General features: G+C 38.7%; 3 protein-coding genes and 1 pseudogene across 17 annotated transcripts; 2 read left to right on the top strand and 2 right to left on the bottom strand.

Moving 5' to 3' along the window:
• Positions 1-6,633: 6,633 nt before the first annotated feature.
• ALG5 (ALG5 dolichyl-phosphate beta-glucosyltransferase) lies at positions 6,634-33,847 on the bottom strand. 6 transcript variants are annotated; one of them, XR_011466303.1, is made up of 11 exons: positions 32,618-32,770; positions 29,024-29,195; positions 28,589-28,635; positions 28,185-28,253; positions 27,552-27,644; positions 25,878-25,991; positions 20,887-20,946; positions 15,887-16,038; positions 11,165-11,234; positions 8,926-9,011; positions 6,811-6,874 (listed from the first exon to the last, which is right to left on the bottom strand). XR_011466303.1 is itself a non-coding variant. In XM_070380406.1 (10 exons), the coding sequence occupies exons 1-10, from the start codon at positions 32,753-32,755 to the stop codon at positions 6,759-6,761; spliced, it is 1,047 nt and encodes a 348-aa protein (XP_070236507.1). In that variant the 5' UTR covers positions 32,756-32,770; the 3' UTR covers positions 6,648-6,758. The 6 variants fall into 6 exon arrangements, 5 of the variants coding, with proteins under 5 accessions (XP_070236509.1, XP_070236507.1, XP_005906819.1 ...); XM_070380406.1 differs by lacking the exon at positions 11,165-11,234 and having other exon boundaries at positions 6,648-6,874; XM_070380407.1 differs by lacking the exons at positions 11,165-11,234; positions 32,618-32,770 and adding an exon at positions 33,505-33,847 and having other exon boundaries at positions 6,652-6,874.
• A 259-nt stretch (positions 33,848-34,106) lies between these two features.
• Positions 34,107-43,337, top strand: EXOSC8 (exosome component 8). Its single transcript, XM_005906761.2, has 11 exons — positions 34,107-34,154; positions 36,055-36,091; positions 36,321-36,384; positions 37,386-37,459; positions 39,845-39,890; positions 40,750-40,855; positions 40,940-40,985; positions 41,737-41,833; positions 42,413-42,533; positions 42,741-42,847; positions 43,124-43,337. Exons 1-11 carry the CDS (start codon positions 34,138-34,140, stop codon positions 43,237-43,239), a joined length of 831 nt encoding a protein of 276 aa, XP_005906823.1. The 5' UTR covers positions 34,107-34,137; the 3' UTR covers positions 43,240-43,337.
• A 91-nt stretch (positions 43,338-43,428) lies between these two features.
• On the bottom strand, positions 43,429-82,830 carry SUPT20H (SPT20 homolog, SAGA complex component). 10 transcript variants are annotated; one of them, XM_070380398.1, is made up of 26 exons: positions 82,673-82,830; positions 80,379-80,475; positions 77,859-77,894; positions 77,142-77,200; positions 76,619-76,685; positions 74,036-74,165; positions 72,938-73,041; positions 71,521-71,637; positions 71,351-71,404; positions 69,793-69,932; positions 65,094-65,250; positions 64,945-65,001; positions 63,065-63,136; positions 62,624-62,781; positions 60,776-60,802; positions 60,226-60,258; positions 59,552-59,669; positions 58,852-58,954; positions 58,522-58,680; positions 56,511-56,817; positions 55,894-56,048; positions 53,129-53,184; positions 51,074-51,211; positions 45,944-46,049; positions 44,515-44,618; positions 43,429-43,757 (listed from the first exon to the last, which is right to left on the bottom strand). In XM_070380398.1, the coding sequence occupies exons 2-26, from the start codon at positions 80,379-80,381 to the stop codon at positions 43,620-43,622; spliced, it is 2,598 nt and encodes an 865-aa protein (XP_070236499.1). In that variant the 5' UTR covers positions 80,382-80,475; positions 82,673-82,830; the 3' UTR covers positions 43,429-43,619. The 10 variants fall into 10 exon arrangements, with proteins under 10 accessions (XP_070236499.1, XP_070236501.1, XP_070236504.1 ...); XM_070380400.1 differs by lacking the exon at positions 82,673-82,830 and adding an exon at positions 82,412-82,579 and having other exon boundaries at positions 58,852-58,951; XM_070380403.1 differs by lacking the exon at positions 82,673-82,830 and adding an exon at positions 82,412-82,578 and having other exon boundaries at positions 56,511-56,580.
• Positions 53,479-55,049, top strand: LOC102279405 (protein SPO16 homolog pseudogene; annotated as a pseudogene).
• Positions 82,831-127,632: the final 44,802 nt, after the last annotated feature.

The following is a 127,632-nucleotide window of genomic DNA, read 5'->3' as shown; positions in this document are numbered from 1 at the left end:
TTTTGGGGAAGCGGTGGGCACGTTGAAGGACTTGGAGAGAGAGTCATATAGTTCACAAAACTTACCTTTATAGTAAGGATAAGGTTTATTCTTATTTTTATGTAGAAGTTAATTATTTGATGGTATATTTTACATACACTCCAAACCAGTTACAATGACTTTTTCATTTAAATATCATCCACTTATTTCAGTATCATTTTTGTGGGTTGTGGTGCTTGATTTTGTGGCATCTAATCCCTCCAGAACTCTATGGGGTCCCATTCTTTTTGAATAGCAGGAGTTTAAGATGAAGATAAATTTAGTTTTGATTTGGGAACTTTGTGAATATGTTCTGAAATAGAAGGCAGTATCCTAAGGCATCACAGAGTTATGGTTGAGTTTTGCTATTAAGCACGGGTGTCTTAACCAACTGAAATTTATTTCTCAAAGCAGTTCTAGAAGTCCAAGATCAGGGTGTCGGCAGATTCGGTGTGTGGTGAGAATCCTTTTTCCTTGTTTGCACATGGTTGTCTTTGCGTTATAGCCTCATGTGCCCAAGAGAGCAAGCTCTCCTCTCTTTCTCTTTTGTAAGGACACTGACTCTGTCATGGGGGCTTCCATGTGACCTCAGGTTCCCTCATGACCTTATCTAAACCTAATCATCCCCAAAGGCCCCACCTCCTAATACCATCCCTTTAACCAAACGCTTCAAGTCAAGTTTTTGCCTTTAACTCAAATTGATGAGGAAAAGTTTCTCCCTTTCTATTTTAAAGGACAGGCTGAGCCCACTAGACCAGCAAGTTGCCTGGCTGGAAGATGCAAGTTTCTCCCTGGTGTTTATCAACAGGTTGACTTTTTGCCATGCTCTGTGACATTTTCTTTTTTATAAGGGCTTGATAAAGTTTATCACATACACACTACTCTTTATTTTTAATTTATAGATGACTTCTGATGGAATGAATCCTAGGAGAAATAGAAGAGATATTCAAAACTCTTTAAATGAGACTAAAAGAACATCTCTGAAAGCATTTTCTGTACAAATATAATGTTTCATGTTCATACAGAATTTAAGATTAATAAAGGATCTTAATCGTTGTCTGTGCTTCTATCATACTGCATATTGTTTGGTAAGCCTTAATCTACTTTTAAGACCTCTATTGAAAATAGTTAAGCATAGAAGAAAACAGATTCATTACTTTTGGCTTTCCTCTTTAAGAGAGAAGTTTGGGTGGAGGGAAAAAAAAATCATATTACCTTAGAATAAAGGTCATAAACAAACAATAAAATATGAGATATTATTCTGCATCTATTATTGTTTAGTCACTAAGTCGTGTCTGAATCTTTGCGACCCCATGGACTGTAGCGCACCAGGCTCCTCTGTCCATAGGTTTTCCCAGGCAAGAATACTGGAGTGGGTTGCCATTTCCTTTTTGAGGGGATCTTCTCCACTCAGGGATAGAATCTGCATCTCCTGCATTGGTAGGTGGATTCTTCACTGCTGAGCCATTCTGCATTTACCAAGTACAAAAATATTCTTTTTGATGTGTGCATATGTATTATTTTACATTTCCATAAAACTTTTCTTTTTAAAGCTTAGGCTTGCATTATTTCATTCAATTCAGAAGTAACCCTATAGGGAGGCAGCTCGTGTACTATCTCTGTCTTATCACTTCATAGATAAGAAAACTGTGATGCACACAGCTTTCATCACTGGAAAAATGTCTCATGATTCACCTGAACAGTATCCATCCACATCTGTTGTCTATCCAGAGGGAAGAATGATGTGCAAGAAACCATATTTTAATGAAATTTCAATTTCTGACATATATTTCCTATAAGAAATGTAAATAAGTTTCAGTTTTTTGGAAGTATGTTTTCTGAAATGGTCATTTAAAAACAGTGAATGTGATGTAATTGCAGCTAAAACTCAGCTGTTGTGCACTGATTTAATCATCTGCAATGGTGAACGCACAGGTATTTGAGAAATTTAAAAAACTGTATGGTACTTGACTAAAAAGGCTATGGTTTTTCCAGTGGTCATGTATGGATGTGAGAGTTGGACTGTGGAGAAGTCTGAGCGCCAAAGAATTGATGCTTTTGAACTGTGGTGTTGGAGAAGACTCTTGAGAGTTCCTTGGACTGCAAGGAGATCCAACCAGTCCATTCTGAAGGAGATAAGCCCTGGGATTTCTTTGGAAGGAATGATGCTAAAGCTGAAACTCCAGTACTTTGGCCACTTTATGTGAAGAGTGACTCATTGGAAAAGACTGATGCTGGGAGGGATTGGGGGCAGGAGGAGAAGGGGACGACAGAGGATGAGACGGCTGGATGGCATCACTGACTCGATGGACATGAGTCTGAGTGAACTCTGGGAGTTGGTGATGGACAGGGAGGCTTGGCGTGCTGCGATTCATGGGGTCACAAAGAGTCGTACACAACTAAGCAACTGAATGAACTGAAACAGGATTTTAAATTTTACAATCTCGATTCATTTCTTTCTTTATATAATCTTGATTCTCTCTTCTCTTTAATGGAAAGAGAATAGTAATCATAGTGGAAAATATTGGGTCAAACGCTTACCCTACCTTCTTCAGTATGAGAACCTGTTACCCTCTGCTAATACTTTTTATCTTAAAAAAGACAGATTGGGCTGTAATTGCACACTTAGCTTACTGATTCTCCAGCAGTGGGTCATAGCTTCCCAGCTGTGATGTCAGAAGATTGCCTAGGGGATTGCAATGCCTGTAACCTCTGTTTTTGCCCCTTTACCCTCCCTCATCTATAATAAACTGTCTTATAAATTCTGCTATATACATTTAGAACCACATCAGACTTTTATAGTGTTTGCTTCCACCATCAAACATAATATAAAACTCTTGAAAAGAAGGAAAGTCTTTTGTATTCATCAATATTCTTACCATGTATTTTCTTCCTTCCTAGGGTTCCAAGTTTCCTTCCTTTGATGTTTTCTGTTTAGCCATTGTTTTAGGGTAGGTCTGTGGGTGTCCAGTTCTCTTAAGCATCTGAGATTGTCTTTATTTCCCCTTTATACTTGAAGGTTATTATTTTTTTTCTGAGATTCTGCACTGACAGTTTCTTATTTTAGGTACTTTAAAAATAGTGTGCCACATCCTTCTGACCAGCATACTTTCTGATGGTAAATCCAGTCATTCTGATTGTTTCCCTATTATAGGGATGCTGTCTTCTTCTTCTTCTTCTTTTTTGGTGGCTTTCTAGATTTGTTCTGTCTTTCACGTGTCTTGTTATAGATTTCTTTGGGTTTATCCTATAAGGAATCTGATTCTGAGATTCTATGCCTTTTACCAAGTTTGAGGAGTTTTCAGTTAGTATTTTTTTTTTTGATAATACTAATGTTAGATCTTATTAGTTTCACTGAGCCGTTTTTTTTTTATTATTATTCTATTTTCTCTCTCTTGATCAGACTGAATAATTTCTATTGTGCTATCTTGAGTTTACTGATTCTTTTGTCACTCCCATTCTACTGTTGAGCTTATCCACAAAGCTTTTTATTCAGTTCTAAAATTTCCGTTTGGTTCTTCTCAGTCTCTTCTTTTTCTTTGCTGAGTTTGTTTCTCTGCTGAAGCTTTCTGATTTTTTCATTAATTTCAAGCCCGTTTGTAATTACGTGAAAGCTTTATCATGGCTGCTATAGAATCCTTCTCAGAGAATCCTAACATCTCTGTGATCTGTGTCAGCATCTCGTCTTTTTTCATTCAAGTTGAGGTTTTTCTGGTTCCTGCTTTGACGAGTGATTTTCTTTTGAAACACAGACATTTTTTATTACGTTGTGAGACTCTGGATCTTATTCAGACCTTTTGTTTTAGCAGATGCTACTCTGGTTGATAAGGAGAAGCACCATCTTGTTACACTGCTGGGGCAGGTGTACGTATGGGCTCCCCACTTGGCCCCCACTGACACTCAAAGGAAGGGGGACTGTTCATTACACTTGGGTAGGGGTAGGAGTTCTGGCTCACTACGTGGTCTTCATTGTCACCGCGGTGGGGTGGCTTCATTGCTGCTCAGCCACGGGAGGAAGTGCCTCCTCTGACCCCATCCCAGCAGTGAGGGAGTGCAAGTCCAGGCACCCCCGGTGAAGACTAAGGGTTGGCTGTTGGGGGTGAAAGTCCTGCTTGCTGCTGGGCCTTCTGTGACATCGCCCAGGTCAGGGTGTCCAGGTGCCTGATTCCAGCCTTATGAGGGTGTGCATCTAGGCTCCTCACTCAGCCTTTGCCGTTGTCAGCAGGTGTGAGGCTACCATTCTTTTCTGTAGTGTTTGGTTGTAGAACAGCAGTTATTGTCTAAAGGATCCAATCTGTAAGGTATTGCTTTTTGAGATCATCAAAATACTAATGAGTTTTAATTCAAAATCAGAGCATTGTAAATGAGTCCAATATAGGATGGACATGTTAAAATCATTAGTTTGTAGATTTGGTGCTTTTGAGTTTGCACAAAAACAAAGCAACCCATTAGACTACTTCAGGGGATTTAGCTGTCGATAAAATGGATAACTTCATTCATGTAGTTCTTTTCTTCAGCAAATGAATTGTAATGGTGGCATTATCTAACCATTTGGGGAACCTTTACTGAACAATCACAATTTAGGATGCTGTGGAGACACACAAATAAAAGGCAAGGCTATTACAAGTGAATGAAAACAAATTGGAAAACAGAACTGGGGAATCAACTATGAACAGTGGAAATACACGGTGACACAGATACAGCATTACAGATGGCAAGAGACATTCAGACATAATCTTGAGTCTAACTCCATGTATACATACATATTCTGTAAGAACAGTCGGACGGTTGAAAGTAAATGGTAATGTTGTCTGATTATAATGAGACTGTGTCTTCAGTTTAATCTCACCCATATATGTTTCCTATTGTTTTATTTTTGTAGAAGCAGGACACTGGCTATGTGTGATCACGGGCCAACCACTTGTCTAAGCCTGCGTCATTTCTGCAATGTGGAAAACCATACCTATATACGATACATGTTTTCTCTTAGAGTGCCTCCGAGTCTGTACCACACTGTTAGCTTAGGTGAACCTGTGCTTCATATCAAGCATATCAGAAGCCTGTAACAGTGCTCGAGGGTGAGCTGCCTAAAAAAGTACTGACACTTTTCCTGAAACTTCCCCTATGCTTCAAACACATTTTTACCACTAACTTGCAAACAGCAATAAATTATTTTATTGTCTTATTATAGTTTCATTAAGGATCTTATTTTTGGCTCAAGGCTTGTAACTTTAAATTCTTATAAATGCTCAAGGTCATTCTGTTTGTTTTCTCTCATTTCTACTTGCATAAGCCTTGTTCTGTTCAAGTGACTTGTTCTGTTCTTGTTCAAGTGACTTGTTCTGTTCTTGTTCTATTTAAGTGATTTAAAGGTTCTCGAAACCTGGTAGTGAATAATTTGTTTATTCACTTGATAAATAATTAAGTGTTTATGCTAAGCACTGTACTGGGAATACTAGTTTTTAAAAACATTTATTTTTATTTATCTATTTTTTGGCTACGCTGAGTGACACGCGGGATCTAAGTTCCTCGACCAGGCCCCTGCAATGGAAGTATGGATTCTTAACCCCTGGACCGCCTGGGAAGTCCGTGAGAATACTAATGTGAATAAGAAATGGTTTCTGTTTTATGAGAGCTTCCAGTCTAATGCAGATGTAACAGTATCACTGTTGTTGAAACTACTGGAGTCATTTTTAGCTTATTTACTGTTCCGCATAACTTATAATGCTGTATTTAATGTGCTTCTGAAGCTTTCTATTTACACGTCCCCAGTTATCATACCTTCAGAAACTGAAGTAGCACGGTCATGAAAGAGCGTAAGCCCCGGATCCGGGCTTTGTGGGCTGGAATCACGCTCCTCCATCTCCTAGCACTGTGAGCTGGGCAGGTGACTGCTCTGTGCCTCAGTTTCATCTCCTTTTGTAAAAGTTAGGTGAGTGATTATGTACTAAGTGCTTACAACAGTGGTCAGCAGATAGTCAACACTCAATAAATGGTAGGTATTATCATTACTTTCTCTAAAACATCAGAAACAATCAAATTCTGAGTTTCAGGGGATCATTATAATGGCTCTTTTTTAGTCTTTAGCTTCTTAAAAACACATTAGGGTTCTGATGTTAAGTAAATATTTACTAATATCATAAAACTTTCTTTTAATAGAGAATTGCTAATTTTTATTAACAAAAATTCAAGAGAGAAAGGCTGACAGGAGGTAAGAAAGTATGGTATATATAAGAAAACTTAGGCAGAAGATAAATAAGACTAAAGTATTAAGCACGTGGATACCTTTGTGAACAAGCCTATATCCTTTCTTTAAAATACAATTTCCTATACTTTTTAATAGGATCAAATATGAGTTTAATATAAATTTATATACATTTATTTTTAAATCCCTGAACACTGTTATATGATTACTGTTTATATTTAAATTCATGAGAATTATATAGACATTTTAGAATAAGAATGCTTATATCTTCTGTTTATACTTCTCAGAATCATAATAATTGACCTACTAATAAATTAACAAAATTGCTAAAGCAAAAGGAAATCTGACTTTTGCTATAAATACCTTAAAAATTTTTCTCCAAAAGAGGTATAAAGATTTTTACTTCTGACAATAAATTCTTCAAAATTATTAAAAGGCAGACAATACACAGGTTTATTCCAGCTTTAAAATTTTAATTTTAAATGAAATAATGTGACACTGATACATAAGTATACAATCAAAGATGGCAGATAACCTAATTCATTTTCCTGGTTTGTTCAAGCCTCCAGGCACCAGTCAAATATCGAAGTCGTATAAAAAGTAGATCCTTTCCCATCTGTAGCCAGCTCCAAAAGGGAACTAATTTAGAACCTGTAATTTAAAAGTAATTAAAAATAAAAATAATTTCAGAGGAAAATGTAACAGAACTGTATTTTAGAAGTCAACCTACACCATCTTTGTGAGCTTCTAGTCACCATAATTTGTATTATCTGTATGTAAAATATAATTTGTACATGTAAAAATGATTTTTTGGGGGGTAAGTCTTCATGTTGTACACACTGCTTTTCAGTTTCATGCACTAGAGAACTGGGCACACCTTGTACATAATACAAGTACAGATTAATAATCTGAGATAAGAAAGCCAAGACAGAAATCCAAATTTTACTCTATTTCTACTAAAGATTCTAAATCAGATAAAAGAAATACATCTTAGCTAGGCCGCCTTCTTGTCCAGTGGTTGTCAAATGGCAATATGTCAAGCCCAGTTGACTCCATGAGATTTGCCCCCTTGAGCGTGTTTTAAAGCTTAGATTCCTTTATTTTACCCCTTGGAATTGTTTTTTAAGTAAGTCAGCAGTAGGGCCTCCCTCCCCTCCAGCTTCCGTTAACTGGGGTGCTGGGTGGTAAAGTGACCTGGTCAGGACCACAGGACAGTCACTGACAGTTTCCAGATTTAAGGCCAAATGCTCTGGCTTTCTCTTTTTCTCCCCCCTGCCCTGCCCAACTTTACTGAAGTATAATTGACAAATAAAATTGAAATGCATTTAAGGTACACAGTGCGATGATCTGATACCCAGATACACTGTGAAATGATTACCACAATCAAGTTAACACATCCACCGTAATTTTATTTAAATCGTGGACAAGACAGTTAAACATCTTTAAAACCAAAGTGAATGGTTTCTCTAAAAACAATAAAAACAAAACACCTTGATGTGAAATAAAACTTGGTAGGCTCTAAACTGAGAATTTCAGATGGCCCCTGCTCGAGCAGGGAGTCTCGAGCAGAGGGTCTGCAGATGATGAACACAAAACCTGCTCACTGAGTGAAATGGTTAATGAGATTTAATACTCAGCTACCTGAGAAATGCAAAGTGAGCAAATGATCTAAACTGAAACGTAGTGTACTTTCCCCCACTTCAGCTTCCCACAGAGTCTATGCTGGGCACAGAGCAACACAGACACTTCGATGGAGCCGAGCACAACGGGTCTGAGCATTCTCTCACCTGCTTCCCTTCCCAGGTGGTCTGCGCTGCTACCATGGAGATGAGTCAAACCGCTGTAAACTCAGTATGATTCAGCAAGACTCCCAGAGGTGTGCATAGTTTGTATGGTTTCTAGACTGGTTCTTAAGCTTTTTCTGTCCCTAAACATCTCAAGTTGCTTAATACCACACTGACTTTTCAAGAGGAAGCCATGCTCACCTGGAGGAGAGGTAACTGAAAGTCTCCAGTAATGCTCCTCCCACATGGTGAATTAATTTGGGATCATTCTAAGGTAAGCAAAGGAGAACACTAGAATATATTTTGAATTCTAAACAGTGAGATCTGTTTAAGCACTTCTGAATAAAAATTATCAGGAATTACGATAGATTTCACTTATTATAAACCTTAGAGATCTTTACATTTTTGAATGTATATACAGATACTAGCTAAAAACCAGCTGTGAATGGATTATGGATATTTGGAGTAAAAGCAGCTATAATTCTTCATTTAGCTTTGCAAAGTGGTTTGCAGGTATTCTAAACTCACTGAGCAATGATATAACACAATACTAAAAAAAAGGTATTATAAAAAGTAAAGTTTACTCCAAGACTATCCACCTTGCTTGTAGCCCGAAGTCATCACGATCCTGTCTACTGTACGAGTTTTTACTGAATTTCTTAGGCAAGCCAGTAGGCCTAATGAAGACCCTAAAAAGAGACTAAAAAAATCCAGAAGGCAGTAAGCCAGCTGGAGGCAGGTAGTGGGGATCAGTAGGCAATACTGTCTATGAAACTGCCTCTCTGAGTCAGGACAGCTGAGCGGGCCCTGAAGGGGGGCGAGGGGTGACAGGAAAGCCAGCTGACGTCACTGGGCAACTGTATGGTCTGAGGTCTTCCCCTGACTTAAGATCAGCTATAACATAAACAATATGCTCACCTTCAATTTCAGTCCAGTTGACAGCAATTTCTGCTATTGGGATTTTAAAGAACTGTGCTATGTAAAGCAGTTCTACATCAAATGCCCTGAAATAGAAAATATATGGCTATTTATTAAAAAGACAAACAGAGTGTAACTAAATCTCTACCTTGGCATGTTTTAAAGAAGCTTACACAGCAGATTATAAAAGCTTATATTGTAAAAGTGAAGGTCAGATAAATGTAAGGTCAAATAAAAGTCAAGGAGTGGAGGAGTTTCAAGGCAAATAAAAATGTTGTGTGTTACTGCGTAACATTTAAATGAGAAATATGGCCTCTCTCACAATGCAGAAACGCGCAGAGGTAAAAATGTTCTCTTGGTGTCTAAGAGAAAATTTAATCCAAGAGAAATTTTTAAGATTGATGGTTTTCACATCCCAGCTTTAGCTAGCTCAAGATACAGAACTGATAGCATTTTAAACTGATTAAGAGAGCTGATAAAACAACCACTGAGAAGCACTAGGAATGTTCTCAATCACTTTAGAGCTGCTTGATTATGTTCTTCTACCATCCAAGAACCAAGGTTTCATCTCCAAGTACAGGGTCCCTGTGGCCTACCTTCCGCCTTCCCCTTCCCAGTGCTGTCCCGGACTGCACAGTAGAGGCAGCTGGCACAAGTGAAAAGCCACTTTCGGCTGGTGTGAAAGGCCTGGTGGGTATAACTACATACGTACAGAGAAATCATCTCCAGTTTCAATTCCCAGCTCAGCCTTCCTTCTACCTGTGAAAGGTTCTTAAAGATCCTCTTCAGTCAGTCCTTTGATTTAGGTCAAATCTGCTTCCCTTAACATTTCTGAATCCTGATATGTTGGATTCTTCCAGCATTTTCCACCAGTTGCTTCCTTGCACTGGCATTAGTACCACTCCCTGTGCTGCACTTCTCCATGCTTTTGCCTGTCTCTAAAGGCACTGAAGTCTTTCCCTGTTTTGCTTTCATTCTTGAGACATTAACACCCTCTTCTCACTCCACTTTCTCGACTTCACAGAACATACTTCAAACTTCCCAAGCTTGATTTTAAAATATTAGCACAAATAGCAAAACGCCTCAAATCCATTTCCATTTGATTTCCCTGATCCCAAGCAATCTGAATTTGGAGTTTTGTTTTCTTGGCTGCAATACTACCAATGTCCATTATGCAACTAGTTTAAATCCCAAGTGTCTGGATAATTCAATACGAAAACTTTTTTTTTTAAAAAACATGTAGTGCTTTTTCTTATCCTAATAAAATATTTACTTAAGATGATAAAACCATCTACAAAAGTGTTCTTTGTGTTTCTAAAAGGACTATGTAAAACTTCCGTTAAATAGAATTGTGATACTCATGAAAGAAGGAAACAATTTGAATATTAAGCCGTGTGCTTAATCCTTCACTCTCTCAACACAAAACCCAAAAATTACCTAATGGGCTTCTGAGTTAGTTCTAATGATATTCAATAATCTGATCAAGATTATTAAATATTTCTCCAAGGATATCAGTATAGAATCACTGATTCATCAAAGGCACAACACAAGAATGATGAATGAAAAGGAGTGGGGTGAAAATGCAGCTGAATAACTGAATTTATATTAAAAAAACTGAAAGTGCTATTCATCTTCTAAACTATTATTTTTATATAGCCTTCACCCCTTAAACACTTTAGATATGAGGTGTTTATTAAAACAAAACACATTAGCATTATTATCAATAAAAGACCAATCTGGTACCAAAGCAAACATTATAATTAAAATACCAAGTCCTTCTAGCTGGATAATAAAGAGAATGGTTATTCTCCAACTAAGTGACTTCTTGAGCTTTTTAAGTGTGGAGAGGGCAAAGCCACTGTGTTTTCTTTTGTGACTTAGTTCCTGGTATATCTGTTCCCTTATGAACAGATCTATTTCTGGAGAATGAAGAGTGTGCTGACTCTGTTAAACGGCAGATACACACATACCCTCCTGCTCCCTCCTGAAAGACCACTAAAATTAAAACGACAATGAAAGGATATAAGACAAGAACAAAAGATGATGAGAGTAGCCAAAAAAAAAAAAACATATGAATGTTGGAAAGCAGCTGGACAAGTAATCAGGCAGAGTGGACAGCGGCAGAGGAAGAAGCCCAGAGCAGCTAATGGTCACAGAGGCCCCTGAGGTTCAGGCATCAGGGGCCTCGAGGGACCTCTGTTAAGTGGAGGTGCAGTGGGCTGCAAACTGGAGGACTCACTGAAAATCTGTATGAGATTCTCCTTTCTTCCAATTGGTTCTGTAAATGCTGGCAGCCAGGCTCATGTGTCCTAGGCAGGAGATTGAAGGATCTCACTTTAGTGAAAATGACCAGCCCCCAAACACAGTGACAGCTGGGAGTTACCCATACAAAGTGGCCCCACTCGTTTAGCCCACAGTGACATCTACCAGTTGGTCAGAGTTCTTTGACCATGCACACAGCTACTGATGAGCTTTATAGGGTCATACTAAAGATACCTGAAGGTAAACTTTAATGATAGAAATAAACATAAAAAAACTGGAGCAAAAGAAACAAGGCACGGAAAGAAGAAAATCTCAAAGTGTTAAATGAGACATTAAGAGACGTAGTGGAAGATACTATAGTCGTAAAACAGAGAAGAATGAATACTGGAATACAAGAGTTGTAGGAAATTGCAGTTTTGATAGCAGAGATAAAAATTCAAAAGGAAGGTTAGATGGTAAAATCAAGGAAACCTCAATAGAAAAATAGGAAGGAGAAGAGAAAATAAAATTAGAGGATCAACAGGGAAGTTCTACATGTGTTTTACAAATGAGAAGAGAGAGGAAATTGTTGAAGAAAGGATTAAAGGACATTTCTGAGGAACAAAGGACATGGGTTTCCAGAGTTAGAGGCCCACTGAGTTCTCAACAAAATGCATGGAAAAGAGCCATATTAAGTCGCTGAATCATGACATTTCAAAACACTCTAGAGGAAAAAAAGGCTTCCAAAGCGGGGTGGAAACAATATGCCACAGAAGAGAATCAAGATTACATTATCGACAGAACTGGACTTTTCCACAGAAACACAGAGTGCCAAAGAAAACACAGCAACGCTTTCCAAATCCTGAGGAAAAATGATTTCCAACCTGTAACTCTTTCTCCAGCTAAATGGTAAACGAGCATGAGGGTGGAGTAAAGGCACGTCTCCGCACGCGGGGTCTTGCAGTGCCTGCTTCACATTTTCAGCAAGTTTCATAGAGGATCCGCTCTACTAAAATAGGGGGGAAGCCAAGAAGGACGAGATGGAGGACAGGAGCTGCAGCAGACCAGGAAACAACTAGAAAGGAAGAGCCGACGAGGTGTCTCTGAGAAAAGGATGGAATTGAGGCATAATCTGATGCCTCTGGGAATTCACGCTCCTGTCAGAGTGAGCATGAGGAAGTGTCAGATCCATCAAGAAATGCCAACAAAAAGCTCCAGGCAGTTATTACCTTCAGGAAAAACAAAAAGTACTACAATTACATGGGTCTATAATCTCATGGCATGCTACAGATCAAATCTGAATTCTCCTTACCCAGCTAGAATGATCAACGCTGAGCTGAGCAAAATTACTTTAAAACTTCAGTAAGCACGTAAGTGTGGAGGGTAAACAGGAATTTAAGAGAATACTTAAACATTCACTTCCTACTTTGGAAAGTAATAACTAAAACTGAAAAACTGAGACGCAGCTATGCTAGACACTTTGTTCTGAGCATGAAGCAAATGCCACAAGCAAGCAGTAGAGAAATGACCGTGGCTACAGTGAAGGAGCGGAACCGGGGCTGGGGAGGAAAAGGAGGTGGGGCCAAGGAGGGAGCGGAACCGGGGCGGGGGCAGGGGGCAAAAGGAGGTGGGGCCAAGAACAGCAGACTTCTTATAAACCCGACGGAATGGTTTCAAATTATAAACATGAATAACACTGATTAAAAATAAAAAATATTATTTACTAGAAGAAGGTACAAAGAATCCATTTCAAAAATTACTCATAAACGGGGTCAAATTATACCTTAACATTAACTGGGAAGACTTCAGGTGAGGTAGAGTTCAGAGGATAGAGATTATATATATTTATATTTAACATTTAATGCTACTCATACTCAAGCAATTCTGAATCAAAGAGATGGCTGCAGTCTTTCAACTTGAGCAATACAGTGTGTACTATACCTTGATGTTTTCTAACACCTAGAAACTCTACTTGGATTTTCTGAAAGTTACGAGAAAAATTTCAGTGAATCTTTGGACTAAGTCCTCTTAAGAAAACTGTCTAAGGTGACACCTACATGGAAACGAGTAGATGCACAATTTAATTTCTAAAACTTACACTGCATAAGAAAAAACCCACATCAGCTCTATAGTGTTTCCTGATTGAAGTTTAAGAACAGAGATGTTTAAATAAAAACAATGAGACATTACTGCTTATCAGGCTGATACATGCCTATTTGATGGTTCTCCTTTATGGGTACAAAAGAAACATTATTGGATCCTAAAGAGAGATGTGAGAGGTTAAAGTTTTAAGTCAATCAAATCTCAAATTAAGTAATTAGAAAGGCGTGCACATGAACATAAAATTTACAGAAGAAAAAAAAAAAAACACATTCTTTAACTTAAAAACACATAAAACCTGGGAATGGTGCTGGCCAATAGGGCAGCCACTATCCACGTGTGGCTGGCCTGAACCGACAGGTACTACACTCTCAAGGCACAGTACAAAGAAAAGAACGTAAAATAGTTCAATATCTTTTTCATACTGAATGCATGCCAAAATGACCATGCTTATATTGTGCTAAAGATAACATTAAATTTGATCTTTCTACTTTTTAATGTGGCTACTACAAAGTTTAAAATTACACATATGGCTTGCATTTGTGTCTTCTATTGTATTTCTGTTGGACAGTGCTGCCTTAGAACAATCCTGACAAGGAAATTTCATGATTTTAAAGTCATCAAGCCTAAAACCCTACTGCTCTCCATTTTAAATCCTTCCTTTCAAACTACAAAGAACCTAGCTCTTTAACCCTAGATTTGGACATAACCGCTTAATGAAAAATACCTACAGCAGAGGTGTGTTTCTGGAGTGGCTTCTTAGAGTCTCTGATTTTGGAGTCCATTAACTATCAGTATATTTTCTTCTCCAACAACATAACAGAAACATGCATTTAAATTAAAAGACCAAATATAAGTACTTAAAAAAGAAAATTTAACCTAGGGAAAAAGGATTTAAAAACATTTTAATTCTGAAACTCCAGTTTCTTTAAAGTTATTTGGGAAGATTAGATGACATCTATTTCTAGGGGGTAACAAATATTTGCAAACACATGCATGAAAGTTATATAGACTACATGAATGAATATCTACTGGAATAATTATGCAGACTCCTGCCACAAACAGAATTCACACGGAACCCAGAACTAGCACTGAGTATTAATTCTTACAACAATATTTACTGAGTAGCTATGATGGGTCAGGCACTCTCTTAGACAGTGAACTATACCATATGTTAATATTTTATATTCTGTCATAAATGTTATAACATTTAATCATTGCTAATCCATTTACTTTTTTGTTTTTAAAGTGTGCAACCAACTAGGATTTTCTGCTCTTGTGGAGCTTATGTTTTAATAGAGAAAAAGAAACATTACACAAATAAAACACTACAGATGTGACAGGTGCAAAGGTTTATGGTGCTCCAACAGCATACAGTAGGGGCATCTGGTCTACTACAGAAGTAAGGGCAGGTTGTCCTAAGGAAGATCTGAAGGATAAGTGGATGCTGACGGAGAGGCAGTGGGTGGTGAGAAGGGAAGAAACTGCATGTGGAGACTCAGGTGGGCAAAATTATAAAATCAATATTGATGCTGATATCATTATCACTCTCAAGGCCCAGGGAAGGCACTCAAAGGCAATGGGAAGCAAAGAGCTGTGTCTGATCATTTCTAATTTTTGAAGAGATCCCCCTGGCTGCAGCACAGTAACTGATGTTCTATGGAGCTTTTAATTCTGAAACTGGAGTTTCAGAATTAAAATGACCAAACTGATGGTGGTGAAGAGGAAGAGAAATGAAGGGACAGTTAGAATGACTCCAGGTTTCAGGCTTCTGTATCATACTGTTAGTCCCTAAACAGGCTGAGAGCTGACGTGAGGTCTGGGATGAAGAGAGGCTGAGAGAAGTGTATTTTAAGATAGAGTGCTCTGAAGTACTGAATGTTGCTGATGGTTCATCAAGATGGTAAGTAGTCATATTAAATAAGATAGCTGGATTTAATGATAGGAGGGTAACGAGATGTCTAGATGGGGGGACAGGTGAGGAATGGCAAGTAGGAAGATGGAGACAATGAATACAGACCATTTTTCCAGGAGAAAGTTGGCTGTGGAAGGAAAGAGGGCTGGGGCTGGAGGGGTGCTGGTGGCTGGTGTCAATGGAGACCATGTTTTTCTAATGGTGAGGGAAATTTAAACTTGAAAAAACTGATGAGAAAAACATGGTTGAGAGAAAAGGCTAAAGACACAAGAGAGAAAATAAGTGAACAGGCCTGGGTTCTTAGAAGGTGGAAGGGGATGCAGAGACCCAAGAACTGGCCTTAGGCAGGAGAGGGAACTCACTCCTGTCAAAGAAAAAAGAGAAACTAGATACCCTTTTCTGCTTTGATATTTCTAAATTTTTCTTCAAAGGAAAAAAGGAAGCTTAAGGAAACAGGATGTTTTCAGGCCTCTTGATTGATACTGTCTACAATTAAGGTGAATATATAACTTCATACCCTATACGGGATTTGAGATTTTAAAAATAAGAACCAAACCAGTATAGGCACAGATTAAGTTTACAGATATAAGTATGAATTTTGTTTAAACCTGGAGGTTCATTATGAGAATACAGGGTTGCTTCCCATTAGCTGGAGTAACTGCTGCATAAGAAGACATACCAGACACATGCCGGTTAGGAACCTACCATCGTTCAATGTGGAGAGATGAAAACGTCCGTGACGCTGCTTCTCGAGTTAATAATTTGAACCCACACTGTGTGTCCCTGATTCCTTTGACACAAAGGAACCACACCAGAAAGTGGAACCCATACATGAGAAGAGTACGGAAGTAAGAACGCTGCAACAAAGACAAAATATAAATGACTTTTGCATTTATCTATAAAGGAGACATTGAAAACAATCTGACTGCAGAGAACTGCAATTTAATGTTTAACTGACTGGGTAGCTCTCACACATGAACACCACCATCCCATTAGCTGCCCTGGAGAAGTCTATTCTAGACACTGAGGATGCCTACTGCTTGGAGCTGGGCAGGGGCTAGAGAAGTAGTTTCTTCCTTCCTGGAGGTTTAGTCAGACAAGAAGAACCACAGTGACTGTGAGAGCTGAGGCTTCAGAAACCTGCACAGCAGTTGGGGGCGCTGCTATGAGCAAGAGGAACATCTCCTCCACTGTCTTTTGTGCCTCTGTGCCCCAAACATATTTTAGTTTCAAAAAAGGTGAGTTACCAGAATATCTTGGAAAAATGAAAAATGAAGTTAACCTGAAGTTTGATACCTGGCTAATGAGAATACAACAGCAGGGGTCAGCAAGAGTGTTGCAGAAGCCACAGACCATCAAGGAGTTTGAAACAAATACCCAGTCTCCCTAATTAAGTATGACAGATATTTCTGATAAAATATACTTTAACAGGCTAAGTTCTTTAATATTTTGGAAATTAAATTTAAGTAGTCTTTTGTCTAAGTATTCCCTATTCTTAGCAGTCATTAATTTTATTATTAGTAGTAACACAACATGTATTTTATTCTTAAAACAATGAAAACTTAAAAGCATAAGAAAAACAGATCAGTAATTATCATGGCAGTCAAGACTTTCATATTTAGGATTAAAAAAAGATAAGATCTCTTAAAATTTTCTATAATTATGGTAATAGAAACCCATGGAATGATATATTACATATGCACGTAAGAAACCCAGTAAAAGTCTATGCAAAATAATATCTCATCCTAGTAAATCAAGGTCCTTCCCTTCTTTTGGCTTTTCTTTTTCATTACTGTAATCTTTAGGATCGTTCTTCATTCACATGACTTTTTCTATCACCAAGGAACAAAATCATGACTCAACAGTCACATAAGATGACCTAAGAGAAAAGCCGCTGCACTGAGCAGGCCTGTATTTGAATCCTGGCTCCATTAATAATTAGGCTGACCTTGAGCATGTTACTTCCACTCTCTAAATCCCACTTCCCTCATCTAGAATAAAAATGCCTGCCTCACAAAGGTAAAGATTAAATGGTATAATATTAAAGTCTTTAGCCTGGTGTTTGGTACAGGAAGTAACAGACACTTAATAAATGCTTTTAATAAGGGAAGGAGGTTTGAAAGCTCACTTTAACCTCCTGACCGAATTTCACTTGTGTATTAAATAGGACAAGAAGGGAAGGAAGAATAAAATATCAAACTTATCTAGATGGTACTGAAACAAAGTCTTTGGAAAGCTCTGACACTTCTCCCTGGTCACCTAGAATCATGAGTTACATTTTGATGTAAGTATGTCTTACCTCGCTAAGCAGATAGGGCAAAACCCTCATCTTAACATACTCTGGGAATCTCACAACAGCTTGCTCAGTGCCTTCCATTTAAAATATTTCCAATAAAGACTGGTTGGCTGACTAAACCTCCAAAAGAGCACTTATGCTCAGGAAAGGAACAAATAGAAATCGAAAGACAGAAAAATAAAAATTAAAAGGTAGAAAAACAATACCTATAAACAAGTTCTTGAATGATTTTTAATGTGACTGAGATGAGCTTACTAGGAGCCAAATAAAAATATTCATGACTGCTTTTGCTTGGATGTTAATAGAAGATTTTTGTTTGTTTTAGGATAATGGCTATCTAAAAGAAAACCAAAACAAAACACAAACATGTGGAGTTCACATGAGGACTTTAAGTTATTTGGTTTCTAACATATTGAAAAGCGTAACAATATAAACAACAGGATCTTTAATTTTTAAAACTTGAAAAAGTCTCTTAAAGTTTAGAAGACATATAAAAACACAGACCTATTTAGTTAAAAGAAGGAAACAGTCATAGGAGAGCATTATATGAACTTCTGAAGTAGATATTTTAAAATATTTACTATTTTAATATTAATAATTTCTAATATTTATGAAACATAAGGAATTCAGGTGAAATTTAAAGCTGACTGGTTATTTTATTATCTTAAAAAGAGAAGTTAAAGAAGTCTCAAGATTTAAGCAAAGACTCTTCAAAATATAACCTAAAGAGATCAAACAAGCAGTAATGGATTCTATTTTGAATCCTTTAAAAATGATAAATTTGAGAATACCGAGACAGTATAAACATAACTGTTTCAACTGTTACACAGAACATATGGGCATATGAACACATTTAAGGAAGCTTAAATGACCCCACCGATGCTGTATCATGCACGTTTGTCTTCCAAGAGGGCAACAGAACAGACGGTAGGATTAACTGAAAATATGTATAAAGGTGTTTAGGAAAGGTAAGTCTGAAAACTACACAGTTTAGCTACCAAAGTTGCTGTTTACTGTGTTAATTAATACTCCTGTAACTTTCTCACTGTCCACAGATCGATCACCATGGAGGATTTGCATCACCTATAGGACATTAAAAGAACCCAAGTGTCCAAAAGTGGATGGTCGTACCGCAGTTTCCTGGACATGTGGCCAATGGATGTGTTGCCCCTTGGAGATGACCTTCTCTATGACAGACACACTTCTATGAGACTCACCTGGACTTGAACTACAAGCCTACTCAGCAGGAGTTATACACAGTGGCTCCAGTGGATAACTGCTGATCAGTTTACCCTTTCTCTCTGGAGCAGCTGCCAGTTCTATAGAGCCCCAAAGCACTATGTCAGTCACTAAGTTTTAGAGACGGAGGAAGGGATGGACAGATGACAAGAGAAAAGAGATCCTGGGGTAGATCCCTTGATGACTGGTTAAAAGCAGCACTAAGTAGAAGAAGGTCCAGATCATAGCACAATCCCATTCTAAATACTATTTTGAAAAAATTCAAAGAGTTTTCAACTAATGGAAGTGAAAAGAATTTACATCGTCAAAAACAAAACCAAAAACCGTAATTCCCTTCTATTGCCAACAAACAATAACAGGTCCCAACCATTTCTTTTCTAGATTACTTCAACTGCTTCCTATTTCTCCAACGTTTTTCCTTTCCAAGTTTACTATAATTTTTCCCCATTTATATATTTTTTTTAAAAAAGGAAAAAATTTACTCACAAAACCCTTAAATTAATATGTCTGTTTTCATTAAGTATTTTTGTTTGAATAGATTTTTTACACAAACAAGTATACTGCATTTATAGTATCATACTGTTTTTCATACAACCTAACATTTTAGTATTTCCCTACATTATTATACAGTCTCCACTGTGAAGTGAAGTGAAAGTCGCTTAGTCGTGTCTGACTCTTTGTGACCCCATGGACTACATAGTTCATGGAATTCTCCAGGCCAGAATACTGGAGTGGTAGCCTTTCCTTTCTCCAGGGGATCTTCCCAACCCAGGGGTTGAACCCAGGTCTCCCACATTGCAGGCGGATTCTTTACCAGCTGAGCCACCAGGGAAGCCCACTAGCATCTATTTTATTGCTGTATGCCATTTCATCCAGGGGAAATATATACAGCTTCTAGCATCAGGATACAATATTTTATAGTTTCTAATATTTCACAATTAAAAATCATGTTCTGAACATCTTGCACATACACTTTTCCTTTCCTTATCTCTTGTGTATCAGTGAACTGATGAAGTTGGACTAGCTAGCCTCTAACTTCTTTCAGCACTAAACTTCTAGGAGTTTGATATTCTCTATGGTTAACAGATTAATCTTTTCCAAATACCTGTAAGATTTCATAGGGTTACAGAGTTATATTTGGACAAAATGCTGAAGAAGATACAATAATTTATTTCTTAAATAAAAAAAAAGGAGAGTTCAAGTTTTCACATTTGAGCAAAATCCTTAAGGGATTTAATGGTTCTGCTATCAGTATACCTTGGGAAAGAATTAGAATTTTTTCATGTCCTATTTGAGAATCACTGAGGGAAAGGGTCAATCTTATATTCCATTGGTTCTCAAATTCTGGTTGCATAGGGTGACCTGGGAAACTTAAAACTGCAGACTCTTGGCTAGAATCTGATTTAGTGTCTGAGACTGGCCTAGGAAAGTGCATTAAAGAAAAACACAAAGAAAACGCGCCCCAGATGATTATGACCTTCCTCTGAAAACTACCGCTTTATGCTCAATCTACGTGACCACTCTAGCAGATGAACATAAAAGAATATAATGGACAATTACTGAGCCTGATTCATTAGGTCTACATTTTTACATGAAAAAGAATTAAAATAAAAAACACTGCATAGAATGATTCTTTGTTATATTTTTTCCTTGAAGTCACTCCAGCTTCTTAGTCTAATCTGTAAATTACCACCTGAAGAAGTTAATGTCTTCACTGATTTTTTTAATATACTGAAAAGGGCAGCACAACTTTACTCACGTGAAGTTATGTTGCTTTTCTAAGGGAAACAGGTTTTAAAAATTTAAACTTTGAATAAAATTTAAAATATAGTATTTCAGTGTGCTGACATGAGAAAAACTAAAGGCAAGTTCATTGGTTCCAAAACGCATCATTTGGAGAAATTTGCCTTATAACTGAATGGGGACGCTCTTTGTGTCTTCAAAAAAGAGCTGCCTGCATCCTAAATCAAAGTGAAGTCTATAGTCTCCCTTTACACTCATGAAAAAGAAAAAAAAAAAAATCAATTCCTGTATGTGCTAGTATTTCCTTTTGAAAGGAACCTCATTTTTATGAGATTAATTATGAAAGCTTAAGCTTATTTCATGCTAATGTATATGTAAAAAAGAAAGAAAAAAAAAACAAAGGATGCATGATTGATGAAAGCCTCACCTGAGCAATGGATTCTTTTTCCAAATGAGCTCGAGATCCACAAGCGATAGCCATTTGATCCTGAAGGAAGAAGCAATGAAATCAGTATCACTAATAAAAACATTTGCTTTCAATGTAAATATCATATTTTTTAGAAACTATTTTTTTAATGTTAAATATCTTTAAAGGTTTACTGAGGAGTTCGGAATCTTAAAGAAGTCTAATTGTATTTACTGAGATGACAGTTTTCCCTCTAAATATAAGAGGCATGGATTATTTCAGAATTCATATATTTAAGCGATTTTTCTAACTGAAAATACTTTGTCAATATAATTATAAGAAAAACTAGTAGTATTAGAAAGAAAAGGGTTATCTGTAGATAGTGTGATTTTATATGTAATCACTGCATTATGGAAAACCCAAGAATATCAACTGAAAACTGATTACGAATAAGAGAATGTATTACGAGAATGTAAAAGATGAGTGGGCACAAAATGAATATATGTATAATATTTTAGTCTTATATGTAGATACAATGATCAGATAATCATAATGGAAGCAAAGACAATATTAATAACACGAATAAAAAGGAAAAATTTATAATCTTTACAAGAAATGTAGCAAGATCTAAATAAAGGAAACATACAAATGCAACCAAAGGAAAGAAAAATATCCAATCACAGAGGGCAGACCATGACCATGGATGAGAGGATGTGATTACAGTATTAAAAAGGCAACTCCCTAAGCTAACCTTTAAATTTAAAGCCATATCAATAGAAACATAAAAATATTTTTTCACTGATTTACATAAGCTAATTTGGAAGTTAATATTGAAAAATAAAGAACCAAGAAGAGCCAAGAATATTCTAAGAGTGAGAAAAGACTAGTGCCAGAGGATTTAAAGTTACATTAGAAAGCTAAAAATAATTAAAACTAAAGTTGTTGTTTAGTCACTAAGTGTGTCTGACTCTTTCACAACCCCATGGACTGTAGTACCCACAGATCCCTCTGTCCATGGGATCTCCCAGGCAAGAATACTGGAGTGCCATTTCCTTCTTCAGGAGATCTTCCCAACCCAGGGATTGAACCCATGTCTTCTGCACTGCAGGGGGAATCTTTACCACTGAGCCACCAGGGAAGCTAGAAAAACCAAGGTGCTATGCTGTGCTTAGTCACTTAGTCGTGTCCGACTCTGAGACCCCATGGACTGTAGCCTGCCAGGCTCCTCTATCCATGGGATTCTCCAGGCAAGAATACTGGAGTCAGCTGCTATACCCTCCTCCAGGGGATCTTTCCAACCCAGGGATTGAACCCAGGTTTCCCACATTGTAGGCAGATTCTTTACTGTCTGAGCCACCAGGAAGCCCAAGAATACTGGAGTGGGTAGCTTTTCCCTTCTCCAGGGAAACATCCTGAGCCAGGAATCAACCAGGGTCTCCTGCATTGCAGGCAGATTCTTTACCAGCTGAGCTACCAGGGAGCCCGAAAAACTAAGGTGTGTGTGTTAGTCACTCTGTTGCGTCCGACTCTGTGACTCCAGGGACTGCAGCCCACCAGGCTCTTCTGTGAATGGAATTTCTCAGGTAAGAATACTGGAGTGGGTTGCCATTTCCTTCTCCAAATGATCCCAAGGAAGGCACAAATATACAAATCCCAGAAGAATTTATCAACTTGACAAGAAAATCTTAAAGATTATTGCGTGGCAAAACAAGAAAAATCCAACCACATTAAAAATTAAAAGACAAATAAATTGGGGCAAAATACAGCAATTTATATTACAGACAAAGGGGTAATTTCCAAATAAAGTGCTCCTACAAATTATTAAGAAAAGTACTCAACAACTGATTTGGAAAGAGGTGAAGGTTATAAACACAAATTCACAAAAATAGGAAGTGGAAATACCTTTTAAATCACTGAGAAGATTCCTACCGCAATCATACTTATACCAAGAGCAATGTAAATAAAATCTATTAATGTTTTACCATATTGTACACACACGTTCTATATAGACAGCAATTTGAAAACTGTTACCTCAATTACAAATATGTACATAATTTGATGCAGCAATTTAACAGCTAGGGATTCTTCCCATAATAAACTTGCATATGTGTAAAATGACATCTATCTAAGGTTGAACACTTCAGTATTGTTTGAAGAAGCAAACCTGTACGTCCATCCAAAGGGACTGGCTATGGAGCTGTGAAAGAATAAGAAGGATTCTGATGTACACAGACGGCTCACTCTCCCAGATAGGTTGTGAAATGCAAACAACAGGAACAATGCACAGGGTGTATTTAAAAAATAAAGAATACAACACCCATCTTCTAGGTGGACATGTGGAAATGGATGACTCTAACTTCTGAGAGTGACTGGGTGACTGAGAAAGGCAGAGCGAGGTTCACTGCATACCTTCTTATACTATTTGAACTTTGAACCATTAATCAGAATAAATTAAAAAAAAAGTGTTCATTGTAAAGAAATTGGTAAGCATATAAATTTACATGCATACGGAAAAAAACTTATTATAAAAACGCATGCATAATTTCGCTACCTAAAAGCAGCCATTGCTAACATTTGTATTATTTCCTTGTGTTTTTTTTGCTTTTGCTTTCCTTTCTCAAGTACTATTTACCCCAGTCTGGGGGGGAAACCCACAAAACTGGCTTAAGAAATCACTCCCTGATGCTAGTCCCAGTTGATTCTATTTAGAATAGTTAAACTACTGAACAGTTCAGTTCAGTCGCTTAGTCATGTCCGACTCTTTGCGACCCCACGAACCGCAGCATTCCAGGCCTCCCTATCCATCACCAACTCCCGGAGTTCACCCAAACCCATGTCCATTGAGTCGGTGATGCCATCCAACCATCTCATCCTGTCATCCCTGTCTCCTCCTGCCCTCAATCTTTCCCAGCATCAGGGTCTTTTCAAATGAGTCAGCTCTTCACATCAGGTGGCCAAACTACTAAACAAGTGATCATCATATACTTTGCTCAAAAAATTATTTTATAAGATCAAACATATTTTTATTGAGGCAGGACACTACAGCTTAGGAAACTGAAAAGCTTTACATTAAAAAAAAAAAAAGATAAACTACTTGGAACTGTAGATCCCTATTTCATTTGTTTGTCATATAAAGCTCTACTTGAATTATACACATTTAGTTCACAACCTTAAAAGAATAATCATCTTCAGAGAAGGGACTGTAGGAAACTTTAAAGTTCACCAGGTAAGAATAATTAGCCTAGAACACGTGCCCTGGTTACTCTAAGAGGATACGCAAGAAATCAGTATAGCTGACCCTTGAACAACACAGGGTTGACCCGGGCGGGTGGAGGGAGGTGCGGTGTAGGCACTCCTACACCCTTTTTGTTGTTCAAGGGTCAGCTGGAGCAGCAGATTTCTTACTGCTGCAATTAAAAATAAAACCAGCCAAGAATAGAGAGACCAGTGGAAGCCACTGAAGAACATGCTGGCGATCCTGTCAAACCAACGTGGTAAAAGACATTTAAGTTAACTTCTGCCATCTAGTGAGTCAGTTGTGTGTTCATTAGAGAACTCGACTACTTTGCAATTCATGTTCCGGCTTCAGTATTTTCAGAACTATTCTAGTCAGTTTTCATTAGGGTTTAAGGAGATACATGTGAGGCATGCTTATGGGCTTTGTGGCTCAAATGGATTGAAAAGGGAGTACCAATTACATGAAAGATAGAACAAGAACCTGTATCCTGAGAAACTGAAATTGAACATGCTGATGTGTAATAAACTCAGAGCCACATTTCCATTTCTTAACAAAGCAAAAGAAATACAGAGACAGAGGTAACACCTCTCAAGAGGTACAGAGGCACCAGTGTAAGGATGGGAGTCAGGGTGCAGTGGCAAGATCTGTTAGGTAACAGTGTCATGTCGTAACTGGATCCTCCCCAACTTTGGCAGAAAATGACCAGGATGATAAGAAAAAGAAATCTGCTATTTAAAATCTGAAATAACTATTGACAGGCCAAAGTCGAGAAGACACATGGAAAACAGATAAAGTTCTATGCAGCTTTGTTGGGTTACCTGGGTGCCTTGCTGTTGTGAGATTTTTGTCATTCCTGTACAAGGGTGCAGGGCTCTGAGGGATGGATCCACACCCAGCTTGAAGCCCTGACAATGGGGAGCCCTAGGAACTTCTGCTAAATCCTGGGATACAGTGTGTCAGTGAATGGTGTCCATAGGCACTAACTCATCCTCAAAGTCTGAATGTTTCTAGATCAGGAGTATTTGGTAAAAAGCTCAGAATATGGTAAAGTTATCTTCTTTCTCTAAATGGCTTTTAAGGGCTAGAAATGGCACCAGGATTTTCTTTCTTTCCTCAACCTTTACTTTTTTTTTTTCTTTTAAAACAAATGTTGATACTGCCTTTATTCATAATTGCCAAATGCTGGAAAACTGTCCAAATGTCCTCCAACAGTTGAATGGATAAACAAGCTGTGGTACAGCCCACAATGGAATACCACTTAGCAGTTAAAAGGCACAAATCACTGATACACAGCAACTGGGATGAATCTCAGATGCGTTATGCTGAGTGAAAGTCAACCTCCACTTTTTGAAATTGTGGCACAAACAGACACGTAATCTTTTTCGAGTAGTTGTTGCTTGTGTTTTGTTTTTGTTTCATAAAAATAAGATTCTGTGATCCAGTGTCATTTCATATCTCCACCTAGAAAGGTCCATCTGTGCTTTTACATAAAAAATTTAGCTGAATATGCATGATAAATGTTAAAACTCTAGTGGGAGTAAAGCAATTTAAAATTGAGAGAGATGGACAGAATATTAAATAAGTAATTGTGAAGTGAATCTCAGAAAATCAGTGAAAGTAATTAGCTCTTCTGTGGGACTGCATATAGGAATTTCACACACCCCCCAAAAAAAAAAAATTCCCCAACTGTTTAACTTAAAAACACCATTTTGATTTTACTTTAGGCCCCCTCTGTTCTTTACTGAATATCATTTAAACTATATTCTATACTCACTGGCCAAGGCTGTAGATCATTCAGTCCTTTTTCTAATTTCTCAATATCTGGAAACTTGGTGGCTCCATCAGCATCTGCCATAAGGATCTTTTTACCTCGAGAACTGAATACACCCTGTATGTCAACATTTCAATTAAAAGAAAGTTGCTTAAAATCAAAGTTAAATTTGCTGACATAGCAATTTGTTTTGCTTTACTTAAAATATCCAAGAAAGAAATATTAGGTATGACATGGCAGGAGGCCAAAGTTCCCTGAAAACAATTGATAAGATCATTCCAGAAGTATCCAGTGTCTACTTCATGATTTTAAAAACTTTGTGAGGTCATACTACTAATACCTTGGAAAATACCAAGATGAGAAAATAGATTTGGATAAAGATATGCTGCACCAGTAAGAATAAAAATGTAAAATACCTTCTATAAAAATTATATCTGTATTATGTAAGTACAGTGGCACTTAACAGGGACCAGGGGCTCCTTAGAGGAGTATATGGAGAAGATATTTGTGGAGAGATTGAACAAATATAATAGAGACAGCTTTGCTGTGGAATGCATCATAACATGACAGAGCTTTGGTATTTTTTACTATGGGATCTAAAATGTTTAAAATTAATTGTTCAATAAAGAAATGTAGAATGCCACTAAAATTTAGGGAGTGTGGATATCTTCAAACATTACTTTAGGCATCTGACACTTAGCAAACTTATGCCACCCAATTGTGAACTGATCAATCTTTGGGCAGAATATGGCCCTACCAGTGCATACTTCACACAGAAACTATGCATCAACTCTTAATTTCACGGTGCATTTGAGTGAACACATTGTTTCTTAAGTATAAATATACTGTCACTTAACAGTGTGCCTATAGATAAGACACACATATACAAATCTAGGGGGCTTCCTCAGTAGCTCAACTGGCAAAGAACCGCCTGCAATGCAGGAGATCCCAGTTTGATCCCTGGGTTGGGAAGATCCCCTGGAGGAGGGCATGGCAACCCACTCCAGTATTCTTGCCAGAAGAATTCCATGGACAGAGGAGGCTGGTGGGCTACAATCCATGGGATCGCAAAGAGCTGGAACACAACTGAGTGACTAAGCACAGCACAGCACATACAAATCTAGACAGAAATTGGATCATCTATTCTACACCATTAAGCCACTTACTAGTAAATGTGATGTCTTTTTATCATACTCATTAGAATATGGGTGAAAAAGCAGAAATAAAAAGTTGTATTTAACATCTGAACATCATATATTAAGTTTTCAAAAAGAGAAACATTACAAGCTACAAAATCTGTAGCTATATGTTTGCGATTAAAAAAATAATAATAATAAAGAAGTAACTCAGTGATACACGATAAGGGGGTTTCTTGAATGTGGGTGACCCTCCTGATTCTACCACTGAGGGCCTCCACCTCACTGCTAGATCAAGATGAATACTTCTTTCCGAATCACCCAGCACATTATAGCTATGGCATGATATTTTCTTTTTATTATGATCACATTATATATACATATATGTAAGAAGTTATTATTAAAAGCAATTTACCAGCCTTACTTGAAAGGCTGGTATTGAACCACCAAGTTGCAGAATATACATGTGCTGTAATCGACAAAAGAGGCTATTCAAAATACCTTCATATTTCAGATAAAAATGTAGAAATTATGTTATTACCATCCTAATCGCTCCGCCCTTTCCACGGTTCTTCACCAGCGTTATCACTCGCACTTTGTCACTTCCGTATTTCTGGCAGTATTTAAAAGCTACCTGTCAAATTACATAAAAGTCAGAATTAAAACAAATTTGAATTCTAAGACAGTAACAGAAACTGGGTTTCTGATTTTGGCTTAAACACTTGATATTCTAGTTGCTGCCTCTTTGTGACCGGGTGACACCCACAGCGGGTTCTGGTGGCCTAGAGAAGCTGCTGAATTCCTGGGGCCAAGATCCGAGCCTGACTGCTGAGGTCACAGCTCTCTTTCCTGCAGAGGAGACACCAGAGCAGGTAGTGGCTGTCTCTTTTTTCTTGACTCCTCTGCCTAAGCTACAGAGCTCCTAGAGAAAATAAAAATAAAAGCCACGTGCTCCTTGACTGTTACACATTTGTGACTGGGTTCCCAGAACTGCTTAAAGACCTGTTTACTTGTCAGCAGCCAATCTTACTCCCCAGAGAAGCTCTCTGTATCCTACACCATTTCCCCCAAATCTTCTCCTCGAATTCCTTACTCGCAGCAGAGAATCCCACCAGACTTGTCCTCTTCTGAGTCTTCAACCTCTTTCTCTCTGCTGGCTCCTCAGCAAACTTACCTTTGAAGTCTGGTCTTTGCTGCCATCGTCAACTATTATCACCTCATAAGTGAAGGTGGGATCTTGTTTCTGCAAAAAGCAAAAATAAAATACCACCATTTGGCATGGCCGACATCAAGATTTCTAATCAAGTTGTAAGAAAGCTAAAAAAACAACTAGTGTTTTTTTTACTGTTTATGTGTATAAATATGAATATAAATGTAAGTGTACAAAGCACACTTACAGAATGTAACTGTACAAAGTGTATAACGTGTAAAAAGGCCAAGGCAACAGGCTGAGCACAGAGGCCAGGGCCTTGACAGCCTGAGAATGGCCGGCACCACCTCGCATCGCGGATCCAGCCTGGGGTTCACAGCTTGGTGACCCGTTCTAGTATTAATTAGACATCAGAGAAAACATGATACCTGTCTGTCTTCCAGATAACCCAGAGCTTCATCCATCATTACAGGCACTTAAAGGAAAAAAAAAAAATATATATATATATATACACACACATATATAAATTGCTTTTGAAAATCACTTTATCCCAGCACACAGCTTATGTATCAAAGAAGCCTGGCTAACTAAGCCCTCCCGGGCTGTCCCCCCAGAGGCTATTTCAATCTGGAACGTCTGTCTTCTGCTCCTCTCTTGCTCATCACTTCTCTTCAACACTTCAGCCTCAGACTGGATGCTCCTTTCTCGTCTAATCCACACTCATCCTTTCTCGTCTAATCCACAACCACCAACCGTGCACACTCTCTACATCCCACAAGTATCAAGGCTCTGGCCAAGTCCAGACTTTCAATTTCCTTTTCTTCCCAAACTACCCCTTACCAGAAGAATCAAGGAGGGCTTACACCGTTTTTCTTCATTGTATGAAGGCACGACCACAGAAAGCTGTTTGGTAGGTGAGTCCTGAATGCTGGGTAAGGCTTCCCTCTGGCCCCTGACATTTAAGAAGAACTTCTCTTCTTCATGTCGATGAAGCTGTGGCATCTCTGTAGCAGTTATAAATGCAACAAAGGAAATCTAAAAGCAGATATGTTAATAAGAGATTGCATTGTGGTGACCTTTTAAAACACCTATTATGTTAGAATAGGGACTTCCCTGGTGGCTTGGATGGTAAAGGATCTGCCTGCAATGCACGAGACCTGAGTTTGATCCCTGGTCAGGAAGATCCCCTGGAGGAGGGCATGGCAACCTACTCCAGCATCCCTGCCTGGAGAATTCCACGGACAGAGGAGCCTGGTGGGCCACAGTCCATGGGGTCGCAAAGAGTCGGACACGACTGAGTGACTAACAGTGACATTAGAATACATCGTTTACATGATGCTTCCCCCAGGAGGTGAAATATTTACTGTTTTTAGTCCATTAACAATGGTCTGGAGGTGACTTCAAAACTCCAAGCCTTCACCTCTTCTTGTAAACTGATTACTGTTGTCCTTTCTTCCCTTACTAAGCCCAGGAGGCGCTCTGTGTCCTGTCATGCCCCAGGCTTCTGTCATCTCAGATCTAAGAAGGAACAGTCACTACGGAAGTGACACCTACCCCGAGATGCCCTGAAACCCAACCCCTTGCCCCACTCCCCCCAGAGCCTCTGTGACAAAGGACACATTACAGGGAGAGGCTGTGGGCGAGGGCAGACCTCTCACTCAGGACCAGGCTGATCCAGGGTTGCAAGGAAAGCATCTGCCGGCCCCAGAATAAGGACAAAAAAGCTGAAGAATATATACTCATCCCAGATTTCAGTTCAGAACACAGAGTTTTTTGGAGTCGAGTATCAAATTTGGAGCCTATAGGCACTATGAACTGCTAACATTATATAGCCCTCTTCCAGATTCACTAGGGAGCTGGCTTTGGAAATAACCATTCTTTGTAGCACTGTTTCTACTGATATACTTTCTGCTTTCAAAACAATCAACCTACCACCTTTTGGAATGCAACTCATTTTAATTCAATGACCATTTATAACATCCCACTGGAAACATACTGAAATTGAATGTGCTTCTGGTTAGCATGAGTATGAAGGCAGTGTGCCGCCTAGTGGTTAAAGAGTTCCTGCTCTGTACTCCAAGCTCGGGATTGTGGTTACTAAATTCAATTTCCTACTAAAAGTAACCAATGCTCCTAAGAGAAATGGCTGATTCAAGTGGAATAGCAGTCAGGCTAGGAAGCTACAAACATAATGACAAAGTAACCAACTTGACAGGCTCCAACTTGACAGAGAAGAATTGAAGCTTCAAAAAGAGTAACTAGCGCAGTGTATCAAAACACAGGAAAAACTTTATATCATGGGTTCTTAATGATACTGAAAATAAAAAATTAATTAATCACCTTTGTAAGAAGCCAGGGAACCATCTCATTATTTTCAAAACTTGCCTTTTATCTTTACCTTTTAAAATATGAAAGGTATTTTAGGATAACTGAATAGCTGAGGGTGAGTTTTTTTCATTATAAAATTCTAGGTAACACATGAAGGAAAGATACACTTAGAATATTCTACTCTGCAACCCCCAATGAAACAGTGGATTTAGGCAGTGATCATCAATGGCTGCTAAAACCATTAGGTTAATGACAAAGTTAATGATTGGTGGGTCAAGCTAGTAACTCCTGAAGCTGTGAATCCCACTAGACACCAAAGAAAATCAGACATCACATGCTTCCTGATACGACACAAAAGGAGTGATCAGCATCATTCACACACTTCTCTTGATTAAAACACAAATATGCATTTCATCAAATTGCAGCTGTAACCAGGAGTTCACAGGAAATTCAGGGGACAGAGCAAAATGTTAAAAGTCACCTAAGGGATGCAGTTAGTAAAATCCAGATTGTGAGAAATTCAACAGAACAAATGACTGTTTATGAGAGACAAGAAAAAAAAAAAGAGAGAAATTGTTTAAGAGACTTGAGACAAACTGATCTAGTGCTAAGTGTGTGTGGATACTGAATGAAACAAACCAGTTATACAAATACAAACGAGTTATACTAATACAAAGGCATTTGAACCAACAGTGTATTTTAAATCACTTAACAACGTTAAACTTAAAACTGCGATAACCTTATTGTGATTATGTTTTTAGAAGGGGGTCGTAACTTCAGAGAAAAATGCTTAACATTTACAGATAAAATGTTATGTCTTGGATTTGCTTCAAAATTAACTCAGAAAAGAAGTGGGTAAAGAGACAGTGCAAAGATTATGTATGAAACAAGACTGATGTGTTGTGTAATGATTCCCTGCTCTGGCATCTAAAAAAGTGAAGTTCCACTAGTTGGGTGACATTTGCCTTCATGAGTCCATGTTTCCAACATCAGCTTCCTCACCAGTCAAGGGAAACTAATGATAACATTTCTGTCAGATGTTGTTTTAAAGATCAAAAGAGAGAATCCTGGTTAAAAGCTGAATACAATATCCAACATATTGGAAGTATTCAATAAATGGAAGCTCTTATAATCACTTTGAGCTACTAGGATCAAAAACTTCTAGTACAACCTCTTGAAGTGCACATTTAACAGGGTCAACACAAGACAGATTCAACCTAGGATTCTGTCACACTCTGCCCCACCAAAAACCTGAAAAAAAAAACCAACAAATCTCCATATACGACTAAGGGAAAATAGACCTCTTCACTCACGCAGACACAAACACTAAACATGTCAGGATACATTGCTTGTTCTCTACCTAAACTACCTCTAAGCTGTAAATTCTGAGAAGCTGGCCTAGTGGCCTCCCTGGCAATGCTACTACCTAGGCTGCTAATCTCAACGTCAAGGAAGCGGAAATCTCTCCCTTTACTAACTAGATGGCGGGCCCATTCCAAATTATATGGAAGAAAGTTCACTTGGCAAATTTTCTACTACTTATGGATCAGGAAGTGTTACAACGTTTCTGTGTTTCCACAGTAGTGGCAAAAGAAAATCTGAGTTTGAATACCATTGTACTGTTTCGTGCAGATGCAGTAAACTTAGGGTGCTGAATTCTGGGACATAACGACCCCTAACCAGACGGTAACACCAAGCCTTGACCAGCTTGGTCTTCTTGATCCGCTGATTTATCTATTCTGCTAATAGCTGGCTTTGGTCAGTCCTGTCACCACTTTCTATTTGCTTAACTATACCAGGAAAGAGAGTGTCTAGAAAGCACACACTTTCTGGGGGGGCTCAGGACCTCCCCAGGCAGGGCCAGAACTGCAGACCCGGGAGGGAATCTTGGAGAGATCAGGGCTGAGAGGGCGGATGGGCAGAAGGTCCGGGAACCAGGGGACTAAGAGAAGACAGGGTGGGCATGTCCCAGTGAACGCAAGTGCCAGGTTCTCAGCACGCAGGGAGAAGGAGCTCCAAAATAAAAATAAAGAACGGAAGGAAAGGGGGTGTGAAATTCTGGGGTCTAGGCTTGGGGAAACGTGGTGCAAGGACACGTCAAAGAGCGGACAGCTCGGAGGAGAGGATACCTGGGGGCCGCGCCTCCAGAAGCGTAGTGAGCCCAGGCCCGCGTCTGTCCCCATCCCCTCCTCACCAGAATCAGGGCCGCGGCGACCAGCGCCGCGCCGAGCGCCGCCAGCTGCAGCAAGAGCGGAGCCATCCTCCATGCCGGGCCGCCAGCCGCCCTATCCCGGGCCTACACACACGCGGAAGTGCGGTCGCGCAGCCCCGCCTCCTGCCCGCAGAGAGGCAACGCCAGCTGGGCGCCCGCCGCCCACAGCGTCACCTCGCGGCCAGACCCGGTCACGCCCGGGGACCCGCGATGCCCACAGCGCCACCGCGTGACGGGACGAATGACTATGTTGTGTGCGAGCTCCTCTGTTCAAACCCAGTAGCGTTGTCAGAATCAGCAAGGAGAAATAAACGGATGTCCACTTAAATTGAATTTCAGATAGCAACGGATCGGTTTTTAACAGCATTATTAAAACATAAAGTTCACCCATTTAAGAGCCTTTTGTTATATTAACTTTGAAATACTGATAAAATTTCCCATTTTAACCAGTTTATGTGTCTACTACAGGGACATTGATTGCATTCACAGCTTCCTGCAACAATCACTACTGTATATTTCTAAAACTTTCCCAGTTCTCCCCCAGCTTCTGGTAACAACTAGTAACATGAACAATTTTGCGTGTACTCTTTGTTCATCTGACATTCAAATTGAATCGGATGCCCTGCGTTTTATCGGCAACCCTTTCTAGGAAGGAGGTGGAGTGGAGGTTTTGAGCCACGACGCAGGCCACAACGAAAGTTGTTTGTTTGGAGCCCACTCTTGGCAGCTGCGTAATGTAACCTGACGTGGATAACGAGCGCATTGAATTTTTAAATTTTCGGTGCTCGAGCAGGAGGCTTTTACCTGGAAGAAGGCAAGCCCAGGGCTCAGCCTAAGGAGGAGGGGAAAAGGACGCTGAAACATTGGAATAATGCTCCACGCTCAACACTTGATTCTTTGCTATAAGGTCGGTTTTCTCTGAAACTCTTGAATGGTGGGCTTCCCTGGTGGTTCAGCGATAAAGAATCCGCCTTCAGTGCAGAAGACACAGGAGACATGGGTTCCACCCCTGGTTTGGGAAGATCCTCCCACTCCAGTATTCTTGCCTGGAGAATTCCAAGGACAGAAGAGGCTGGTGGGTCATAGTCCATCAGGTCGCGAAAAGTCTGATTCTACAGAAGAGACTAAGCACGCACGCTTGAACTATCAAACTGTTTCTAAACAAACACTCGTAACTTCCGTAAAAGCCGATTCGCCAAAAAACGTCAAGCTCAAGAAAACCTAAAGGGGCGTCTGGCTAGAGGGTTGTCGAAGCGAAGCCATGCGGGAAACCGTCCTCACTTCTTCTACCCCTACTCTGGCCCATACAACCCTGCCTTCTAGATATCAGGTAGCAGAATCAATGTTGAAAGTGCTGAAGCGAAAAAGTAGCGCGGGCCGGAGCGGCGGTGATACGCAGGCGCAGACGCGGCACATGCGCAGATCCGCGGGCGGAAGATGGCGGCTGGGTTCAAGTGAGTGCGGTAGGCTGGCGGGCGCGAGTTTGTAGCCTACCGGTCGGTGGCTACTCTACCCTTGGGATTTTCTCATCGGGAGGCCACCCCACCTGGTTCCCATTTGTTTCCACCGCAGAAGCAGACGTTGGGCGGGAGAACTGAACGTCTCCCTTTCTGAAGGGAAAGGGCGCATCTTCTTCACACTGAGGCGGGCGATAGGAAGGACTGTGCTGAGCCGGTACCCGGTGCGAACGCTAGGCTTGGTGTGTAGTGGACTTTGCTGCCCAGGAGACACTTGTTCAGTTCAGTTCAGTTTAGTTCAGTCGTTCAGTCGTATCCGACTCTTTGCGACCCCATGAATCTCAGCACGCCAGGCCTCCCTGTCCATCACCAACTCCCGGAGTTCACTCAGACTCACGTCCATCGAGTCAGTGATGCCATCCAGCCATCTCATCCTGTGTCGTCCCCTTCTCCTCCTGCTCCCAATCCCTCCCAGCATCAGAGTCTTTTCCAATGAGTCAACTCTTCGCATGAGGTAGCCAAAATACTGGAGTTTGAGCTTTAGCATCATTCCTTCCAAAGAAATCCCAGGACTGATCTCCTTCAGAATGGACTGATTGGATCTCCTTGCAGTCCAAGGGATTCTCAAGAGTCTTCTCCAACACCACAGTTCAAAAGCATCAATTCTTCAGTGCTCAACTTTCTTCACAGTCCAACTCTCACATCCATACATGACCACTGGAAAAACCATAGCCTTGACTAGACGGACCTTTGTTGTAATGTCTCTGCTTTTGAATATGCTATCTAGGATGGTCGTAACTTTCCTTCCAAGGAGTAAGCGTCTTTTAATTTCATGGCTGCAGTCACCATCTGCAGTGATTTTAGAGCCCCCCAAAATAAAGTCTGACACTGTTTCCACTGTTTCCCCTTCTGTTTCCCATGAAGTGATGGGACCGGGTGCCATGATCTTAGTTTGCTAAATGTTGAGCTTTAAGCCAACTTTTTCACTCTCCACTTTGACTTTCATCAAGAGGCTCTTTAGTTCTCTTCACTTTCTGCCATAAGGGTGGTGTCATCTGCATATCTGACACTTGTAATCTTGTAAAAAGCTTTGCGTCAAAATCTCAGGGCACCCTGCTTTCCCTGCCCAGTAGTTTATGTGTAAAAGCATTCTGCCTTGTTAGGTTTTCCTTAAGCGTTTTTGGTCCTACTCTCTGGGGAAGGCTATAGCTTTTCATTCTGAGTCCAGTTTTAAATGGATGAAATAAATAGGATTCCAAAGGAAACCAGTTATATTGAAACGACCATGTATTTTTATAAACTCTGGGCTTTTGACACAGTGAAATACCTGTTTTGAAATTAACTTTCTTAGAGAAGGCCTAGTGGGAAGTCTAAAGTAACTCCTGAAATTTCAAAGTAATGATACGCCTTACAGTTACCTTAGGCAACTATAAAGTAAAAAAAAAACATTTAATCTGTAGTTGTTAAAGTCGCAGGTAGGGCTAATATTATAGTGGTTTATTGCCTATGCTCGTAATCGAAGAATATGCTAAATTTAGGTCACGGGAATAGTGAAAATAAATACGTAATTTTTTTTTCCTACTAACAAAGTATTCCTGCATCAAAGTGTGAGTGATGCACACCTGGATTAATTATCTTTTTAAAGAGAACTAGGATTTTGGTCTCCTTACTTATACTTGTTTAAAGCAGAATTAAAGTCAGTCTTTGAGTGTGATTGTTATTGCAAAGGTAGCTACTTTTTATAATTAGCAACATGTGGCAATATAAACTAGAATTCATAACAGAAACTTAGTTACAAATTTTGGAGATTTCTGCTCCATCACCCCACCATTAAGATGATTGTTTCTGGATTTATATTGATTTATAATTTATCTCATATTTTTCACATGTCTTTCAGAACTGTGGAACCTCTGGAGTATTACAGGAGATTTCTGGTAAGTAAAGGTGATTATGTGATGCCTTTCGATAATGGTATCATATGCTTTTTTCATAAGTATTGATCATTATGTTATACATCTAATGTGTCAAGTATACTTCAGTTTTTAAAAGACAGTTTTAAAGTAATACAGATTAATTTATTTGAATTAATGAGGTTCAGTGTGTTTTCCCTGGTCTGTGTAAGATATACATGTAGCTGTAATCTACTTTCATATATTTACTTAGAAAGAGAATTGCCGTCCTGATGGAAGAGAACTTGGTGAATTCAGAACCACAACTGTCAACGTAGGTGAGAGTACATTGAATTCTAAAAGAGAATGTTGAAGTTGCTTCAGTTCTGAAAATAGAATCTTTTTTCTTAATAGCAAGTTTTTATTTGTAGAGTTTTTTTTAACTCACTCTCCTCTCACTAGTGGGCTTCCCAAATGTCTCAGTGCATAAAGAATCTATCTGCAGTGCAGGAGACAGGTTCAATCCTTGGGTGGGGAAGATCTCCAGGGGAAGGAGATAGCAACCCACTCCAGTATTCTTGCCTGAAAAATCCTATAGACAGAGGACCCTGGCAGGCTACAGTGCATGGGGTCACAAAAGAGTCGCATACGACTGAGCAACTAAGCACATCCTTTCAGTTTTTATGTTCATGTTAAATTTAAAGTAACTCTGAAGTGTTTTCCCCCCTTCCTTCAAAAGTTGTAAGGTTTGGTTTCCTTCTATACCTTACACTTATTAAATCTTCTGTTGCAAACATGGAATTTTCCAATTTTACCCATATGACATTCCCAGGTTTTAGCCTCTGAGCCATTTAAACAGTATTTCAGATAAATTCTACCATGTGTAAGGGATCACAGTGATTTTTCTATCAAGAGATTTTAATTTTTATAACAGCCCTGTGATTGAATGACAAATGACTCACTCAAAATCAAGAAAATGAATAATAATCCTAAAACAATTTGGTTGACCCTTGAACACTGAGAGGGTTAGGAGCACCGGCCTTCACAGAGTTGAAAATCCGAGTATAATCTTACTGTTATGGATTGGCACTCCATATCCAAGGTTCAGCATCCTTAGATTCAACCAACTGTGGATCATGTAGTACTATGGAAGTATTTATTGAAAATAATCTTTGTATAAGTGGACCAGTATAGTTCAAGCCCATGTTGTTCAAGGGTCAACTGTAATTTTACAAAGACTCAAGGAAGGAGTACATTTTCATGGACAACTTAGATATTTAGAGACAAAAATCATACGTAAAAGAAGAAAACTTTTTCATTTTTTTAAAATACTTTTCAGGTTCGATTGGTACCGCAGATGGTTCTGCTTTAGTGAAGCTGGGAAATACTACAGTAATTTGTGGAATTAAAGCGGTAGGTTTAATATACTTATTATCAAGATTTGAGTTACTAAGTTAGCTTCATATACATTAGATTATAATATACATCTATAATTCTACTGTTGATTAGGCAGTCAGGTATTTTAGTATTTATTTTCATTTCCCAAGTTTTCACCTTTGAGTTTTAGGTAATACAGCCCAAGTTTAATGACTTAATTATAATTTGTAAACATTTGCAAATCTGCTGAAATGAAACAATTTTTTAAAAAATCCTCACTGCCTTTAATTTTTATAGAATTTGGTTGTAATTTGAGAAATTTTAAGAGGTTTTTGGTGACACATTTTTATACAGTGATGGCATTTAATCTGTGCAAATGGGTAGAAAACTGCTTAAAAGTCTGAGGGAGTAAGAGCTACCATTTACTGAGTACTTGCTGTTTCTAGCACTTTATGTTGGGTACTTTCAGAATTGCCCAGTTTAATCACGAGAAACGCTGGGCTGGAAGAAGCACAAGCTGGAATCAAGATTGCCGGCAGAAATATCAATAACCTCAGATATGCAGATGACACCACCCTTATGGCAGAAAGTGAAGAGGCACTAAAAAGCCTCTTGATGAAAGTGAAAGAGGAGAGTGAAGAAGTTGGTTTAAAGCTCAACATTCAGAAAACTAAGATTATGGCATCTGGTCCCATCACTTCATGGGAAATAGATGGGGAAAGAGTGGAAACAGTGTCAGACTTTATTTTTGGGGGCTCCAAAATCACTGCAGATGGTGACTGCAGCCATGAAATTAAAAGACGCTTACTCCTTGGAAGGAAAGTTATGACCAACCTAGATAGCAGATTAAAAAAGCATAGACATTACTTTGCCAACAAAGGTCTGTCTAGTCAAAGCTATGGTTTTTCCAGTAGTCATATATGGATGTAAGAGTTGGACTGTGAAGAAGGCTGAGCACCGAAGAATTGATGCTTTTGAACTGTGGTGTTGGAGAAGACTCTTAAGAGACACGTGTACCCCAATGTTCATCGCAGCACTGTTTATAATAGCCAGGACATGGAAGCAACCTAGATGCCCATCAGCAGATGAATGGATAAGAAAGCTGTGGTACATATACACAATGGAGTATTACTCAGCCATTAAAAAGAATACATTTGAATCAGTTCTAATGAGATGGATGAAACTGGAACCTACTATACAGAGTGAAGTAAGCCAGAAAGAAAAACACCAATACAGTATACTAACGCATATATATGGAGTTTAGAAAGATGGTAACAATAACCCTGTGTACGAGACAGCAAAAGAGACACCGATGTATAGATCAGTCTTATGGACTCTGTGGGAGAGGGAGAGGGTGGGGAGATTTGGGAGAATAGCATTGAAACATGTATAATATCATGTATGAAACGAGTCGCCAGTCCAGGTTCAGTGCACGGTACTGGATGCTTGGGGCTGGTGCACTGGGACGACCCAGAGGGAGGGTAGGGGAGGGAGGAGGGTTCAGGATGGGGAACGCAGGTATACCCATGGTGGATTCATTTCGATACTTGGCAAAACTAATACAATATTGTAAAGTTTAAAAAAAAAAAAGAGTCCCTTGGACTGCAAGGAGATCCAACCAGTCCATCCTAAAGGAGATTAGTCCTGGGTGTTCACTGGAAGGACTTATGCTTAAGCTGAAACTCCAGTACTTTGGCCACCTCAAGCGAAGAGTTGACTTACTGGAAAAGACCCTCATGCTGGGAGGAATTGGGCGGAGGAGGAGAAGGGGGACGACTGAGAATGAGATGGCTGGATGGCATCAACAACTTGATGGACATGAGTTTGGGTAAACTCTGGGAGTTGGTGATGGACAAGGAGGCCTGGCATGCTGTGATTCATGGGGTCGCAGAGTCGGACACGACCGAGCGACTGAATTGAACTCAATCCTCTGAAGAGTCACTGGAAATTTTTCTCTCCAGATACTTCAGTTTAAGCTGACTCCAAAGTCTCTGCTTTGACTACACTGAGCTCTGAGTTACTCAGGCTAAGTTGAGATTCTTCCCCAATAAAGGTGGGGTGACATTTCACAAGACTTGCCAGGTTAGGGGCTTAATATTGTCTCATTTGAGGTTGGGGTTTAAATTCAGATTCTTGGCTACTGAGTAGGGAGAAGAGAGGTGGGGCAGAACTTTTAAGAACCTCCGGTCATTTTGCTGAGGTGCACTAGTCAGCTTTGCCATACTGCCTTCTTGCCTTGCGGAGCTAGTGCGAGTGGTGGTGATGTCTCCAGAGCCCCTGACCCACCTTCCCAGGCACAGTGGATGCTCGTGATGTTGCCAACTAGCTAAGATGGTCTTTGGTAGAGCCTTCCTTGACTGATTGCTGTCTTCACAATTTTCTAGTAGCTTCTTTCACATGGAAACGTTTATATGCTTCTAGGAATTTGGAGCACCACCAACAGATGCCCCTGATAAAGGATATGTTGGTAAGTTAAATGGTTTTGTAATTTTTTAATAAATACTTTATTACTATTATAGTTAAATCTTAGTGGGTGAATTGAAAATTATTCAGAAGCTTCAGACCTGAAAAGTTTAATGTATGTATGTTAGAAGATAGTGTAAATTAAATAATCCTGTTAAATATTGAAATTGTTAAAAGAAGATAGTACAACAGCAAGGTACAGAATTTTGTAAATACCTTTGTCAAACTTGTTTGATCAGTTTATACAGGTGTCATCAAGCATCAACCTTTGACTCTTAGGCAAAGGGGTGTAATTGCGAACTTTTCTATTTCCGTAAACTTACTTTATACCACTATGATTTTCTTTTTCTTAACTTGGACCATCTTTTCTTTATGGTGGGAACCAACATTTTAATGCAGAACAGCTGGTATGATTAGTGAGGCTATATACTGTTCCAGATTGGGGTACTTTGAAAGAAACCTAAAAACTTTTGTGAATAATTTACAATTGAAGGAAGTCTTAAATAGATGCTTGGGGTGCTGTGTGGTAGTGTATTTTTTTGTGCAGAAAAAGTCAAAAAAAATATAAATTTTATCTAAGCCTAAGATTTTCACGTGGAGAAGGAAATGGCAACCCACTCCAGTATTCTTGCCTGGAGAATCCCAGGGACAGAGGAGCCTGGTGGGCTGCCGTCTATGGGGTCACACAGAGTCGGACACGACTGAAGCTACTTAGCAGCAGCAGCAGCAGCAAGATTTTCACGAAAAATGGAAAAGAATGTAATTGATGTGTTATATGCTTTCCACTTGCCTTTGCAGTGGATAACACCTTTGAAACTAAACCAGAGGTGAAATTTGGTTCACAGCTGCAGTGTTTCTTTCAGTTCCTAATGTGGATCTATCACCTCTGTGTTCCTCGAGATTTCGGTCTGGCCCTCCTGGAGAAGAGGCCCAAGTGGCCAGCCAGTTCATTGCAGATGTCATTGAAAAGTAAGATTATCGTGGTAAAGTTTGACTGTCATTCACTTTAGAGTTTTTGAACTTTTGTTTACTGTGCTCTGTCTTTAAATCAAGTTCACAGATAATTCAGAAAGAAGACTTATGCATCTCTTCAGGAAAGGTAAGAGGGAGTAAAGAAGCTGTGAGCTTTTATTAATTCTGAAGTGTTTTTTGGGGTGGGGAAAATATAAAAAACACTGAAGCCTTAAATACAGATATCTTGTTTCTAGATGGAATTAAAGAAAAAAAAATCACTCCTACTCTGTAACTATCTATAGTTCACCAAAAAACTCAGTAAATTTTGTTTACTTCATTGCCTGGCTAGAAACTATCTTTTAAGCTGATGTAATCTTTTTTCAACTAATAATGCAGTCATTTAAAATTTTTTTCCAGCAGATGGTTAATATCTGATCAGCTAACATGTTTAAGGTGAATCCACATTATAAATTTCAAGTCTGTCTGAAAACTTTGAACTACATTGACAAGTACCTAGAGGCTTTTCATATTTGATTATATTAAGCAGTGTGAGACCTAAAAATTTCATGTATTAAGGTTTCTGTGGTAGAACACATTTTGAGTCTCATTTGAGCTTTTCAGAAGCAATTCCCTCATCTGCTAATTTAGCAGTAAGAATGGAAATTCCTCCTACATCTGTAGCTCCCTTGAGGGGAAATGGAGATGTTCACTTGTCAGCTTTTGATAGTTAGAAGCCAGCTTTTACCAAACTTGCTCACTTTTTTACTTTATAAAGGTTAATTTAAGTTTTTGCTTCAAAAGTTGATTGTTTAACCAAGGATGTGGTTTGTGAGTAGAAACAAATACCACATTATACCCATCAGAAAGCTTTAATTTCTTTGTCAACTCCGTTTTAGCTTGCTTGGGTTTTGTACTGTGATCTCATTTGCCTCAACCATGATGGAAACATTTTGGATGCTTGTACCTTTGCTTTGTTAGCAGCTTTAAAAAATGGTAAGCAACTTTAATAAAAGGGAATATTCCTACTTAAATGCCAGTGTTCTGTTTTGGTAAAATTTTCTAAAGGTTTTTGTGAGGATTTATCTATCCACATGTTTCTAAATTAAAGAAAAACAATGTTTGTATCCACCATATTTGCTTTGTTAAGTAATACTTCTGCTACTGTATAGCATATGGAACTCTGCTCAGTATTAATGTGGAAGCCTGGCTGGGAGGGGATTTGGGGGAGAATGGATACATGTATATGTATGGCCGAGTCCCTTCCCTGTTCACCTGAAACTGTGCCAACATTGTTTGTTAATTGGCTGTGTGAGTGTGAGTGCTAAGTCTCTTCAGTCGTGTCCAACTCTGTGCAGCCCTTTGGACTGCAGCCCGCCAGGCTCCTCTGGGATTCTCCAGGCAAGAATACTGGAGAGGGTTGCCGTGCCCTCCTATACCTCAATACAAAATAAAGTTTAAAACAAAAAATACTTCTGGACAAGTTTAAACAGAGGGAAAAGTGAATTAATCAAGCATAGAATGCCCTGTTTAACTGGAGTGAGAAACTGACTTAACATATTTGCCTTTTTGTAGTACAGTTGCCTGAAGTTACTATAAATGAAGAAACTGCTTTAGCAGAAGTTAATTTAAAGAAGAAAAGTTATTTGAATATTAGAACTCATCCAGTTGCAACTTCCTTTGCTGTGTTTGATGAGTAAGTTAATCAAAAGGTTGTGTATTTAACTGAAGGGCAAAGATTCTTACAAGTACAATTTTCAGCTTGCTACTAGCTTTTCTGGTTTCTACCGGTTCTGTCTAGCTCCCATCTAAGCTAAAATGCAGGTAGTAAGTTTAACTTACTTTTCTAACATAAAATGTGTCTAATGGGTTGATAATGTATACCTTTTTATTTTTAAAATAGCACTCTGCTTATAGTTGATCCTACTGAGGAGGAGGAACATCTGGCAACTGGAACCCTAACAGTTGTAATGGACGAGGAAGGCAGGCTCTGTTGTCTTCACAAACCAGGCACGCACTTTTCTTCCATCTCAGTACTAAACATGTAGATGAAAACCCAGAGTGAGCTTCCTTACATTAGGGAGGGCCAAATGGAATGTGGGATGTTTTATTTACTCAAGATGCCTTGCATCTTATATGTTAGTGGTTCTTAAACTTCAGGAGGTCTTGTTAATACATACCTACAAATCTTGAGACCATATCACTGGTTTATATTATTCAAATTTTGTTTTGTAACTTGACATGATATAGGTCATGTAAGAATTAAGTGTTGGCACAATTTTTCAGGTGGAAGTGGACTGACAGGAGCTAAACTTCAAGACTGTATGAGCCGAGCAGTTACAAGACACAAAGAAGTAAAAAAACTGATGGATGAAGTATTTAAGAGTATGAAACCCAAATGAGCAACCACGTTTTCAAAACAGATTTATAAAAACTGTATTTGTTACACTGTGCACAAACCTTTTATACTAAATAAATACCAAACTACATTCTTTTGAAAGATGTTTCTAGTATTTCTCAGGTCACTTCTGTATTATGTACCGTGAAACCATTTTTAAGAAACAATGACTTAGGCAAACCAACCCTAATGGTTTGTTAAACCATTTCCCTGTTTTTATTTAAAAATTATTTGTTTTTATTTAAAAATCAAATTTCTGTATAAAGTTTGTATGTCTAACAATGTAAAATACTGACACATTTTAAAAAACAAAAATGAAGTAGAAACTCCGAATCCTTTTGATTCAATGCTCTTATGTTTTTAAAAAGGAAAACTATTCAAGACTCAGAATTTTGGAGTGGTTGACGTGCCTCTCTTCATTTTACTTTTTGACTGGCTGCCTGTATGCCGATGACGATGTAGCTGAGCTGTTTGTGCTGCTGCTGCTGCCATAGCCATTTGATGCTGCAAGAATCGTAACTGCTGCAAAGAGAGGGAAAAAAATCTAGTTAGGTTAAACGTAGGTAGGTATGGAAAGATGATTTTCCTGAGAGTGATGAGAACAAAACTGAAAGGGAGAGAGCACCAAGATAACAAAAAGGGACTATACCACGTCGAGACAATGCACAGTCAAACAGCACCAGTGGTACAGAAGCCTGCTGAGGGCTTTAAAGACAGGGCTTTTAAACTTGAGAAGAAGCTCTGTTACTTTGCCTGGCCAGTCTATATTGCAGTAACTCAGCAACTTCAGTTACCATTGTGTTGTATGATAGTTTATAGCAGTATAAAACCACCCTGCAAATTAAAGATAGTCAAGTATACTATTCTGACTTCCTAAGAATGGAATAACACCTTTCTAAAACAGGTAGGACAATTTACAAATAGGAACACTGGTATACTTGCCTTTTTCTGCAATACAGTATTAAGGAGTTAACCATTGGCACTTACAAATGACTATTTCAAAATATAAAGGAATCTAAAAATGTATGTTAATGTGCCACCAGCACGTCAAGAAAGATTTTAAATTAGGCAGAGAGTATGACTTAAATGTACAGAATAGATGTAGTGCTCCAAGTTGACTTGCTAAAGTTGTCAGACTTTTAAATAAATTTGCTAAATTATTTACCAATTACTGTATAGTCTCAAAAGACAGTAACATAAAACTGAAGTAAGGTATTTTGAAGTACTTTTGGAGCAAAGTGTCTTTAAAAATGTAAGCAGAGTGAAGTTGCTGGATTACTTGGATCTGTTGCTGCTGCTGTTGAAAGGCAGAGGAGAGCTGGAGTCTCTGCTGAGGAAGGCTTTGCTCAGGTCTGTTCTCGGCAGAGCCAAGCTGAGACAACACTACAGAGAGGAGAAGGGGAAAGCAGGCCAGTCAGAAAGTTTGAAGGCTACCAGGGTTAGAAAAGGACAACACAGAAAATGAAACAGAAAAGTATCAGTATGATTAATCTTAAGTATCAAATCACAGACATTTCAGAATAAATTTAGTACAGTATCCTGTTAGTTGAGGGGAACCACTGCCTGCAGGACTTCCTGGACACGAAGAGGGGAGGGCATGTGGCCGGAGCACTGTGCCCTCTCTCTTCCTGCATCTCGCTGCCATTTCCCTGAGAAGGCTTTCTAGCAAAATGCTGACTATGCCAAGTTTAAAATACAACCAGTCAAGTAGGAAATGCAGTGGGAGAAACCCAAACTACCGTAAGGACAAAACTGGTAGACAAATGCCAGAAGACAGTACAATGACTATCAGACCACACTATTAGCAACAGAGGTGGTGAACCTTTTAGAGCTGAGTGGGATCAGGTGTTAAGTTCAACTATCTGTACAGATGAGGAAACTGCAGGCCTCAATGGTCTGAGGGACTCACTACAAGGTAATTTAGTGGCAAGTCTGGAACAAACGTTCTTTCCATTAAAATTATACTACTGCCATTTTAGGAAATTTATAGTTTGTAGGGTAAAGGTTTATTAATAATAAATTTCCATTTGGAAATTCACTAGCTCTAAATTAGAACCTTATGTAGCTATTCCAGACACTGGAAATTGTACTGAATTCATAGTAAGCCCAGTGATAATTCAAAATATTCACAAGTTCACTCATTAGTCTTGACACACTATCTCAGATTCCGCAGATATGTGACTTACTGATTTTAATTAAATATGAACTTATAACTGCTGTCTTAAATTGATAATCTTCACTAAAGGTAAATCTTTGATTCACCATTTATTACTAGAAGTGGTGAGCAGTCATTTAGTATATCTTTTTTTTTTCTTAACAATTGTCTTAAGCTTTGCTACTAGACTATTAAGTCCTAATTCATGCACTATAAGCTACTAGAATGAGACAAAAAACTGCAATCTAGAAAAGTGCAGTCTAGATAACCATGATAAACTAGAGTCAACTGCTTGGAAGCATCCTACTAAGTTGGGTAATTGTACAAAATTTTGCTAACAAAATATAGCACGAGGTAAACAATTGCTATTAATAATGTAGGTCAAAGCACTTTATCAAAATAATGAAAAATATCTGTGTCTCAATAGTTCACACATTAAATATAACTGAAATTTTTTCTTGTTTTTCCTTGCAAAAATGAAAAAGTTTCAGTGGTGAGATCCCAAGAGATACTTTTAATAAATTCAACATTACTTAATTATGAAGATACCAACCAGCTGCCTGTGAATGCATAAAACTTCCTACTCCGGCAAGGTTAATAACTGCAGCGTGCTGAGCAGATAAGGCTTGTTCTTGACTGGTCAAACTTTGTTCAGAACCCTGAATTAAGAAAAAAAAATATATGACATGTACAAAAAGAAAAAAACCAATTTTGGGTTAGTGGGAAGGATTGGTATTTTTTCCTGTATTAAAAATCAACATTAGACTAAGTCTTATAAAAACAGTAACAAGGAAAAGCCTTCAAAGGTATTTAGAATTAGCAAGAATAAACAGTATTTCAAAAGCAAGAAACCTAATTTTCAGAATTGATTCTGTATTGGTTAAAAGGCAAAGGAACCAGAGATCAAATTGCCAACATCTGCTGGATCATCGAAAAAGCAAGAGAGCTCCAGAAAAACATCTATTTCTGCCTTACTGACTATGCCAAAACCTTTGACTATGTGGATCACAATAAACTGTGGCAAATTCTGAAAGAGACGGGAGTACCAGACCACCTGACCTGCCTCTTGAGAAACCTGTATGCAGGTCAGGAAGCAACAGTTAGAACTGGACATGGAACAACAGACTGGTTCCAAATAGGAAAAGGAGTACGTCAAGGCTGCATATTGTCACCCTGCTTATTTAACTTATATATAGAGTACATCATGAGAAACGCTGGACTGGAAGAAGCACAAGCTGGAATCAAGATTGCCGGGAGAAATATCAATAACCTCAGATATGCAGATGATACCACCCTTATGGCAGAAAGTGAAGAGGAACTAAAAAGCCTCTTGATGAAAGTAAAAGAGAAGAGTGAAAAAGTTGGTTTAAAGCTCAACATTCAGAAAACAAAGATCATGGCACCTGGTCCCATCACTTCATGGGAAATAGATGGAGAAACAGTGGAAACAGTGCCAGACTTGGGGCTCCAAAATCATTGCAGATGGTGACTGCAGCCATGAAATTAAAAGACACATACTCCTTGGAAGGAAAGTTATGACCAACCTAGACAGCATACTAAAAAGTGGATATTACTTGGCCAACAAAGGTCCGTTTAGTCAAGGCTATGGTTTTTCCTGGGGTCATGTATGGATGTGAGAGTTGGACTGTGAAGAAAGCTGAGTGCCGAAGAATTGATGCTTTTGAACTGTGGTGTTGGAGAAGACTCTTAAGAGTCCCTTGGACTGCAAGGAGATCCAACCAGTCCATTCTAAAGGAGATCAGTCCTGGGTGTTCCTTGGAAGGACTGATGCTAAAGCTGAAACTCCAGTACATTGGCTACCTCAAGCAAAGAGTTGACTCATTGGAAAAGACTCTGATGCTGGGAGGGATTGGGGGCAGGAAGAGAAGGGGACGACTGAGGATGAGATGGCTGGATGGCATCACTGACTCAATGGACATGAGTCTGAGTGAACTCCGGGAGTTGGTGATGGACAGGGAGGCCTGGCGTGCTGCGATTCATGGGGTCACAAAGAATCAGACATGACTGAGCGACTGAACTGAACTGGTTATTTGATGCTGTATTAATAATTACTAAGGCATCTAGAAAGCTTCATCAGAACTATCTTTTTTTGAGGTATAGCTGATTTGCAATACTGTGTTAGTTTCAGGTGTACAGCAAAGTAACTCAGTGGCTGCACCAATTTACATTCCCACCAACAGTGCACAAAGGCTCCCTTTTCTCCACAGCCTCTCCAGCATTATTTGTAGACTTTTTGATGATGAACATTCTGACCGATGTAAAGTGATACCTCATTGTGGTTTTGATTTGCATTTCTCTAATCATTAGCAATGTTAAGAGCATCTTTTCATCTGCCTGTTGGTCACCTGTACATCTTTGTTGTACATATGTCTATTTAGGTCTGCTCATTTTTTGATAGGGCTGCTTGTTTTTTTGATATTGCTTCTATAAAGCTTCATCAAAACGTTTTTTAAAAAGCTTAAAACACTCTTTGAACACAATACTAGTTTCTAGTGAGCAAATTAGATCAAGAAAAGGAAACAGACAGACAGATAATAAAGGGAAAAAAACCCATTCTTATTTGCAAATGGCAGGACTATTACTGGAAAGAAAAAAATCCCTAAGCAATCTACAGAAAAAACAGAATAAGTGAGGTCAGTAAGATCACAGAACACAAGGTCAACACCAATTGTGCATACTAGTGATAAACATGTAGAAAATGAAAAACAGTACCATTAACAATTCCCGCCCCCCCCGCTCCCCACCAAATGGATAAAGCACAAAAACAAAACTTAGGTGTAAGTCTATAATACACATACAGGACTTGCATGCTGAAAACTAGCTGATTTTAGCCTAGAGACATACCATATTCATGAACTAGAAAACTCGCATAAACATGGTAAACCTCTCCCAAGATGACCTATAGGTTTAAACTCAATTCCTTTAAAAATCCCAGCAAGGTTTTTTTGGAGATATAGACAAGGTGATTCCAAAATTTACAAGGAAAAGCAAAGGATCTAGAATAGCTAAACAATTTTGAAAAAGAAGAACACGAGAGGATTTTCCCTTTGATTTTAAGATTTACTATGATCTCTGACAAAGGTGCAAAAGTAATTCAACTGAGAAGGATGGCTTTTATAACAAATGGCGCTGGAGCAAATGGCCAACAGTTTTCCCCCATAAATGAACCCGGACCAGTGTCTCACACCTTATACGAAATTAACTGAAAATGGATCATAGATTTAAAATGGATTCTTTTGGGCAGAGAAGCCAGAGAGGAGTTCTTAACACTTCACACCTAAAGCAAAATTCACTAAAAAAAAAAAAAAAAGTAACTCAGACTTCCATCAAAAGTGGAAGCAACCCAAATGTCCATCAATGGATTAATGGATAAACAATGTGATATATAAATCAAATACTACTCAGTCTTAGAAGGGAAATTCTGACACACACTACAACATGGATGAACCTTTTGGATATTATGCTAAATGAAATAGGTCAGTCACAAACAGACAAATACTGTAAAATTTCACCTATGAGGTGCCTGGAGTAGTCAAACCCATAGAAACAAAAAGTAGGCTAGGAGGAGGGGGAAATAGGGAATTCCTTAATGGGTATACCATTTTAGTTTTGCAAGATGAGAGAGTTCTGAAGATTAGTTGCACAACGGTAAGAATATATCTAACACTACCAAAGCGCACACTTAGAAATGGGTAGGATGGTGAATTCTGTATTACAGGTATTTTACCACAATTTTGTAAAGAAAAGTACAAATCAAGAATTTTTTTATCGAGCTAAGTAATCCTTCATGTGTTAGTAAAACCGGGTTTTGTTTTTTTTTTTTTGCTTCTTTTGACTTAGTTCTTTTTTTTTTTTTTAAAGAATCTTTTATTTTGTATTGGGGTACAGCCAATGAACAATGCTGTGACAGTTTCAAGTGAACAGCAATGGGACTCAGCCATACATATACATGTGTCCAAAAAATAAATAGTTTTAAGTACACCATTCTTGAGAAGTCTAATAGGGGATGAGCATTATCCAACCAAGACTTGACTGGGCAATCTTTGGCAGAAGGACTGATGGTGAACATTTCATATGTTTAATAGTGAGCTAACCTGACCTGCCTGTTGAGAAACCTGTATGCAGGTCAGGAAGCAACAGTTAGAACTGGACATGGAACAACAGACTGGTTCCAATAGGAAAAGGAGTACATCAAGGCTATATATTGTCACCCTGCTTATTTAACTTATATACAGAGTACATCATGAGAAATGCTGGGCTGCACGAAGCACAAGCTGGAATCAAGATTGCCGGGAGAAATATCAATAACCTCAGATATGCAGATGACACCACCCTTATGGCAGAAAGCAAAGAACTAAAGAGTCTCTTGATGAAAGTGAAAGAGGAGAGTGAAAAAGTTGGCTTAAAGCTCAACATTCAGAAAACGAAGATCATGGCATCCAGTCCCATCACTTCATGGCAAATAGATGGGGAAACAGTGGCTGACTTTATTTCTCTGGGCTCCAAAATCACTGCAGATGGTGACTGCAGCCATGAAATTAAAAGACGCTAGCTCCTTGGAAGGAAAGTTATGACCAACCTAGACAGCATATTAAAAAATGGAGATATTACTTGGCCAACAAAGGTCCGTCTAGTCAAGGCTATGGTTTTTCCAATGGTCATGTATGGATATGAGAGTTGGAGTGTGAAGAAAGCTGAGAGTCGAAGAATTGATGCTTTTGAACTGTAGTGTTGGAGAAGACTCCTGAGAGTCCCTTGGACTGCAAGGAGATCCAACCAGTCCATCCTAAAGGAGATCAGTCCTGGGTGTTCATTGGAGGGACTGATGTTGAAGCTGAAACTCCAATACTTTGGCCACCTCATGCGGAGAGCTGACTCATTTGAAAAGACCCTGACGCTGGCAAAGATTAAGGGCAGGAGAAGAAGGGGACAACAGAGGATGAGATGGCTGGATGGCATCACCGACACAATGGACATGGGTTTGGATGGACTCCAGCAGTTGGTGATAGACAGGGAGGCCTGGCATGCTGCAGTTCATGGGGTTGCAAAGAGTCAGACATGACTGAGCGCCTGAGCTGAACTGAAAGGAAATGCTGCAGGTGGGACTCAGGAATCAGTATTTTTTTAGCTTCCCAGATGACTCCAAAGTGCAGCAAATGATCAGAAAACCCTGAACATTTTAAAAGTAAAGTTCCTTTTACTACTTTACTGCAGTTCTTATTCAATTTCTCTTTGGCAATATACAGTGTTCGTTTTTGTCTATTTTCTGTTTTAAGCTTCACAATAAAAAGAATTTCTCTATTCTAACAGAAACAAAATACTATAAACAGAAAGATGACGATGGGGTGGAAAATACATGGCCTATCATAGAGGCAGAAAGACCTGGATGTGAACCCCGACTCTGACGCTGTGTTGTTGTGAGCGCACTGGTCACTTGAGTCTACTGCAGACTATACAAGATGGAAGTGACATCATCTGTTCAGTGTGCCTGTTGTGAGAGTTAGAAATAGGCCTTGATAACTGATAGCTACTGCTGTTAATAAAGAAAGGACAGCATATGAAAAGTTTGTTCAAACAGTCTAAAAACACTTGAAATAGGCCTGAAACATACCAAAAAAAGATATAATTCTACGATATCATATGGAAGGTAGAAAGGACATACCTGCTCCCCAGGCTGTTGAGGACTAGAAGTTGTGGGTTGCTGGGGCTGCTGAGGCTGCTGTGGTGTAAACTGGGAGAGCTGCTGCTGCTGCTGCTGCTGTTGCTGCAGAGTGTTAAAAATGAGCGAGCCGCCTGGAAGCTATTAAGAATTTGAGCAAGAAATAATTAGGCAATTTTGGATTATTTAAATTTCCTTATTCTACAAATGTTTCTGGGGCATTCCCTACCCGTCAGGTAGTCTTCCAGGGATGAGGAAAACAAAGTCAACAAAACTGAAAACAAAACAAACTCCCTGCTCTTTAAAAAAAAAAAAAAAAGGGACAATCTCTTTAAATACAATTTTCAAGTGCTATTACTCTGGCTCTCAAATACATTAGTAATCTCAAACATAAATCTTTCTGCTTCAAGTTAATACTTAGCTGTCTAAATAAACATACTGCTTTGGCTTAACTGTTTATACATCAACACAAAACAGCACTAAATGCATTTGCAAGTATAAAAAAAAAGCTAGTGATAATGAGGGATATATGTTAAAAAAGCTCATTTCCCTAAATTTGGTCTAGCTTTGCCCAAATCCAGAGGTGCATGGGTTTTTATATAACATAGCCAGGAAGTCCAAAGCTGAAAAGAAAATGCATTAGATGCCCATATTTAGTTTGGAGACATTACAAACTCTGTCATTATGAATCTAAATTAATAATAAAAAAAAGTTTTTACAAGAAGCATCCAGAAAATTCCATATTAAACACGAAAACTATGCATTCCAAATGCATCAGAAAACAAATGTTTTTCCATTTTATTTTATAGAGGTTTAAGTTAAAAGCACTTTGAAGTTTTGGGGCAAAGTCCAAGCAAATACCTGGTGAGAAACTCTTAGATCTGTACAGTCAAAAAAGAGGTGTCTAGCGTCAAAAGCTCTACACCCAGCAGAGCTCATTGTTAAGTAAATCTGGACAAAGCACAGGTCAAGTGTTTCCTTCTCAATTAGTTAGATAATAAAAATGTAGCAGAATATAATTTGTAAGGAGGTTTTTGCCCTTATTATCAGTGCTATTAAGGAATGCCACTACTCTTAACACTGAGCTTGATCCCTACAGAAATCCCTACAGCAAAACGCAGGAAAGCAGGCTAAACAAGCTATCCCAATGTGTCCATATTATAAGTGGATTATTCTGCGATGCGTATGTAAATACTGACACTGTCTGCATGCTGTACAGGAAGTAAGTTAGGTTTTAGTTCTAAATGTATTTCCTGATTTATTATTTCTGAATATCAGGTTGGATGGATGTGATTATTATTTTCCAATAATCCCTAGCTCTGCCATTCTGTGTCTCCAAATCTTTATTTTCATGTCTACCTTTTCTAACAATTCTCTGTAGACAATCTCATCCATTTCCAACCTACTAGGCTTAACACTGAGTGCGATCCTTAAAGGACCAAGCACAGCCCAGAATACTCTAAATTCACAACATGTACTAAATATTCTCTACCTACATTTTCTCTTTATATGTTAATACTGAGAAAATGTATAAGAAAAGTCTCATCACTCGACACAAACTGTAACCTAATGAACATTTACTGCATGACTATTTAATAGTGATTGAACAGTCACCTGCCTGGCACTGTGCTGTTAAGTCATATTCTCCTCAGGAAAAGAACACACATACCTTCTCTAAAAAGCTTCTATTCATGTATAAAATCTATTGTAAGCAAACAGCAATACTTATGTATATACATAAAAAATCTGTTACAGAACAATTAATTTCTAAGTGTATTTGCTGCTACTACTGTAGGCAAGTTATTCTTCTTGGCAGCTGTGAACTCTCCCCTCTGGAAATAGTTCTTAATTTGGCAGGCATGTCAGAGCCAACAGAAGTGTGGTACATGGGTACCAATTTTTTCCTGCTTATCCACTTAATCATACTTTTAGATGATTCTCAACAACCTCAGAACTTCAAATGCTAAAATGTGCAAACATACATGGTTAAAAAATAAAAAGCACTATAAGAAACTTAAAAAAACAAACAAACTATCAAAAGCAGTGTTTCAGGTTTACCTGGAGTAGATTTAAGGGCCTGAGACTTGAAGTATTTTTTAAACCAAATGGAACACCTATTAAATAAAACTCATGGTTAAAACAGGAAATTAAAACTTTATTATATTTGGAGGTACTTTATACTTTAGCATATAAAAATACAACATTTTAAGTACTCTCTGCACAGGCATGCTTATTTTCTATACTTTAAAATTTTCTTAAAACCAGCCCTCCAATTTCATCACTATTTGTTGATAATGAGATCTTATTCAAAGATGTGAAGCACCAGATATACCTTATATTCTGTATTTCAGAAACTGAGACTTCTTTATAACTACTTAAACTACTGGCTGGAAAAGTAATCTAGCAGCATGCAGATACCACAGGTATGATAAGACTGTCACTACTGTGCAAACACATTTCACATATTGGTATCTACTTATATTTCTCAGTGCCAAACAGTATGTGGGAACAATCCTGTCTCTGAGAACCAGTGTGCTTTGTGCTATTTCTTAAAGTGCAAATGCTAATATTAATAATGCTGAAGAACACCAAATTTTGTGTGTAAGGATCAAGCTGAAAGTCGGTAAACAATGCTTTGTTAATTCTGAACTTATTCCCCCAAATTTGTGACACAACACAGAGCAAATCCTAAAGCAGGCGTTGCCAAACTTGTCCAGTAGGCTTTGTGAGCCACAGAGACTCTGTCCCTTACTGTTCCTCGTATCTTTAAGAAAACAAACCTTAAAAAATGTAAAACTATTCTTAGCTTGAACTGTGTGTTACAGTTTGCTGATGGCAGTCTTCAAGTATGTATATATCTTCCTCACTAAATATACCAATTTGAACTCTAGTTTAAAAGGTAACTAGTCCTCTAAGCAGGTAATTATATTTAAAAAAGATAAAGGGTAGATAACGCACAAAAGACAGTATGAAAGGCTTGTCTGAAAAATGGAAAAAAAATGTGACAATATGGATAGCCTCTCCAGGAATTCTCATTAAAAAAAAAAAAAAAGATAACTCCCTTTAAGGGTGGATGACATCTGGGTAATGCTTTATAGCTTATTAAAGGCATTTCCTTATCACTTTATTTATTTTCTTGCAAGTAACAACTTAAGTTAGCTACTTCTACTCCGGCTTTAGAACAGATGAAACTGAGGTTGAGGGGGAACAATTAAGTGACTTCTTCCAGGCCCTACAGTAAGCATTTGGAGCTACCAGTAATTAGAAGAATTATATGTAAATGTAATATCCCAAATTCAACACTGATTCCATTTTCCAGGGCTCCTACCACTAAAGCATACTTATACACAGTAAAAGAAGAATATCAGCTAGAATCAGAAAATCACTGCAATATATTGTTGGCACCACCAGAAGCTGATTTGATCCAAAGAGATGGCTGAAAGTTGATGGAAAAGAAAAAATAAAATGGACAACCACCATTATTATTAGCTCATCTCTTAAGAGTTATGAAGTTGCAGCTGCTCTAGAAAATCGAAGCCACAAGGTTCAGTATTCAGATTCAGTGGAAAATGGATCAATTATATTTTCTCTTTCTGGAGTTGCATTTTTATTGATGGATGCTAGAGAATGCTTTATGTCTGCTGAAGAAACATTTCTAGCCAAAATTGAGAAGTTTATTAACATCTACCAAAATAGTTTTTTGGTTCTGTCTGCTGCCCTGCATGGACCTGAAGAATGGAAACTGATGTTCAGGATTTAGCAGAGATTCCTGGGTAGTAACTTACGGATACTTCCAGTACACAACACAGTAAATACGATTAACCTTATGTGCACCATAGCTAAGATCACCTCCAAACCATACATAGATAGCATCTGCCACAGAATGATAACAACTAAAGCTTACATCATTGAGCAAAGTCCTGTGTGGAAAACACTTCAAAAGATAAAACTGAGTAGTGATACATTTAACCCAAATTAGATTATCAACTATAAATGTTTAATTTAAACATATTTAAATTATATTCTTTGGGTTCTCTTTCTCCTACTCACAGAAAGTTTCTCATAACTTATAGTCAGTTCTCCTTACTATGCTGAGTTTGTTTTTCTGTTCATCTTTTTTTTCTGAGTAAGAAATGAGACTGTTCTACGATACATTCTCTCAAAGAACTTTAAAAGTAGCACAAGTTGTTACAACATTTTCCCAGTACATGTAATTACATTACTACAACCACCACAATGAATTACTACTAATGATGGGGACAGCAGTCATTTTTGAATGTTTATCACGTCTCAGGCATAAACACCTCATCTGTATTTATCCATGTAATCTTCACAACTGTGAGGTAAAGTGTTATTATTATTCTTATTTTATTTATGAGGAAAATGAGGCCCAAAGGTAACTTTGCTATGATTATGCAGTTATGGTAAGTTGCACAAGAAGGATTCAATCCAGGCAGTCCGGCTTCAGAACTGAGGCTTTAAAATGTCACGCTATGTTGCTTTTCTTGCTTACATGTTTTCAAAATATGTTTCTTTTACCTGGAGCAGGACTACACTGGTAACCATTAGTTTCTTTTATAATCATGTTTGAAAGTCAAATATAAAATCTGCAGAGACTTACAGGCTTACCAAGTTTCTTCAGAGAATTTGATAGCCAGATGGTTTTTAATTCAAGTATCAGAATTTTAAAAGCTTTTGACAGGAAATATATTCAACATAATATTTCATTTAAAAAGGATATTAAATGTTTATCACTTAAATGACATTTTAACATAAGCATGGAGTGTAATTTTGTTAGAGATTATTATTTCCAATATTCTGACCTGCTTGAGAGGCTGTCTGCATTGCACCCGGCAATGTGTTTGGTAGCAGACCTCCTGAGGGTAGAAGGCCACTCAGGTTTACTCCTGCAGGAGTTATGGCACCAGTGTTACAGCCCAGCACAGGGTTTGAACCACTCATCAAAGCTTGAGCTCCACTGCAGGAGAATAAGACAAAGCATTAGGCTAGTGCTGTAAAGGAAAAATCCGCTACATAAATCCTTGGATTAAAAAACAAACTACTCCACAAACACAGATACTTCAGTCTTAAATATCAACAGCAAGGTTGGCAAAAATTAAGTACTATGTATCTACTAAGGTTTAAAATATTATCTGGTAGAGTAACATACTCATCAATGGATTAAAAGATGGTAACACAGGATAAACAGGAAAAATCTAAGCTGCTGTCAACGTGAACTCAGTAGTACCACCTTAGTGCCTATAATGGATGTATTACTACCTAAAATTCAAACATACTTGTTGAGATAAATTCTAGTTACGCAGAAACCTTTTTTTTTCAGTTTCAACAATATACAAATTGTTTTTAATTTCACAAATAATTTCTTTAGATTGGTGAGATTATCTTAAAAAAAAAAATCAGGGCTTCGATGCAAACTTACCAAACAGAGCCCACTACATTGATGAAGTTAAGTCCAGCAGAGTTTGCCATGACCTGGGTGGCTGTGGTTCCTGTAGTTATAGATGTTACCATGGTGGAAAGAGGAATGGTCGTTACAGGCATTGCCTGGCTCAGACACTTTTGCTGCTGAGCAAACTGAGTTAACAAAGTGGGCTGAGGGGTGAAGCCTGAATCTTGGGGAGTAGGGGTAGCTGAAGGGGTAATAGGAGTTGAGCTCTGAGCATCAGGAGGGTGTGGGGTCGATGAAGGGGTTGGTGTAGGAGTAGATGGCTTAGGAGTTCCAGATCCTGCTCATTGAGAAAAATAAAAATTGCTAGTTTGTTATAAATGGCCAGTCCTTTTTCAAATAAGGTTAATGGAATCTTATTTAGCACTGACAGTCTGTTCCAGTTTTTTTCTTTAAAAGCAGTTAACTGCAAGTGTTAATTTCTACACATGATACTGAGTGTTGCGACACTCAATTACAATTAAGGATGCAGTATATCACCTACAAATGCCATCAGAGATGCTATTACAGTAACAGTAAAAATATACATTCGTATTCTATCACAAAACCCATTTAAAAGTTAGTTTCCTACCATGCTATCTTTGGCCTAAAAACTTTAAAAGGAATTCAAATTAATTTTTGTTATTTACGATTTCACTAATTTAGGACATCACTTAGAAATATTGCTTATTTTCTGTTAACAGTCTGAGATAAAACTCTGAACATATTTAATAAATTACATACAGTTAACTATCGTATTTGGCACCTAAATATACATATTTAATTCCTAACACATCAAGTTTACCCTGACAGACAAATTTTACAAAACACAGTAATAAAGCAAGTATTTGATAGATAATACTGCATCTTTAACAGTAACTGTGTACTTCGGTTTAAATGTAGAATGTATAGAAAATCTGTTGTGAATGAAGTATGCACAGTTTATCAACTTTAAAAAAAATAAAAAATAAAAAAATAAAAAAAACAAAACCAGAAAAATAAAACCAAAAGCTCTTGAGGTGTTTTCTTTTTTAGCTTTCATGTCCTGCAGAAAGAAAGGAAAGAAATGTGAATGTCCAGAAGCTGTCACTCAACCCTTACTTAAAGTAACAACTGTGTGCAGTAGATTAACATAATAATCCATACCCACAACATAAGAAGTGTGAATAAGACTTTCAGGAAATTTATAAATTTTTTCTTTGTGCAAAACAAGAAGGCAGAAAAATTACACCTTTTGAGCTATCAAGATGAAGATGTTTACATCTAATGCAAAGACCACCCTGTCACTGTGCAGTGTACTAAAACTTTCAGCACATATTCATCATTTATTAAAAAATCTAAAAAACTGGAATGCTTTTTTTATTTGCAAGTTGGTACCTAAATATCTCAGATATTTGTTAATTTGAAGAAATTCAAACTAATGCTAAAATTCTTGAGCAATTATTCTTGATGTTTAAAAAAAAGTATTCACTAGTAAAAATTACATTTTATTATCTTCAGAATGCTTTATGATCATCCCACATTTTAGTAACTGACAGCAATTAATGAGAGTGTACGGGTATTATTAAAAAAACTAGCTTTCAGTCTACTTCTTACATTTACGAAGACAGGACTGCAGCAACAACTCACATGACATTTTTTTCCGTATCAGCTGCATAGTTTACATAAAATGTAAAATGTCCTAAGGTACACTGGTACAAAAAATAATTTGGAATCTTACTGCTACATTTAGTTATCAGATTATTTTTTTCAGGAGATGTGTAGGTTGCAAGTCTATAAGAAAGGTATACACAAGCTGCATACATAAATACAGAAAAACAAATACAATTACAATAAACACATAATACATACAGTCAACAAGAGATCTGCCTGAAGCTTCTTAAAACTTGAACATTTTGGGTAGACAGTACATTCAGATTTCACTATTTCACTGGAAGAACTATCTTAAGAAACACTAATGCAAAAGCTTATGAAGAGTTAATGAAGCATTTAAGTTACAACTTACTTTGTGATGAACTGGCAGGTGACAGGGCAGCTGGAGAAAGCATGCTAACTTGATTAAGATCCACGGATGACTTCCGAGAAAGACTTGGTGGCTTAGAAGCAGGAGGAGGAGTTGGAGATTTAAGAAAGCTGCTGGCCTGTTGTGGTGTAAAATAGTTACCTAGGGAAAAAAATATAGAAGTTATTTGCTAGGTTTACAATTTAGGATTTGATGAATTCTGCTATTTCTTAGATTTATAATTAAAAATTCTGAGCAAATCAAAATATGAATAAATGGATTATGATCATCTGTTTCTTACTCTAGATTATAGAAAATTAAGGAATGCAATACCTGAGGAACTATTTCCTGAGGTTGAGGGAAGTTTGATGGGTGGAGGTCGATGTTTCACTCCCTTCCCCAGTACTGAAGACTGAACTGACACGGTCTCAGGCTGCTGAGAGACAATGATATTAAGCATACTCATTAAAATGATGTCAAATCAGAAATTCACCAATTCAAAACACTGTAACTTATGGATGAAAACACAGTTTAAAAAGATTAGGTATTACACATATTTCAAAAGACTGCACCTTTACAAAGGGAGAAATATTTCTGAGTAAAAAGGTTAAGAGTTTGAAGGAGAAGAGCAGAGTAAGATGACAGCAAAACTTCACCCTTAAATCTTCCCCAGAAAAATGACAGCTGTAGAAGCCAGGCAGGTGATCAGTATACACAGATGTTCATTACGCTTTTTGTTTTATATCTCTGTGTACATTTGAAAATTTCCATTATATAAAGTTAAATCATGAAAAGAAAATTAAAGTTAAAAGTAAATACAAAACTAAACAATGGACATGAATTTGAACACATTCCAGGAGATGGTAAAGGATAGGGAAGCCTGGTATGCTGCAGTTCATGGGGTTGTAGTTAGATATGACTTAGCGACTGGATGGCAACAATCCCTCAAAAACTAGTCCTTAATATTTCTCAGATTCCTTGAGAACAATCAGGCAGGAAAAAGTAATAGCACAAAAAAGTTAACCAAACGCACTTCTGTTTCTTTCCCTGGAGAAAGCTGACTCAAGCTGGCTGAGCCACTGGAGCTATGCGACATCTTCACTGGACATTTGGCTTCATTCTGGACCAATTCCTGGTACTGATTGACTACTCTGAAATATTAGGGGGAAAACAAGCAATGATTAGCTAACTCTATTTTAAACATAAATTTATTACATAGGAAATGAATAACTTAATGAAAAAAGTTCTATGAAAAATAACACAAAAATTAAAATTTAGACAATTTATCTTTGATAAAAGCACAGTCTTTTAATATGTTCAGTAACAAGTTAAAACTGAAAACATTTTGCTAATTAACAATTTAAAAGATCCCTTCAGTATCTTCTCTCTAATATAAAATTACAGGTATTATTCCACCAATAAGCAGCCAAAAGAATTAACCACTGACTCTGACTTATATTCTGATTAAAGTACTACCGAAAACTCATTTTCCTTAGCTACTATAGATATATCTAAGTTTTATTTAAAATACAGCTGTATTTTAAACATTATCCTTTTGTTACTTTCTTAATTCTATTTAAAACTCCTAAGAATACCTAAGATATAATTAAAATCAAAGCTTTGACTCCTAACGGAGTATTCTCTATCCTACAAGAGTAAAGTTTATCATACCTATCCAATCAAAAATAAAGATACAAATATTTTTACCTCTCAGCATCAGTCTTTGATCCAATAACGAACCTAAATTGTTTTTTAAGAAAAGAGAAAAGTATTAAATAGACTTGTTTTAAGGAGCCCCGAGATTACTTTTGAAGTCTTTTAGTAATTTTAAATATAGAATTAAAATCTATTAAGATATCATGAAAAAAATATTGAAAACACATTAAAAAATATTAAATGATGATCAAGTCTTGCATGCATTACAAAATAATTCTGTGAATAAATTGGCTGATTTAATTTAAGGGAGATTTATTTGGGGCTGAAAGTTGCTAAGTGCTACACACCCTTACAAGTGTCTGTCCCACAGCAAAAGTCACTGACCTACCTTGTGCAAGGCCTGTGGCCTTCCTCTCGCTTTACACTTTTGATTTTGGAAGTCATTATTAATGTTTACAGAGCAGGACCTTAGACTACATTTTGACAAAGAAGAGTTTATCACCAACTCAAATAAAGTCTTTACCAACTCTCTTAAAAGGATCTGACATTTATATGATTTCTTAACAGATTAAAATAGTGAGTTTGTTTATTTTTTAATTACCAATTTGAATGATCATCTGTGGAGAAGCTGAAATATAAAATGTAAAAAAAAAAAAAGAAGAAAAAACTTGTTAATGCAGCTCAAACTTTTAACTTCATAGCTATTAAATCAAGTAATTTATGAATATGGGAGAATGACTGGAAGGTAATAAGCCACGGAGCATTTCTGCAGCAATGTCGTAAAGCAAAAGGCAAAAAATTCAATTCTCTAATTATCAAACAAATATATAATCAGTTGGCTTTCTGAACCAGTTTTTTTTTAAATGAGAGATATGTCATTTCACTGTGTTTCAGAAAAGTTAGTAACTATTTAAAATGACCAACATGTGTTTCTAAAGGGAAGACTTAAAAAAAATATGGCTAATCAAAATATCTGGTCTTTCTACTAAGTATAAACAAAATAGTAGCTGAGGATCCCCTGACTGCTACTGTTTTCTCCTAATGACTTTTACTTAGGTATTGGTGAGGTTATTCTTTAAAATCCATCTTTCTGCTGTAATTTCAACTCGTATTTTGTTATGATTTAACATAGAGCTAGCTCTTGCTTTTTTTTTCTGCTCAGGTTCTCTTTTTCCTTCTTTTCAAAACACCATCAACTTGACTAAAAGAAGAGAACTAATAATAAAACATGAAAACAAAACTAAATACTGGATACCTTGTAGTAAACATATGCAACCCATAAGTTTAGGAAGTTCAACTACAGTTGGCCCTCTATATCTGTGGATTCTGTATTCTCAGATTCAACCATCATGGAGTGAAAATATTTGGGGGGTGGGGGGCGGAAATATTCCAGAAAGTTCTGAAAAGTAAAACTTGAAGTTGCTATGGGCTGGCAACTATTTACACAACATTTAAGTTGTATTTACTACTTATTTACATGGCATTTACATTGTATTGGGTATTGTAAACTAGAGTATGTGGGAGGATATGAGTATGTTGCAAATATGTACTATTTTGATGTAAGAGACATGACCATCTGCAGATTTTGGTACCCAAGGGGTCATGGGATCAGTGCCCTGCAGATAGTGAGGACCAACTTTATACTTATTGCTTTCTATTATTTTTGGCCACACCGCGCAGCATGCAGGATCCTGGTTCCATCACCAGGGATCAAATCTTTGGCCCCGCAATGGTAGCATGGAGTCCTATCCACTGGACTGCAGGGAAGTCCCATGTAGACATATTTAGAGAGCCAGTAACTACATGAAGCACTGAGTCCGTGTCCTTACAGGCAGTGCTGAAATATCAAGCATTTTAAACAGCTTTTACAGTTACAGTAACCTTGCTTCCCATTTAAAACCAATTATTGCCAGAAGCACTTTATGCTCACAGAGGTTAAAGTCATAAGTGAAAGTGCAAGTGTTAGTCACTCCATCATGTCTGACTCTTTGCAACCCCATGGATTGTAGCCACCAGGCTCCTCTGTCCATGGAATTCTCCAGGCAAGAAAACTGGCATGGGTTGCTATTCCCTTCTCCAGGGACTCTTCCCTACTCAGGTCGAACCCAGGTCTCCTGCATTGCAGGTGGGTTCTTTACTGTCTGAGTTACCAGGGAAGCCCCTCAAAGTCGTAAGTGGCAGCATATATCAAAAGGAACAGCACAGGCATAGATTTTATAGCAAATATAAAAATAACTAAGCATAGTTTTTAAAAAAGAAATTACTATTTTAAAGAACTCATGGACAACAATGGTAACTACAATTTAAGTTTACTGAGGTCTGCTGCCAAATCTAACTGAAGTTAACTAACAAAAAAGGGAAATTTTTATTCATCAAAAGCTCATGAGTAGTCACTGAATAAACTCTTGATGGTTTACTTGGTCAAATACATGTATTTAACAGAACTCACTGGGATGGCGACATTGGACTGTCACTCTCCTCGTCTTCTTTACATGGCTGGATTTTACCATAGTAAAGTGGATCACCAAGTGACTGCAAAATGGTCAGCTTTGTTTTCTGATACTGATTACCAGCTTCACATTCAAATATATAATCATCTTTTACATCCTGAAAAAAAGCATCCCAAATAAATACCCTCTTCCGAAAATACATTATCAGAATTAACAAAAACCAGGAATAAATAACACACTAACTTATATCTAGCAATTAAGAAACATGGAACATATTCTGTAGACCTATTTAAAACTGTCTAAAAGGGCCTTCCTGGTGACTCAGTGACAAAGAATCCGCCTGCCATTCTTTAAAAACAGAAGGAGATCCCAAAGTAATAAATTCAGATCCCAGATTAGAAACGACATCAAAAGAAACGGAGCCTGCAATGGTTACTTACATGGGCTGGCCAGACTGTTGGTTGTGAGTCATCAGATTTGATAGATTTTTCTACTTTGGCATATTTTTCCACCTAAGCAACCACATCAAGAGACATCAGATATAATGAAACCAGTATTATGACAATAGACAAAAACCTAAGTAACTTAATACAATATGCTCTTTAGCACAAGAATTCTTGAATCACTAATAACATCAACTATTTATGCTTAAGTAGTTTCAAATTCTCCTGATGTATATTTAACTAGACCAACTGGTTTTACAATAAAACAAAATTAGGATCTCTTTTGCCATTAAACAAATGTAATAAACACAAATGCCTCTTCCTTTTACCCCATAAGTAGGTATCATATTTGTCTTTTAGGAAAACTGGGATGTCAGAGAGGTGAGCAGGACCAGGATCTTTTCTTTTGGCTGGGTCTTTACTGGAATTGTCACGTAACAGTGTGGACAAAACTAGAAAGAGACTACGGAAATTATATTAAAATTGGTAAAATTTTTGTAAATCTCCATTTTCTCGTCAAACTCAAACCATATTTTCCATGTATTTTCTACCAGACTTGTATTTTCTACCAGACTCCATGAACTGAAAAGTTCTCTTCTTTCTGGTAACCACGATTTTTAAGAGTAATAGACTCACTTGGGCATCTGGTAAAAATTCAGATTCCCATGTCCCTCCCCTGGAGACCTGACTCTGTAAGCTGGACTGAAGTGGGGCTTTAACTGGTATCCTAGATGTTTCAACTGATCAGTCAGACTGAGAAACTTTGTATTAGGGCTTTTCTATTCATAGCAAGGTCTGCAGAGCCCAGTACCATGCAACCTAAAAGCCTGTCAAGTACTGCAAGAGACCAGGCCCTAGCCCAGACTTGCCGAATTGGAATCTGCATTTTAAGAAGCAACCCACATGATTCTTATGTACATAAAGGTTTGGGAAGCGCTGCTTTATATATACCCAGATCGCCCTCTGAAGTCAATTCCTCCCTTTGGTATTTGCACCAAACATCTCTTCTCAGGCCATGTTCCTTGAGGAGTGTATAGGTAGATACACACTGAAAGATAATGTGGCTTACTTTCTTGAGTTGTATATAGTCTACTTCTAATGCTTTTGGCTTTGTGCTTTTGAAAATTTTTTTAAAATTACAGATAATAAGATCTACACATGTGCTAGCCAAGGAAGTATGCACAGAGCAAACATCTGTTAAAATAACTAACCACTTCTACAGAGTTTAACGAATAATAAAAACAGGAGAAATAGGAAAATAAAAGAAATACGGGACCTCCTATCAAAAGATCTCTTTCTTTGCTCATTTATAGTTCATGTACATTATAGACCAGCAAAGACTACTACTCAAGGATGAGAACCTTGGCCACTGCTCCAGTATTGTTAATTTTTTAATTTAACCAATGAGAAGTATTATCAGGAAATTATGACAAAATATTATGAAAAAAAAATCAGAGGCATTTTATGCATATTATGTAATATGTACCATTTTTTTACACATTTGGAAATACCTTGCTTATTTTTCCTGCTCTAAAACAAATTTATATTAAGGAGTTACATAACTTAGACAAATAATATGAAAGACCAGCTTCTGAAAATGCGCAGTTGACTTAAGAAGTGTTTTTGCACAAACATGGAGAATGAACTAGTGGTTAAAACTAGGGGGAAAAAAGGGGGTTATTATGGGATTATATAAAATCATGTGTGATAAAATTTTGAAAACTATAAAGCACTACATAAAGAATCTTTCATTCAATAAAATTAAAAGAGAAAAGTAGCGGTAATAAGAATCTTCATTTTCCCAAAGTATAAGATACTATTAGTGAGATTTAGGAATCTTACATATGAAAATAAGTGCAATTCACGAACTGACTTACATCCACCTCAGAAGGTACAGCCAAATTACAGGGACTCCGTTTCCACATATCTACACACTAAAAAAATTAAAAACAGTATAAATAAATATACTTAAAATGCACAATAAGGCATTTGGTATAATAAGCTTCATTTAAAAACATATACTTACATTTCCTGCTTTAGAAATTTTGAGGTCATAATGCTGACCTGCTTTTCTTTCCTTTCTTTTTTGTAAGAAATCAAGTAATTTTAGCTGAGGAGGAGGTGGACAATGAGACAGATCCTGTTGCCGATTCAGAGAGGACCTGGAATATCTCTTGAAACATCTGAAATATTAAGAGATTAGAATTATTGATACACCAAGCTAATAAAAGAAACTCAGAATAAATACGGTTTAAAAAATGTGTAATTAAACCACAAATATTTGTAGAACACTGTCACTTGCCAAGCAATGTTCCAGGCACTGGTGAAATAAAAATGAACACGACGAACACAATTCCTGCTCCCATGGAGCTGACAGTCAAGAAGAGAAGACACATATACATTCACAAAGGAACAGGTCAGATCACTCCAGATAACAGCAGAGTACGAGTGAAAAGCAGGGTCCTGGGAGGAGTAAGTGATACGGAGGGCAACACTAGGGGAGGGCAGGAAGGACTCTGAAGAAAATGTGTGAGCCAAGACGTGACAAGAAGAAACAACCTGTGGAGGGATAAGGGAATGAGTATTTGAAGCAGAGAATTTTAAAAGTTTCTGAGGCAGGAACAAAGCTGGCTTGTTTCAAAAAGGAAAAACATAGGTGGGACTAGAGCACCAGCAGGAAATGAGGTCAAAGAGCAAGGCAAGGGCCTTCCTTGCAGATGAATGATAACATAAAGTACAATGGGATGGTTTTAGAGGAATTTAAGCAAGTGGTGGCATGATCTGCTTTGAGGTTTTTAAAACATTACTTTGGTTTGCCTGCGTGGTAAACAGACCAAAAGGGAGCAAAGGTGAAGCAGTCAGACCAGGTAGGAAGGCGTTTATCACAGAAGTCAAGATGAAGATGACAGTGGTTTGGTCTAAGGTACTGGTAGTGGGTGTGGAGAGATGTGGAAAGAGGTTCTAGGGCACTTTATGGGACTGCTGACGGATTCTCTATGGACTTATTTCACTATTTCCAAAGCTGTACCTTTTCCTCAGCATATATTACTTCAACAGTAAAACAGAGAATTTAGAAAATGGGTAGGTTATTTCAGCCCCTTCAAACTTGAAGATCCAAAGTGGACAATGGAAATAGTCAAAGAGAACTTCATGATGAGCCAACTATAACTGCAATCTAAATTAATATGTATTCTTTTACTTTATTGAGATGGCTAAAATATTCAAAGACAAGTTACCATGTTATAAAAGGGCATTTAGTTATAAACTGACTTCTAAAACTATTATCGCTTTTCCCCAGATCTGTAAAAGAAATTACAAATTGATTTTTTTAAAGGTAACATTAACAAAAATTACACTGGTATTAGGAAGGGATAAATTATTCTTTATTCTTATACTCGTCTCTGCTCAGAATTTCTTTTTGGTGAACAGACTCTAAATTTATAGGTTCAGTTCAGTTCAGTCACTCAGTTGTGTCCAATTATTTGAGACCCCATGAATCGCAGCATGCCAGGCCTCCCTGTCCATCACCAACTCCTGGAGTGCACCTAGACTCACGTCCATCTAGTCAGTGATGCCATCCAACCATCTCATCCTGTGTCGTCCCCTTCTCCTCCTGCCCCCAATCCCTCCCAGCATCAGAGTCTTTTCCAATGAGTCAACTCTTCGCATGAGGTGGCCAAAGTACTGGAGTTTCAGCTTTAGCATCATTCCTTCCAAAGAAATCCCAGGGCTGATCTTCAGAATGGACTGGCTGGATCTCCTTGCAGTCCAAGGGACTCTCAGGAGTCTTCGCCAACACCACAGTTCAAAAGCATCAATTCTTCAGCGCTCAGCCTTCTTCACAGTCCAACTCTCACATCCATACATGACCACAGGAAAAGCCATAGCCTTGACTAGAAGGACCTTTGTTGGCAAAGTAATGTCTCTGCTTTTGAATATGCTATCTAGGTTGGTCCTAACTTTCCTTCCAAGGAGTAAACGTCTTTTAATTTCATGGTTGCAGTCACCATCTGCAGTGATTTTGGAGCCCAAAAGAATACAGCCTGACACTTTTCCACTGTTTCCCCATCTATTTCCCATGAAGTGATGGGACCGGATGCCATGATCTTCGTTTTCTGAATGTTGAGCTTTAAGCCAACTTTTTCACTCTCCACTTTCATCAAGAGGCTTTTTAGTTCCTCTTCACTTTCTGCCATAAGGGTGGTGTCATCTGCATATCTGAGGTTATTGATATTTCTCCCGGCAATCTTGATTCCAGCTTGTGTTTCTTCCAGCCCAGAGTTTCTCATGATGTACTCTGCATAGAAGTTAAATAAGCAGGGTGACAATATACAGCCTTGACGTACTCCTTTTCCTATTTGGAACCAGTCTGTTGTTCCATGTCCAGTTCTAACTGTTGCTTCCTGACCTGCATACAAATTTCTCAAGAGGCAGATCAGGTGGTCTGGTATTCCCATCTCTTTCAGAATTTTTCAGTTTATTGTGATCCACACAGTCAAAGGCTTTGGCATAGTCAATAAAGCAGAAATAGATGTTTTTCTGGAACTCTCTTGCTTTTTCTATGATCCAGTGGATGTTGGCAATTTGATCTCTGGTTCCTCTGCCTTTTCTAAAACCACCTTGAACATTAGGAAGTTCACGGTTCACATATTGCTGAAGCCTGGCTTGGAGAATTTTGAGCGTTACGTTACTAGCTTTAGATTACTAGATTACTAGATTACTAGTTACTAGATTAGTGCAATTGTGTGGTAGTTTGAGCATTCTTTGGCATTGCCTTTCTTTGGGACTGGAATGAAAACTGACTTTTTCCAGTCCTGTGGCCACTGCTGAGTTTTCCAAATTTGCTGGCATATTGAGAGTAGCACTTTCACAGCATCATCTTTGAGGATTTGAAATAGCTCAACTGGAATTCCATCACCTCCACTAGCTTTGTTCATAGTTGATGCTTTCTAAGGCCCACTTGACTTCACATTCCAGGATGTCTGGCTCTATGAGTGGTGACACCATTGTGATTATATGGGTCATGAAGATCTTTTCTGTACAGTTCTTCTGTGTATTTTTGCCATCTCTTCTTAATATCTTCTGCTTCTGTTAGGTCCATACAATTTCTGTCCTTTATCGAGCCCATCTTTGCATGAAATGTTCCCTTGGTATCTCTAATTTTCTTGAAGAGATCTCTAGTTTTTCCCATTCTGTTGTTTTCCTCGATTTCTTTGCATTGATCACTGAAGAAGGCTTTCTTATCTCTTCTTGCTATTCTTTGGAACTCTGCATTCAGATGCTTATATGTTTCCTTTTCTCCTTTGCTTTTTGCTTCTCTTCTTTTCACAGCTATTTGTAAGGCCTCCCCAGACAGCCATTTTGCTTTTTTGCATTTCTTTTCCATGGGGATGGTCTTGATCCCTGTCTCCTGTACAATGTCACGAACCTCTGTCCCTAGTTCATCAGACACTCTATCTATCAGATCTAGGCCCTTAAATCTATTTCTCACTTCCATTGTGTAATCATAAGGGATTTGATTTAGGTCATACCTGAATGGTCTAGTGGTTTTCCCTACTTTCTTCAATTTCAGTCTGAATTTGGCAATAAGGAGTTCATGGTCTGAGCCATAGTCAGCTCCTGGTCTTGTTTTTGCTGACTGTATAGAGCTTCTCCATCTATGGCCACAAAGAATATAATCAATCTGATTTCGGTGTTGACCATCTGGTGATGTCCATGTGTAGAGTTTTCTCTTGTGTTGTTGGAAGAGGGTGTTTGATATGACCATGCATTTTCTTGGCAAAACTCTATTAGTCTTTGCCCTGCTTCATTCTGTATTCCAAGGCCAAATTTGCCTGTTACTCCAGGTGTTTCTTGACTTCCTACTTTTGCATTCCAGTCCCCTATAATGAAAAGGACATCTTTTTTGGGTGTTAGTTCTAAAAGGTCTTGTAGGTCTTCGTAGAACTGTTCAACTTCAGCTTCTTCAGCATTACTGGTTGGGGCATAGGCTTGGATTACTGTGATATTGAATGGTTTGCCTTGGAAACGAACAGAGATCATTCTGTCATTTTTGAGATTACATCCAAAAGAACGCGGTCCACTGGAGAAGGGAATGGCAACCCACTTCAGTGTTCTTGCCTTGAGAACCCGATGAACAGTAGGAAAAGGCAAAATGATAGGATACTGAAAGAGGAACTCCCCAGGTCAGTAGGTGCCCAATATGCTACTGGAGATTAGTGGAGAAATAACTCTAGAAAGAATGAAGGGATGGAGTCAAAGCAAAAATACCCAGCTGTGGATGTGACTGGTGATAGAAGCAAGGTCCGATGCGGTAAAGAGCAATACTGCATAGGAACCTGGAATGTCAGGTCCATGAATCAAGGCAAACTGGAAGTGGTCAAACGTGATGCCAAGAGTGAATGTCGACATTCTAGGAATCAGCGAACTAAAATGGACTGGAATGGGTGAATTTAACTCAGATGACCATTATATCTACTACTGCGGGCAGGAATCCCTCAAAAGAAATGGAGTAGCTATCATGGTCAACCAAAGAGTCTGAATTTATAGGGAGTTTGTTCTTCAAAAGAATGCACAGAGCACATCATTTCAAAATAAAGCAGAGTATTAAAAAACCCCTAATTCTTACACTTTTACTCTGTAGAGGGAAAAGATACCATAAATGTCAATATTCAGAGCTCTCTCTCTAGCTCTCTTTTGGTTTATTCTTCCACAAAGGTGATTACCGTTTCATCGGGCGCGTGTTCATCTTCTGCCTGTTATAGAGCAGTCTGTTTGCAGTGCAGGTTACAGCAATGGAAGGATCAAGACACAGTGGTTCCGCTGTAGCCAGAATCAATTGGCTCTCAAGCAAAAGTTTGTCTTCCTGAAATGGGTAAGAGTAAATACCAATACTAGCTTTAAGATTTAAGATTTTCAAATCATATATATCACTTACTCTAGAAATATTCCTGGGAGTATTTCTGCTAAGGAATAGTACCAACTTCAGGGTGTAAACTTTACAAACTGAACAGCATGACATCACTAATGGAATTTCAGCAATTTGGACAAAGTGGGCAAGCTGTAAGAATGCCTGTTAGCCCAACAAATATTTACTAAGCACCTATAATATGTGAGGCGCTGTCCTAGATGTCAGAGAGTCTTTGTTTAGACTATAGGTTTTTCACATCTAAGAAATACAGCTGTCTAGACTCATTAATATTTTCAGGTTGATGACATTTTCAAATGAAAATGATATTTTTCTGAAGAATTTTCCTTGAAAAGGTACAATAAAGGATATAGCCTCTCACTTTATTTACCAATTGCCAGAGTTAGAAATCAATACCCTTGGAACCTCCACATGACCAACAATTTTGTTTGAACATTCCTTTAAGAGCTTTTAACCTTATAAATGAAAAGATTACAGCCCAAACTACAACACAATGCTTGACAGTTACTGATGAACTGAATCTTATTTTATAATCCTATTTCACAGCTACAATAAATTTCACTACTGACATTTTCTTTAGTAACTATTCCTTTTTATACTAATAGAGAAATAAGTGAACACCCTTGTGAATGGGCACCTCACTGAATCAGCACTGGAGGACTAACTGGCTATTCTCTTGAGTAAGAGGTCAGTCCCTAGGGCTCTACCCAGTGCAGACGGCAAAAACACAGGTTAGGTGTGCTTTAGAACCCAAGATGACAGAGTATCAGCATCTATTTGTATCCACTGTGCAAACAAAACATTCTACTTGCTGCTGCTGGTGCTAAGTCGCTTCAGTCGTGTCCAATTCTGTGTGACCCCATAGACGGCAGCCCACCAGGCTCCCCCGTCCCTGGGATTCTCCAGGCAAGAACACTGGAGTGGGTTGCCATTTCCTTCTCCAATGCAGGAAAGTGAAAAGTCAAAGTGAAGTCACTCAGTCGTGTCCGACTCTTAGCGACCCCATGGACTGCAGCCTACCAGGCTCCTCCGTCCATGGGATTTTCCAGGCAAAAGTATTGGAGTGGGGTGCCACTGCCTTTTCTGATTCTACTTGAGAGAGGATAAAAAAACGAAGTTTCACACTGGGTAGATTAGGTCAACCTCACCCTAGTTTACCATGTCCTAGAGCAACTGGAACTGAACTGGTTTAATTTCTTGCAGGATTAACGCATCTTTGTAGAGCTCATAATGAACCAGATACTTTACTCATAAATCAAATTATGAGCAGGAAATATCTTTTGCTTAACTTAGTAAGCATTGCTTCATCCTATATATTACCTGTTTGGGATTAAAAAAACAACACAACGACTAACCTGGGTCCACTTATGGTTATCACTTGTTATTGAATGTACATCACAGATTAAAGTCTAAAAGAAATAATGATTAAAAAATATTAATATATAGGCATGAGAACACATGAGAACATTGAATAGGTAAAACTCAAAATGAAATCTGAAATATTTCTGAATTAAACATTCCTTACCTGCATTGTTGGACGTAACAGAATGTGCCTACTTTGGTAACCAGGAGATTTCATGTTACTGGACTGCCTATAGTCACGTATTTCTGCTATGACGCATCCACAATGAAAAATATTAACCTGTTTTGAGTGAAAATATTTAAGTAAACCTAAGTACGTAGGTTTATATTGAGTGTTTCAGGTTCTTAGCATTCCCATGCAATGGAATTTCTGACCATTTACATACTCAAAATTCCTTGGTGAACTAACCATCACATAAACTCTTTGAAAAGAGAACTGTTTTATGTTCATCACTGTGACTCAGGAAGCAGTTTAACACTGTTTCCTAGTTACAGAATGACATTTGGCATTTATTTACTATTAATGTTACAGATCACTGGAACTGCTGTTCTTGACACTCACTGGGTCACTGTTGTACTCTGCTAACACTGTCACTGTTATAAATTTGTTAATAAACCATGCCAGAATTGCAGCTTACAGATACAACTGCTATATCTGCTCTGCTAAAACTTCCAGGAGACAGGTTTCACTAATAACAGGAAGAAAGCTAACATTAATTCAAATAATAATCTCCTGCTAATGATATTATTTTCTAGTTCTAAGTCCAAAGGTAAGGAACTGTATCACTCAAGTCTTGCAAATTATCACTTGCTACAGTTGCTTTGGTCTTTTGTGTTTTTTTTTCACCATTTAGAACTGGAGTGAGTACTGTGACTTCCATGTTATCAGTCATTTTTCTGCTCGTGCTTTTTAACCAATATTTACTGAGCTACTACAATGTGAACTGTTACGCACTATCCAAATATCCAAGAAGTTTCACAGATAAAGTGGTGAGGTAACTTGCTCTCAGTGTGGAAAGACAGGCAATAAACATGTAAACAAAAATGAGATAACTTGAGAGACTAATGCTACAGAGGAAATAAAACAGGGAGTGACTAACTCAGACTGTGTGCTCAGGTAGAACTCTCTGATTGAGTAATTTTCAGCTGAGACTTGAATCACAACAAAGGGCCAGATAGAAGAGCAGATCAATAAGATAGGAATAAGCTTGGTGTGTTTTAATCTATAAAAATGGCATGGGTGGCTGGAGTGTAGTGAGTGGGGATGAGAACCAGGAGGTGAAGACAAATACAGAGACAGGGGTTTTATACCGTGAGAGGACACTGGAGAACTCTAAGCAGGGAACTTTGTTGTTGTTTTCTGTTTTTGTTTTGGAAGCTTAATCAACTACATCTATACATTTCAGTATATAGCCTAAAGGATAAATATCCCACAATATATCAATTTTCATACAGGCATATATATATTAGGTCTCACTTCCCTTTCCAAGAACTAATGAGAATAAAACGAAATATTCTTTATCACAAAACAACATGTATTTGGCAAATCTAAGGACATTTTATGGAGAAAAATTTTGTACCTGAGATTTTTCTAGGAGATCAACCAAAATTGGAGGTAATTCTTCTGCATCCAAGTATTCAAGCAATTCTCCTTCTTCATAAGGCAGTCGAATGGTCTCAGAATCTTAATTTTTAAACATAAAAGTTTCTGAAAGTGATCAGGCTCACCAAAAAGCTTAGGCAATAATTTAAGTAACTTTTCATAAAAATAAAGAGAATAAAACTAAAAGCTCTGCTGAAGTCCTTCACTTATCTAAAAAATAAATCACCTCATAAAAATCTTGATAAACTGTATATAAACAGTTTTAGACTGGAAGAGAGAAAAATACCTAACATCCTATGGAAAACATCTGGCACAACAATCACAAAACAAATCCCAGCCAGCAGTACAATAATCAGAGGGTGATAAAATTCCAACCGTTAACTAAAACTCCCTTAATCTAATCTGGAAGTCAGACTGATAATCTGGTATAGCTTCGAAAAATGACTACTTACAAGCCAAACTTCTCTTGGTGTTACAGTTTACAATTAACGACCAATACAAGAAAAAAAATCCTTAAAAATCTTTAACTGGGTAAGTTCCTTACAGAACTTATAGTATCATCACCAAATCAAAATTTAAATGCCTCTTTGGTGAAATCTCAGAGTGTTAATACTTTAAAATTCTATTCTGACATTCACATTAATCAGAATAAGATGTTGAAGACTATTCAAAAGGTAGTGAGTCTGCTTAACTTTGAAAGTTTCACACTCAAAATATATTCAAAGCATAGAAGAAAAACATAGATTAAAACACCTTACACCATCTTAATTAACAGCAACAGAATGAAAGGAAATTTTGACACATTTTAAAATTACATCTTTTATGATTTAATTTCAAAGACCTTTCTCAATTAGAATATTTCTCAAATTCAGCAAGGCTAATCACAGGAGAGTTAACTTCTCATATTGTAACAAAACATCATAAAGAAGAAAATTTGAAATCAAAGTTTTCTGTTGTCAAGGCATCACTGATGTAAAGGACAGATCATTCAGCAGGGTGAAGGCTCTTTCTAAAAGACAACACATCCTGCCCAGCAGATGCAGTTTCGTGGCTGCTGCCCTCTGGAGGGTCTTACCTGATCCATTTTTTCCCCTGAGCATCAGAGAATATCCCTCATTTCCTGGGTATAGGTTGACCACTAAACATGATAATGTCTCTTGCATAACAAGCTTCTCTAATAAGTTCACATTTCTTCTTAATTTCTGCTTTAGAAAGAGGCAGAGCTCATGAAAATAATCCAGCATAATTTCAAATAATGCAATCACTTAACGAAACTAGACCTGAGTTAGTTAATCTTTGATGCTCCTTCCACATCTATATAAAATTAATGTTGATCTATTACTGTTTTATGCAAATGAATATCACCAAGAAAAAGTGATCCATAAAATAAAACCACCTAAATACAAATATATGTACCTGAGTACACAAGTAGCAAATATTAAAAATATTTAGAAAGGAAAACCATTAAATGTAATTTTTTTTCAAAGAGGCTATAATGTATAGTTAGTTTCTATTAAGTTTAAATGTACATAAATAATATGAGGCATTCTCTTTGGTTGTACTGTTACAGAGCACATTTCTTAAACATTTTATGGCCTAAATTAGATCCAAATAAGCTCAACAGCTCTAATTAGCTGAAATGTTAAATTCAAAGATATGCAACTGGTTAAGAGGATGAAAGTGATTTAAGTAATTTTCTGTAAATTGAATTGAACAGCTTCCTAGAAACCACTTTGCTAAAAACAAAACCAAAAAACAGAAAACTATCAGGAAACATATATACATCAAAATCCATTCTTTAGAAACTCATACAATTTAAAGTGAAACCCACTTATAATAATTTCTTTCATCAAATCTTATTTGTGAAAAGTTATCAGTTAATAGAATATTTTTCATGACCTCAAAATACAAGCCTGTTTACAGTACCTTATTTTCAACATGTATATATATAGTCATATGCAAAAATTATGAATTCTTAATCTATAGTCAACATAGAAACAAAAAACTGTATTTTGAAAATAATAAATAAATATTTAAAAAGCAAAGCAACTTTTAACCACTGTGATGCAAAGCTGGAAAATATCTTTATTCTTAAAGGACCACATAGCACTTTAGCCTGTGGGCCATAAGGTCTGTGTTGTAACTATCCAACTATGCTATTATCTCAGAATCAGCCATTGACAAGACAGAAAACAAGGGGTGTTGCTGGATTCCAGTAAAAGTTCATTTACAAAAACATGCCGTGAGCCAGATCTGGCTGGTGGACAGTGGCTGTCAACACCAATCTGGAATCTTTTATGTATCTCTCCTACCTTAGTTCTATGTATGCTCATCATACAGACTGTGGTGATAACTGATGGGTGTATAATGTGAAAATTAATAAAAGGAAACCTCAATTAAAACTGGAGTGGGGAAGGCCTGCAGAGGGAACTCTCCTGCTCCACCACTCATCATCCATTACCCCCCCGGAAGACATCAATTACTGATCCCACCAGGAAGAGAATTACCTTGCACTCCTAAACAGGAAATGCAACTATTTTCCTTCCCCAACTAGGGGAAGACTTTCTTCTTGCCCAGCAATAAGCTCAGTGAGTGGGAAAGGACTGCAGCCCAGCCAATGGAAAACACCTGTAGCTTAGCCAACGAAAAGCCAGCATCTCCTCAAGTTTTACTTTGCTCCAGTGAACTCAGCTTTTCCTTGCTAATGACTTTCTTTCCTTGTCCTGCCCTCCTTAACAATATACCTCTTCCATGTTGTGTTAACTCCTCAGAGTATCTCTGTCTGATGAGATGCTGTCCAATTCATGAGTCGTTTAATAAGGCCAGTTAGATCTTCAAATTTACTCAATATTTTTTAAAACAATGCATGTCAAAACTTACAAAATGTGTTACATACTTCAAACATACACAAATTATTGTAGGTCAATTATTCCCCAATAAAATGTATGGAAAACATGCCATAAAACTCATGGTTGCACAACCATGTTTTTCCTAAATATTTTAAAACAGATACTATTAGAATTCCACTAATTTTTTGCCTAAGAGGTATTCATTTTTAAATTAAAGACACACAACAGAAGCTCACTAGAGCCTTTAACGCCCTTATAACTCAAGGGTCCAAAAAATATCAAGAAATCAATTTCTATTATATTTCTACTGCCCATATGTTCATGCTCAATAAAAATAAATTAAATTTGGCCATGAACTAATTTTTGTGACCAAATTCACCTTTTATTATTGTCTATCTAAATTTCCTACATGTCCTGCAATAGTTTTAACTTTCCAGTGCAAATTACCATGAGGAGATAGGTTACTTTTCTCCTGATCTTTGGTCTACAGATAACTTCTCAGGAAGAAAAAGAAGCAAAAGACAATATACATGGTGGTTTTGCTTCTTCTAACTTCCCAATGAGACAGTCTGCTACTCAGCAAACATGTTGAGTTTGCTCACCTCTCCTACCCACGTAGGCTATCTGCCTGGTACCAGATTAGCCAGAGCTCTGGTTTAGCTGCAGAATCAGGTAGTCTGGTTAGAAAGTACTATATTTGTTCACTAACAAAAATACAAACCGTTACCTGCTTCAAATCTAATTCTTTCAAACTTCCCTTCTTCCACTATATTTCAAAAGCCATAATAATATAAAAAAATTATACTTACCTTAACCTCAGGCTCTTTTTCACATTCTTCAATATATAAGTCATAAAGTTTTTGAAATATAGATTTTCTAAAATAAAATAAAGACAACATACAAAGTACTGTGAATATAATAATCATAAAATAAACATTTTGAATTTTCCTGTCATTCCCCCCACAATTTCCCAAAAACTGGGTGGTGAAAAGAGGCTGGACATGGCTGCTGCTGCTACATCAGTTTAGAAATTACTAATACAGCTGACCCCTGCACAACATGGAGGTTAATCCTCAGGTAACTTATAGCTGGCCCTCTGCATCTGTGGTTCCTCTGCATCCACAGATTCTACCATGAAGTACAGTAGTGTTTACTGTAAAACATCTGCAAATAAATGGACCTGCACAGTTCAAACCCACACTGTTTACGGGTCAACTGTATATGCAAAGTACCCATGATACAACATTTCTAGCTCAGTGTCTAGTAAGAAATAAATGGTGGCTATCATCACATTTCAGCATATCTAAGTTACCATCAATTAAGTATTCATACCTTCCACTAGATAGGTATTTCCTTTTAGGAGGTCTCTGCCGGGCACTTTCAATGACATACTAAAAAAGAAAAGTTTAAGAAAACAGCTGGCCTTTTGCTTAGTGCATGAACAACTGCATTAAGTATATTTAAATCATGTGTAAGGCTAAAGACTATTCAGTCATTCAAGTCTTGCATGCATATTAAATCATACCTTTTAGGGAAACCTACTAAACTTCTAAATATGTGTAATAAACAAGTGAAATTTAAACTGCAGTAAAATTTAGCTCAATATTTACTTGCATGTTATAAGCAAAATCATACCATTTCACCACTGTGATTTCACAGTCAATAATATTTTCAATGTTTTATAGTTGTTCAGAATATATATAGCATACCCAATTACAAAGACTCTACATATTTGAGCTATTTCTCCTTTAATTAAGCAAATAGAAAATTTGTTAAAACAGAAAACAGAGTTTCAGAAACTCTATGTCCTTGTTCAAACATTTAACTCACAATACTGTTTAGTTTTTACTCCACAGCATTACTATCTGAGCATTCCAAGTAACAGATGATTCAAACATCATCTGGTATCCTTATATATATATTTACAGACAGTATACTCATCCTAATATTAACGTATGCCCTGGACAGTCACATACAAAAATCTCTTGAAACTGAGTTTTGTCAATTAAAGACAACACTATTTCAATATGTAACTTAGTCATGCCTCACCTCTGCACGATCCAAAGCTAGTTCTAAAGCTTGTTGCTGTAAAAAGTAAATGGTGTATTTTATTATATTAGTTATTTTCACACAAAAATAACAATACACATATAACATTTTCTAATTAAGTGCTTTATTTTTTAAAATAGTCTAACATTTTCCTTTCTTTCTCTCCTCCACCCACCCCACTGCATGCTCAAGACATATTACAGGAAAAAATATGGTTATCTCAGACACCTGATTCTGACTACAAATTAGTTAAGAAATGTTACAATGATTTTCTCTGGTCATGCTTGTACAGCTGATACAGGGCTGAAGGTTTGATATGGCAACTATTACCATTTTATAAACTTCAGCATTTTAAGAGCATCATTTAGGAAAATACACTGGCCATCAGGTATGCAATTAAAGTGAAGCAAAAACTGAAATCCCTTAAGCTGCTAGGAATCCTAAAAACTGAGGGGGCTATTATGTTGGTGCCTAATATCAACTTAGACATTCTTAACATTATGAACAGAAACTAGGCCAGTGCCTAGAAGAAACAGAGTAAATGATGGCTACCTTTACCGATTTTTAATGAATTTAAGATACCATCAGTTACATGCCTGAATTATTATTTAACATTAGGGAAGAAGAGTATGCTGCCAATAATAAGTTTAAGATGTCACTAACTGTATCATAGATACATTATCAATTCAGTAATTAAAATGTAAAAGCAAAAGCAGATGCACCTTAGAACTGATGAAAATACAGTATTATTATTACATGTAGTTTGAGATCTACTAGTAGATCCCCATCCTTCTTTGATTTCTCAGAGACCTGTCTTATAAGGCAAGAGAGATTAATAAGGGTAAACTCTGTCTTCTTTATTTGTACAGTATTCTTTTGTAATGATACCCAAGAATAAAAAATACTAGATTAAAAAAAACTTAAGCCAATATACCACCAGTAATTTCTTTCTAGTTTTGTGGTTTGGGTATCACATAGAGATAAACCATTTTTCATTCACAATGACAATCACTTTTAATTTCACTGAGAGGCAAAGAATTTTCATATTTTTCTGTTATTTTGGACTCTCCAACAATTCAATCTACCAAGTTCCATGGAGTAAAAACTCCTAGTACCCATCAAAATCCCAAGAGGGCAGGAGTAAGAATATATATTGCCAGGTTTCAGAAATCATGAAGGTTGAAGTGACCCTGTCATCCTAGTTATAAGGATGGAGAATTAATATTACAAAAACCACCAGCCTTTTAGAAGAGCAATAGAACCTGTACATTACCAAGCATCTAAATGGAGTAGGTAAAAGAAAGTCTGAAATATGCCATTACTTCAAAACATTGTTAAATTTATAACAATTTATTTAAAAAATCTCATGGGCAGAATTCAGTGAAACTGTTCCCCAAGAACTCAAAACTAGATTCTTGAGCATAAACTATTTTCCAATATATACTCTTGACAAAAACACAAGGTTCTTTTATTTTGGCCATAAAACCTTATAGAGTAAGTTTATAACTTATCAAAAAATTATAAAACACAATCAAATGTATATTCCAAGACCATTTCAAACAGCCACTCTTCTCAAATATTTAATCTTCTGATATCAAAACTGTAAAGGGTCTAGTGAGATATACCTGCATATGTAAATGCCAGTTATCATTTATTCACTACTGCATTCAAATACTTAAGACAATATGAAAGCAAAATATAAGGTAAGAACCCCACTGTGATAGCTCCACTTTTCTCTAAAAAGGCGAGGGTACACAGGCAAGATCCCAACAAGAGAAGACACATGTTTTCTGAAGTTTATTCAACAGGGTAGTCAGTGCTCATTTATTCTCTGTCAAATGCTGTTTATAACATTAGAAAGTGATCTTTTTCTTCCGTTTTTAATTTTTTAACGTTTAAAGTTAAATGCCCAGCCCTACGTATGTTTAGTGACTGTAAGTGGTAAGCAGAAATGTGCCATTAGAAGGCTAATCCTAATGCTGCTTAAATGTTAATTGCAGTAAGCAGGTTATACTTCTTGTTAATTTTTTTTAAAAATCTGTACTAACAAGAACTTCAAAACATAAGAAACCTGTACCCCCAAAACTATTTATACTTATACCCAAGGTTCTTGCCAGTGATTTGGACTATGGTAAATAGAGGACTTCCCTGGTGGCTCAGATGGTAAAGAATCTGCCTGCAATGCAGGAGACCAGGATTCGATCTGTGGGTTGGTAAGATCCCCTGGAGAAGGGAATGACTACCCACTCCATTATTTTTGCCTGGAAAATTCTATGCAAGAAATTTTTTCTTTTTACTACTTCACAAGAATAAGGACAGATAGATTATCTGTGTAACCTGGATATGATTATAATACTGAATTGAGAGATGAGCTTCATATTTTAAGATTTTGCATGCAATTGCTAAGTAATTTCCCAGTTAGAGTAACTAGGGTAGCTATCAGGATTATTTGTTTCATACTGATATTTTTTGAAGGAAGAGAATATTCTAAGAATATTAACATACTGATTTGTAGCTCACCATTGTGATATAAAACAGAAGTCCAAAAAGGAGAAAATTTATGTGCGTTGATGAAGCTGGATGAAAACCATATCTTTAGAAATCAATCTTAAGAGTACTGAAAAACAAAAATGACAAAACCCCTAAATTAACATAAATCAACATATGAGATTACTTAGTAATTAACAAGGAAAACTGAAGTATGTATATTTGTATGACACTTTAAAAATAACCAGTCACAAATTCACATTTGACAGTCTATTCACTCATTCTGGAAAACACAGTTTTAACTAGGTAGAGCAAAAAAAAGTTTGCAAGTTAAAATCATTACTCAATTTGTTAAAAATATTTAACATCCAGGAGAGAACGTTTGTTTAATTTCTTCTATCTTCACAGACACTGCTCTGTTACTCAGGATTTTAACAGCCTGCCCTTTGGCCTTGGTCACTGCACAGTTCATTTTACAAATCAAAACATTTCATCACACCTGCAGGTAAAAGTCCTCTTTAACATTCTCCCAAATGCCTCAGGCTACACTGTCCAATGTAGCTCCAGTCCTTCCAGCTTGTCCCCTCCAAGCAAACAAGACACACTCTAGAAGAACCTCATTCCTCTAATACACAAACTCTCATCCTGGCTGCACAACACAGTATCCCTGGAAACTTTTAACAGGTGGGATACCCACGCTCCTCCAGAAATTCTCATTCATTGGTCTGGATTAGGACCCAGCGGTCAGCATTTTTGACTCTCCCTAAGCAATTCAAAAGCGCTGCCAATGTTGAAGTCTACTGCTAGATCTTCTCTGCCTCTCACAGAGATGCTGTTTGCTCTGAAAGTGATGCTAAATCAAGATTATTTGTAATTAATTCTTTACCTAACTCCTTGTAATCACCCCGTGTGTCTATACAGAACTGAGCACACCTTTAAGCAACAGAAAACAGCATTTTCCATGTAAAATTGTTTTGGTTTGTTTTCGGTGAACCCAAAGCTTAAGTTTTGCCAGGTCAGTCTTGAAAAAGAAGGTAGAAGACAGGAAAAAATTCACAAACCCACCAAAAATGACAAGCACCGTACAGGTTCCAGGAATAAGCATTTCACAAATGAATAAGACGTTAATCCTATTCTACAAAAGTTCATGCGAGATTTAACATGAACTTAAGGTGAAATTTTTCTGACCACTGAATCTAAAGATGAAGATACACTAGGTATAGGCAAAATGTGATGACTTTAAAATCAGATCTCTTGTCACTAAACTGTGGGGGATGGAGGACAGGAGGGCTTAGTGACTTTAAATATTTAAGTACTACAAAACCCCATAACCACTTACAAATCCAAACATTCTGACCGTAATACAGAATCTACTAGAACGGTGAGAATACCACTGTAATTATTATCGTAGCCATTTTACAGAATAAGGCTCTCAGAACTAGTGATTTTCTCAGGATCACACAACTAGACCGGAACTCAGACTCCTCTTTTTAATCTTCAGATTTTTACTACTAAATCTTAACAACCTTCAGACCACTCAACCCAGCACTCGTTTTTGAATTTTTAAAAGCATTTAAAATAAGGACTTGATTCTGCTCAAGTTAATACTTTGTCTTAATTTTGATCTATTTTTACATCATGGTTATCAACCATTTTTCACTGTACTCAATCTAACTCGGAAAACCGCGCTCATCACTTTCTATCCCGAGTCCTAACAGAGACTATTTACGATACGCGCTGCCCCTCTCCGGTGGTGGTTATTGGAGATGGCTTCCAGGGGTGGCTATTCGCCAAGTTTATTTCTGAACTCCCAGGAACCACGGCGAGGATCGGTCATCAATCCAATTCTAAATACCGCCATCAATCCCACTGACTTCCCTGATAGACCTGAGTCTCCTGTAACTGCTCGAGCTTTGTTAACAACTTAGACTTTACCTGAAAAACGCCCCAATTCCACAGCCCAGCTGACAGCCTTATTCAATATGGACACCAAAAACCCCGCCCCCGCCCCGCCACCCTCCCCACAAAAAGCGCTACGCCAAATTCTAGCGAATTTCTGGAAATACCTGTAGCTGAAAACCAAACGTCAACACTAAAACGAAAAACGCGAGAGGAGACGAAGGCGACCGCCGAGGGGATGCTGGCTCGGCTCGGCCCGGCCCGCCGCGTCTCCAAGAACACCGTCTTCCTCGCGCGGGCGCCGGGCCCCGGAAGCGGCGAAAAGCCACTCGGGAAGCCGTTCGTTCCCCTCTGACCCCGCCCCGAGTCTCGCGCGCCGGCTACCCGGCCCGCCGTGGGCGCGCCCCTGCCCTCCCGCCGCGGCCCACCTGTGCAGACGGCCAACTCTTGACCTCGCCCTCCGCTCGGCCAGAACGCGACGCACAGACGTCGGCCCCGTGCTGGCTGCTGCGCGCTGTCCCCGCACGCCCCGCCCCCGCTCTGGCCCGCGCGGCGCCGCAGCCCCGCCGACCGCCTGTTCCGGCGCCCACACTTCCGACTGGCGCGCTGGGCGGTGCGGGCGGCTGGCCGCGGGCGGAAGTGGTGGAGGTGGGAAGACTGGGCCGCGGCCAGCGGGCTCGACGCCGGGATGCTCCCGCCTGGGTCCGCCCCCGCGAGCCCCTTAGTGACTCGAGCCCGGTGACAGGGCGAGGTCCACGAGCGCCTTCGCCGACCCGGCGTCCAGGTCCTTAAAAGGCGAGGTAGCCTGTGACTATTTGTGAGGTAGGAAGCCCGGTTGAAGTACTACAGTGAAAGAAGCTTGTAACGAACTTTCCTTGTTGCTCTGTCCATCCTCATGCTAGGGAACGACACCATTTCTGCCTATCCTGGTGCCGGCCTTGCAGTCTATGATGGTGTACCAGTCAAGTGCCAATGAATGCAATGTTAAAAAACAAAACACCTCACTGAAGAGTTCTAAACCTTCAGAAGCGGAATAACCAGCGCATATTGCAGTGTCTGATTGTAATTCTGCACTTTTGAACAACTTCAGCTGTTGGGTTATAAACTTTAAAAAAATACATTATTGAAACTCAAAAAACGTAAAATGAAACATCTTTAAATACACAATTCGGTGCATGTAGTATAATCGCAATGTTGTGAAACCACTAACAATGTCTAGTTGCAAACCATTTTCTTCATTCCTGTTAATAATTACATTCTATTCTTCTCACTCCTGGAACCTAAGAGCTTTCAGACTCTAAAAAAAGTGAAGTCGCTCAGTCGTCTCCGACTCTTTGCGACCCCATGAATCACAGCACACCAGGCCTCCCTGTCCATCACCAACTCCCGGAGTTCACTCAGACTCACGTCCATCGAGTCAGTGATGCCATCCAGCCATCTCATCCTCTGTCGTCCCCTTCTCCTCCTGCCCCCAATCCCTTCCAGCATCAGAGTCTTTTCCAATGAGTCAACTCTTCACATGAGGTGGCCAAAGTACTGGAGTTTCAGCTTTAGCATCATTCCTTCCAAAGAAATCCCAGGGCTGATTTCCTTCAGAATGGACTGGTTGGATCTCCTTGCAGTCAAAGGGACCCTCAGAGTCTTCTCCAACACCACAGTTCAAAACCATCAATTCTTAAGTGCTCAGCTTTCTTCACAGTCCAACTCTCACATACATACATGATCACTGGAAAAACGATAGCCTTGACTAGACAGACCTTTGTTGGCAAAGTAATGTCTCTGCTTTTCAATATGCTATCTAGGTTGGTCATAACTTTTGTTCCAAGGAGTAAGTGTCTTTTAATTTCATGGCTGCAGTCACCATCTGCAGTGATTTTGGAGCCCAAAAAAATACAGTCTGACGCTGTTTCCCCATCTATTTCCCATGAAGTGATGGACCAGATGCCATGATGTTTGTTTTCTGAATGTTGAGCTTTAAGCTGACTTTTTCACTCTCCTCTTTCACTCTCATCAAGAGGCTCTTTAGTTCCTCTTCACTTTCTGCCATAAGGGTGGTATCATCTGCATATCTGAGGTTATTGATATTTCTCCCGGCAATCTTGATTCCAGCTTGTGCTTCTTCCAGCCCAGCGTTTCTCATGATGTACTCTGCATAGAAGTTAAATAAGCAGGGTGACAATATACAGCCTTGATGTACTCCTTTTCCTATTCGGAACCAGTCTGTTGTTCCATGTCCAGTTCTAACTGTTGCTTCCTGACCTGCACACAGGTTTCTCAAGAGGCAGATATTCCCTGGTATTCCACCTGGTATTCCCTGATATTCCATCTGGTATTCTGCCTGGTATTCCCATCTCTTTCCGAAATTTCCACAGTTTATTGTGATCCACACAGTCAAAGGCTTTGGCATAGTCATAAGGCAGAAATAGATGTTTTTCTGGAACTCTCTTGCTTTTTGCATGATCCAGCGGATGTTGGCAATTTGATCTCTGGTTCCTCTGCCTTTTCTAAAACCAGCTTGAACATCAGGAAGTTCACAGTTCACGTATTGCTGAAGCCTGGTTTGGAGAATTTTGAGCATTAATTTACTTGTGTGTGAGATGAGTGCAATTGTGCCGTGGTTTGAACGTTCTTTGGCATTGCCTTTCTTTGGGATTGGAGTGAAAACTGACCTTTTCCAGTCCTGTGGCCACTGCTGAGTTTTCCAAATTTGCTGGCGTCTTGAGTGCAGCTTCTCGCTTCTCTTCTTTTCACAGCTATTTGTAAGGCCTCCCCAGACAGCCATTTTGCTTTTTTGCATTTCTTTTCCATGGGGATGGTCTTGATCCCTGTCTCCTGTACAATGCCACGAACCTCTGTCCCTAGTTCATCAGGCACTCTATCTATCAGATCTAGTCCCTTAAATCTATTTCTCACTTCCATTGTGTAATCATAAGGGATTTGATTTAGGTCATACCTGAATGGTCTAGTGGTTTTCCCTACTTTCTTCAATTTCAGTCTGAATTTGGCAATAAGGAGTTCATGGTCTGAGCCATAGTCAGCTCCTGGTCTTGTTTTTGCTGACTGTATAGAGCTTCTCCATCTATGGCCACAAAGAATATAATCAATCTGATTTCTGTGTTGACCATCTGGTGATGCCCATGTGTAGAGTCTTCTCTTGTGTTGTTGGAAGAGGATGTTTTCTATGACCAGTGCATTTTCTTGGCAAAACTCTATTAGTCTTTGCCCTGCTTCATTCTGTATTCCAAGGCCAAATTTGCCTGTTACTCCAGGTGTTTCTTGACTTCCTACTTTTGCATTCCAGTCCCCTATAATGAAAAGGACATCTTTTTTGGGTGTTAGTTCTAAAAAGTCTTGTAGGTCTTCGTAGAACCGTTCAACTTCAGCTTCTTCAGCATTACTGGTTGGGGCATAGACTTGGATTACTGTGATATTGAATGGTTTGTCTTGGAAACGAATAGAGATCATTCTGTTGTTTTTGAGATTGCATCCAAGTACTGCATTTCGGACTCTTTTGTTGACCATGATGGCTACTCCATTTCTTTTGAGGGATTCCTGCCCGCAGTAGTAGATATAATGGTCATCTGAGTTAAATTCACCCATTCCAGTCCATTTTAGTTCACTGATTCCTAGAATGTCGACATTCACTCTTGCCATCTGCTGTTTGACCACTTCCAATTTGCCTTGATTCATGGACCTGACATTCCAGGTTCCTATGCAATATTTGTCTTTACAGCATTGGACCTTGATTCTATCACCAGTCACATCCACAACTGGGTATTGTTTTTGATTTGGCTCCATCCCTTCATTCTTTCTGGAGTTATTTCTCCACGGATCTCCAGTAGCATATTGGGCCCCTACTGACCTGGGTAGTTCCTCTTTCAGTATCCTATCATTTTGCCTTTTCATAAGGGTTTACCTAATCTGAGTATTTCACATAAATGGATTTATATGATCATTTTGTGCTGTCTGCTTTCACATAAAGGTGATTTCCAGGTTCATCCACCTTATAGCAAATATCAGTATTTCATTATTTTTTATGGCTAATACTCCATCTTATTTGTATGTATATACCACAATTTACAGAGAAGGCAATAGCACCCCACTCCAGTACTCTTGCCTGGAAAATCCCATGGACAGAGGAGCCTGGAAGGCTGCAGTCCATGGGGTCGCTAAGAGTCAGACACGACTGAGTGACTTCCCTTTCACTTTTCACTTTCATGCATTGGAGAAGGAAATGGCAACCCACTCCAGTGTTCTTGCCTGGAGAATCCCAGGGACGGGGGAGCCTGGCGGGCTGCCGTCTCTGGGGTCGCACAGAGTCGGACATGACTGAAGCGACTTAGCAGCAGCAGCAGCAACCACAATCTACCCATCCATCCAGCGATGGATATTTGGGTTATTTGCACCTTTGAGCTATCGTGAATACTGCTGCTATGAATATGTGTGTGGAAGTATTTGTTTAAACCCTGTTTTCAATGCTTTGGGGTATATACTGTTGAAGAAAATCAGAATCTGACAGTAATTCAATCAGCGAATAAAAACAAAGCAGATTTTACTTAGGAATTATTGCAATAGAGAAAAGAGACCTTAGTATAGAACTGGAGTCAGTTAAAAACATCATAAACAAGTGAGACCCTATAGCCAGCGGGTGTAAATTTCCTAAAATGAAACACTATATATAAGGGCTAAATTCTGGCCAAACCATTTTAACAGGTTTCTTAATTGAAGGCAGACCAGGTTGAGGATGATAAGTTATCCTGATAAGGGTTCTCTCTAAACCGACCTGACTTGATTCTTATGACAACTAGTTGATGCAGGTCCCACAAGACCAATACTAAAGTAGAGGCTGAGAGAGCTTAGAGGACCCTGACTAAAGTCAAGGAAACACTCCTTGTCAATAATCAGGAATGGAACTGCTGGGTCATGTGGTAATTCCATGCTTAAATATTTGCAGAATCAATAAACTCTTTTCCACAGTGGCAGAGGTGTTTTACATACTGATAGCAATGTATGACAGTTTCAATTTCTCCACATCCTCACCAATAGTTTTGTCTTGTTTTGTTTTTGAAAGCCATCCTTGGGTCTTCCCAGGTGGCTCAGTGGTAAAGACTCTGCCTGCCAATGCAGGAGATGCAGGAGACTTGGGTTGTTGGATCCCTGGGTCAGGAAGGTCCCTGGAGGAGGAAATGGCAACCAACTCCAGTATTGCCTGGAAATTCCCATGAACAGAAGAGCCTGGCTGGCTGTAGTCTATGCAGTTGCAAAGAGTTGGACACCACTGAGCACACATGCATAACCAGCCTCGTGGGTATGAAATTGTGGTCTCATTGTGGTCTTGAATGGTTTGCCTTGGAAACGAACCGAGAGCATTCTGTCGTTTTTGAGATTGCATCTGTCACGCAAGTGTATGTTCCTCAGTTCTTTGTCTCATCACAACAAAAATTTGGAGCAACGGACATTAAAGCCCTTGGCGCATCACAGCTCTCAGGTCTTGGACAAACCATGCTACAGCTCTTAGGCAAATCAGTATTACAGCTCCATTTTAGTTAGAAGATAGCAGGAGAATCCAAGACTCGAAGAGAAGAGAGTGGAGGAGCGCGCAGGGGAGGGAGAGAGAGAGTGAGAGAGAGAGAGAGAGTCCATGAGAAAGCGCTTTGGCTCCTCCTTTTATGTGTTTTTCCTCCACCTGGGCCTGCCCTATGCAAATTGGGCTTAGCCAGGAGTCCTGTTTGTTCTGCCTGAAGTCTTCACTCTGGTCCTTGGACCTTCCTTTGACCTTCCTTGTCTTTTAGCCACTGCCATTTTGAACTCCTTTTCCCTATTCTACCTACCTAACACATCCAAGTACTGCACTTTGGACTCTTTCGTTGACTATGATGGCTACTGCATTTCTTGTAAGGGATTCTTGCCCACAGTAATAGATATAATGGTCATCTGAGTTAAATTCACCCATTCCAGTCCGTTTTAGTTTGCTGACTCCTAAAATGTTGATGTTCACTCTTGCCATCTCCTGTTTGACCACTTCCAATTTGCCTTGATTCATGGACCTAATATTCCAGGTTCCTATTCAATATTGCTCTTTATAGCATTGGACTTTACCTCCATCACCAGTCACGTCCACAACTGGGTGGTGTTTTTGCTTTGGCTTCGTCTCTTCATTCTTTCTGGAGTTATTTCTCCACTGATCTCCAGTAGCATATTGGGCACCTATCCTTGGGAGTTCATTTTCAGTGTCCTGTCTTTTTGCCTTTTCATACTGTTCATGGGGTTCTCAAGGCAAGAATACTGAACTGATTTGCCATTCCCTTCTCCAGTGGACCACACTTTGTCAGAACTCTCCACCATGACTCATCCACCTTGGGTGTCCCTACATGGCATGGTTCATAGTTTCATTGAGTTAGACAAGGCTTTGGTTCATGTGATCAGATTGGTCAGTTTTCTGTGATGTGGTCAGTTTGTCTGACCTCTGTTTAAGAAGGATAAGAGGCTTATGGAAGCTTCCTGATGGGAGAGACTGATTAAAGGGAAAACTGAGTCTTGTTCTGATGGGTGGGGCCATGTTCAGTAAATCTGTAATCCAGTTTTTGTGTTCCCTCCCTGTTACTTGACCTCAGGCCAAACTATGGTGGACGTAATGAAGATAATGGCAACCTCCTTCAAAAGGTCCCATGCACACATGCTATACTCAGTGCCCCCAACCCTGCAGCAGGCCACACCAACCCACGCCTCTGCGGGAGACTCCTGGACACTCATGGGCAAGTCTGGGTCAGTCTCTTGTGGGGTCACTGCTCCTATCGCCTGGGTCCTGGTGTGCACAAGGTTCAGTTCATGATCTGAGCCACAGTCAACTCCCAGTCTTGTTTTTGCTGACTGTATAGAGCTTCTCCATCTATGGCCACAAAGAATATAATCAATCTGATTTTGGTATTGACCATGTGCTGATGTCCATGTGTAGAGTCTTCTCTTGTGTTTCTGGAAGAGGGAGTTTGCTATGACCAGTGCGTTCTCTTGGCAAAACTCTATTGGCCTTTGCCCTGCTTCATTCTGTACTCCAAGGCCAAATTTGCCTGTTACTCCAGGTATCTCTTGACTTCCTACTTTTACATCCCAGTTCCCTATAATGAAAAGGACATCTTTTTTGAGTTTTAGTTCTAGAAGGTCTTGTAGGTCTTCATAGAACCATTCAACTTCAGCTTCTTCAGCATTACTGGTCAGGGCATAGATTCAGAAGGTTTTGATTATCATACCAGATAATCACGACGGTGGGATCAGTCATCTAGAGCCAGACATCCTGGAATGTGAAGTCAAGTGGGTCTTAGGAAGCATTACTAGAAACAAAGCTAGTGGAGGTGATGGAATTCCAGTTGAGCTATTTCAAATCCTCAAAGATGATGCTGTGAAAGTGCTGCACTCAATATGCCAGCAAATTTGGAAAACTCAGCAGTGGCCACAGGACTGGAAAAAGTAGGTTTTCATTCCAATCCCAAAGAAAGGCAATGCCAAAGAATGCTCAAACTACCACACAATTGCACAATTGAGCAAAGTGATACTCAAAATTCTCCAAGCCAGGCTTCAGCAGTATGTGAACCATGAACTTCCAGATGTTCAAGCTGGATTTAGAAAAGGCAGAGGAACCAGAGATCAAATTGCCATCAATTTTTTGATATTGGATTATTGAAAACGCAAGAGAGTTCCAGAAAGACATCAACTTCTGCTTTATTGACTAAGCCAAAGCCTTTGATTGTATGGATCACAACAAACTGGAAAATTCTTAAAGAGATGGGAATACCAGACAACCTGACCTGTCTCCTGAGAAACCTGTATGCAGGTCAAGAAGCAACAGTTATAACTGGACATGGAACAACAGACTGGTTCCAAATAGGGAAAGGAGTACATCAAGGCTGTATACGGTCACTGTGCTTATTTAACTTCTATGCAGAGTACATCATGAGAAACGCTGGGCTGGAAGAAGCACAAGCTAGAATCAAGATTGCCAGGAGAAATATCAATAACCTCAAATATGCAGATGACACCACCCTTATGGCAAAATGTGAAGAACTAAAGAGCCTCTGGATGAAAGTGAAAAAGGAGAGTGAAAAAGTGGCTTAAAACTCAACATTCAGAAAACGAAGATCATGGCATCTTGTCCCATCACTTCATGGCAAATAAATGGGGAAACAATGGAAAGTGTGACAGACTTTATTTTTCTGGGCTCCAAAATCACTGCATATGGTGACTGCAGCCATGAAATTAAAAGACGCCTGTTCCTTGGAAGAAAAGCTATGACCGACCTAGACAGCACATTAAAAAGCAGAGACATTACTTTGCCAACAAAGATCCATCTAGTCAAAGCTATCGTTTGTCCAGTAGTCACGTATGAATGTAAGAGTTGGACTATAAAGAAAGCTGAGTGTGGAAGAATTGATGCTTTTGAACTGCGGTGTTGGAGAAGACTCTTGAGGCTCCCTTGGAGTGCAAGAAGATCTAACGAGTCCATCCTAAAGGAAATCAGTTCTGAATGTTCATTGGAAGGACTGATGCTGAAGCTGAAACTCCAATACTTTGGCCACCTGATGCAAAGAACTGACTCATTGGAAAAGGCCCTGATGCTGGGAAAGTTTGAAGGTGGAAGGAGAAGGGGATGACAGAGGATGAGATGGTGGATGGCATCACTGACTCGGTGGACATGAGTTTGAGTAAACTCCGGGAGTTGGTGATGGGCAGGGAGGCCTGGTGTGCTGCAGTCCATGGGGTTGCAAAGAGTCAAGGACACAACTGAGCAACTGAACTGAACTGAACTGTGGTCTTGATGTGCAGTTCTCTGATGGCCAGTGATATTGGCAGTCTTTTCATGTTCTAATTGGCCATTTGTCTATATTCTTTGCAGAAATGTCTATTCAAGTCATTTGCCCATTATTAAATTGAGTTGTTTATCCTTTTGTTGTCTAAATTATGAGTTCTTTGTATATTCTAGATGCTAGACTCTTATCAGATATATGATTTACAAGTATTTTCTCTAGTTCTGTAGACTGTCTTTTCACTTTTCTGATATTTTTTTGATATACAAACTTAAATTTTTGATGAAGTCTATGTGTTTTTTTGTTTTTTTTTTCTGTTGTGAATTGTGATTTTGGTGTCATATTTAAGAATCCATTGCCAAATCCAAGGTCATAAGGATTGTTGAAAACCATCTTTGTATTTTGTTTTATACAAAGCAGAAAGTGAGTTTATCCCAAGGGTTTCAACCTGCAAGCCAAGAAACTCCAGGCTATGGGAGTTCTGAGTTCCTCACAGACTAAAGTGTGTATATAGGGTATATGCAGAAGTAATTTGACTTTTTCAGCTGATCTTTATTTGGATCAGGGTAGTTGTGTCAGGGGAACAAGGAAGTCCAAAGATAGCATGAACAGACTTGGTCTTTGAGGATGACTGGCATCCTCTGCCGATTTCTGAGAAGGGTGTAAATTCTTGCCAATTACATTCGATAATGTTTTGTTTTTCTTTAATGCATCTTTGTTGTCCTCCATTTTGTCCCCAGTATGACATCACTTTAGTTTGGGTTCTGCAGGATTTATCCCTATTTTCTTCTAAGATTTTTATAGCTTTAGCTCTTATATTAAGTTATTAATCCATTTTGAGTTTATTTTTGTATCTGTTCTGTGGCAGGCATTCCATTTCATTCTTTTGCATGTTGTCCCTGAACCATTTGTTGAAGAGAATGTTCTTATCCTCAGTGAATGAACTTGACATCCTTGTCAAAAATCAGTTTGCCATAGATGTATGGGTTTGTTTCTGGACTGTTAATTCTACTCCATTGTTCTATATGTCTGTCCTATGCCAGTACCACACTGTAGCTTTGTACTGAGTTTTGAAATTGGGAAGTGTAAGTGCTCCAGTTTTGTTCTTCTTTTCCAATATTATTTTGGCTCTTCAGCCCCCTTGCAATTTTATATGAGTTTGAGATCAGCTTTTTCATTTGTGCAAAAAAAAAAAAAAAAAAAAAAGCAACTGGGATTTTGATAGGGATTGAATTAGGCATCGAAGCAGTAGGTCTCTTTGACAAGTGTTGTTATCTTAAAACATTAAGTCCTCAAATCTGTGAACATGATGTCTTTTCATTTATTTAGATCCTTTTTAATTTTTTGCAATATTTATAGTTTCCAGGGTACAAGTCTTTCATCTCTTTAGATAATTTATTCCTGTATATTTCTTTTCATTTTTGAATGCTATCTTAGTCTCAGGGTCGCTATAGCAAAATGCCACAGACTGGATGCCTTAAACAACAGAAATTTCTTTCTCACAGTTCTTCTTGGGAAGTCCAAATATCAAGATGCTGACAGACTTGGTTTCTGGTGAGAGTTCTCTTCCTGGCTTGTAGAAAGCTGTCTTCTCCTCACGTGATGGTGAAGGAGAGAAAGGGATCCTCGGTAACTCTTCTTGTAAGGATACTAGGCCCTCTCTCCAAAAACAATCCCACTGCAGAATAGGGCTTCAACATCTGAACTTTGGGGGACACAACTTAGTCTCTAGTTGTTGTTTTGTCACTCAGTCACGTCTGACTCTTCGTGATCCCATGGACTGCAGCATGCCAGGCTTCCCTCTCCTTCACTATCTCCCAGAGTTTGCTCAAACTCATGTCCATTGAGTTGGTGATGCCATCCAACCATCTCATCCTCAGTTGCCCTCTTTCTCCTCCTGCCCTCAATCTTTTCCAGTATCAGGGTCTTTTCCAGTGAGTTGGTTCTTCGCATCATGTCACCAAACTATAGTAAATTCAGTTATAAATAAAATCACTACTGAATTTTCTTTTCAGATTATTCATTGTTGATGTATTAAAAAAGAATGGATTTTTGAGTATTGATCTTGCACTCTGAAAACTTGCCACATTTATTAGTGCTAATAGTTGTATGTGCTGTGTGTATATGTTCTTTAATATTTTTAATATATGAAATCATGTCGTCTGTTAAAAATTGAGCAAGTTTTACTTATTCCTTACAATTGGGGTGCCTTTTATTTCCTTTCCTTGCCTAATTGCTCTGGCTAGTCATCCCTTCATTTTAAAGAATTGGTTCGTGCAATTGTAGAGGCTGGCAGGTGTGAAATCTATAAGGCAAGCTGGTAGGATGAAAATACCAGGTCTCTGTTGTTTTAACAAGAGCTGCCCGCAGGGGAAACTAGTTAACCAGAGCCTGATCTGATGGAGTTTTATCCCCTGGAGAAGAGAATGGCAACCCACTCCAGTATTCTTGCCTGGAAAATTCCATGGACAGAGGAGCCTGGTGAGCTGCAGTCATGGGGTCAAAAGAGATTCAGACATGACTTAGTTACTAAACAAAAAGCTGACCTGAGGGAAAGGAAATACCTGAATCCAATCTACTGTAGCTGTCCTCTCTCACCTACGGGCAGGGGAGTCTGAGAAACACTTGGGAAGTCTGAAAAACACTTCAGGGACACAGACTCACTAAAAGATTGAGACCTAATCAAAGGGCTGTAGACTGCTTCCCCTCCCACACCTCCCCACCACATAAGTGCTAAGTGAAGTCACTCAGTTGTGTCCGACTCTTTGTGACCCCATGGACTGTAGCCTACCAGGCTCCTCCGTCTATGGGATTTTCCAGGCAAGAATACTCGAGTGGGTTGCCATTTCCTTCTCCAGGAGATCTTCCCAACCCAGGGATTGAACCTGGGTCTCCCACATTGTAGGCAGATGTTTTACTGTTTGAGCCACCAGGGAAGTCCCACCACCACATAACTAACAGCTTATTTATGGTAGTTCCTTTTATCCACTAAATCATTTCTGACTATCAAGAAAAATTACAAGGCATACTGAAAGGCCAAAAATACAGTTTAAAGAAATAGAACAAGTATCACAACCAGATGTGACATGGATGTTGGGATTATCAGACTGGCAATGTAAAACTATGATTAATGAGATACAAACTGTTATGGACAAAATAAGCTACAAGAATATTTTGTACAACACTGGGAATATAGCCAACGTTTTATAATAACTATAAATGAAGTATAACCTTTAAAAATAATGAATCACTGTATTGTACACCTGTGACTAATATAATGAACAACACATAAACTATACTTCAATATATGATATTCAATATATAAACTATGATTTATATGCTAAGAACTCTAAGGGATAGACAACATGCAAGATCTGATAGGTAATGTGTGCAGAAAGATGAAAATCCTAAGAAAGAACTAAAAAGAAATGGTAGAGATAAAAAAAATGCAACAGAGATGAAGCATTCCTTTGATGGACATATTAATAGACTGGATATGACCGAGGAAATAATAACTAATGGTTTCCATTAGTGGAAGTGTGAAAGGGACCTTTATAAGGAATGGATCAGGCTGACAATATTTTATCAATCTTTGCAATACAAAAAGTGAGCTGGTCAAGTATTATATGCCTCTTGACATAGGGTACTCCATACTATTACTGTTTATGAAATATCTTCACAAAAAAGAGCAATTGAAACTGAACTGAATCAAGCCCCTGGGTCTAATTATCAGTATACTAAGAAAAAGAGTCACAGGGTAACAGGTTAAAGCCACAGCGTGATAATACAATCTGCCCAGATCAGATCAGATCAGTCGCTCAGTCGTGTCCAACTCTTTGCGACCCCATGAATCACAGCACGCCAGGCCTCCCTGTCCATCACCAATTCCTGGAGTTCACTCAGACTCACATCCATCGAGTCAGTGATACCATCCAGCCATCTCATCCTCTGTCGTTCCTTTCTCCTCCTGCCCCCAATCCCTCCCAGCATCAGAGTCTTTTCCAATGAGTCAGCTCTTCACATGAGGTGGCCAAAGTACTGGAGTTTCAGCTTTAGCATCATTCCTTCCAAAGAAATCCCAGGGGTGATCTCTTTCAGAATGGACTGGTTGGATCTCCTTGCAGTCCAAGGGACTCTCAAGAGTCTTCTCCAACACCACAGTTCAAAAGCATCAATTCTTCGGTGCTCAGCCTTCTTCACAGTCCAACTCTCACATCCATACATGACCACAGGAAAAACCATAGCTGTGACTAGACGAAACTTTGTTGGCAAAATAATGTCTCTGCTTTTGAATATGCTGTCTAGGTTGGTCATAACTTTCTTTCCAAGGAGTAAGTGTCTTTTAATTTCATGGCTGCAGTCACCATCTGCAGTGATTTTGGAGCCCAGAAAAATAAAGTCTGACATTGTTTCCACTCTGCCCAATGCATCGTGTAGTAAACTGTAGGAAAATTGGATGTGAATTGGCTGCTGCTGCTGCTGCTGCTAAGTCGCTTCAGTCGTGTCCGACTCTGTGTGACCCCATAGACGGCAGCCCACCAGGCCCCACCGTCCCTGGGATTCTCCAGGCAAGAACACTGGAGTGAGTTGCCGTTTCCTCCTCCAATGCATGGAAGTGAAAAGTGAAAGTGAAGTCGCTCAGTCGTGTCTGACTCCTAGCGACCCCATGGACTGCAGCCTACCAGGCTCCTCCGTCCATGGGATTTTCCAGGCAAGAGTACTGGAGTAGGGTGCCATTGCCTTCTCCAGTGAATTGGCTATGTGATATTAATACTAAGGGATTACTGTTAACTGTTACAGGCTAAATTGTGCCATTCCCCAAATTAATATATTGAAGCCCTAATGCCTGGTACCTCACAATCACGTTGTGAAGATAGGGCCTTTAAATTAAATGAGGTTGTTAGGGTGGGCCCTAATCCAGTATGACTGCCAACACACAAACAATAGACCTTCTGAGGGTACATCAATAAGGGGCTATTTGCAAGCCAATCAGAGAGCCCAGAGAGGAAACCAGATCTGCTCTCCCCTTGATCTTGGATGTCAGCCTCCAAATGCTGAAAAAATTAACTCCTGTTATTTAAATCTCCTAGCCTGCAGTATGTTGTTGTGGCAGCTGTGGCAAACTAATACAGTGACATTAGATGGAATAGGGATTTTTTCGTTATGAGAATAAGAAAAAATGGACTTTATTTATTAGAGATACAAAATGCAGCATTTACAAGTAAGTAAATAAAAGGAGAAAATAAAATTCTGTTAGAATTTTAAATCCTTTTTACATTAATAAGCCAAGTACATTCTGTTTATACACAAACCCAATTATCTGTATATTTTATATTCCTTGAAAAAAAAAGGAGGCAACTTCAAACCTGTACTAAATATTTAATATGTCCAAAAAATGTATTTCAGAGCTTAAGCCTGGTAGATAAATGGTTGTATAGAACAGTGCCTTAAAATTATTATTATACTTTTAGGCTTAATTAAATAAAAACATTAATAAGGTAGGGAGGTAATAAAACAAGATTTGTCATATAAAAAATTCGGTACTATAAGATTTTGATTTAAACTCTAGCTCCTAGATCTGATAGCCTTTTTCTCACACTGAAGATATTGGTCCCCAACTGCATCAAAATCATGATTGCTTTATCCCATGTAACATTTGCTGCCATCTCAGAATGACAACAGAAATGCTTACCATCAACAGAATGATCTCTGGGACATTTAAAGATTTTTATGGAAGGTTTTTTGACCTTAGATTGTATACTACTAGGAATATATATACACAAATTATGAGTTTTTAAAGTTGTTTAAAATAATTTCTCTCTGGTTGTCTCTATCAGCAACTTGATACACAGAGGTGTTTGTTTTTGCTTTTAGAAATTGAAAATTTTTGGGTTCTTAGCAATTATTTTATAGTTTATTTTTGTAAGTATTTAAAATAATCATATAGTTTCAAAGCAAATCTACAAAATAAAATTGAAGTCAGAAATTTTATTTTCCATTCCAGTTTTTCATTCTGTTTGTCCTTCCCTCAATTGGTAACCATTATGTTTTAGTTTTTTGCTTAATTCTGCCATTTAACATATTATACAATATAATAGATACAGGGGACTTCCCTGGCGGTGCAGTGGTTGAGACTTCACTTTCTAGTATAGAGGGTGTGCGTTCGATCCCTGGTCACAGAGCTGAGATCCCACATGCCTTGTGACCAAAAAAACCCCCCAAAAAACATAACACAGAAGGAATATTGTAACAAACTCAATAAAAACTTTAAAAATTTTCCACATCAAAAAAAAGTAATAAATATAGAGAAATACTTATATCTCCTGTTACTAATACTAATGAAAACTGGTAAATAAATAGAATTAAGCATTTATCTTATTTTTATAATTGTTTTTATAATACCTCAAGGGATCCGATTAATTCATGAGCGGCATTTCCTTTTAAAGAAGTATGAAGGCTAATAAATGCAGAAGGACTGGTAGGACCAGATTTTCACCATGTTAAAATCATTGGGGTGCATGTATCTTTTTGAGTTAAAGTTTTCATCTTTTCTGAATATATGCTCAGAAGTGGGATTGCTGGATCGTACGTGACTCTATTTTTATTTTTTTAGGAACCTGCAAAGATACACATTTTAAAAAAGCCTTTAACCTCCTCTCTCCCTCAGCCATCCATTTGCAGTCATCAAGGAAGATACGGTCCCATCTCCCATTGTCTGCTGGGAGAATAGGAAGGTGCCTGCTGGGAGAGTTAGCAAGGCTGCCTAGCTCCAGGTTGTAAAACATCCACAATCATGAAGATAAAAGAAGATGTACTCTTCCTTTGGGTATGGCCAGTTAACACAAGTGATCAAAAAGTCCTCATCCCAGCTCTTGAAACCTTTCCTGCTATAAACGTCCGTATTTCAAAGGATTGAAAAGAATCAACAGTCAATAGAGTGAAAAGGCACTCGTGGACTGGAAGAAACTATTCAGATCACACATCTGATGTAGTGTTAATATCTGGAGTATAGTACGAACTCCTACAACTTAACACCAAAAAACCCCAAACAATTTAATTGCAAAATGGCCAAAGGAGGAGCTTCTGGTTTTGGTGAATGCATCCACGTGCCAGGAGGGTGTGGCCACCTCGATTCCTTGGGGACAGAAGCTCCTGGGCCTAAAACCCTTCTGTACTCCATCCTGTGTACCTCTTCATCTGGCTGTTCTTCTGTATCCTTTACAATATCCTTCACCGTAAACGGGTAAAGGATCTTTCTTCTGATTCCTATACTCTTGTTCTTCTGGATCGTCATTTGTGTCATTTTATCAAGCAAGAGATTGTTTCAAAGGGCATTTGGAATTATGAGAGCTTACTCAACATTCAGAAAATGAAGATCATGGCATCCGGTCCCATCACTTCATGGGAAATAGATGGGGAAACAGTGGAAACAGTGTCAGACTTTATTTTTCTGGGCTCCAAAATCACCACAAATGGTGACTGCAGCCATGAAATTAAAAGACGCTTACTCCTTGGAAGGAAAGTTATGACCAACCTAGATAGCATATTCAAAAGCAGAGACATTACTTTGCCAACAAAAGTCCTTCTAGTCAAGGCTATGGCTTTTCCAGTGGTCATGTATGGATGTGAGAGCTGGACTGTGAAGAAAGGTGAGCACTGAAAAATTGATGCTTTTGAACTGTGGTGTTGGAGAAGACTCTTGAGAGTCCCTTGGACTGCAAGGAGATCCAACCAGTCCATTCTGAAGGAGATCAGCCCTGGGATTTCTTTGGAAGGAATGATGCTAAAGCTGAAACTCCAGTACTTTGGCCACCTCATGCGAAGAGCTGACTCATTGGAAAAGACTCTGATGCTGGGAGGGATTGGGGGCAGGAGGAGAAGGGAACGACAGAGGATGAGATGGCTGGATGGCATTTTTGACTTGATGGATGTGAGTCTGAGTGAACTCCGGGAGATGGTGATGGACAGGGAGGCCTGGCGTGCTGAGATTCATGGGGTCGCAAAGAGTCGGACACGACTGAGCGACTGAACTGAACTGAAGGTATGTAAGGGATTTTTTGTTTTGTCTGTGTATGGAGGAAATACAAGAGAATGCTGTTTGGAGAGAATGAGAAAATAAAGTGAAGGCGATGGCAGGACTAGTGCCTAAGATGAGTTTGCAATAGTTTCTTAAATTGCCTTTAAAGATATCTGCACTTTATTTCTGTTTTTATAAAAACTGAAAGTCAAATGCAGAAAAAATTGTGTGATAGATTGATATATGTTTTCATTACTTGAGAACATGTACTATTGTTCTCCCCTATATATTTAGCTATCTTGGCCTTGCACCTTTGTACTTCCATCAGTGTAATATTGAAGCCCGTCTTAGGTTCTTTGAAGACTTAGCCATGTTTACTCTTTTAGTGACTATACTGGAACTAAGCACATCTTGGCAGAGAAATCATAGTGCCTCCCACCATGTGAAGTACCCACAGCCCATGGACGTAATTGTCTGTCAACCCTATAGAGATCTGTACATTTATTTGAAAGACCTGCAAATGATGAAGAAGGACCTGGAGAAAACGCTGAAAACAAATATACTTCTGTTATCACTGACCTCAGCATCTACTGTGGCTAGTTCCATGATCAAAAACAAAGGAAAACATTTTATGACAAGTAGCAACATTTCTGACTGATTTTTAGCTATATCCTTAAGAGGGAATAGATGTGTGTAACCTGTAATTATTCAGCTGTTACTCTGAGTGTGTATGATACTCAATAGTTCATATCCTGATATACTACATTTTAAAGTTTTAAATGATGCCATAAAGACTATATTGGTATATACCCCTACAGAGCCAACACTCATGTCATAAATACTGCTGTGAGCTCTAATAACTAGCTACATGTTAGGTAAATACATTTAGGTTTAGAAAATAGCAAATTATTGGCCATTTGCTATATATATATATATATAGGGAATTTATAAACACTCCAAACTCATACTTGCTATGGAAAAATTTTATTTATCATTCAATTATTACTTGACCTTTTTAAATCATTATTTGGCTCCTTTAGACAGTTTACCTAATATGGACAAGTACTTTCCTCCCAAGAGGGAGTAGTTTTACTAGCATGTGCCTCAGAGGATCAGAAATAAACTGTTAATTGTTTCTTTAGTGTTGATAGCTTCTTTCAACTATTAAGAGGACTAATCTTATGTAAATACCAATCCAGTGAAATAATATGATATTTGTATTCAAAGCAATTAGATAGCCACTTAAATTTCTGTTCTATAACTCAAATTGCAATAAGAAACTTGAAAAAAAAAATGGGCAAAAGACTTGAATAGATATTTCTCCAAAGATATACAGCAGATGTTCAACATCACTAATCATTAGGGAAATACCACCTTCACACTCCTTGGGATGGCTATCACCCCCCCCCCCCCAAATCAAAATTATTATAAGTACTGGTCAGGATGTGAAGAAATCAGAAGCTCTGGACTTTGAGGGTGGGCATGTGAAATGGTGCAGATGTACTGGAAAACAATATTGCATGCTCAGGTGCATCCGACTCTTCGCAACCCTATGGACTGTAGCCCTCCAGGCTCCTCTGTCCATTGGATTTTCCAGGCAAGAATACTGGAGTGAGTTGCCATTTCTTCCTCTAGGGAATCTTCCCGACCCAGGGATTGAACCTGTGTCTCCTGCATCTCCTGCATTGCAGGTGGATTCTTTATTGCTGAACCATCAGGGAAGCCCAAAAAACAGTATTGTGGTTCCTAAAAAAGTTCAACATAGAATCATCATGTGATCCAGCAATTTCACTTCTAGGTATATTCCCCAAAGAACTGAAAGCAGAGCCTGGAAGAGATACTTGTACACCAGTGTTTATAGTAATATTATTCACAGCAGTTAAAAGGTGGAAACAACCCAGTGTCCATCAACAGATAAATTCATAAACTGTGGTGTATATATTCAACAATATTTTTCAGCTTTAGAAAGGAATAAAATTTTGACACACACTATAAGCTGGATGAAACTTGATAACATTATACGAAGTGAAATAAGCCAAACGCAGAAGGACAATAATTGTATGATTCCTTCTAATGAGATACCTAAAGTAGTTAAATTCTATTTAACTGTGTATAGAGACAGAAAATAAAACAGTTTATCAGGGACTGTGGGATAGAAGGAATGGGAAATTTATTGTTTAATGGGTACTGAGTTTCATTCTGGAGGATGAAAATGTTCTATGCTATGCTATGCTATGCTAAGTCACTTCAGTTGTGTCCGACTCTGTGTGACCCCATAGACGGCAGCCCACCAGGCTCCCCCATCCCTGGGATTCTCCAGGCAAGAACACTGGAGTGGGTTGCCATTTCCTTCTCCAATGCATTAAAGTGAAAAGTGAAGGTGAAGTTGCTCAGTCGTGTCCGACTCAGCAACCCCATGGACTGCAGCCTACCAGGCTCCTCCATCCACGGGATTTAGAAATAGATAATTCTGATGCACAACAACTGTGAATGTACTCAGTGCCACTGAATTATATATTTAAAATAGGTTATAGTAGTAAATGTTATGTGTACTTTACTATAATGAAAAATGTTTAAAAGCCACCAAAACAACTTTCCGATTCTTCGTTTCAGTAGAGATGAGTTCAGACTGTGTTCTGATCTCTTGTAACTATTTAGACAGTCTTGAGTGAAGTCTTCCTACCCTTTTTAGCTTTGTTGGGGGAAGTTTTGCTTTGACAGTTTGTAGTTCTGGCATGTGGAGAAGACAATGGCAAGCCACTCCAGAACTCTTGCCTAGAAAATCCCATGGATGGAGGAGCCTGGTGGGCTGCAGTCCATGGGGTCGCCACGAGTCGGTCGCGACCGAGCGACTTCACTTTCACTTTTCACTTTCACGCAATGGAGAAGGAAATGGGAACCCACTCCAATGTTCTTGCCGGGAGAATCCCAGGGATGGCAGAGCCTGGTGGGCTGCTGTCTATGGGGTCGCACAGAGTCGGACACGACTGAAGCGTCTAACAGCAGCAGCAGCAGCAGCAGCAGCAGTTCTGGCGTTGCCTTGTATGTCCCATGCATTGTGTATAGTTGTTTGAGCACACGTCTGTTTCTATGTGGCATTTTAAACCCCTTGAGGTCAGTAACCATGCTGTGTTCATGTTTTCATCATCCAGAATGCACATTCTGGTGTCCTTACAAATTAGAGCCTCAGAACATTTTTCTGAATACAATTTAAATTGTTTCTGTTGTACATGGAGAGTTTTCTTGTATACAGGTGACATCTTGTGGCAACAAATGGAATTGCGAATACTCTATCAGTATTTTTCTCAAATTGTTCTCCTTTAAAAAATCTGGATCTTATATACCTTTTAAAAAATTACCCCAAATAAGCATTGTGCATTTGGGGTAAAAGGATAATGGTATTGCTAAAGGAGGCTTTTGTTCCGTGGCTGGAGCCTACCTGGGACAGTTCCACAGCCCCAACCAGGTCGGGAAAGTCATCACACTTTTAAGAGAGTCTCTAAGTAATAATGATTAATTTATTAATAACTGACATAAGGTGATAGTTGAAACCAAGGAAAAGGAGAAGTATGTGTGTTGGTTGCAGAGGCACAAGGCTTGCTAATTGTCTTGAGGGAAGATTTTGTGCTTGAAAAAACTATTTACAGTTGCCATTGTTTTAATGAATATTCAACTTAGATCTTTTAGGCCTTTAAACTCAAGGTACTTATTTTATTATAAACTTGGTAAATTTTGATTTGATTAAAAGTAGTCTCCTTTTCTAACTCCTCAATGGATTCTTACATGCCATGAAACTTAAAAAGCATTAGAAGCGTTTCTAAATTACAATGAACGACTCTCATTCTTGAATTATTATCTCAGTGAGGCCGTAAAGACTACACTTTATGGATTTGGCATGAAGATTGCATAGCATGTTCAGTTCTCATTGGTGCAGGAAAAACCGTAGTTTTTTTTTTTTACCTGGCACTGAAGTACCTGGTTGTTTTTACCTGACACTGTGTCTGACTTTCTCCTAAGGATAACCCTGATAAGGAAAGAAAGCAAAGAAAAAAAAAAAAAAAAGCAAGAATGGAAAGAAGAGTTACACAGCAGTCCCCAGTGTAGAATTTGACTTTCTGTCTCTGCCCCTCTCTTCCTTTCCTCAGGCAAGCATATTTGAACCAGTCTAACTCTGAACATAGTCAATAAAGCAGAAATACATATTTTTCTGGAACTCTTGCTTTTTCGATGATCCAGCGGATGTTGGCAATTTGATCTCTGGTTCCTCTGCCTTTTCTAAAACCAGCTTGAACATCTGGAAGTTCACGGTTCACGTATTGCTGAAGCCTAGCTTGCAGAATTTTGAGCATTACTTTACTAGCGTGTGAGATGAGTGCAATTGTGTGGTAGTTTGAGCATTCTTTGGCATTGCCTTTGTTTGAGATTGGAATGAAAACTGACCTTTTCCAGTCCTGTGGCCACTGCTGACTTTTCCAGATTTGCTGGCATATTGAGTGCAGCACTTTCACAGCATCATCTTCCAGGATTTGAAATAGCTCAACTGGAATTGCATCACCTCTACTAGCTTTGTTCGTAGTGATGCTTTCTAAGGCCCACTTGACTTCATATTCCAGGATGTCTGTCTCTAGGTCAGTGGTCACACCATCGTGATTATCTGGGTCGTGAAGATCTTTTTTGTACAGTTCTTCTGTGTATTCTTGCCACCTCTTCTTAATATCTTCTGCTTCTGTTAGGTCCATACAATTTCTGTCCTTTATCGAGCCCATCTTTGCATGAAATATTCCCTTGGTATCTCTAATATTCTTGAAGAGATCTCTAGTCTTTCCCATTCTGTTGTTTTCCTCTATTTCTTTGCCTTGATCACTGAGGAAGGCTTTCTTATCTCTTCTTGCTATTCTTTGGAACGCTGCATTCAGATGCTTATATGTTTCCTTTTCTCCTTTGCTTTTTGCTTCTCTTCTTTTCACAGCTATTTGTAAGGCCTCCCTAGACAGCCATTTTGCTTTTTTGCATTTCTTTTCCATGGGGATGGTCTTGATCCCTGTCTCCTGTACAATGTCACGAACCTCTGTCCCTAGTTCATCAGGCACTCTATCAGATCTAGGCCCTTAAATCTATTTCTCACTTCCACTGTATAATCATAAGGAATTTGATTTAGGTCATACCTGAATGGTCTAGTGGTTTTCCCTACTTTCTTCAATTTCAGTCTGAATTTGGCAATAAGGAGTTCATGATCTGAGCCACAGTCAGCTCCCGGTCTTATTTTTGCTGACTGTATAGAGCTTCTCCATCTTTGGCTGCAAAGAATATAATTAGTCTGATTTCGCTGTTGACCATCTGGTGATGTCCATGTGTAGAGTCTTGTCTTGTGTTCTTGGAAGAGGGTGTTTGCTATGACCAGTGCGTTCTCTTGGCAAAACTCTATTAGCCTTTGCCCTGCTTCATTCTGTACTCCAAGGCCAAATTTGCTTGTTACTCCAGGTGTTTCTTGATTTCCTACGTTTGCATTCCGGTCCCCTGTAATGAAAAGGACATCTTTTTTGGGTATTAGTTAAAAGGTCTTGTAGGTCTTCATAGAATTGTTCAGTTTCTTCAGCGTTACTGGTTGGAGCATAGACTTAGATTACTGTGATATTGAATGGTTTGCTTTGGAAACGAACAGAGATCATTCTGTTGTTTTTGAGATTGCATCCAAGTACTGAATTTCGGACTCTTCTGTTGACCATGATGGCTACTCCATTTCTTCTAAGGGATTCCTGTCCACAGTAGTAGATATAATGGTTATCTGAGTTAAATTCACCCATTCCAGTCCATTTTAGTTCGCTGATTCCTAGAATGTCGACATTCACTCTTACCATCTCCTGTTTGACCACTTCCAATTTGCCTTGATTCATGGACCTGACATTCCAGGTTCCTATGCAATATTGCTCTTTACAGCATCAGACCTTGCTTGTATCACCGGTCACATCCACAACTGGGTATTGTTTTTGCTTTGGCTCCTTCCCTTCATTCTTTCTGGAGTTATTTCTCCACGGATCTCAAGTAGCATATTGGGCACCTACTGACCTGGGGAGTTCCTCTTTCAGTATCCTATCATTTTGCCTTTTCATACTGTTCATGGGGTTCTCAAGGCAAGAATACTGAAGTGGTTTTCCATTCCCTTCTCCAGTGGACCACGTTTTGTCAGACCTCTCCACCATGACCCGTCCGTCTTGGGTGGCCCCACAGGGCATGGCTTAGTTTCATTGAGTTAGACAAGGCTGTGGTCCGTGTGATTAGGTTGACTAGTTTTCTGTGATTATGGTTTGTGTGTCTGCCCTCTGATGCCTCTCGCAACACCTACCGTCTTACTTGGGTTTCTCTTACCTTAGACGAGGGGTATCTCCTCACGGTTGCCCCTCCTGACCTTGAACGTGGAGTAGCTCCTCTAGGCCCTCCTGCGCCCGTGCAGCCACTGCTCCTTGGACGTGGGGTTGCTCCTCTGTCTATGAAGTTCTGTCTCTTTTTTTTCATGTTCTTTGTTTTAAAAAAAAGAAAACGGATTGGGCCTTTTGCGAGGTAGAATTTCTGTTTCTAGATTAATATTGTTTAACATGTTTATCATCTGTTTATTTCCCCTAGCCTGCTATTAGATTAGATCTGAGTCTAGATGGATGTGTTTGTATTTTGCCTATTACATTACATTAATGAGAGGCTATAATGTCCGGCTGTCTCTCTTCCTGATGTCAAGATTGTTCAGTAGATTCGGGCATTGAATTAATTCAGTTTAGCCACTAGAGGTCAGGACTTTATTTTAAAAATAAGTGGTTCATGAAGGATCTAGACTGAAGTTTTATAAACGAGTAAAAAAAATTATGTTTATAAGGTGTCCTCTTTAGGAATTTATGGGTAAATTTTCTTGACTGAAATACAAATGTCACTTTGAAGGACTGAATACTTTTTTTTTTGCAATATAATTTTTCTATGTTTAACCATTATTACTATGCTAAAATTTTGTTTCTTAGATTTAAATACTCCTTTACCCTAGAAGTTCAAGTCACTTTACATGCTGCTTTAACTCAATATAGTACTCCGGATAAAATGGAAAAACAGGAAATATAGGACAGAAGGGAAAATACTGGTGAAACCAAACGTGGAGTACAAAGCACTGAGCCGTGAGGGAGAGGAAGAAGTAAATTTGTGTTACCCGTGGCTGCAGTGGCAGCCCAGGACGGCTTCCTCTCTGGGATGGGCTGCTTCCCGGTGCTATCTCCAGCACTATGTCATGCCCTGCTATGGGTAGCCTTGTGTCCACAGAAGTTCCTCAGTCTAATCATTTTAAGAGTTTTGTTTGGGGTTGCTGCTATGCATTGTCTGGGTTTCTCACAAGTGGGAGAAATTTAACTCAGCAGTGTAACTGTTATGATAAATTACTGGCCCCAAACTTTACACCAAAACAATAGATGAGTATGATAACAGCAGTACATTGTTAGAATCACATCTTTTCTCCAGTGAACAATCTTATAGGGGTAGAAAGGCATGGACTAACCTGGAGAGCTCAGGGTTTAGATTCTGGCTCTTCTTCATTATGGCATCTTGTACCATGACCACTTTGAGCTTCTGTTTGCTGCTGCTGCTAAGTCACTTCAGTCGTGTCCGACTCTGTGCGACCCCATAGATGGCAGCCCACCAGGCTCCCCCGTCCCTGGGATTCTCCAGGCAAGAATACTGGAGTGGGTTGGCATTTCCCTCTCCAATGCATGAAAGTGAAAAGTGAAAGTGAAGTCGCTCAGTCGTGTCTGACTCCTAGCGACCCCATGGACTGCAGCCCATCAGGCCCCTCCATCCATGGGATTTTCCAGACAAGAGTACTGGAGTGGGGTGCCATTGCCTTCTCCGTTGAGCTTCTGTTTACCTGTATGTAAAGCGGGACCAATGAGACCTAGAGCTGCCTGGGTGGTTGCAAGAACTGGGTTTTCATCTTATTTCATTGGTTGCTTCTGTTCAAATTCCCTTGCTGGATCCTTGTAGAGTCCCAGCCTCATTTCTTTCTTTTTTTTGTGGTCACACTGCATGGGGGATCTTGGTGCTTCCTGCAGTGGAAGCGCAGAGTCTTAATCACTGGACTGCCAGGGAAGTTCCCTCGTTTCTTTTTATTGTTGAATATTCCATCTTATGGATCTATTGCATTTATTTATTAACCAGTTCAGGGTAATTTGGTTTGTTTTCATGTTTTGGTTATTCTGATGAATGTTGTTATAAACACTTACGTATAAGTTTTATGGTGCACGTGTTTCCCCCGCCCCCTTGGGGATTTATTCAGGGATAGGATTATTAAGTCATTTAATAACTCTGTATTTAACCTCTTTAAGTAAGTAAGTGTTAGTCACTCGGTCGTGTTGACTCATCGAGACCCCAGGAACTGTAGTCCACCAGGCTCCTCTGTCTATGGAATTCTCCAGGCAAGAATACTGGAGTGGGTTGCCATTCCCTTCTCCAAGGGATCTTCCCCACCCAGGAATAAAACCCAGGTCTCCCACATTGTGGGCAGATTCTTTAGGGAATGCCAGATTCATATGTTGAAGCCCCCTCATTGTGGCTAGATTTGGAGTGAGGAAGTAATTAAGGTTATATGAGGCTATGATGGAGCCCTGATCTGATAGGATTTATGTTCTTATGAGAGGAGTCACCAGGGCGCTCTCTCTTCATCTTTCCTCTCACCTATGAAGACCCAGGGAGAAGTTGTCCATCTATAAGTCAGAGGAGAGCTATACCCAGAAACTGAATTGGCTGTGCCTTGATCTTGAACTTCCTAGCATCCAGAACTGTGAGAAAATAGACTTCTGTTGCCTTTTAAAAGTTTATTTTTAATTTCTATTGTTTAAACCACTGAATCTGTGGTATTTTTATGGCATCCCAAGGTGACTAATGCTTCCCTTTTGGCTCAGCTGGTAAAGAATCTGCCTGCAGTGTGGGAGACCTGGGTTCGATCCCTGGGTTGGGAAGATCCCCTGGAGAAGGGAAAGACTACCTACTCCAGTATTCTGGCCTGGAGAATTCCATGGACTATATAGTCCATGGGGTTGCAAAGAACTGTACACAACTGAGCAACCTTCACTTCACAAGGTGACTAAGACAAGTGATGCTCTTACCGTGAATCAGTCTTTTTTGTCCTTGTATTTGTGATTGCAGTGATATAATTTAGTTATGTATTGTGTAATGCATTAAATAAAGAGTAGGAAAAGTTATTTTTCTGAAAAATAAATAGATCTTTGGAAAGACACGATGAAGGCACATCTCTAAAGAAAAAGCATTGAATTAGGTATCTATTTCTGAAAACGCTTTGTTAATAGTAAAGTTCTCAGAAAACATGTTATCGTCGGTTCTGGAAGGAATCTGTCATACTGAGTTCTCTTCACTAACCTAAATTTGCATTCTACTCCCATAGAGCAATTTCAACCACAGCACAGTACATGGCTCCACCGGATTAGAAGCAGGGGGTGGCTCAGATGGTAAAGACCCTGCATGCAATGCAGGAGACCTGGGTTCGATCCCTGGGTTGGGAAGAGCCCCTGGAGTAGGGCATGGCAACCCACTCCAGTGTTCTTGCCTGGAGAATCCCTGTGGACAGAGGAACCTGGCAGACCATAAACAGTCCATGGTGTCGAAAAGAGTTAGACACCACTGAGCGACTAAGCACAGCACACATAATGAACTAAAATAGACAATAATCTGGGTGGCAGAAACCTAGAACCAAAGTTACTGAGTGTACCTAACTCCTAGGAAAATAATGAAATGAGCTTGAGTCAGGAACTATGGAGCCAGTACAGGAGTTGTAAATGCTGGGAAGAAAATAGCATTTCTAGAGTTGGCTTCTAGAAACAGGAAGGATTAGCAGCACAGAAAACTGCCCTGAGGCTCCTCTATTTAAAAAAATTTTTTTTAATTTAAATTTATATATTTTTAGCTGGAGGATAGTTGCTTTACAGTATTGTGTTGGTTTTTGTCATATATTAACATGATTCAGCCATAGGAATGTATACATCCCCCTCCTTCTTGAACCTCCCTTCCACCTCCTGCCCATCCCACCCTTCTAGGTTGTCACAGAGCACGGGATTTGAGTTCCCTGCGTCATACAGCACATTCCTAATGGCGATCCCTTTTCCATACAGTGATGTGCATGTTTCCGTGCTACTTGCTTTTATTGTCCCACCCCCTCCTTCCCCTACTGTGTCCACAGCCCGTTCTCTATGTCTGCATCTCCATTGCTGCCCTGCAGATAGATTCGTCAGTACCATCCTTCTTGCTAGGTCTCTTGGGAAAGCAGCTCTGCCCCAAAACATCTTATCCATATTCCTTGGCACATTTTGATTAGTGACAGATGAGCTAATAGTTATAAATTTGTCAAAAAAGTTATTTGGTTTTAAGATAAAAACAGTTCCTGGAACACTGAAGGTAGGGAGATACCAGATCACTCAATGTGCACAGACTTTCCCGCCCCATTTCTGCAGGGTTCCTAGTTCCCAGAAAGTAAAACTAAACTGGTATTTTCTCTTTCAAGTAACTTTTTCACAAAAAAGCTCAAAATTCTAGACATAGTTTATTTTGTTAATGGTTTTGAAATTTATAAAATATTGAGCTTTTAATTTTAATATTTGCACTATAGGTTTAAAAGTGTTACACATAACAATGTAAGTTCATTAATTTTATTTCTTTAATTAATTCAGCGAACAACTATTTAGACAGCACTATTATGTACCAGAAGTTGTACTGTAGGCATAAGAATGAAAAGGGGATCTTCTGTTTTGAAGAATCAGCTATGATAAAATTCTAAATATATATGGTAGAATGGATCCATTCATATGGGGATGTGAACAAAAAAGAAGATGTTTTCTTTGGAAAATATGGGAACGTTCTTTCTCTGAGTACATGAAAACCAGGAGTGTGATTACTGTAAGAAAATTGGGGGCTCATGGACCAAGTATTAAAAAAAATACACCAAGTCTATTAAGAAGATAGTTGGGGGAGGTTGACTCTTAAGCAGTAAGATTATCTTAAAATTTAAAGGGATTTGTGTATGTTTGTAGTCTATCAATGGCAAGAGAGAGATTCCATCTACCAGAAAGAGAAAAATCTTTGTTATTGTTTAATGGGGTGTCTGAGTACGTTCAGAAGGGATTACAAAGAGTAAACTAAAGTGGGACATAAAATAGCCTGTAAAGAGTGCTTGGAAACTCCTCTGGCTGTTTATATTTGCACTGGGGAGTATGTAAGCACCTGAATTGTAGTTAATCCTATTTCCCAAAGCAGTAATGTTCTCCATATTTGTATAGCAGCCCATGGAAGCCAAACAAAGGTAAATTTCCAGTATTTTGGTGCTAAATCAGGTATTTTTCTGTATCAAAGTCACAGACTTAATATTGTCTGTCTTGGGCTTTAAGCAATTTATCTTTCCGCTTAACTGTCCCATACAGAAAAGGTTACTATGAATGGGAGACACATAAACCAGAAGTTATAAAATACTCCAGGGTGAGCTGTATCAGAGGAGAGGCATCAACACGGTGAGCAAAAAGAATTTTGTAAGCAAGAATATTGTAAGGCTATTGAATGCTAGAATGGACTATCAAAAGAAGTTGCAGAATTTTTATGTTTTGAGAGCTTTAAACGTATGACATAGATCCATTTAAGTTAAGAAAGTTTTAGAACAGCCTCTGACTTTGCACATGTGGTTATCCTAGTATATTTCCTATGACCCAGTTCTATCAGTACCATCACTAAGAAGCCTTTCCTTAGCCATCTACAAAGATTTGATTATTTCTTTCTGTGTATGGTCATGTCACACTATCACCACAAATGTATAAAATTTTAGGACAAATTTTTTATATAGATTTTTCTATATTATAGCTCTTCTAGAGCATAGACACTCTCTTATTTATCAGTTGTATTTCAAGTTTCTAGTTGAGTGCTGGCAAAAAAAAAAAAAAAGAGAAGTATTAAATAAATCCCCTCTCTCTTCCATTCTACCTAAATTGGTCATCTCATTGTTCTCGGAACTGGCCCCACACATTCCAATTTCTTGTGTTTATACCATTTCTCTTATTTTGGAATGCACTTTCTCTTTTCCATTTGAGTAATTCTTATGTATCCTTCCAGCTCCAGCATGAATCTCACTTCTTTCATAGAGTCCCCAGGAGATTAAAGGCTTGAGTGACCATTTTTTCCTTGGAAATCCTAAAGAATTTACTTACAGATTTGATGGATTTAAAAAAAAAGTGCATGTCCCACAACCCCTCAACTACTTTGTGAGCATCTGGGATCATGCCTTTTCCCTCTTTGTCACCTCAATGCCTGGAACAGTGCTCTTTTTAGAGAAGCTGGTCAGTAATAAATAATATTTGGTAATGAGGGAGGTGAGAAAATGGCTATTATCTCATCACTTATGGAATTTTCTATTGAAGATACTGATGTTAAATCTAGTTTCTAAAGTCTACACACAACGGAGAAACAGGATCAACTTTTCCAGTATTTCAAAATAAAGGGATAGGTCCCCGTTCCTCTTCCAGAACCCTTGGAGCCAGATTGTTTTAGAACTTAGAATCTTTCCTCTTCATTGAGGTAGTACTCCCCATTAATATTTCACAATAAGTGGGTAAATAAAAACAACAAAGACTGTAAATATCCTCATGTTCAGATCTGGTTTGAGTTAATAAGATGAACCTCAATAATCTTAACTGTGTAGACTGTGAAGTCAAATTATTTGCTTGGTGATTACCTTGCAAGTCATATTGTTGACCTTGTAAATTGTTCATAGTCTGAAATTTAGCCTTTGCAGTTAATTCAGTATTCTTTTTTTTTTGTTTCAATGGGGAGATACCATTTAAAATAAGTTCGCAAGAAGACTGTAAAATCAGAATCTCAGGATTCAGCAAATAACTATTCTTAGAGTTTGGTGGCTCATACATGTAGGGTAATTTATGTATCTTAACTATTTTTTGGTGAGACTTCTGGCAAGAGTTTTTAAGGGTATCTGTTCAAAACACCTACTTCTTCAGGTAGAATGAACTTGAAGGACAATGAACTTTAAAATGTGGTAAAAACACCTTTCAGTTGATTGACTCTCGCAGGAGCACACTCCTGTTTTGTTTTTTTTTTTAATTGTTTAAAGAGGATTTAGAAATAATAAACCACATTTATATATGACCTGGACTATATACAGTATTTTATATTCTCAGCATCTACTCTTCTTGGCTAGAGTTTCATTATATTTTGTGATCCAACATTCATGGATTAGTTGAGCAAGCTCTCTTGGCATGTATTTAGGTCAGTTTATTTGTTCACAGAAATGAGGTCATTGTCATATGGAAGCACTTAGTGTATTATTTAACTAATACATTAGAACAGTGAAACCTAGAAAGCGCTTTTTTTTTTATCAAGTTAAAATATCAAACCACACAGTTTTTTTCCTTTTCACTCAGCATAAAATTGCTCCTAGGAATTGTGTAATTAATATAACATCTGCATTTTCTAAACATGATTTTCTCTTTGAAAAATTAAAAAAACAGATTTTGACAGGGAAGACCCCACATAGGATAGTGTCATAAATGGATATTTAAAAAATAGAAGAGGATCAAAAAAGAGAATGGAGGTGAGAGATTGGAAGTAGGTGAGAGGAGAAGGAGGAAGTGCTAAGTGGTGAGGAACCTGGATGGAATACAGCAGCAGTGGATTTGGGAACACATTTTAGCACATTCCCAGGACCCATGCGATGAAGGGTGACTGAGGGTGCTTATAACCAGACCCTAAAAGGATGTGACTGTGAATATAAAAAGACAGCATCACACCTGAGAGGCCTCATGAAAAAAGAAGCAACAGACCATAATAATAGATCAAAGGTAGCTGGCAAAGGAGAAAGGGTAACTTTGATAGGAATGAGGAAATTGGGAAGGGATGATTATTAGTTGAGATTGGTGGTGTGTGGTTTTCCTCTAAGTTTCAGGCCACTAATATACAGGTTTTGTGTGTGTGTCACGGCCTAACCATGAAACAGTGAGAATAGCCGTGCTGACAGATAGAAGGTGGGCTTACCTCTGTGCTGGGAACAAGCCAGTCACTCTGCACCTGTGACCACACCTCTCCACAGATACCTGAAGGCAGTGTAGGTTTAAAAATAAAATAAAGTGAAAAAGTGAAAGTGAAAGTGAAGTTGCTCAGTCATGTCTGACTCTTTGTGACCTCATGGACTGTAGCCTACCAGGCTCCTCCCTCCATGGGATTCTCCAGGCAAGAGTACTGGAGTGGGTTGCCATTTCCTTCTCCAGGGGATCTTCCCGACCAGGGATTGAACCTGGGTCTCCCGCATTCCAGGCAGACGCTTTAACCTCTGAGCCACCAGTGAGAAGCTCGTCACAGTTATTTAGCAGGTTGAGGTTCAAAAAGGAAGAACATAGTTTCTGTGATACTGTAAAATATATGGTGGTGTGTGTGCTCAGTCGTGTCTGACTCTTTGTGACCCAGTGGACTGCAGCCCACCAGGCTCCTCTGTCTAGGGGATTTTCCAGGCAAGAAGACTGGAGTGGGTTGCCATTTCCTACTCCAGGAGATCTTCCCAACCTAGAGATCAAACCCATATGTCCCACGTTTCCTACATTAGCAGGCAGATTCTTTTACCACTGAGCCACATAATGGCAGTAAAATATTTTCCCTTCCCTAAAAGTGACTGTGGAGTTGCTCTGTGGAAATGGAGATAAATTGGTTCAGTTGTTTTTCTTACAAGTGACAGAAATCTAACTTGAACCATCTTAGGGAAAAGAAGATAATTTATTGGTTCATATAACTTGAAAAGTTCAGGGATTCACTTCTTCAGACATGACAGTCCCCAGTTACTTAAATAATGTTGTCAGGCGTCTGTTTATTTTTTACATCTCTTGGCTCTATTTTTCTTTCTGTTGGCTGTATTTCTGTGTCAGGTTCTTTTTCAAATGATAGGAAAGATGGTTTCACATATATTTGGATCAAAATAGCTCTTATAACTCTACCCTGGAGTATTCTACTTTTTATGAATCCATTTGGCCACCTGATGGAAGAACCGACTCATTCTCTCATGCTGGGAAAGATTGAAGCCCAAAGGAGAAGAGAGTGGCAGAGGATGAGATGGTTAGATAGCATCACCAACTCAGTGGACATGAGCAAACTCTGGGAGATAGTGAGGACAGGGAAGCCTGGTGTGCTACAGTCCATGGGGTCACAGAGTTGGACACAACTGAGTGAACAACAACAAATCAGTCCCTTAAAGACAAAGAAGGCTCCAAGTGATCTTCCCTGAAGTTAAGTACACCAGTCATTGAGTCTTAGGGAGCAGAAGTGTCTCTGATCGACAAGTCTGATCTTGTCCATATTGCCGGGACGAGAGAGGTGATATCTGATGATTAGCAGCCCCCATGGCATTCCATGGAATGGAGGAAGTGGGGCTCCTGAGAGGAAATGATGAGAGGCTGAAAGCAACCTCAGGTGGGCTTAAAGTTATTGGTAGGATAGAAACATTAAAGCAAAAAAAAAAAAGGTGTTTGGGAGATGGGGAGGAGAGACATCCAATAAATGCTCATCAATTACAGAGGAATTTAAGAAAAACGCAACACCTTAATTTCAGCGCTTGGAGAGTTCTGAAGCCAGAGAAAGCCCAGACTCCTGACCCACAGAAACTATAAAATTAAAAGCTATTCTCTATGTGGCAATAAATAGCCGGTACACTGGGCAAGCAACACATCAACTCCAGGCAGTGGGACTCATGGGAAGCCCAGTGGAGTTGATAGGCCAGGTCATGACAGGAGCAGCTGTAGGATAACTGGAAAGGAGCAAGCGCTAGAGAGTCTAGTAATGGCCTCAGTAGACCCCCAAGGAGATGCATAAGATGAAGATGATGAATTTGCCAAATTCCCCATTCTTAGAGGCTTTACAACATGGTGAAGACCCAATAGACCCCATGGTCAGAAAGAAGTTCAAAGCCCAACTTTGTTAAGAGTTACTGAAGTTGTCTTAACCTTACTTTTCTTCTTTGTGAAGTAGGACGACCTCTTATTTGGAGGATTGGCTGAGGTGCACGTGTCCCACTGTGCCTGATACATAGGGACTCACAACACATGGTCTTTATTGGTAGCTTGAACATTTTTTCTCCTTGTCCAAACTTTCTCTAGTCCATATTTGTCTGATTTACATTTCTGAGACACCACCTTCATTTCTCGATTTATCTTTCTGGCTGCCCCTTACCTTTGCTGCTTCTCTATTCTTTATTTTCCCTGAGATTCCATCATGGGTTTCCTCTTCCCATTTGCCATACTCTGCCTGAGAAATATTATCACCAGGGAAGCTATTCTTTCCTTTCCAGAAGTTCCTTTGGGTCATAAACAGGAACTTCCACCCACACTTTCACACACACAGAAGCACTCATTTGGAAGCAAGCTTCCATCTTCTCCATTCCTCCAAACTGCTTTTATGCCTAGAAGTGGAAATGACTTTACTTTTTGATGACATTGGGAAAAGGGGACTCTGTGTGTAAACGTAGCTTTTGGATTGCTAGAGTTCTCCCTCTCTCTGTTCCTCTGTCTCTTTCCTTCTTACCCATTCCTCTTCTTTTCACCTTCTGTTTCCAAGTCTTCTGTGATATTCTTTTCCTTGAAAGGAAGCATATTAGACAAGCCTGGGATGGTCCAAATTGAGCAGGGAAATTCAGCTTTGTTTAATATGGACGAAACAGCATCAGAATAAACATTGTTGACATAAGTGCTTTAAGAATTCAAAGTGTAAGTTTATGATGTTTACTGTTTCACTTCAGATAAGAATGATTAAGGAAGGACAGAATTTTATTGTTGATTTCATGTTGAACCTATAATGTTATGACCATGTTAATCTCAAAGCTTATTCAAATGTTTGCTATAGGAAATTGTGTTCGCTCACTAAAGTTGTAAGCTATGTTTGTCCTAGGAAATTGAATTTGCTCACCAGCTTTGTGATAATTAACCCACTGACTGTGACCTCATTGATCTTAATAAAATTGACCCTCTCTGTATTTAAACTTTGTAAATTCTCTTTGGATAGGAATATATTTGAAACTCTTTGCCTAGATATTTCTTCCTGCTGGTTGTCGAGTTAAAATAAAATGTCCAACCTCATTCTTACACAGTACTGCTTGAGGTCCCAATGTTGTTTTTCCAATAATAATAAAGACTATATTTTGATTTCTATATTTTTTCTATATTTCTTGATCAATTTTGAATCTGGAGAGGATGGTTTAATTCACCTGGGGACTTGTTTTCATTGTAACATGCTACCTGGTAGTAAGATTGAGGAGGCGGGAATGAATAACCCTACTTAATTCTAACTTGGGCAACTACCAACCTTTTAGAAAAGACATCACCAGGATGGCAATATAGGAGGATTCTGAATTTTCGTTCTTCTGCATTCCCATGTGCATTGCAGCCTTATTCACAATAGCAAAGGCATGTAAACAGACTGAGTGTCCACTGATGAATGAATGAATAAGAAAATGTGGTATATGTAAACACAATGGAAATATATTCCAATGTGGTATACATCTGACCTTAAAAAAGAAGGAAATCCTGCCATTTGGGACAACACGGTTGAATCTAGAAGGCATTATGTTAAGTAAACTAAGCTAAGCACACAAAGACAAGAAGAATCTTTCTAAGTCAGTTTATAATTTCCCTACCTTTGATATATGATCTCCCTGGCTTGCCTTCAGCAAGAATCCTGTTATATTGATTAAACAAGAATCCCCCTACTCTTGATGTCTGATTCCTCATAGTTAACTTTCATCGACTGACCTCCTCATCTTGTTCTTTGGCTATAAATTACTGCATATCCTTCTTATACTATACTGAAGTCTCCTTTTCCTCGATTATAATAGTTTCTGAATAAAATCCTACTTTACCAACTTGATCAGTATTTGGCTTCAGGTCTCTTTGACGGTTTTAAGAATCTTCATTTATAGTCCTCTCCAGACTCCACAGATCTTCTTGTTGTTGCTCAGTCACTAAGTCATATCCAACTGTTTGTGACCCCATGGGCTGCAGCACACCAGGTTTCCCTGTCCTTCACTATGTCCCAGAGTTTGCTCAAGTTCATGTCCATTGAAGTCGGTTGATGCCATCCAACCATCTCATCATCTGTCGCCCTATTCTCCTTTTGCCTTCGGTCTTTCCCAGCATCAGTAAGTCGGCTCTTCACATCAGGTGGCCAAAGTGTTGTAGCTTCAGCTTTAGCATCAGTCTTTCCAATGAATATTCAGAGTTGATTTCCTTTAGGATTGACTGGTTTGATCTTCTTGTAATCCAAGGGATTCTCAAGAATGTTCTCCAGCACTACAATTTGAAAGCATCAGTTCTTCAGCACTCAGCCTTCTTTATGGTCTAACTCTCACATCCACAGAAATTAGGGGTGGGCTTTTTACCAAGCATTTATTATTTGCCTGTCACAGTGCCAAGTGTCATTTATCATATGATCCACATACTAGCCAATTGATAGGTCCTATTGCTGACCTCAGTTTACACACAATAAAACTTGAAACACGGAGATGTTAAGTAACTTTGTCAAATGTCTCCCAGCTCAGAGGAGTCAGAACTGGGCCTGGAATGGGGCTACTGCCTCAGAGACTGAACTCTTAGCTTCTGTAGAGCTATTAAAATGGCAATTGTGATCCACATTTATTTTGAAGTGAATAAAACAGACTCATTAACCACAAGTAGTGAGGTTGTCTGGAGATAATAATCGTCTGGGAATCTGCAACAAATTGCTCAGACTCCAAGATTTGCCTTTTCAGACATGAGACTAATTGTAAAAACTGCTTACATTAACCTGTAATTAGTACTGCCTTAAGTAATATAACTGCACAATGGAAAGAGTGGGTAATCTTGTTCAGATGGGAGTTTCTTCAAATAAACGAGCAAAGGAATGGAAAGAATCTACTTGAAACCTGAATGGAAGTAGCCCTGTACCACTTATTCAGAAGTGTTAATAGGTATGGGAAAGGTAGACTTTTGCTTATCTTGAGATAGAATGACAGTGCTCAAGAATTCTCTCTCTATATATATTGTTATATATGATATATTTGTTATACATATGATTTATATTATATGTGATATATATGTTATGTATCAATCCTAAAGGAAATCAACCCTGAATATTCATTGGATGGACTGATGCTAAAGCTGAAGCTCCAATACTTCAGCCACCTGATGCAAAGAGCTGACTCATTGGAAAAGACCCTGATGCTGGGAAAGATTGAAGGCAGGAGGAGAAGGGGACGATAGAGGGTGAGATAGCTGGATGGCATCATCGACTCAATGGACATGAGTTTGAGCAAACTCCGGGAGATTGTGAAGGACAGAGAAGACTGGTGTGCTGCCATCTGTGTGGTCACAAAGGGTCAGATACGACTGAGTGACTGAACAACAAAATATGTATTATATAAGATATATATACTTATATATGTCTTTACTCTTAAGATTTAGAATGTACTCTACTAGCAGGCAGGGTCCACACTGTATATCTTTTTTTTTTCTATTAAATTTTTAAAATTTTGTATTGGAATATAGTCAGTTAACATGGCACACTGTGTCTTTAAATACTCAATGTTAGAACAAATCTTTACCCACTCAAATGTTAGAATTGTCATCTAATTTAGAGCATCACCCCTGTTGGAACTTGGCCCTAGTGGAAAGTTTACAGATCTGCGGTAAACCTGTTTGTGGTTTGCTTCTTTGCTCATCATATTTATGTTTGTTCCTATTAAGATCAGTTTTTAATTTGAGAAATGTCATGTTTTTTGGCTCTTCATATGACCATGAATTTTCCAAGCTCCTGATGATTTGTAAACCACAGGACACAGCAGCTGAAATGCATTAATTTAATAATAAAGGCAGGGAAAAGTTTGATCTTATAAAGTATCAGTTATGCAAATATCTCACACTGAACAGTGGCCTTAATGGTCACCATGTTTCACCCATAGCTGGTTTCTCAATGTACTTTTAGGTTGTTTTTTTTTTTGCATGTGATTATAGAATTCTGACTTATTTCCAGGATAACTGAATTTCCTGCTTGTCCCTTACTGTGTTTTATCTTTCACAGTATTGCCTAAGCAAAGCATAAAGGAAATCTTGACTCACGGATGGAATCAGCAATGAAAAGTTCTGTGCTGTCTCAATCCCCTAAGTGAGAAAAGGTAAAAGTATTTAGAGAGACCATCAAGGACCCCTGGAGGTAGAAAAGCTACATCGCTGTAGAGGAAGAGTCAGCCATGTTGACTGCTGCCTGTTAGGTATCCCTGTAGGTATTAGCAGTCAGCAGCCTTCATTAGGTATCTATATCTCACAGTAATCTCAAACATATAACAACACACAAAACTGAATTCCCGATCTTGCCCTGCCCCTAATACACCCTGCCTAGGTCTTCTCCATCTCAGTTTACAGTGACTGTCTTCTGCTAGTTACTCAGTCCAAACATCAGTAAGTCATCTTTATCTTTTTTTTTCCCATATGGATAAAGAACACCATTGGCTCTACTTTTCAAGTACATCCAGAATCCAATAACTTCTTATTCTTTCTCAGCCTGATCCTAACCACGGTCACCTGAGTACCTAGATTTTTGTGGTAGAAACTGAATGGGATTTCTGCTTCCAAGCTTGCCTTCCTTCCTTCAAGCTCTTTTCCACACACTAAACTGATTCCATTAAACCTTCATCAGGTCATGCCGCTCCTCTGCCTAAAACCCTGTAACCTTTCTTCATCTCATTCTTTACCTCCTCTCCTCTACTTCGAGTTCTCTGACCTTATCCCCCTGTTGCTCTACTTTCTAGCCTTAGCAGCCTTCTTGTGCTCAGTTGCTCTGTTGTGTTTGACTCTGTGGCCTATGGACTGTAGCCTGCCACGCTCCTCTGTCCATGGAATTTTCCAGACAAGAATATTGGAGTGGGGTGCCTATTCCAGGGGATCTTCCCAACCCAGGGATCCAACCTGTGTCTCTTGCGTCCCCTGCATTGGCAGGTGGATTCTTTACCACTAGCACCACCTGGGAAGCCCTGCCATTTCTGATACTCTTAGCCTGTGCCTGCTTCAGAACTTTCGCACTTATTGAAATGCTCCTTCAGCATCATGTCTTTGCTCAAATGGAATTTTCTAAGTGAGGTATTCATGACTACCCTATTTATGTCTGTGCTGCTGCTGCTAAGTTGCTTCAGTCGTGTCCGACTCTGTGTGACCCCATAGACGGCAGCCCACCAGGCTCCTCCATCCCTGGGATTCTCCAGGCAAGAACACTGGAGTGGGTTGCCATTTCCTTTTCCAATGCATTTATGTCTGTAACTGTGTACAATACTCCTTATCCCCTTCACTATGTTATTTTTCACCACAATTATAAGTAATTTAATTTACTTGTTTCTTTTATTTATTTGCCCCCACTAGAGTACAGATTCTGTGACAGTAGGGATTTTTGTCTTTTTGTTCACTGATATGACCCCAGCAACCAGAACATTATTTGGCCTGTAGTGGGTATTCAATAAATGAATACTGAATGAATAAATGAAGATGTGAATGAACTGTGCTGGAACATGACTGTGTGCTCTTCTCTCCACTGTTTAATTCTGGAACTATTTCCCTGACCATGGAGAACAACACTCATGCCCATATAGGTGTTTATCTACCAGAATATGTCTAAGGTTAAATGTTAATAGGGGCAGAGGAAACCTATTTTGTCTGAATTGATAGATTCTCCTATGTGCATTCTCCTTTCTGTGACAAGGATAACTGAGATTGACCATAAGGGATTTGAGGGGTAAATATGAGACTTGCAGTAAAAATTAATTTTATCTACAATTTTCAAGTCAAATATCAGACTAAGAGTCAACAAATGGGTTCAAAGAAATGCAGCAGGAAGCCTTTGGGATTTTTTCCCCAGGGTTTATATGAACAAGTCCTTATGTGTGCAACTGTTGTGGGTAGTCATGCTTGTACTGTAGGATTGGGGTGAAAAATGTGTATTTTCAAACTTATGTGATCAACTTGGGTTGGAAATATAGCACCATTCTTGGCTGTTCCATCTTCATAATAGGTGGCATAATGGCCCTCAGGAATCACTGGTGCAGGAGATGCCTGGAGAACAGGAAGAGGGTGAAGGGACAAGGAAGATTCCATTCAACTTGTTGTTTAGTCGCTAAGCTGTGTCCAACTCTTTTGCGGCCCCCTGGACTGTAGCCTGCCAGTGTCCTTTGTTCATGAGATTGCTCAGGCAAGCATATTGGAGTGGGTTGCCATTTCCTACTCCAGAGGATCATCCTGACCCAGGGATCGAACTAATGTGTCTTGCATTAGCCGGTGAGTTCTTTACCACTGAGCCACCTGGGAAGCCCTCCATTCAACCTACACATGAATCAAACAGCTATCCCTCCTTTTTTCCTCTTTTTTGGTTTAAAAAGTTCCCCCTAGCATTTTGTAAATTTTTTGTTTGTTTCTGAATTTCTTTATGATAATTTATGACTTTTCTGGGTTTTTCATTAAAATTTTACATGTTGAGGGACACTTCTAAATTCCATGATTATCCTGTGCCTACGCCAAGTTTCTAAATTATATCATACTTGGGAACTGTAGCCAGGAGTTAAAAACCTGGCAGTTAAAAACTTGGATTCAGTATAGGTTTTCTGCTATTCCTTGGAATCACTCAGTATGACCTCTTGATGAGTGAGCTCCATCTCTCACTTTTCTAGTTCCTGGGGATTTCAGAGTTGAAAGTCAAATAAACAGACAACTGATGATATGCCTTTGGAAAATGTGTAATTTTATTTCTACGTATTTCAGATAAGTGCTTTTTTGGTGACCCGTGTAAAGGTATCAATATGTTAAGAAAAATATCTACATATAAATGTGTGCATACTTAAAAAAATGCTGTGAACTTTAAAACATAAAATGTTTCATTATCATCCATCTTTATGTGGTAGATTAAAGTCATTTTTACTACTCTGTTGGAGAAGGGAAAGGCTACCCACTCCAGTATTCTGGCCTGGAGAATTCCATGGCCTATATAGTCCATGGGATCGCAAAAAGTTGGACACGACTGAGCAACTTTCGCTTAGTACTCTATAAGAGATTCCCAACCTGGACACAAAAGGACTTGCACATGGATTGTTGAAGATTGATTCAGGGTATGGAGAGAAGAGTTAATGTCAAAGAGCCAAGAATGGGAATTTTTTGAGAAGCTGTTACTGTCCAAATGCTATTTTAGTGCTCCACTCACCTTAATCCATTTATTACTTAACAGCAATCTTATCCAGTAGCTGTTATTTCCCTTAACTTACTGGGTAAGGAGGGTAAGTCTCAAATTGCATAACTAGCCTAAGGTTGTACAGAGATTGTGAATGAGCTGTGTACACAGCTGTGTAACTGAGCTGTGTGACCGAGGCTTGTGTAACTCTGAACTTTGTGTTCTTTCAACTTCCTCACACAGAAATGGGAGTCCCAGGGGCTTGTCGGGGTCGGGGGGGGGGCGGCGCGCGTAGATTTTCTTGTTTTCTTGCCCAGTCATGAACTCACCTACTTCCCTAGCCCTCATCTTTTCCTGGTTTATTGAGAATCATAGTACCATCTCTTGGGTTTTTCCTCTGCCATCTCTTTTATTACTTCCTTGTTGAATTTACTCAAAGTTTTTTTTTTTTTTTTTAAACTGCTAGTTACCTTGAAATTGAAATGTCTTTTTTTTTTTTTTTAAAGCTATCTTTTAAATGCCCCTTCCTCCCCTCCCCCCACCCACCATGGGATCCTTCAAGTTAAACTGGGTTCCATAGAGAAGTTCTGATAAAACTCTGGCTAAACAAAGAATTGCGTAAGAGTTCACCAAAATTCAAAGGGAAACCAGACGTAAGTGATTCTGAACATTTTCTCAGAAGAATTGGGGCAAGCACTAACATGAAAGCCTATATCATTTGAAAGATATCCCTGCTTCATTATTCTCATGGGAATTCACATCAAAACTAAAAAAAAAAAAAAAAAAAAACCAAGATTCTTCTGTTTTATGAGGTACGGTAAGCAGATGGGACAGGATTTGAGTATACTGCTAATGGGGCAGTAGCATTGAATTTCAGGAGGCAGTGGCAGAGAGGCAGGAGAGGGAGGTGCAGCTTTGACACTTGGTATCCCATTCTTCCTTATTCTGTCACATCACAAGTTTCTGATCCGCAGCAACCTGAGGGGAAAGAAGAAGATAGTTTGAGGTATGAGTGGGCATAGAAAGTTACAAGGTGCTTTAAAATATATTATTTTATTCAATCTTTGTAACACGTGTGTGAAGTGGGTAGCACAGCATATTACTTGGCTTACCCTCAAATCTGAGTGACTTACAACAACAAAGTTGATTGAACATTTACATTTAGTGTAGGCTGTAGATCAGCTGCATCTCTGCTTCCCATGTCCTCGTCATTTTAGAATTCCAGCTGAAAGAGCAGCTTCCTCACAGGCACACTGTTGTAATAACAAAGAGATGGGACGAGCATCACATTCCAGTGGACACATCATATGATCAAATCCAAAGACAGTGGGTTGAAAGTGACAGAAAGTGAAAGTGAACGTCATTAAGTCATGTCCGACTCTCTACGACCCCACAGACTACACAGTCCATGGTATTCTCCAGGCCAGAATACTGGAGTGGGTAGCCGTTCCCTTCTCCAGGCGATCTTCCCAACCCAGGGATCGAACCTGGGTCTCCCGCATTGCAGGCAGATTCTTTACCAGCTGAGCCACAAGGGAAGCCCAAGGATACTGGAGTGGATGGCCTGTTCCTTCTCCAGCAGATCTTCCCGACCCAGGAATTGAACCAGGGGCTCTGGCATTATAGGCAGATTCTTTACCAACTGAGCTATCAGGGAACCCCATGTTGAAAGTGTACAATAAAATGCAGCACACCACTGGAAAGTTTATTATTGTGATTGTGCTTCTTATTTTACAGAGGTGGAAACCAGTGCTTAGAGAGGTTAAACTACCCAAGTTCACACCACTGACAACTGGCAGAAGCCAACTTGGAATCTCAAATTTTGACCCAAGGCCATTACTTTTTTTGTATTATAGCAACAAAAATGGCAGCTTCATTTACTCATCCATCTTTGTTGCTGTTTGTCTTGAGAACAGTTTTCCTCGTAATGACTTCCTAGGAAAGTAGTTAACCCAGTGCCCATTACGCTTCCTTCCCTTTCAGTTCTCCAATAAATGGCTTTTAAATGGCTTTGAAATGCAAATGTGTTCCACATGAGAGAAATATTTTGTAAGTTACCCATAGTCCATTCTTGGATGAAAGCTTAAATTAAAAAATAAAATCCCTTTTCAACACTGGAACTAGATTAACTTAATTTTCCTTTAGCAATCCTAAATCTCAAATTTCTTTGCATCAATTAAAGACATTGTATCAGTTAAAGCCAAATATAATTTATAGTGCTGGTTGTGTGGATTTTTAGTGAATAGGAATTTTGCAAGCATCTCCAGATTGAAGTGCTTTGTTAATGAAAGTGGTGATATGACCCTGAATTGTTTCCAGCCTCCCACAAGTTCTCTAAACTTTAAGGCATCAGGGCTGCTGACTTTTCCCAGAAGCCTTAGATTCTGCCTTTTCTTGTCTCTGGGTCTTGGCTTAGTCTATTGTTGTCTCAGCCTGAAATGCTTCCAGCCTGCTCCACCTTTTCCATCACCCAGGTCTAATCTTGATAATTTTTCAGGCTCTATCCTTAAATGCTTTCTGCTCCAGGCAGGACTTTCCCAATCTCATCAAATACAAGTACACATCCCAGTAAAAAAAAAATCCAAACAATTCTTTGCATAAACTCCAGTATTCCTTCTTACTAAACTATGATAAACCTAGACAGCATATTAAAAAGCAGAGATATTACTTTGCCAACAAAGGTATGTCTACTTAAATCTATGTTTTTTCCAGTAGTCATGTATGGATGTAAGAGTTGGACTATAAAGAAAGCTAAGCACTGCAGAATTGATGCTTTTGAACTGTGGTGTTGGAGAAGACTCTTGAGAGTTCCTTGGACTGCAAAGAGATCAAACCAGTCCATCCTAAAAGAAATCAGTCCTGAATATTCATTGGAAGGACTGATGCTGAAGCTGAAACTCCAATAATTTGGCCACCTGATGCAAAGAATGGAAAAGACCCTGATGCTGGGAAAGGTTGAAGGCAGGAGAAAAGGGGGACGACAGAGGATGAGATGGTTGGATGGCATCACCGACTTGATGGACTTGAGTTTGAGCAAGCTACGGGAGTTGGTGATGGACAGGAAATCTTGACATGCTGCAGTCCATGGGGGTCTCAAAGAGTCAGACACGACTAAGCGACTGAACTGAACTGAACTGACTCTTTTGCCCAATACCTTTCCTCTAAAAGATGTGCAACAAATAGTTTTAAAAATTGTTACATTTGCTAAATTGAAAGTCTTCTGGACAGTGTATGGAGTTGATGTGTGTTCTTGTTTCTTCAACAAGTAGTTAGTCAACACCTTTCATTGCAATTTTTAAAACTTGTTTTCAATTGACTCGCTAAAGGTGACATAGCTATGTAGACCGACTGATTCAGGGTTGAAATCCAGAACTGCCCAACTCCACAACCAGTACACTTAATCATTATATAGATATCGATAGCTAGAGGTTCCTGAATGCTAGGTGGCTTCACTGTTGGGCAGCTATTAATTTTATTTCTTTTTAAAAAAAATTGTATGAAGTATTTCACCAATGCCTTTTTAAACTCCTATTAGTCTTAGTTTAAAAATTGTCATTAAAACCTTTTTTTTTGGTCCATATGAATCCAAGATGATCCCATTAAAGGTGAAATAACATTTTCTGGGTGGACTGTATTGAGTAAATTGTACTGCCTAGGGTAGATTCAGGTTTTTTGGGTCCTGAGCTTATAGAACTTTTTGGCTTTCTTTAAGAAAATGAAGATAAAAGTATAAACATAAAAATAAGCATGACATATTTAGTGTAGGAAAAGAAGTCAAGATAATTTACTTGAGTGTTGGAGGTTCAACTTCTGTTTTTCTAATCTATCTGAGGCAGTGTACCAGAAATACTTACAAACGTGCTTCCTTATTGCCACCTGATCACTGGGCTTCTCCTCCCCACTCACCCAGGGCGCTTCATAACTCCTGGCCTCACCCAACACTCACGATGACCCTGCACACGAGGCTTTGTTCATTTCCCGTAAGTCCACTTCTGGTCCTGGCAATTCAAAAACTACAGTCAAATGCAATTGATTTTAGTCTCATATAAGTTTTTGAGTTAATTTTTGGACTCCTTGGTACTCTTTCTCAACAAATGGAGATATTTTACTAGGGGATGCCTTTTCAAATACAAGGATTTCTTTATAATTATAAAAAAATTTTTTTGGCCATAGCATTGGTTAGACTACTGTCTTCATAGAAGCCATTTGGCATGAACATAATTTCATTTTGGAAACGTTTAAATAGAATACAAAAGAAGTAGTGAAAATCGGTTCTTAAGTCAATAATGTTGTCACTAAGGGATTTAGCTGAGGTTTATGTGGCTGACACTATGTTCAGAATAGCATTACCTAGAATTGTCACTTCCATTTTTAAAAATCTTGGGAATGACTAAGCTTTGCTTAAGAAGTTAAGTCATTTTTCCCTTGAAGCTTTGTTGAAGTATTGGCTCCTGCAAAGACAATGAGATACCACTGGAAATTAGGCTTTTTAGTGTAGTCTGGTGGGCTGCCGTCTATGGGGTTGCACAGAGTCGGGACATGACTGAAGCGATTTAGCAGCAGCAGCAGCAGCAGTGTAGTATTAAGAAAATGGCAGCAGAGGGCCTCATTGCAATGTGCTAGATTTTTCTTCATGAAAGAATTTTTCTCTCTATTGCTCTGCATCTGTTCTCATTTTGAAACTTGCAGTATGTTTATGTGGGAAAAAATTTTTTTAAATACCAATTTTACTAGATTGGGAATGTAGAGTGCAATTTAAGCCCTAAAAGCCTTTATGTTTCTTCTTGGTTCCTGTGAAGATGTTGAAATTTTGACATCTTTCTTCACTTCTTCACTTCACTTTCTTCACTTCACTACAAGCAGTGAAGAATTGTATACTCTCTTTTGCTTTTTCTTTCAGGCTGTTACTGTTTTTATTAAGACCATTCAATTTGTTAGCAGATTGTTATGAAAACACATTCAGGCGAGTTATTTTACTTTATTCACAGATGAGAAAAATTGCATGGCAAGAGTTCATAACATAATTTCACACATATCTTTCAGTTGCCTTTCAGCTAATTGTCCTCAAGTCCTAACAAAGTTATTTCCCATAATTAAAAGAAAAGAAAAGTTGTAGATTATAGCTATGTCAGATGTTCAAAAGGAATGGGGTTGAGTACAGGTGACGTTAATTAAGCCTGCCTTAATTATTCTATGGGTTCATCTTGCTATTGGTTTGACTATGGTCAGGAAGGATAATGGCACAGAAAATAAGAGAACTGGTCAAACTATAGTTCAGTGCACTCTGAATAGATAGACATGGGTTTGCACTTAATCCTAGTGAGTTTCTTTT

The sequence above is a fragment of the Bos mutus genome, chromosome 12, assembly GCF_027580195.1.
Source record: "Bos mutus isolate GX-2022 chromosome 12, NWIPB_WYAK_1.1, whole genome shotgun sequence".
Classification (NCBI taxonomy): Eukaryota; Metazoa; Chordata; class Mammalia; order Artiodactyla; family Bovidae; genus Bos; species Bos mutus.
This window is presented reverse-complemented; position numbering and strand designations above follow the sequence as displayed.

Excerpts from the sequence above, each read along its gene's own strand:
- EXOSC8 (XM_005906761.2), top strand. Across the intron at positions 36,385-37,385 it reads AACCACAACTGTCAACGTAG|GTTCGATTGGTACCGCAGAT; the intron begins GTGAGAGTACAT and ends AATACTTTTCAG. Across the intron at positions 40,856-40,939 it reads ATTGCAGATGTCATTGAAAA|TTCACAGATAATTCAGAAAG; the intron begins GTAAGATTATCG and ends CTTTAAATCAAG.
- ALG5 (XM_070380406.1), bottom strand. The coding sequence starts at position 32,755 with ATGGAGGATGGCTCCGCTCTTGCTGCAGCTGGCGGCGCTCGGCGCGGC. Across the intron at positions 16,039-20,886 it reads AAAAAGAATCCATTGCTCAG|CGTTCTTACTTCCGTACTCT; the intron begins GTGAGGCTTTCA and ends TCTTTGTTGCAG. Across the intron at positions 9,012-15,886 it reads TCTCTCCACATTGAACGATG|GGCATTTGATGTAGAACTGC; the intron begins GTAGGTTCCTAA and ends TTTCTATTTCAG.
- SUPT20H (XM_070380398.1), bottom strand. Across the intron at positions 58,681-58,851 it reads CTCAGGAAATAGTTCCTCAG|GTAACTATTTTACACCACAA; the intron begins GTATTGCATTCC and ends TTTTTTCCCTAG. Across the intron at positions 44,619-45,943 it reads TATGCATTCACAGGCAGCTG|TGTTGTCTCAGCTTGGCTCT; the intron begins GTTGGTATCTTC and ends TCCTCTCTGTAG.